The 144,179-nt window shown below is 37.2% G+C and overlaps 7 protein-coding genes and 2 pseudogenes across 7 annotated transcripts; 7 read left to right on the top strand and 2 right to left on the bottom strand.

Moving 5' to 3' along the window:
• Positions 1–2,636: 2,636 nt before the first annotated feature.
• Positions 2,637–3,605, top strand: LOC143272194 (taste receptor type 2 member 123-like; the record flags this gene model as incomplete). Its single annotated transcript, XM_076566079.1, has 1 exon — positions 2,637–3,605. A coding segment is annotated over one exon (969 nt), but the record flags the coding sequence as incomplete, so codon positions are not given.
• Positions 3,606–9,950: 6,345 nt separating this feature from the next.
• On the top strand, positions 9,951–10,928 carry LOC102913795 (taste receptor type 2 member 116-like). The gene has a single exon (XM_006996982.3). It carries the CDS (start codon positions 9,951–9,953, stop codon positions 10,926–10,928), a length of 978 nt encoding a protein of 325 aa, XP_006997044.3.
• Positions 10,929–40,938: 30,010 nt separating this feature from the next.
• Positions 40,939–45,758, bottom strand: LOC143272544 (protein SCAF11-like). Its single transcript, XM_076568081.1, is given in 4 exon segments — positions 40,939–43,252; positions 43,255–44,219; positions 44,221–45,352; positions 45,521–45,758. Coding segments are annotated over 4 exon segments (4,260 nt in total). The 5' UTR covers positions 45,744–45,758; the 3' UTR covers positions 40,939–41,312.
• Positions 45,759–48,224: 2,466 nt separating this feature from the next.
• LOC102913487 (taste receptor type 2 member 113-like) lies at positions 48,225–50,103 on the top strand (annotated as a pseudogene).
• Positions 50,104–70,254: 20,151 nt separating this feature from the next.
• Positions 70,255–71,187, top strand: LOC102910651 (taste receptor type 2 member 125-like). Its single transcript, XM_006996976.1, has one exon. It carries the CDS (start codon positions 70,255–70,257, stop codon positions 71,185–71,187), a length of 933 nt encoding a protein of 310 aa, XP_006997038.1.
• Positions 71,188–73,024: 1,837 nt separating this feature from the next.
• Positions 73,025–106,552, top strand: LOC102912862 (taste receptor type 2 member 136-like). Its single transcript, XM_076566125.1, is given in 2 exon segments — positions 73,025–73,031; positions 105,513–106,552. Coding segments are annotated over 2 exon segments (1,047 nt in total).
• Positions 106,553–124,905: 18,353 nt separating this feature from the next.
• Positions 124,906–125,835, top strand: LOC102910331 (taste receptor type 2 member 124-like). Its single transcript, XM_006996975.1, has one exon. It carries the CDS (start codon positions 124,906–124,908, stop codon positions 125,833–125,835), a length of 930 nt encoding a protein of 309 aa, XP_006997037.1.
• Positions 125,836–131,370: 5,535 nt separating this feature from the next.
• On the top strand, positions 131,371–132,357 carry LOC102910005 (taste receptor type 2 member 102-like). The gene is given in 1 exon segment (XM_015990187.1): positions 131,371–132,357. A coding segment is annotated over 1 exon segment (987 nt).
• A 2,300-nt stretch (positions 132,358–134,657) lies between these two features.
• LOC102912550 (hsc70-interacting protein pseudogene) lies at positions 134,658–136,073 on the bottom strand (annotated as a pseudogene).
• Positions 136,074–144,179: the final 8,106 nt, after the last annotated feature.

The raw sequence follows: 144,179 nt of genomic DNA, 5'->3' as shown, positions 1-144,179 counted from the left end.
AATTGCATCTTTGGTGATGGGATGGCCAAACACCCTAATTGTTGTGCTGGAAACCCTATCCAATGACTGAGAGATCTGGATGCAGAGATCCACGGCTAGGCCTCCCAGTGGAGCTCCAGGAGTCCAATTAGAGAGAAAGAGGAGGGTCTATATGAGCGAGAATTGTTGAGACCAAGGTTGGATAAAGCACAGGGACAAATAGCCAAACGAATGGAAACGCATGAACTATGAACCAATGGCTGAGGGGTCCCCAACTGGATCAGGCCCTCTGAATGGTTGAGATAGTTGATTGGCTTGATCTGTTTGGGAGGCTTCCAGGCAGTGGGACCGGGTACTATGCTCATTGCATGAGCTGACTATTTGAAACCTGGGGCTTATGCTGTGTCCCTTGGCTTGGCCTGGGTGGAGGGGACTGGACCTGCCTGGACTGAGTCTACCAGGTAGATCTCAGTCCTCCAGGGGAGGCTTTGCCCTGGAGGAGGTAGGAATGGGGGTTGGGCTGGGGGAAAGGGGAGGGGGGACGATGGGGGGGGAGAACAAGGGAATCTGTGGCTGATATGAGTTGTATTGTAAAATAAAATAAAATAAAAAATGCATTATACGAAATTCTCAAAGAACTAATAAAAATATTTTAGAGCCAAAAAAAAAAAAGAAAAGAAAAAAGAAAAAGAAAAAGAAGAATTAGGACCTTGAAGAAGGAAGTGAAGTCATTGGAGGCGTACCCTCAGAGGGGATATTAGGTCTACAGCTTCGCTCTCTCACTTGCTACTTTGTTGCCTCTTGACAGGAACACTTCTGATCCACTCCTGCCAGGCTGTTCTGCCTTACCACAGACCACAGAACAGTGGAGCCAAGTGATCATGAGTGGAAACCTCCAGACTGTGAGCCAAAAGTTCCTTCCTGTTAAGTAAATTAACTCAAGTGTTTTGCAGTACTGACATAGAGCTAACAGGGGAGTGTTCCATCTCTGTGTTGATGGTAGGTCTATTTCAATTTTTACTTTTTGCTTAAAATGTGCCCATCTTGGCCTGATTTCATTCTCAATAAATCATAGTTTACTTGTCAGTTTTTAAAATATGTAGAACTCACTTGTTTTGCATAGGATGTTTTTAGGGGACTATAGGAAATATACAGTCAGTCTTCACAATGAATTCTCCAGTTTTCCCTGGAGAATATATGAGAATTGAGAGACTTTTTTTTTGTATGTTAGCATGTGATATATTATTTTCTTTAGTTTAATAACTTCTTAAATAAGGATGACTGTACCATGATTTTTACTTCCCATCTTTTCCAGGGTGTGTATCATGTTTCCTCTGCCATGTTGCCCAAAGTGATGGTTACAGAGCAGATGTAGTAGGTAAGGAAAGGTAGATATAAAACTTTGAGTCTTTGGTGCTAATAAAGGAATCAACCTACTGAGCAGGAAGAGGTAAGACTAAGGAGGATTCTTTCTGTTCAGAGGAGCTTATTTACCTTAATAACAGCTTCAGAGACTGCATAAAAGTGCCTCATTCCTACACATGGAAGAATATTCTGTAAGATTGCTGAATATTTGCACTGAATACATGCGATGGTACCTTGGAATTCTGTGTAAAACAGCATAAAGAAAAAAAAAAACTATAAGGGAAGCTGTGCCTTGGGGAAACAGGTTTATAATCTCAGCTACTTGTGAGGTTGAGGTTCAAATCCTGTTTGGACTGTAGAATGACTTTGAGGCCAGACTAAGCAACCCAGTGAGACTTTCTCACAATAAAAAGTAAAAAGGTGGCTAGGGATATAGCTTCTCAGTAAAAACAATTATCTGGCTTGAGTAAGGCTCTGAATTATTAGTTCTGTAATAAATAAAATAAATACAGAAAATCATCATATTACTAAGCATGAGCTAGATACATGGTCATTGAATCAGTGAGAACTTTTGTTGGAATGGAAATAGAAGAGAGTTGGATTTCAATAAATATGTGCTTATGCTTGTGTGTCATGTGTGTGTGTGTGTAGATGACTGCCCTTGAGACTTATGTGAAGTAAAATGACTAGTATAGTCTCTGTGACATAAACATAGCAGCAGTGATCTCTAAAGAGATTTTGAGACAATTTGGGTACTATGTATGAAGATTTTTGACCCACATCTACATAGATTTACATATGTGTGTATATATATATAATGACATTTCTGTTCATTTATTTAACTGAAATCTACATAAATCATCATTTTAGGGAATACACATACTATTTCATATTCTTTTAAGTAACTATATGAATTATATTTTTTACTATTGTACAGAATTCACATTGTGTTATTAAAATGTATAGGTGAGGCAAAAAAGAAAATAATGCAAATAAATGAGCCTTTGCTTGTATGTTAGCAGATGAGAATTCAACACTTCACTCAACTTCAGAAAATTCCAAACTGCTGGATGTAAGGCATGCAGCATCTGGATGAATCATAGCTGGGCTTTTTTGGGAAGAAAAAACAAGATTTTCATGGAGGAATTATGAACCAATTCCTGGGAAATTTAGATGTTTCCTAGTTAGTATTATTTACATGGAATTTTAAAGAATGAATATTTTGAATTTTTAATAACCAATATATATAGCTTTTAAAACACAGCAGTGATATTATAAATTGAAACATATTCTCACAGACAATGAACAACAGCCTCTGGTTTGCTTCTTCAATCACCTTATTTATGGAAATAGTAACTGGAACCTTAGGAAATGGATTCGTAGCACTGGTGAATATCATGGACTGGGTCAAGAGAGGAAAGATCTCTTCAGTGGATCAGATCCTCACTGCTCTGGCCTTTTCCAGACTCAGTTTGGTGTGGTCTGTGCTCATTTGTATACTGGTATCTGTACTGTGTCCACATTTGTTTATGACTTTAGAAATGCTCATAGTGACTGAAGTTATCTGGATAGTGAATAACCATTTCAGCATCTGGCTTGCTACATGCCTCAGCATCTTTTATTTTCTCAAGGTAGCAATTTTTTCTAATTCATTTTTTCTTTACCTAAAGTGGAGAGTTAAAAAGGTGGTTTTAGCAATGTTACTGGTATCTCTGATCCTTTTGATTTTAAACATTGTAGTTAAACTGGCATGTATTCATTTATGGATTGATTCCCATGAAGGAAACATGCGTTATAGTTGGAGAAACTTGACACAATTTCCCAGAGCTCTCTTGTTCACCAACGCATCCCATGTTTTCTTACCCACAAACTCCATGTTCATGTTCATACCCTTCACTGTGTCCCTGGTAGCTTTTCTTCTGCTCATCTTTTCCTTATGGAAGCATCTCAGGAAGATGCAGGTCAGTGCCAACAGACCCAGAGATGCCAGCACCGTGGCCCACATGAAAGCCCTGCAAACTGGATTCTCTTTCCTGCTGCTATATGCAATTTATTTACTTTTTATTGTCATGGTAATTTCGAGCCTTGGATCGGTGGAGGAAACAGTGACCATTTTCTTTGAGTACTCTTCTGGATTGGCTTTTCCTACAAGCCACTCATTTGTCTTGATTCTGGGAAACAGAAAGCTGAGACAAGCCACTCTTTCTGTGCTGTGGTGGCTGAGATGCCGGCCCAAAGATATGGACACCTTGGGTCCCTAGTAAATTCCAGGGTTCATTATGTAAATTCTTTTTTTTTTTCTGGTTTTTCAAGACAGAGTTTCTCTGTGTAGCTTTGCGCCTTTCCTGGATCTCGCTCTGTAGACCAGGCTGGCCTCGAACTCATAAATATCCACCTGCCTCTGCCTCCTGAGTGCTGGGATTAAAGGCATGCACCACCACCACCCGGCTCATTATGTAAATTCTTGAGGATGATAGATCAATTCATAGAGTCTGAAGAGGAAATGCGAAAAATGGGGCTCCTTGGGGAGTGGTAAAAACAGAGGAAGGTGGGAGGAGGGTAAAGGGGAATAGCAGTATACAAGTGATCTCATAGGGAAATGGGTAAAGGAGGGAAGGGGGAGGGAGGTATGCAGGAGAAGAAGGAGCTAGATTCATAAAAATAACCCTATGGAGATCTGAAAAAGTCACAAAGTATCATACCATTAACTGTTTACTTAAGAAAACCTATAATTCAGTATATATACATGCATACATACATACATATATACATACATGTGTGTATGCATGTGATATATATATATATATATATATATATATATATATGAGAGAGAGAGAGAGAGAGAGAGAGAGAGAGAGAGTAGTTTAAATGAACTCATGAACTCTTCTCATCTGGGCAGACAATACTTCATCTGAGAGCCAAAGACATTATATGGACTCAACAGACTATACTTGAGAATATATATGCATATGCAAATACATGCATGCAATAACAACTGATGAAACATAGGTCACAAATTTGAAGGGAGAGGGGAGGGGTATACATGAGGTTTTGGAGGAGGAAAGGGAAGGGAGAAATGTAATTAAAATAAAATCTCAAAGCCAAACAAACAGAATGAGTAGATTAGAAGCATATTATGAATAATCATGCAATCCAGTTCAGTCACATCAAAAAATAATGAGTTTTGTGGGGAACAATTCATTTGAAATACATTACACCCTTTGCAATACAATTATGTATATCACCACATCAGGATACCTAATATAGAATATGATCCATAACAGTAGCAAAGTTACAATTATGAAGTAGCAGTGAAAATAATTTTATGGTTGGGGGGTCAACACAACATGTGGAACTATATTAAAGGGATGCAGCATTAGGAAGGTTGAGAACTGCTGTTCTAGTGTTTCCCAACATCACTTCCAGTGATTCAGGTAGGAGAGGTTGGTCATCAAGAGTGAGTAACCATTGGAATACTGGGTCAGAGTCATCCTTCTAATAGGGCACATTAATAATCTCATTATCATTGCCATAGACCTTCCTATTGTTGTATTGTTCTGCCTCTTCCATTGCTTTGGTACCAGGACAAGTTTAGCTGAACTCTAAGATGGATGTGGGATGTTTATATTATGCCTGGAGAAAACACACACACACACACACACACACACACACACACACACACACACACACACATACACACTCACAAACACACAAACACACTATAGCAGCCCCATATGAAAATTTTAATATAGAAGCTGTGACAAAAATTATTATATTAGAAGTGAGAAATAATTAATACTACTGAAAATTCAAATAATATGAATACATAAGAAAATAATTTAACAATTTCAGAATAATGAGATTATGTTGTTTATTTATTTATTTCTCCTGTATTTTAGAGACAGGAGTGCTGTGCGATGTTCTGTATGTCCTGCGGGAGCCTGTTCTCAGGTTCCTCATGGCTTTACCCAGTAGGTCCACATAGAGGATGATTAGGACCATGGGCCTGAGTGCAGATGTCTGAGATGGTCTGCATTTGGCTATGCTGTGGGATGGTCTGTATGTCAAGTTGCTCTGATTGGTCAATAAATAAAACACTGACTGGCCAGTGGCTAGGCAGGAAGTATAGGTGGGACTAAGAGAGACTGCCTGGAGTGGCTGCCAGGACACGGAAGATGTAAAGTACCAGTAAGCCAAGAGCCATGTGGCAGGGTATAGATTTGTGGAAATGGATTAATTTAAGATATAAGAACAGTTAGCAAGAAGCCTGCCACGGCCATACAGTTTGTAACCAATAGAAGTCTCTGTGTTTACTTGCTTGGGTCTGAGCAGCTGTGGGACTGGCGGGTGACAAAGATTTGTCCTGACTGTGGGCAAGGCAGGAAAACTCTAGCCACAAATGGCGCCCAATGTGGGGCAAGAGTTTTTACCTAAAACCTGAGAAAAGATTCTAAAATGGAGATAAAAACAACTTCCTAACCATTTCTCCAACTTTTATCATTCCTTGGTTGTCTGTAGTTGTTTGTCTGGGCATAAGGCTTTGTGAAATTTTACCCATCCATGTGAGCATGATTAGTGGTGTTTTCCTTGTTCAAATCATGTTTAGGCAACCATATTAATAAGACTTTATGGGTATAGCTTCTGATATTCCTAGGACATACAATCTCACAGTAAACACATTGTTTCTCTGACTCTTGCAATCTTTTTCCTCTTCTTTCTGTAATGATTCCTGAATTTCAGGTTCTGGAGTGTTTTGGAGATGTGTGAATTGGGACTGGGCTCCACAACTCTACGTTTTCATTGGTTGTGGTTTTCTATAATGGTCTATGTCAGTTGAAAAAAGAATTTTCCTGCATGAGGGGTAAGGACTTGCCTGGTTATGTGTCATAAATAAAAGGTAAATTCATGAAATTAGTAAAAATCATTACCATAGTTAGATTAAGATGTTGAGAAACAGAAAAAGGAATTCTATGTGTAATATTAAATCTTTAGTAAAAGAGAATTATATATATATATATATATATATGAATATATGTTTGTTTATTTGCATGAAACCATTCTTCACATTGTAGAGTGTGTCCTTGGAATAGATTTTCTTGCTCTCCTAGTATTATTAATTCATTTCTTTATTCAATTAGTAAGTATAAATGCACATTGAACATCTTTTATATGTGTTTTTGGAGAAATTTTCATAAAATTTGGAATCTATGAAATGAAAAATGAGTCTGTAATATGTTAGTATGAGAAGACATTTGTGTGTGACTATAATGTATATTCTTCACAATATTTTAATATCTTAATACTCACATATGGTGATATTTTATTTGTACTGAAATGTGATTTTATTTGTATGTTAATAAATAAAGTTGCAGGGGTCAGAGCTAATATCAAGCCATAGTAGAAGTCTGGCAGTGGTAGCATACAGCCTGACAGGCAGATATCTGTGTGTTCAAGGATACCACCAGCATGGAGACACATGCCTTTAATCTCAATACCAACCATAGAAGACCTGCAGGTCTGTATAGATAGACAATGATGAGGAGGTCATGTGGTTGGGTTTACAACCAATGAGAAGACAAAACAAAAAGTCAATGAAAAGACAGATACACAAAAAAATAGGTCTCTTTCTGAGGGGAAGGACGACAGCGACAGCAAGGTGTAAGAAGGAGGTCTTGATCTTAGCTCTTGGCTGCTGCTCTGGCCTCTTGGGCTTTTAACTCTGCATTTGGCTCTGTGTTTCTTATTGAATAAGACAGTTACATCTACACTCACATGCATGTAAATTAGATTTTCATGTAAAGAACCTTAAATAAATCCTCTTGCTTTCTTTACCTTTAGTTCAATTATAAGTCACTAATATAGGGGTCTTCTTCTTGGTACGCAATACATCATCAGTCTTACAGTGCTTTTGATTCAGGTACCACTTCTGTTACATGTGTTAAGATGATAATGAATGTCAAGGTCACTTTTCAGGGTTTTGAAAGCTTATTTTGATTAAAACACTGGTTCTTCATTGAGGCCCTTGCCATGACTCACAGCCTGGGTCCTGTAACATTGACTAGCAGTGGTGGTGAGGGAAAGTAGAAAGGTCTGACACATGTACAGAAAGCTGGGGTCAGGTGGGGTGTGTGCATTCTGATGGGGAGACAACTACCACCACATCCACATGGAATGTCAGTGTGTTCATTATTTATCATACAGGGGAGGGGTTCTCTGTCTTGGTAGGAGGTCTCTGTAGGTGAGCAGTCTCAGGCTGTATACATGCAGGAGCGGTAGCTAAAGTTACATCTGTACTTACTGGTCACTGAGACTCCCAAGGAAACCTTTGCCATCCATCTGAGCCTTATTTGGGAAAAGCGTTGCCACTCCCATGGGGCTGAGGCATTGGAGCACTTGGGGTGACTGTGCCCAAGATCAACAATGCGCATTCCCTCAGGACTTCACTCTCTCAGGGCTTCCTCCAACCCCTATACGTCTGCAGATGTTCCCAAAGTGACTGGAACACAGTACAAAGGCTTGTCATATTTGGGGATCACAGAAAGCAATGGTTGGCTTAATCATCTGATTACTAATCTTTGGTGTAGTTGATATATGAAACTTCTTGTGAATGAATAATTGAATGAGAAATGCATGCACCTTCTAAACACACCTACATATGACACTGACTTGTCAATGGCTGAAGACACTTTTGTCTGAGGTAATAAGTTGTCACTTTTTCACATGACCTGGAAAGAAAACTGTCTTCCTTCAGAAGTTGCTATTCAGGTGGAGCCTAAATGCAGTATTTCCAGTTCAGAATCAAAGGGCTCATGAAAGGCCTTCAGTTCTCAGTGTGTCCTCATTAGAGACTTGAGATGAAAAGTCCAGAAGTCTGCCATCTCAATATCTATTCTACAAGGAGCCAACAGCAAAGTTGTCTACATTTCTTTTGTACTTTTCCTGGAGTTCATTGTTGGCACATTGAAGGAGCCAAGTTAAAGGAGGCTTCTTGCTTTCACATGAATGAAAATTTTGTGTATCTACTTTTTAGTATTTTTGTGAAAATTTGCTCATGCTTCCCTGCTGCACTATCTCCCTGTGCCTTTCCAATAATTTAAGATAAATTAATCTTATATAGTTTCTTTATAAGTGATTACCTAAGCACATCTATGGAAATGGGTAGGCTAATTATAGCTCAGAATCTTTCTCTGTATTTCTCTCATGTTTTCAAAATCAATCTTGATTCAGGGACCCGAAGATGGAGTCACCCATGCTCAGCTGAATAAGTATAATACATATTTTCCTGTCATCTTGTTATTTACTGTTTGTATTGCATTATTGGACTTTTTTTTTTTTTGGTTTTTCGAGACAGGGTTTCTCTGTGTAGCTTTGCGCCTTTCCTGGAACTCGCTTTGGAGACCAGGCTGGCCTCGAACTCACAGAGATCCGCCTGCCTCTGCCTCACAAGTGCTGGGATTAAGGGCGTGCGCCACCACCTCCCGGCACATTATTGGACTTTTGCTTATGGATTACTTATTGAGGAGGAAGGTCTCACTAATGCTACTTGTCTCACACTTTGTGAGGCCATGTATATTCATGTACTGTGGTGCCTGTTAGTAAAGATAACTGAACTGATGTTGACACAGTAGAGGAAAGGTGGATAAACCTATAGATCCTTGGTGTCTATGGAGAAATGTATCCTATGAGATAAGGGGTGACAGAAAAGGAGAAGAAATCTTGTTATGTATATAGACTCATTCACCTTAGTGATTGCTTCCCAGCACTACAAGGATATTCATACATATCTTTGCATGCAGTCATACACTAGTGCAATTTTACACAATGCTTGCAATCAATGTTCAATGATTTACACTTGCTAGCATTTTTTAAACAGTAGCACCTTAAAAATTATTAGTGACATGCATGAGTTACATGAAATCATAAATGCTACATAGCAGAAAAATATGCTAATAACAATGGGCTTTGGATTTAAATGTGTATGGATATTGGCATGTGTATACCTTTGCATAAAATCAAATAATTTTAATAAATACATATTTTCTCAGTATTGAGCTTTTGACAAATGGATGATTTTTTCATATTATTGGATTGTGGACAGTTTGCTAGAAGTGATTTGCATACTGTACACATGTCTGGAGCATTGCTGATTCCAGGTATTTAAAGATATGTGGTACTAAGGAATTTCTAGCCACAAGTTAGGATTTTTGCTGCCTTGTATATAGGATAGAATTTTTATGTGATTTACCCAATACCATAATAATATTTAAGAGAAAATGAGCAAAATGCAAATAAATATATCTCTATTTTTATCTTAGCACATGAGGGATCAGGTTTTCCTTCATCAAAATTTGCATGTCTCTAGGCTACTGTGTGTAAGGTATACCTTATCTGGATGGAGCTCAGTAGAGGTGTCTAGGAAAATTCAAGGCTATTATGATGGAAAGTATGAAGTCATTAGCAAGGTTTCATGGCATGTTTGGTATTAGACTTGCAAGTTGTTTAAGGAAACATGCTATGGGGTTTTGAGAATTGAATGTGCACATTTGAGTAGTGTGTGTTAACAAATCTTAAACAGTGACAATAGAAATTGGAGCATTCACTGGAAGATGAGTGGTGCCCTACAGAACACATTTGCAGTCATTCTGAATGTGGAATTTGTAACTGGCAACTTTGGGAATGGATTCATAGCAGTGGTGAACATCATGGACCTGGTCAAGAGAAGGAAGATCTCTTCAGTGGATCAGATCCTCACTGCTCTGGCCATATCCAGAATCATGCTGCTGTGGTTAGTATTACTGAATTGGTGGCTGTCTATGCTTTATCCAGGGAGATGGATAACTGAAAGAATGTTTGTGGTAATACACAGTATCTGGACAGCATTCAACCAGTTTAGTCTCTGGTTAGCTACAAGTCTCAGCATCTTTTTCTTGTTCAAGATAGCAAATTTTTCCAACACTATTTTCCTTTATTTTAAGGTCAGAGTTAAAAAAGTGGTGACAGTGACATTGTTTGTGTCTTTGTTTCTCCTGTGTTTAAATATTATAGTTATTAATTTACATGAGAACATCTCTACCACTGAGTATAAGGTAAATATGTCATACAGCTTGACTTGGAATAAGACACGGCTTTCTGGGCTATGGTTTTCATTTGCCAACACCATGTTTGCCTTCATACCCTTTGCTGTGTCCCTAGTTGCTTTTCTCCTGCTCATCTTCTCCTTGTGGAAACATCTGAGGAAGATGCAGCACAGTGTCCAAGGATGCAGAGATGCCAGCGCCACGGCCCACATCAGAGCCTTGCAGACAGTGATCGCCTCCCTCCTCCTGTATGCCATCTTCTTTCTGTCTCTGGTTGCTAATATTTGGGGTTCTCTGCTTCTGGAGAAAAAGATGCTGCTTTTTTTCACACAGGCTACAAAGATTGCTTTTCCCTCAGTACACCCCTGTGTCCTGATTCTGGGAAATACTAAGCTGAGAAAGGCTTCTCTCTCTGTGCTGCTGTGGCTGAGGTGCAGGCACAAAGACAGGGACCCTGCGGTGCATGGAACCGGGGCTTATTTGTGTGGATCATCCTGCATCCATTAGAGGAAAATTGGATCACAAGAAATTCCTGTATTTAAATTTATTCAGTTTCTGAATTTCATAAAAATGTATGTTATCTTTTCAACTTGCAAAAGAGTGTTTTGAATAAATGCCATCTAAGCATGCTATAGTCTTTGTAGAATATATAAAACGTATATGTTAATATCAAGATGCTAATATTGTATAAATGCAGATTACTTGAATGCAAGAAAGATTATAACAAACATTAATTTTATATCAGCTAATTTCTTTTAAACACCTCAGAACAAGAAATCTAAATATAGGATATGTTTTTACACATGTTCCTTAAAGTAGAACGTTGTAATTTTATATACCATGCTGGTTAGATTTTTGTCAACTTATCACAAGCTTGGGTTATTTGGAAAGAAGACACTTCAACTGAGAAAATACCTCTGTTGAACTGGGCAGTAAGCAATTCTGTAGAATATTTTCTTAATTGATGGTTGATGTAGGTAGGTCCAATTAATTATGAGAGGTGCTCTCCGTTGGATGGTTTTGGGTTGTACAAAAAAGCAAGCTTAGCAAGCCATGGAGAACAAACCAGTAAGATGTGTTCTTCCATGGCCTTTGCATCAGTTTCTGCCTCCAGGTTGCTGCCTTCATTTCCTGCCCTGACTTCCATTCATGATTGACTCTAAACAATAAGCTGTAATAGATCCTTTCATTCCCAAGTAGCTTTTGGTCATAGTGTCTACCTTATCATTAGAAAGCAAACTAGGACATACATTTAAGGAGTACTTTTATATAGGAACTCTTAGTAAATATTATATAAGAATTGATATATAAGTTATGGATTACTAGAAATTAAATATACTGTCCATTATTTAAAACATCAGATTCAACTTAAAAATTTCAAAATGCATTATGACACCATGCACCTCCATTTTTTGGTTCAAAAACAACCAGATGGTCATAGAAAAAGAAATTTAGAGTAAGTTGTGAGTGACCAACATTAAGTAACATGGATGTTTTATATGCTTAAATGTTGTTGGTATTAATTAAATAACACTAATGAGAGGTAAATAAAAACATTAAATAAAGTTATAATGAAAGTAAGATGTTTGCAAATAATTTAAATGCAAGAGAGATTTGGAAAAGGAAGCATTGCATGTTTTCTCTGTTCAATGCTGTTTAAATCTTTAGGGAGAAGATAGACAATATACTTTGGAAATGAAGATTCTTTTGTAATTAATCAAATAAAAAATATTTCAAAATGCTGTTTTCTTTCTTGTTTTGGTATGGTTCTTTCTTTTTTTCCCCCTTACGTAGTGCTTTCATTTATTCATTTGTTTATAAAATGTCAAAAATGATGTCTATTTTTATGTTTTTGGTAAGAGTTTGGGGTTTATGTAGAAACAGGTGACATAAAATAAAATGTATGTATTTTAAATATAAAAGCAGATTTTGTATATTAAAGCAACAGATGATTTTGGTGAGGGAGCCAAAATTCTGAGATATAAAAAGACTTAGCAGGGCATTAAGTTGCTAGCAGACAACTCAAAAAATAAACTTGGCAAGGCTTTGGGATGTTTTCTTGATTGATGATTGATCTGGGAATGCCCAGCCAACCCAATAAATGGGAGTTCTTACAAATTCAGATGATACATCAAGAGACTGAGCTGATACTGACCTGAAACCTTCATTTATATTGGCAGATTTCACAGTACCAGACACTCCTGTCCTGGCAAAGACATGCCTCCTTGTCTAATAGTGTCAGAAGCACTTTCTGGTTGGATTTAAGTTCAACACTACAAAATGAAATGCACACCTGGCATCATTGTTAGCCAAGAACCTGATGCTATACAGGCTATAGAACTAGGGGAGAAACTAGTACTCTGATTCTGCCAAACTGCTAAATGGACATAGTATAAAACAGCTCCCTGTGATTATATTCATAGATTAATGCATCTGTCAAACTCCCATTAGAGAAGCTTCTGTTTGTAATAGATGGCAATTAACACAGAGGCCCACAACTGATCAAGGTGTAGAAAGTAAAAGACTGCGGGATGTTCAGCTCTAAATGAGACAACTATAGCACATGCCCTTCTCACAATGCTCAGGGATTATTGCAGTACTTGAGGTAGGATTATTTAGTAGTGTAAGAGCCAGAGGAAGAGGATGGCTGCAAGGTAACTGTTTTCTGGATGTGTAGGGAAGCTGCATATATAAATTCCTAGCAGTTATGATAATGTATACAAGACCTGTGCAAGCTCAAGGCAGAGCGAATCCTAGCATGGAGAGGGAGGAGGGAATGGAGGCCCATAAGCAAATCAAGGATTTGTTGGCAACCAATAGCTGAAGGGATATGGAAACTGTATTCTTTTAAAAGAATACAGCCCCTTACAAAACAACCATGACCCAGTGGCAGGCCATAGATCCAAGAATATATAAGGGCACAAATTGTACTTAGTAATTGTTAAAAAGAAGACACAAATATGTGTTAGTAGGCTATCAGGAGGCTGGCTCTGGGTAGAGTTATGGAATTGAGTGAATATAGAAACTTAGTGTATGAAATTCTCAAAGAACTAATGAAATTTACAAAAAGAATGAGTAGGTAAAAATTAGAATCATTAGTTTCAAAAATAAAGGACCAAAATAAATGAATGAAATTATTATAGTTTAACAAAGTGCTAAATCAATGACCAACAACAATTTAATTGTTTCACAAGTTCTCAGACTAAGCTGCATATACCCATGCAGCTGCATATACCTATACATGTATGCATGCAATAATAATTAGTGAAAAAGGTCATGAATTTGAAGGAGAGCTGCGAGAGGTATATGGTAGGGTGTAGAGGGAGTAAGAGAAGGGAGTTATATTATAGTATGAGAGAGAGAGAGAGAGAGAGAGAGAGAGAGAGAGAGAGAGAGAGAGAAATGGTGAACTAAGTTTTAACCAACTTCATAAATATAGAATCCTTTACTAGCAAGGAATACACAACAGTTTCAAGGAAGAACATAACTTTTGTATAGGCTATTAGTGAACCCCAAACTTTTTTCTAAGTCATAGATTTGTTATTATACATTATATTTTCTCTGTCAAAATTAAATAATTCATTAATGAACTATAAATAGTAAGAATGTTTCATGAATTTGGAATGTAAATGACACTTAATCATAGGTAAAATCAAAACCAGACCACATATTTCAACCAATTTTCAAACTAGAGCTGAACTATAGTACTCTTTACTGATGTTTGAAAATTAAAAACAAATATGGGAAATTCATATTTGTTAATGCATTTAGTAAAAAATATAGGATAAGTTAGTAAAATGCTTTCATCTGATGGAAAAGCTTGAAAACTAATCTTTAAGAATAAAAATTATGGAGAAGAAATGCTTACTTAAATGCATTGTATACAGAATACTAGGCAATGTTGTCTATGTCTAATTATGAATATAATAACATCACTTTGAGGAAAAAGAAAGTAAAATATATCAAAAGCACCTCCCCCTGTATTTCATAGCTAGAAAAATGCAACAATTAAAAAAAGATTGTTAAAAGTATTAACCTGATCTCCTACCTCAAATTCTCAGGTAAACTATAACTGAATGGACTATGATCCTTTGATTTGTCTGAGTATTGGTACCACTATTCTCAATGAACCAAAAAGTATATGAACACCCAAGTGTTTGTAAAATGACATAGTCTATGTATATTATGATGGCTAACATCCATTGCTAGTTTAATGGGATTAACAAACACCTTGCTCCTCAATGAGGCACACCTTTGAGTACATCTGTGAAGGCATTTAAGAGAGAATTACCTGAGGTTGAAGGACTCACACTAAATATTGGCACCACCATTCCACAAATTGGATTCCTGGGCTGAAGAAATAGAAATGGGGAGGGGAGAAAACCTTCTGAGCATGTTCATTTCTTTCGTTGCCTTATGATCCACCCAGATATAAGCAGGCAGTCATATTTGTGCTTGCTTACACACATTCCCATCAGCATGCTTTCACCACTATACTGACCTATGCCCTTAAACCGTGAGCCAAAACCAACCCTTTACTTTATCTACTAGTCTTTTGTCAGAAATTTTGTCAAAGCACTGAAAAACATTACTAATGCAGAAAGTTGGTGCCAAGAAATGGGGCTGTAGATGTGAGAAAACTGACCATGTGGTTTCCAGGACTTTGTAGGAAAAATGAAGAAATGTTTGTTGCTTTTCAGTTATACTGTTATGGAACTTTCAGGTAAAAATTCAGAAACCAGGATGGTAACTAAAATGCTGACCATGGAGGTAGCGCACATGAACCATTATGGGGAACATGGATTCTGTTGAGTATGGGTAGCCAGTGTGTAGCAGACTTTCTTTTGGGCCACCAATCAACTCCCAAATAGACACAGAACTTAATATTAGTTATGAATGCTCAGTGTTAGCTTATGCTTGTCCCACTAGTTCTTATAACTTTAACCTGTGTCTTTCATCTACATTTTGCTTGGGGCTTTTTAATTTTCTTTCATTCTGTGTGTCCTACTCTGTGTCTGTCTGTAGCAGGAATCTTAAAAGTTCTTATTAATAAAATCAAACCTGAGGCCAGTAATTGGGGTCCATGCTGGTAGATCAGAGAGACAGAGCAAGCCACAGCTATCTCACCTCGCCACTTCCTCAGCTGGTCCTGTTTCCTCAGACTGGAAGCTTCTGTGTCCTCATCCAGAATGAATCTCAGCTGTACTGTGTTGCTCCATAGCCTGAAAGCTTAACCAGGCCAAATGCTTAACCAGCCAAATGCTTAACCAGCCAAAATGCCTCTAGTTTCTGGTCCTCACGCCTTATATATCTTTCTACTTTCTACCACCACTCCCTGGGATTAAAGGCTGGCTTTCTGGGATTAAAGGCATGTCACCATGCTTGGCTGTTTCCAATGTGGCCTTGAACTCACAGAGATCCAGAGGGATTTCTATCTCTGGAATGCTAGGATTAAAGGTGTGAGTGCCACCATTTTCTAGCCTTTGTATCTAGTGGCTGTCTGTTCTCTGACCCCAGATAAATTTATTAAGGTACACAATATTTTGGTGAACACAATACCACCACATCTGTCTGTCTGGCAGTTGTCTGGCTGGCCTTGGGCATCTCCCTCTCTTTCTCCCTCATTCTTTTCCTCCCTTCTCTTAAGCCTAGATTTCTCCTCCTACTTATTCTTTCTGCTCACCACTCCTGCCTATCTCTCTACTGCTTAGCTACTGGCCATTCAGCTTTTTATTTGACCAATCAGGTACCTTAGGCAGGCAAAGAAATACATCTTTACATCATTAAACAAATGCAAGATAAACAAATGTCATACATCTTTACATAGTTAAGGTGATATTCCACAACATAAACAAATGTAACACAACTTTACATAGTTAAAGTAATATTCTATAATATCAGTGGTCATTCATATAATCTGTCAATGAATCCAGTTATATTCATTTTGTGTCCAGAAAAATCTGAATAAGGTTTAATTTTAAAAAAATACAAGAGTCCTACAGAAAGCACTAAAAGGAAAATTACAACCTAAGGAAGTCAGATACATCCACAAAAACACAGGCAATAGATAACACCACAGCAGTAAACCCCAAAGAAGAGAAGTACACACACACTACCACCAAAAAATAACAGGAATGAACAATCACTGGTCATTAATATCCATTAATATCAATGGATTTAATTCACCTATAAAAAGACACAGGCTAACAGAATGGATACGAAAGCAGGACCTATCTTTCTGCTGCATACAAGAAACACACCTCAAATTCAAAGATAGACACTACCTAAGAATAAAAGGCTGGGAAAAGTCTTTCTAATCAAATGGTCTTAAGAAGCAAGAGGGTGTCACCATCCTAATATCCAGCAAAATAGACTTCAAACTAAAATCAATCAAAAGAGATCAAGAAAGGCATTACATACTCATCACAGGAAAGATCCACCAAGATGAAGTTTCAATTCTGAACATTTATGCCCCAAACACAAGGGCACCCACATATATAAAAGAAACATTACTGAAGTTAAATCACATATAAAACCCCACACATTAATAGTGGGAAACTTCAGCACCCCACTTTCACCACTGGACAGATCTGCCAAATCAAAACTTAACAGAGAAATAAAGGACTAAACTGATGTCATGACCCAATTGGACCTAATAGATATCTACAGAACATTCCATCCTAATAAAAAAGAATATACCTTCTTCTCAGCACCCCATGGAACTTTCTCTAAAATCGACCACATACTTGGCCACAAAGCAAATCTCAACAGATACAAAACAATTGGAATAACCTCCTGTATTCTATCAGACCACCATGGTTTAAAGTTAGATTTCAACATCAACAAAAACTACAGAAAGGCTACAATCTCATGGAAACTGAATAATGCTCAACTGAATCACCAGTGTGTTAAGGAAGAAATAAAGAAAGAAATTAAAGACTTCCTAGAGATCAATGAAAATGAATATACCACATACCCAAACTTTTGGGACACTATGAAAGCAGCACTAATTGGGAAAGTCATAGCACAAATGCCCACATTAAAAAGTTGGAGAAATCACACACTAATGACTTAACAGCACCCCTGAAAGTTCTAGAACAAGAAGAAGCAAAGTCACCCAGTAAGAATAGATGCCAGGAAATAATCAAATTGAGAGCTGAAATCAATAAAATAGAAACAAAGAGAACAATTCAAAAAATTAATGAAACACAGAGTTGATTCTTTGAGAAAATCAACAAGATAGACAAGCTAACCAAACTAACCAAACTAACCAAACTAACCAAAAGGCAGAGAGAGAGAGCATCCAAATTAACAAAATCAGAAATGAAAAGGGAGACATAACAACTAATACTGAGGAAATCCAGAAAAGCATCTGGTCATACTTCAAAAAACTCTACTCCACAAAACTGGAAAATCAAAAAGAAATGGATAATTTTCTGGATAGGTACCACATACCTAAGTTAAATCAAGACCAGATAAACTATTTAAATAGTCCAATAACCCCTAAAGAAATAGAATCAGTCATTAAAAGTCTCCCAACCAAAAAAGCCCAGGACCTGATGGTTTCAGTGCAGAATTCTACCAGATCTTCAAAGAAGAGTTAATACCAATACTCTTCAAATTGTTCAACATAATAGAAACAGAAGGAACATTACCAAACTCCTTCTATGAGACTACAATTACCCTGATTCCTAAGCCAAACAAAGATGGAACAAAGAAAGAGAACTACAGACCAATCTTCCTGATGAACAATGATGCAAAAATACTCTTATATTTTTGGTTGTGAGCCTAGCCTTTAACGGCTGAGCTATCCCTCCAGCCCACAAAAATACTCAATAAAATACTGGCAACAGACTCCAAGAACACATCAAAACAATTATCCACCATGATCAAGTAGGCTTCATCCCAGGGATGCAAGGGTGGTTCAACATATGAAAGTCTGGCAATGTAATACACCATATAAACAAACTGAAAGAAAAAAACCACATGATCATCTCACCAGATGCTGTAAAGGCCTGTGACAAAATCCAATAATACCCCTGCATGAAAAAGGTCTTGGAGAGATCAGGAATACAGGGAACATACCTAAACATAATAAAGGCAATTTACAGCAAGCCAACAGCCAACATCAAATTAAATGGAGAGAAACTCAAAGCGATTCCACCAAAATTAGAAACAAGGCAAGGCTGATCTGCTCTCTCCATACTTATTCAATATATTACTTGAAGTTCTAGCCAGAGCGATAAGACAACATAAGGAGATTTTAGATGTAACCGTCTTGTTAAATAAGAAACACAGATGGCCGGGCGGTGGTGGCGCACGCCTTTAATCCCAGCACTCGGGAGGCAGAGCCAGGCAGATCTCTGTGAGTTCGAGGCCAGCCTGGGCTACCAAGTGAGCTCCAGGAAAGGCGCAAAGCTACGCAGAGAAACCCTGTCTCGAAAAACCAAAAAAAAAAAAAAAAAAAAAAAAAAGAAACACAGAGCAAAATATAGAGTTAAAAGCCAAGAGGTCAGAGCAATAGCTAAGAGCTGAGATTAAAAATCTTACCCTTCTCTGCCGCTGCTGTCCTACCTTTCTGCAAGAGACCTATTTTCTGTGTGTTTGTCCTCTTTATTGACTTTTTATTTTGCCTTCTCATTGGTTGTAAACCCAACCACATGACCTCCTCTTCACTGCCCATCTATACAGACCTCCAGATCTTCTATGGTTGGTATTGAGATTAAAGGCATGTGTCTCCTTGCTGGTTGTATCCTTGAACACACAGAGATCTGCCTGTCATGTGATCAGGATTAAGGGTGTGTGCTACCAGTGGCAGACTTTTGCTATGGCTTGCTATTAGCTCTGAACCCCAGGCAACTTTGTTTATTAACATACAAATAAAATCACATTTCAGTACAAATAAAATATCACCATAGGAGATCAAGGGGATACAAATTAGAAAGGAAGAAGTTAAGCTTTTGCTATTTGCAGATGACATAATAGTATATATGAGCGACCTCAAAAATTCGACCAAGGAACTCATACAGCTTATAAACACCTTCAGCAATATATCAGGATACAAGATTAACTCAAAAAAATTAGTAGTCCTCCTATATACAATTGACAAACAGGCTAAGAAGGAAATCAGAGATACATCACCCTTTTCAATAGCCACAAATTATATAAAATACCTTGGGTTAACACTAAGCAAGTGAAGGACCTATATGACAAGAACTTTAAGTCCCTGAAAAAAGAAATTGAAGAGGATGTCAGAAAATAGAAAGATCTGCCATGCTCAAGGATAGGCAGGATTAACATAGTAAAAATGGCAAACTTACCAAAAGCAATCTACAGATTCAATGCAATCCCCATCAAAATCTCAACACAATTCTTCACAGACCTGGAAAGAACAATACTCAACTACATATGGAAAAACAAAAAATCTAGGATAGCCAAAAGAATCCTGTGCAATAAAACAGTCTCTGGAGGCATCATGATCCCTGACCTCAAACTCTACTATAGAGATACAGTAATAAAAACAGCTTGGTACTGGCATAAAAACCAACATGTGGACCAATGGGATCAAATTGAAGACCCTGACATTAATCCGCACATCTATGAACATATAATTTTTGACAAAGAAGCCAAAACTGTACAATGGAAAAAAGAATGCATCTTCAACAAATGTTGCTGGCATAACTGAATGTCAACATGTAGAAGGCTGCAAATAGATTCATATCTGTCACCGTGCACAAAACTTAAGTCCAAGTGGATCAAAGACCTCAACATGAATCCAGTTACTCTGAACCTTATAGAAGAGAAAGTAGGAAGTAGTCTTGAAAACATTGGCACTGGAGATCACTTCCTAAATATAACACCAGTAGCACAGACACTGAGAGAAACAGTCAACGGGACCTCATGAAACTGAGAAGCTTTTGTACAGCAAAGGATACGGTCAACAAGACAAAGTGACCACCTACAGAATGGTAAAAGATCTTTACCACATCTGACAGAGGACTGATATCCAGAATATATAAAGAACTCAAGAAATTAGACATCAAAAGGCCCAACAGTTCAATTAAGAAATGGGCTATAGAGCTAAACAGAGAATTCTCAACAGAGGAAGCTCAAATGGATGAAATACATTTAAGGAATTGCTCAACATCCCCAATCATCAGGGAAATGCAAATCAAAATGTCTCTGAGATACCACCTTACACCTGTCAGAATGGCTAAGATCAAAAACACTGAAGACAGCTTATGCTGGAGAGGATGTAGAGCAAGGGGAACTCTCCTCCACTGTTGGTGGGAATGCAAGCTTGTACAGCTTGCACAGCTTGGAAATCAATATGGTGCTTTCTTAGAAAATTGGGAATCAATCTCCTCCAAGATCCAGCTATATCACTCTTGGGCATATTCCCAAAGAATGCTCAATCATACCACAACAGCACATGCTCAGCTATGTTCATATTAGCATTATTTGTAATAGCCAGAACCTGGAAACAACCTAGATGCTTTTCTACTGAAGAATGGATAAATAAAATGTGGTACATATACACAATGGAGTACTACTCAGAAGAGAACAACAACTACATCATGAGGTTTGCAGGCAAATGGATGGATCTAGAAAAATATCATCCTGAGTGAGGTAACCCAGACTCAGAAAGACAAATATGGTATGTACTCACTCATAAGTGGATACTAGATGTAAAACAAAGGATGACTAGACTGCTACTCAAAACTCCAGGGAGGCTATCTAGAAAACAGGACCCTAAGAAAGACACAGGGATCACCCAACGACAGAGAAATAGATGAGATCTACATGAGCAAACTGAATGTGAGGTGGGTAATGAAGGGCAAGGTTCAAGGGAAAGAGAGCTTTGGGAAGTGGGAGATCCCAGCTGGATCAAGAACAGAGAGGGAGAACAAGAAAAAAGAGTCCATGATAAATGAAGACCCCAGGGGAATAGGAAGAAGCAAAGTGCTTAAGAGGTCCCCAGAAATCCACAAAGATACCTCCACAATAGAGTACTGGCAATGGTTGAGATAAAGCCCAAACTGACATTCTGTGGTGATTGGATGGCCAAACATCCTAACTGTTATGGTAGAACTCTCATACAATGACTGAGGGAACTGGATGCACATATCCATGGCCAGGCCCCAGGTCAGGTGGAGGTCCAGAAGTTTGGTTGGTGAGAAAGAGGAGGGATTGTATGAGTGAGAATTGTTGAGACCATAATTGGAAAAAGCACAGGGACAAATAGCCAAACTAGTGGAAACACATGAACTGTGAACCAATAGCTGAGGAACCCCCATGGAACTTGACTAGGCCCTCTGGATAAGTGAGACAGTTGATTAGCTTGAACTGTTATTTAGGCTCCCAGGTAGTGGGACTGGGACCTGTCCTTAGTGCATTAGCTGGCTGTTTGGAGCCTTGGGCCTATGCAGGGACACTTTGCTTAGACTGGGTGAAGGGAGGAGGGGACTACTGGACCTTCCTAGACTGAATCTACCAGGCTGAGCTGAATCCCCAGGGGAGTCCTTGCCTAGGAGGAGATAGGAATAGGGGGTGAATTGGGGGAAGGCAGGGGGGCAGAGGAGGGAGGACAGGGGAATCCGTGGCTGATATGTAAAATTAAATTAAATTATAAAATAAAAAATACAAGGAATTTTTAAGCAGTATCTCATTTATGACATGGCATGACTGCTGTTCACTGCTCTTAGCTAGGTTTATGGTGACCAAATGAGAAGAAAGATTTGAGCAATAGAGCATTTGTGAGAGACAAGAATATAAGGAATTTAAAGTTTCTTCTAAGGTAAGTGTAGAAAAGAAGTTAACTGAATGGTGTTGTAAAATAATAAAAAAAAGAAATGTTACTTTCAAAAAGGATACATAAAAATAAACCAAAAATAATCATAAAAATACAAAAAAAATTTTAAAGAAATTAAGATATTATGGTGAAACCTGAAAATCTGCACCGAGAGGCCAAGACAGTATCCTTGCAGAACTCCAGAAAATAACAGTGAAAGATAGAGCCTTCATGAGAATCTACTGGAGAATGGCCAATCAAGGAAATAGTTTTTCATGTTTACGGTCATCTCTCTATATCAATGTATATAGATATAGACATCCCTTGAGCCCAAGCTACTTCCTAATCTGGCCATCCATGTTTTCCCTGTGGTGCAAAACGCAACAGTGAGGGATCACAGAGGAGTACACCAAGAATCCAAAGAGCTGACCAGGCAGCTTGTAGCATGGTCAAATTTCCTGTATGTAGCTCCTGATCAGGCTGCCTTTAAAGGTGTGAAGGTGCAGCTTAAGTTTCCATAGATATAATTTGATATTGGAGAGTCCAGAAATAGAATTCTGGCATAGGATTCTTTGGATACTTAGAATTATCCCCCAAAGAAAGGCCACATTTGTCACAGAAATGGAGGATTTGGAATACCCAAGTTTATTGGAACACAATGATGGTATCAAAAGCCCAAGGTGCCACACATGTTACTAGAGGCTTTGGCGTTTGACCTGCTGAGTATTGATCTTGCTTTAGTTTGATGTTTCCATGCTAAACTCCTGGCCTTATTTTTTTGACAGTGGAAAAGTTTATTTGTGTCATTATATATTGGAAGTACATTTTTTGCAAGGGCTAATATTTCAGAGTTTTCCTTGAAGCTAAGAAGGGATTTTGGATTCTCTCTCTCTCTCTCTCTCTCTCTCTCTCTCTCTCTCTCTCTCTCTCTCTCTCTCTCTCTCTCTCTCTCTCTCACACACACACACACACACACACACACACACACACACACACACACGGGGTGGTGGAGTAAATAAAAATGTAATAATGAGAAAAGAACACTTGGTGTAAGACGAATTGCTAAATGGTCTTATTAATAAAAATCCCAGAGCCAGATATTGGGGTGAAAGCTGAGGGATCAGAGAAACAGAAGAAGCCACAGCCAGTCTCACCTTGTTAATTTCTCAACTTATTCTGTTTCCATGAATCCTTAGACTGAATGCCTCTGGGTACTCATCTTAAAGGGTCTTAGCTGAACCACTTAAAAGCCTCTATTTCCTAGTCCTCAGCCTCAAGAGAACAAGTTACTGTTTCCTCATACCTTATATACCTTTCTATGTCCTGCCACATTACTTCCTGGGATTAAAGGCATGTGTCTTTCCCAAGCAAAGACATGAGATCCCAAGTCCTGGGATTAAAGGTGTGTGCCATTACTGCCTGGCTCTGTTTCTAGTGTGGCCTTGAACTCACAGAGATCCAGATAGACCTCTGCCTCCTGAGCGATAGGATTAAAGGTGTGTGTACCACCCCTGTCTGTTGTCTATGTCTAATCTTCTGGCTGTTCTGTACTCTGACTCCTAGATAAGTTTTATTGTGGTGCACAATATATCAACCACAACTTGGAAGGCTTGTGTTGGATTATTATCATAAGAAGTGAGCTACTCACCAATTATATTTTATTCTTCTCAGATCTCTGGTGTCATGCGACAACCAAGCTTTGTCAGTTCAACAGCAGTAACCAAAGCTTCAGCTGCCTTCTCAGTTCTCTGTATAAAATTCACAGGCCTCATTCTCTTAGAGCTAATACCAAGTATAGACACAGTTCACCTTCCTACCAGACTCAGAAAAGGGATAAACTCACTTTGCAATTACCACTTTCAGTATCTCCTGATGAATTAGATTAAAAAAAATAGCTTTAAGATTTGTTTTTGTGAAGATAGGAAAGCTGTCTTACTTCTGTTCATTTATTTATCCTTCTCAGATATGATGGTATTTGGTGACCAGAGTACTAATAGATTTACCAATTAAGAGCTCTTTCCCCCAAAGCCATGGCTATAACCACCTTAGTAGCTCATTAGTAAGTTTCCTGTTGAAAGTACAGACAGGTATGCCTCATTCACAGACTTCATGGTATAGGATAAACTGGTTTCAGATGTAATTTCAGAGGTTCAGAGTTTTAACACTGGTAAATGCAGTTTTGATAAACGGATAGAGCACTGACTACAGACAGTCTTGGGAGTCCTTAAATTTCTGTGGACTTTACTGTTCCCAGCTTTTAGATACAGGCTAACATTAGAAAGGGTATGGAAGCCTCCCTCCTCCTCCTCTTTTACTCACCCAGCCACTTCCATTCAGTAAATTTCCTCTGGTATAGATTTAAGGATGTGTTTCATCAGGCTGAAACCAGACCCTAGAAAATGTTCATACCTTTTAACTCAAAACCATAGCTTTTACTATGACATCAAAATGTAACTCTGTTCTGGTTGTTTTACAGACACTTAAATCAGAATGATGATGACCTAGATATTAACTTGTTTCATTGACAATAACAATATAGGTGTTGTTAGTGATATGGAAAGGATTTTGTTGCAAATGTATAAATAAGTCTAAGTAGAGCGATTTTACATAGAATTATTATTGTTATAAACTTTGTGATTCATCATTTTTGATGTTGTCAATGTAAGAAAAAATCTATGAATGGATGAAATGCATCAACCTCTTGTCAATTCATTGGCACTGAGCATCAATGTGGGAGTAGATGTGGACAATACTGATATCCAAGGAACTTACCACTATTTTGGTTTTGAATGCAAAATTTAGAAATTCTTCTTGGAGTCTTTCTTGCTTTATATGGAAAAGATTTTTACTCTCAACAGCTGTTCTTTGGGTGGAACCTAAATTAAGTATTTACAAGCCAGAATGATAAGTGTAGTGTCAGGCTCATGGAATCCCTTCAGAAGTCACTGCAGCTCTTACTGAGAAACCTGAGAGCTCTCTTCTGACATCCCTCGAAGTTCTGGTACCCACAACCATTTTTTAGCAACCACAAATCAGGATGTTTACACTTCCCTTTTCTTCTTTTCAGAGTTTGTCTTTGGTACATGAGGAAGCCAAGCTGTAGAGTCTACTGCTTCTACAATTAGAGAAAGTTTGTACACATAGTTTTAGAATTTTTTTTTCCCGAAAATTAACCTGTGTTTCACTGCTATACTGTCACCATGTCCTTAGCCTGAATGCAGGGCATTTGATTCAGATATCCTCTTTATTAAGACCTTAGCTAAGTAGATACACAAGTGAGATGGCTCATTATTCAAACCTGTCTTTCTTCCTCTCCCCAGTACCTATGTGTATTAGTTTAGATGACAGAGGGTGAAGTCACATCTATACAATGGACTAATGCACATCTTTCTCTGTTATTTCTGAGGTTAATGATATATGTTCTCCTATTATTTTTGTTGTTGTTATTTGTTACTTGAATTATATTAATGTTCCTTTGATTAAACATTAGCCATTGAAGCAAAAGAATTCCATTCTACTTCTTCTATTCTATATTTCTTGATGCACACTGGTGACTGCAGTAAATACCACAGGTACCAATGGTGGGAAGTAACATATTGGTTAAGGGACAGGCCAATAGCTTTTGTGGCTTCATGGTTGATAGACCAAAGCAAAATCTCCAAGCCAGCCCAGGTAGATTGCCTTATCCCAAGCAGTGTATTATTAACTCTTAATGGTCAGGGTGCCCAAGAAAAATCCCCAGGCCAAAGCTGCTGCAGTTATTTAAATTCTTGCACAATACAATTTTTACATTTTATATCCTTATAGAACTTGTTTTTATGTCTACTCCTAGCACTGTCTTGTTTTTTGGACATATGACCTCATAGTGGATCTGCATGAGCTATCTTTTCTAAGAAAAGGAGGTCCTGACATCTCATTCTTTTATCATCTTTCTACCTCATTTTTGCTTCTCAGTATAAGTCTCTGTGTAGAGAAGAAGTAACTTCAACTTACTAACTTTGTTGCTGTATATACCACAGAACTGCCTGAGTGTATACAGTGAGAAGAGGCTTGTAATTTGATCTGTGGCCCACTGAATCTTGTTTACCTTTTAAATTTTACTTTGTTTTGATTATCTTATTCCAGAGTAAGTGCAGGAACAGATGTTTTAGGAATATCTCATAGCCTCATAAATTGACCTTCAACTTTGTTATGTGTGTCATAACCTCCAAGGAGTATGGAAGGCCTTCAAGTAGATAATGATATTTTCCTAAAAATTAGAGGGGTAGTATATTTAGGACTTTTCCAGGGAAGCTTAGAAGCAGTGTTCCCTGGAGAAGGCACAAATGATTAATAAGAAATTTTACATGAACCCAATATCCCCCAAATTGTACAAATATTAAAAGTCCCCCAAGTATACAACAGGCAGAGATCAAAACCAAAAGTGCCATAGTGGCCATCCTGCAGCTCAACTTTGCTGGATCTTTGTAAAGCATCTATGCTGACTTAATTTTCCATTCCCATCAGACATGGATATGCCACTTCTTACCTCTCCTGAGGTAAGGATGGTCCTCTATCACAACATCTTCCTACTACCATAGTGCTGTGCTGAACTACATGTGAACAAGAAGCCTTCCACTTAATCTTCTAGTTTTGTGTGAGTATAATAAATCTCCCAATGTAGTTATTCTATTCAAACTTTGTGGCTAGTATAATAGCAATTTAAATCATGGTGAAATTATGTAATATTTATAAAACTCCTACGTATTTCCATTCAATAATGAATAAATTTTAAATAGAGCCGGGAGGAAAGTCCTTTCACAAACCTAAGCATAACACACATATTTCAATGGACGTAGGTAAAGGATCCTGAATGTGAAAGTAGGGGAAGTATATCTCAATAAATCCACAGAGATTTATTTTCCAGTTTGGGGATTACCAGATAATTGTATGTCATATTCAAATGTTTTCAAAAACTAAATAAAATATGTGGATGAAGTACTTGTATGTATGAGTCCGTGTTTCTGACTTGTGGGGAAAAAAACCCTGTAAAACATACCCTTTATCAGCACTCAATTTTAGATGGGGTTAACTTTCCCTGTTATTTCAAGGGAAATTTAGATATTTTGATAAGAAAAAAAACTTGGAAACAGTCATGTCACTATTGCACAAGTAGGCACATGTTTCCTGGCAGATTGGTATAATACCATGCAGGAACAACTTTCAGGGAAGATTATTGATAAATTCTCTCTTCCAGGATTCTACAGACAATCTTATTCCAACAGGGAAAAAGCATCCAGATCAGTTCCACCTGGATTGTTCTCTGTTAGGGTCCCATCATGTAATTTTGCTTCAAAATCCAGTATCTTGTGTGCTATCATAATTAGTGAAACATGAATTCATACCTATTATCACCTAGATATGATATAAACAAGCTTCTGTATATAAACAAACTTAAGTGTTTTCAACGTTCACTATGTGTTTGGTATATTTAGTTCTAAAAATTTACTAGAATATGTCTATGATAGATTTTTTTCAAATTAGGCAAATACACAAGGCTGAATTACAAAACAATGAAAGAGAATGTTTGCATGCTTTCAATGCATGTCTTTATTTGTATACTTTCAAATGAGAGTTAATCTTTCATTTCACAACATCAAGTATGTAAAATTGCAACCAATGGAAGGGTCAAATTTGAATTGTTTTGAAAAATATTGTGTTTTGTGCTTTTTTCTGGGAGAATATGAACACATATATTTTCACTCCAGATAGCTCAATTATAACATAGCAGCAAAAAATTCAGCCCTGGGTGGTACTGTTAGACCAATGACTTCAATTAGGGTTAATTATGGGGACATGGATAACTTGCCAAAGAAGAGATCTCTCCCCACAGCAATAGTTAATCATACATACACACACACACACACACACACACACACACACACACACACACACACTCACACACACACACACACACATGATTATATCTATAAAAGTGTGATCTTATATGCCACCTCATATTCTGCCTTATATGGCACTTCATGAATAGTCTTATATGCCACCTCATGATGTTCAAGGGCCTTCTACCCTTCTAAGAGGGAATGTTAGTGAGATCAATTTTCTCGGGGTCTTGTATGGGTAATCACAGATAACCTTGGCCTTTTTATACCTATAATACAGAGTTTTGTTATATTCTACCCATTCTTTTGGCTCATATATTCCTTCTCTTACCTGCATACCCTCATGCACAATGTTCCTTGAGCCATAAAGATGGTGATAAATATCATATTATGTTCTCCCATATAGTGTTCAGCATTAAGCACTGTGTCATAACAGTAAAAACATTATTTTAACTGGTTATGTGTCTTCACATGGTTGACAACAATAATGCATTGGAAAATATATTTTGGAAACCAATTTATGAGATACAACATGTCCAATTAGCAAAATAATGTAAGTAGCTTCCCCATTAGGGCATATGACTTCTCCAGTAATAGGTTTTCTTTTTTGTTCTGGTATACTAGTTAATTTTCCTGTTGCTTGATAAAATGCCTTAACAAAAGCAGCTTAAGGAAGAAAGCCTTTATTTTAACTCTCAGACCATCATGATGGAGAAGTTCTGGAAGAAAGCACTTGAGGTCATTGGTCACATTGTATCCACCATAAAGAAGGAAATAGTGATTAATATTTTTGCTCAGTTTAGTTTCTCCTGTATGAATACAATCGGGAATCTTATTCCACTGAATAGTGTCACCCACAGTGGGCAGGTTTTCCTACCTCATTGAAACTAATCAAGATAATTCTCTGTAGACATGCCCAGAAGTTCTTCTCGAATGTGATTCTAAATCTTATCATATTGTCTTTTGAGATTAACCACCACAGTAGGTATCTATATATCTTTCTTTATATGTATGATTAAAATAATTTCACATTTTAAATCAATTTACCCACATCCAGGTACCTATGCTTATTACATGGCTTAGTTATTGTAAAAAGTACTGAAATAATCAAACACATGTACATAATATATGCAGAATGAAAAATGAATATATAATAGATTGATTGTATGCCAACACAATTTTTAGGATTTTTTGGAAACCTTTGTATTGATATACATAGCAGCTTTACCAATTTATATTTGCACCAATAGCATGTAAAGTCCATTATCTTCAATATCCTTGACACCATAGTTTTGTTATTTGTATGGTTTTGTTTTGTATTATTTTTGAGACACAGTCTGGATTTCACTCCAGATCCCAAGTGCTTGGATTATAGTGTATGTTACCAAGTCCTTAGTGTTTCTTCTCTTCTTGATAATAGACATTCTGACTGGGATGAGATGGAATCTCAGTGATTCTTTCACTTACATTTTCCTGGTCACTCAATATGTAAAACAATTTTTTAAGTGACCAAGAATTCATACATCCTTTCTATCAGAGGGCAAAAGGTACTTATGCACAAAGATATGCACTAGAGAAGCCAAGAAAGTTAAGATCTCAGGCATCTTTCAAATGACAGAGATGTTTAACCTATCCTACTCCTGGAATGGTGGGAATGGGTATAGTTTACAATCTGATGATCCTTTGCTGTCTGATGAACAAGACTCTGCCTATATCTTCCAGAAGTTATGGTTTATTTATCACAGACCTTTTCCCCCTAAACCTTGAGCATTCTTTCTAGGCTATAAAACTCATTCTTACAAAAGATGTCACTTGTGCTTTACAACAGCCTATGTGACTTCTATGTGTAGCTGGAGTTTTCTCTCCGGGTCCTGCCAATCCCCGGCAGTCCAACAGCCAACTTATAAAATAAACACACAGACGCTTATATTATTTACAAACTGTATGGCCATGGCAGGCTTCTTGCTAACTGTTATATCTTAATATAAGATATCTTATATCTTAAATTAACCCATTCCCATAAATCTATACCTTGCCACGTGGCTCATGGTTTACCAGCATCTTTACATGCTGCTTGTCATGGTAGCAGCTGGCAGCATCTCTCTGCCTCAGCCTTCCACTTCCCAGAAATCTCTTCTTTGTTTGTCCCACCTATACTTCCTGCCTGGCCACTGGCCAATTAGCATTTTATTTATACAGTGATATCCACAGCATCTATATAATCTTTTGTCCATGTCAAACCCTGACTCCCAGAGGGATTCTGTTTACCTCAGTCATTCTCTCTAGACCATTGTCTTGAGCATTGCATATAAGTCAACAAGAACCTATTTTACAGACGAAGCCATAAGTGTGTTGTAAAGAACTTCAGTGTAAACCTGTCTGAAGCTTTGTTGTACTTATGAGGCTGAGTTAATTGTTACCTGAAAACTTTTTCTTTGCAAAATTATGCTATGCTTAAACATGGCAAAAATAAATGAGCTGATGTCAGACTCCAAGAAGTTTGGCCCAACACTGGTTATGTAAATTGAGCTGAACCAAGTTTCATTCTTCCTTCACCTAGATTGTTTTTTCTGCTGCCTGCAAAGCCTTCAAGGACTGACCAACCCCCACTTTCAGATTATTTTAATTAAATAATTAATACTTGAAAATTATGTGAACTTGAGAATACTTTAGTAAAACTCTCAATGTAAGAAATATTCAAAACTATTAACATTGACTGAGAAGCTGAAGTGAGCAAAAGGATATTTAAATCTAGATGGCAGTACTGAAATATACTTTTAGTTTTGGAGATTATGGACAATAAATTCTTAAATCTATGAGGTACAAGTGCATGTGCACACCCCCTCCACACACAAAGATACACAGACATGTATTCATTAACTTTGGAACAAGTTAGATATAGGTATTAGTTTTCAAGATCATGTTTTAATGAATATTTATGCCTCTGGTATTTCCTAGAAATGTATTTAATATGAGTATTATTTGGGTTTCTTTGTATATAAGTTCTTGCATGGCACTCAATGAGTATATAGTGGTGATGATTCTAGATAAAATCAAAGTTCATCAATTGATATGGACATTCTTTGTATGAAATGTTTGTTGAGTTCCAAAATTTTACTAACAAAACAAAAATGATGGAGAAGTTAAATAAGGAACAAAATTGGAAACATTTAAATGAAATGTTTATTCATTTGAATGCTAGCAAATGAGGATGTAGCTTCAATCTAACATCAGTTCTGAAAAGAATACTAGGAAATTGCAGACATAAAATTACATGAGATATTTAAGAAGTTGCAATTTTCAATAAACATAAAATTGAATTCATGCACAATCACACTGTAGAACTATTAAGCTTGGCATGAGATTGAAAAGAGAAACTTTACCATATAGCCTCTAGTCAAGGACAAACAGACTCTCTTCAGTTCAGTAAAGAATGACAAGTGACATTAGGCTGGTCTTTGTTTTTGTTCCTTCCCTTCTTTTTATTGCCATATATAATGAATTTATTAGAAAAGATTGTCCATATCACAATAATGACAGAATTTCTCATGAGAAACACTGTCAGTCTCTTAATAGCACTGATGAGCCTATTTGACTTAAGAGAGGAAAGAAGTCCTCAGAAGATTGAATTCTAATTGCTCTTGCCATCTCTAGAGTTTGTTTGCTCTGGGCCATATTAATGAATTGACATGTAATTCTTTGGTAAATTGCTGGTTTTAGTTCCTAATTTTGTGGTGGTGAATATAAATGTGACTGTGTTGGGGAGTGAGGCTGAAGGAAACCTGACTTGCAAGACTAAATGGAAGACATTGTAATTCTGTTCAATGTAAGTGTATTCACGCTGGTAAATATAATGTCTTTCATTATATTACTGACCTGTGGTCTGCTGTTGAGCTACACACTGTGCAAGCATCTAAGGAATGTGAAAATCCCCAGGAAGGGATGCAAAGATCCCAGCACTGTGGTGGACACAAAGGTTTTGCAAATGGTGGTCTGGTTTCTCCAGTTATATGCGACATACTTTTTGTTTGTGATCATACCTGGTTGGAATTATCACAGGCCATCTAATTCCCTAATATTCTTATTTTTCCAGACTGCTGGAATGGTCTACCCTTTAAACCATTAATGTCTTCTTACCTTGGAAAAAATAAGATGAAGTAGGCCTTTCTGTTTGTTCTGTGATAGGTGGGACAATGGCTGAAAGAGAAGAAAAGAAGTCTTCAAGTTCTTAGAGCAACAACAAGGATGTGATGTGTCTTCTAGCAATAATTAAATGGATAGTCTATAGAATCAATGGATAGACTAACAGTATTTGCTTTCTGATATTTACAGAGTATATATTTAAATAACTTACAAATCTATCTCTAAAATGTCTTTTTTAAAAGTTACTAAATAAAAAGATATGTGCAGATATGAACAGTTTAAGAAGGGTTGTAAATAATATGCCCTTAGTCACTTTTTCCCTAAGACAACCAAATTACACAAAGCATTGTGGAAAAAAAATCAGAATTAGGAAGGCAAGTATTTTTTACCTGTGTGATATGTTACCTTCCACCAGAATTTTATATTGCTTACCTTTATGTTACACATGAAATTGTACTTTGGGAACTTTCTTAGCTTTCTTCAGAAACTGTACTTAGGCACTTTAAATTGTATTTTGTAATACATCTATGTATGAATGTATATCTAATTTCAGTGTATCAGTCATCATTAGATGGTAGGATATTTAAAATCCAAATTATTATTGAATATGTATGATTGAAGTAGACTTAATTTATTCAAAACATTTCACTTATAGTTGGAAGTAAAGAAGAATCTTATAAAAATCAAGAGTGATAAAAATAGACTAAATTTAGTATGTATAAGCCCTAAGTAGTATGGATACATATTAGATTTAATACAAGCAGATGAACAGCTTGGAAAGATTTTGCTTTTATCATGTGATAGAGAAAGGATTGCCCCAACTGTGACTTGACTCTAATGTTCTTATATTTATATGTTCCCACAGAGATAAGGGATTGATTTTTTTGTACTCCTTTTCTTTTTAGAAATCGAGGTTTCATTTTAGTTGTTTTAGGGTGTTGTGCTTTTAAACCATGTCAAGACCTCTGAATTGTCAAACATACCCTTCCTTTTTACATTCTTAAAAAAGTTTTTAACAGAAACACATGACAAAACTCTATTTCAAATGTAAAATAGTGACAAAAAGTGCAGAAATTGCTTCACATGATTCATGAACCAATCTGTAACCAATGGAATATAATCTATGAAGTCAATGCGATAATTATTGGGAATTTTTTAAAACTGGTTTCTTAAAGTCTCATTTAAAATAAAGAAATGAGAGGAATATCATAATAGAATAATTACAAGCAATTGGTAGTCTATGAGAGAAATTACAGATAGACCAATTTCTCTTATGAACATAGATGCAAAAATTCTCATAACTAAATCAAGTTGGAAATCAAAAATAACCATTTTGACTATGTATTAGTTCATAGTTTTCTGTGTCAACAATGCACCTAGCTATTATGAGCATCTAGGACATTAATGGGGCATGTCTTTTAATGGGTCTTAGAGGACTTTTCTAAAGAGGATTAAATGAGGCTGGGGAGTTCCTTCTTTTTGTTTTGTTTTGTTTTTTGGAGACAGGGTTTCTCTGTGTAGTTTTGGTACCTGTCCTGGATCTCACTGTGTAGACCAGGCTCGCCTCAAACTTATAGAGATCTGCCTGGCTCTGGCTTCTGAGTGATGTTGTTAAAGGTATGCACGACTACTGCCTGGCCAGAGTTCTTCCTTGAATAAGGGTGGTACCAACTTATGGGATGAGACCTTGAACTGACCTATAAGAGCAGAAGGAAGAAGCAAGCTGAGTGCCAGCATCGCTGTCTCTGCCTCCTGGTCCAGCTCAGCAATCTCAGATGGCCAAATCAAGGAGGATCAGCCTAGCCACTCACCATGCCATGCAAGCCTATCACAGACAGTATCCTGGAATCGTCTTTCAAAATAAATACTTTTCTGTGGAAAAAAATCTCAATAAAATACTTGTAAACTGAACAAGAACAAATCAAAAAGATCACCCACTATTATCAAGTAGGTTTCATCCAATAGATACACAGATAATTCAACACATGTAAATTGATAAATAAAATCCACCTCATAAACAGACTGAAAAAAAAACATGATAATCTCATTAGATGCAGAAAAATCTTTTGACTAAACAACACCTTTCATGATAAAAGTCCTGGAGAGACTAAGGATACAGGGGGCATATGTCAACATAATAAAGATGATTTACAGCAAGTCCACTTACATCACCAATCTAAACAGGGAGAAATTAAAAGCACTAAAATCAGAAACAAGACAAAGATAGGATGTCCACTCTTTCTATATGTATTCAATATAATACTTGAAGTCTTAGAGCAATAAGACAACTGAAAGAGTTAAAAGGGATAGAAATAGGAAAGGGAGAATAAAAGTATCATTTTTTTGCAGATGATACATACATGACTCTAAAATCTCCACTAGGAAACTCCTACAAATGATAAATACTTTCAGAAGAAGTAGCATGATATAAAATTAACATGTAGTGGGTAGCCATTCCAGCTTTGATCTGGAAATTCCAACCCCCATTGAGGCTTCGGCAACTGTCACGCCTACAAGGCAGAGCCAAGGGAGGCGCCAAGAGACCCAAGATCTGCATGGGCCAGCCCGCTTTCTTTGATCCTGGACCCTAGACGGTGGAGTTGAATGAGTAGAGCTCCAAAGAACACCACTGGACTTCGATACACCTTTCTCAGACCCCACGACATACCTTTCCCTTTCTTGTAAGTCACCCACTAAATAAATCTTCCTTTTAACTACATGGAGTGGCCATAATAATTTCACCAATATCTGGTGCCCAACGTGGGGCAAATTCCAAAAGCTGGAATGGCTACTCACTACATCTGCTTTAAAAGATAGAAATGAAGGCTTACAGAAAAAAGAATCTCTTTCTGGAATCTGCTTTAAAAGATAGCAATGAAGGCTTACAGGAAAAGATTGTTTCTCTGGAATCTGCTAATTAGGATGTACAAAACAGGCTTGTACCAGAAATTGATTTTGTTGATAATAAATATGAATATTTAATGGATAGAACACTAACACCCCAGAGTGAAGTTATGGCTACTCAGACACTATATAAGGAAGAAAGATTATCATTAATTGATAAGAAAGGGGCCATGGAATCATGTGTTTCTGAGGAACATAAAAACTTCTATGATTCCATGAGAAATCTGGAGTCCCTTGCAAGAGAGGAGGTTCACTCCCTAGAACAGACCCTAGGTGCTCCTTTGCAAGCCCTAGAAGAAACTCTCAGTAAACATGACAAGCGACCTAATAAGCAGAAGGTCAAGACCATAGAGGTTGTAACATCTCCAAATGGCTCTCATACAATGGCTTATCCTGTTATCATCCATGAGAAGCCAGCAGATGACACACACTCCAAGCCATATAATACATATACATTACAACCAATTTCAACAAGGGACTTTAAAAATATAAAGGAAGCAGTAGTTACGGATGGGATACACTCCACATACATAAGACAGATGTTAAATTCATGGTCTATCTCACATAGAATCATCCCAGATGACTGGCATCAGTTAATTTCAGCTGTTCTAGAATTTAGCCAGCAGCTACAGTGGAAAAGCTGGTTGAGAGAAGAGGCAAAAAAATTTAGAAAAAGGTAAACTCAGAGGTTTTGTGATCTCTCAAGATCAAATACTTGATGAGGAATGTTTTGCTGACAGGAATGTAAAAGCCACTTAGGATGAGCATACAATATCCCTACGCCACACAGCAGCTCTAAATGTTTGAGGAAAAATTCCAGAACCTGGAAAACCAACTGAGATATACAGATATACCAACTGAGATATTTCAGGGACCACACAAACCCTTCACTGATTTTTTACAAAGGCTGAACACAGCTATAACAAAAGCTGTATCAGATAAAGAATTAAGAAAAGTATTAACTGAGTCTTTGGCATTCGACAATGCTAATGCAGAATGCAGAAGAATGCTTACACTATTAAAGATCAGATTAGCTCCTTTGGAAGAATGGATTCCGTATACTCATGGTGTTGAGTCTCTTAACTACAGTAATGAGGCTTGGATAGGAGAGACAATTCCCAGAGGTGAAAGAAGGCCCCGTGTTACCAAATGTTTTAAATGTGGTACACCAGGTCATATAAGTAAAAACTGTACATGGGATACTTTTGGAAGTAATACTCCTTTTAGGAATAGCATAAACAGGAGTCCCCAACCACCTCCTGGATTATGTAGGTGTGGCAAAGGCTGAAATTGGACCAGTGAGTGCAGATCAAAAATAGATATACAAGGCAACCCTTTACTGGCAGGAAATGCCTCAGGGGGCCTCTTGCAGGCCCCCAAATCAAACATAGTATGAACATTCCCAGCCACTGTGGAAGAAATTCCTCTCCAGAACAACTGTATAAACCAATGCCTAATGTAAAAACCGATACTGCAATGGATGATAAAATAGCTCTGATAGGTGGATCACAGTTTACAAAGAACAGTGTAAAACAAATATTTTGGTAGACTTCCATAAATGAACAAAGACCATAGCTTAGAATTCGAATTAATGGCCTGGTTCTGGAGGGCCTGGTAGACACAGGTGCAGATATGACTGTAATTACACCCAAATCATGGCATCCGAATTGGCCTTTTCAAGAGGTAGATGTCCAACTGTTAGGGATTGGCACCCTATCTCAGATAAAACAGAGTTCAAGATCGTTGAATGCACAGGGGCAGAAGGACAGAGAGGAAAGCTGAAGCCATATTTAGCAAATGTAGCAATAAATCTTTGGGGCTGAGATCTGTTACAACAGTGGAATACCAAGATTAAAATTCCTACACTCTCAGAAAAGGAATACAGACCAATGCATGTTTCTAGGAATAATATCATAACATGCTATAAAAAACAGTCACCAACCATTCGGGCTGTATACAAACAGAGCACAACTGCTGCTGAACTCTCAGAAGTACCAACTGCCTTACCTTTAAAATGGCTAACTAATAAACCTGACTGGGTTAGACAATGGCCTTTGACAAAAGAGAAGCTACAAGCTTTAGAACAGCTGGTTCAAGAGCAGTTAAATGCTCAACACATTGAAGAATCTACAAGCCCTTGGAATTCTCTTGTATTTGTTATTAAAAAAGTCTGGTAATTGGAGAATGCTGACAGATCTGAGAGCTATTAATAAAGTAATTCAGCCAATGGGCTCTCTACAGAATGGGATGTCCTTGCCCTCTCTGCTACCCAAAGAATGGCCTATAACAGTTATTGACTTAAAAGACTATTTTTTTATCATACCCTTACAAGAAAATTATAGAGAAAAATTTGCCTTCACAGTACCTAATTATAATAATTCTCAGTCATTTAAGAGATATCAATGGAAGGTCCTCCCACAGGGAATGTTAAACAGCCCTACTTTACACCAATACTTTGTGCAGAAACCACTGGAGATAATTTGTGTAAAGTTTCCACAGTCCATAATTTATCACTATATGGATGATATCCTATTAGCTGATCCAAAGTTAGATACATTAGAAAGTATGTTTGAAGAAGTAAAAAAAGTTTTGCCTCACTGGGGACTGCAAATTGCCCCTGAAAAAATACAAAGAGGAGATTCCATTAATTCCTTAGGATATAAGATAGAGCTACAAAAAAATTAGACACCAAAAGGCACAACTAAGGAGAGATCGATTGAAGACTCTTAATGATTTTCAAAAGTTATTAGGAAGCATTTCCAACTTACTGGGTATCTTGGGAATACTCAAAAATGGACTACAAAATTTGGCTAATACTCTATAAGGGGACAAAGAATTAAATAGTCCAAGAGAATTATCAGCCGAAGCTGAGAAGGAATTGGCTCTAGTAGAAAAGGCAATTTGAGAAGCACATGTGGATTGTGTGGATCCAGAACTTAAATGAATTTTTGTCATATTTCCCTCCAGACATTCCCCAACAGGTATTTTGATGCAGAGGGAAGATATTATATTGGAATGGATATTCCTACCACGTAAACCAAATAAGAAATTAAAGACTTATATAGAAAAGTTCTTTGATTTGATTCAAAAAGTTAAATTAAGACTTTGCCAGTTGACAGGAATGGACCCAGCAGAAATTGTAGTACCTTTAACTAATGAGGAAATTTCATCACTATGGACAGATAATGAATACTGGCAGAGAGCCTGCAGTAACTTTTTGGGAGAGATTAACAACCACTATCCCAAAAGGAAGAGATTAGAATTCATAAAGAAGACTGAATGGGTCCTTCCTCACATTGTATGACAAAAGTCAATTTCTGGAGTCCTCACATTCTATACTGATGCAAATAAATCAGGGAAAGTAGTATATAAATCAGGAGACTTAAGTAAAGTGGTACAAAGTCCATACAGCTCTGTACAAAAGGCAGAACTGTATGCCATTCTTATGGTACTGATGGAATTCACAGAAGCCCTCAATATAGTCACTGACTCTCAATATGCAGAGAGAGTTGTTTTACATATTGAAACTGCTGAATTTATTCCTGATAATACAGAATTAACTTCATTATTCATACAATTGCAGGAAATCATCAGAAAAAGGGAACATCCTATATATATAACACATATCAGATCCCATACAAGTCTGCCAGGACCTCTAGCACAAGGTAATGATGAGATTGATCAGTAACTAATAGGTAATGTGCTAGAAGCCTCAGAATTTCATAAGAAATACCATGTAAATAGCAAAGGTTTGAAGAAGGATTTCTCCATCACTTGGCAACAGGCTAAGGATATTGTGAAAAAAATGTCCTACTTGTTCCATCTATAACCAAACTCCATTACCTGCAGGGAGTAATCCAAAAGGTATACAAAGAAATGAAATTTGGCAGATGGATGTGTTTCATTTTGCAGATTTTGGAAGATTAAAGTATGTACATCATACCACTGACATCTACTCAGGATTTCAATGGGCAACTCCTATGAGTTCTGCAAAGGCTAATTCTGTGATTATACACCTATTAGAAGTTATGGCCATCATGGGAATACCTGTACAAATTAAGACTGACAATGCCCCAGCATATGTCTCCAATAAAATGAGACAGTTCTTTGTTTATTACAATTTAAAGCATGTTACAGGTATACCACACAATCCCACAGGCCAAACAGTCATAGAAAGATCCAATCGAACTTTAAAGGTTATGCTAAATAAACAGCAACAGGTAACAATGACTCCTAGAAATAGATTGCATAGTGCTTTATTAACCTTGAATTTTCTCAATGCTGATGAGAAAGGAACATCTGTGGAGAGACATTCGACGACAGACAAAACTCCTGAGCTAAACCAACCATTTATCAAGGATGTGCTGACCTCAGAATGGAAACCTGTATGTGTTCTACATTGAGGAAGGGGTTTTGCTTTTGTTTCTGCAGGAGAAGAAAAGCTATGGATACCAACAAAATTAACAAAAATTCGATTCGAACTGGAAAAACCCCTTGATGAGGAGGAGTAAAAGGTCATCCGCCAATGTGACATCTCTACAAGTTGTAAGAAAAAGTTAATAATCAAAGATTGGGTTAGGGTTCTGTTTTTGTCTTTCCAGAATAATGGAAATACCCATCTTCCAGAAATCATAAGGCCTTGGATACCCAGATGTTTATAGCAGAAAGAAAGAATCTGTTGTTAACAATCTATACAGGGTAAAATCTCACTGTCTAACATCTGTATCAATCTAAAAAAGTTGTGGTTCCAATTCAACTATAAGCCAAGCTGGCTTTGGAGATGGAATTGGCTCACTCCTTCTCTAAACCCAAGCATACTGCTAAAAGAAAAGGTTGAGAGATTCTTCAGTCCCATATCAGAAGAGCCCTCTGGTGTGGGACAGAAGGAAACCAAGAAAAAGGGACCATTGTCTTCAAGATTCTAATTATCTCCATGCTTACTTTTGATTTCTCAGAATCCTTGCTTACGTGTTATGTCCTCTTTAAATCCAAACTTTCCATTTTGATAACAAATAAGTTTTTCCAGTAGCAAATTCTGAAGTCTCCAGAAGGAAGATGGGGCTCCAACAACAACAAGTCTACCCAATCCAGAATGATAATCATTATCATACTATGCTTCTTGACAGAATTTCAGACAATCTTACCCATTACTCTAAGACTTGCTGCAGAACCTACAGTTAGTCTAACTGAGATTTAACTATCTGCATTTTCTCACAGTACCCAACAGAGATAACATCATCCCCTAAAGAGCAGTAAGCGATTCAAAGAAAACAACGCCCTTTCTCTCTTAGTTTTCATAATTCTCAGGGTTATGAATGATGGTTATAGGGTTGGGGGTGGAAGAAAATATTAGACTCAGTATTCTAAAAAAAAGGGAAAAGAAGAAATGGAATGTATAAGTATAAGATATTATGGTAGATTATTGTATATACTAGTAAACAAATTTAGTAAAATAGCAGCCTTAGATAATTTGCACTGTAATTTGCACTGTTATGGATTCTTATATGTTGACCCAAATGTAAACTATTTTTATATTTCTGTTTAAGATAATTTGTATATTGATACAAATACAGAACTATATTTGTTATAATGTACATATATTTCTACTCTTATTTGAAATAATTGTATATTGATACAAATAGAAATTTATATCTGTCAAACTTTATATATGTTCTACTTTTGTTTAGGATATTCTGTATATTGATATATATTTAAGATTATTGTCATACTGCATATTGCACTATATATTCCTACCTCTGTTATAAATATCTTGTGTATTGTCACAATTTTGAAGTCATCATTCTTTTTTTTTCAGCTTGACAGAATAAATGTATTATACATAGATATATAGATATGTCTTCCCAAACCAGCGCCTCTACAAGTTTCTGATTCACGTACTCCACTTAAAAAGCTGTACATCTTTCAGTATCCACATTAGAACACATTCCTGATAAAAACGCACATTCCATTACACCCTTGATTTTCCCTTGAATTTGTTTTATTGGGGTTGGGGGTTAGATATAGAAGTTGCAGTGCACAGTTATATTTAGAACAAAACATTATATCCTACAATAAAAAAAATAATTTTATCAAAACCAGATTTCGATCACAGTTGCGTACACGTTGAATTGCACTTGGCAGATATCGACAGTGTCCTTTACAGCGCTCCCCATGTCAGCCTATGTTTTTCTCAGTAGACATGGGTTCTTCCAGAGCTTTCTTCTGGCTCCCCTTCCGTGAGTATTTGTACTTGTCTACATAGGCTTTAACCAGATTTGCCACTTTAGTAGAATTGACTTCTCCACTCTTACTATGGCAAACTTTGTCCACGGCTTTCCACACGATCTCCTTGTACTCTTCCTTGGTGATGTCTTTATTTTGGTAAAACGGCTTAATAGCCAATTTCACCTCCTGTGCCGCTTTCTCTTGAATTTGCAATTTTTTGCTTTCTGCCAATTTTACAGCAGCATTAGAGGCTTGGACATGACTTGATGACGAAGTATTACCAGAACTTGGTCCCTGAACTGATCCTGTGTTTCCTGGGGCTGCTGATGGAGCAGGCAAGACTTGTGTAGCCATGTTATTACTTACATGAGAAGCACTGGGAAGGCCCTGCACTTGTTTTCCATCTGGTTGTGAAGCCACATAGCTGACCTGCTGGGATGGTGGAGGAGGGGGTGGTGGTGGCGGTCCCTGAGGTACACTTGCAGGGGCAGCTACCTGCATGAGAGGCACTCCTGTGTGGAGATGCAGGGGCAGCTGAGGGTGCATGGTGAATGGGTTACACTGCATATTCATTAAAGGGGCACGAACACCCACTGGGTATGGGAAGATATTCATAGGCTGATGCTGTGCATTCATTGGGGGTGGAATTACGTTCATGTGTGGCTGCATCATATTTACAGGTAGCTGAGAACCATCAACTTGGTTTGTTTGGTCTTTTAAGTTAGAATCCAGTTCAGGTGTTTCCTCCTCTTGTCTCATCCACCCAGACTGTGGACCTGCAGAATTCCTCCCACGCCGAGAGTAATAGTTCTGTACATCGGCTGGCAGAGTCTTTCTTACTACCCAACTGGACGCGGATGTCCACCCCGACCTGTCTGCAGGCGTACCAAAAGAGACATCTTGCTCACTTTTCCGCTTAGATGGCTGCTGCTCCACAGACTTGAAGGAGTCACTCCCTGAGAGGGGTGTACGGCTTTACCACCTGTTCTCGTTCTGGTCACTGTAGGCAAAATTACCTCTGTAATTACCTTTCCCTCGGCCACCTCGACCACGGCTGGACATCCAGCCTGGGCCAAAGTTTTTACTCCAAGAATTCCCTGAATTTTCGTTCCTATTTTCTTCCCAGTGGGAATCTTTTAACTTTTCAGGATTTCTGGTCCTTGGATCTGGCCCAGAGTTTATTTTTTCCGTTACTCAACTGGGACAGTCATTTCTATGCTTATCTGTGGAATTTGGATCATTAGCATCTGCAATGATGTCATTTTTTTCTTTTCTTGTATTTTCATTCTGTTTCTCTGAGTCATTCCTTCGGTAGCGGTCATTTCCTCGAGGACACCTCCAACCATCATTTGTCCATCTTTCCTTCCACCGAGGAGAGTAACTGTCTCTTTCATTTCTTCCAAATGATGAACTCTTACTTTTTGTTCTCAATCTTGATGGTGATCGAGAGCGAGATCTGGACCTTGACCATCTTCTGGCTCTCCTCTCACTATCTCGATCTCTCCTCTGCCCATCTCTATCACTTTCTCTTTCTCTGCTCCGGGACCTAGATTTTTCTCTTGAGGAAGAATCTTTTGCTCTGGATTGGGATCTCTGGTTCTCTCTAGGAGCATCTCTTCTCGGGGACACTGACTCCAATCTTTTGGCTTCCTGAGCACTCTCTCTCTTTGGAGACCGAGACTGCCCCCGCTCTCTTGTCACGTCCTTTTTTGGTGAGAGAGAACGAGATTTTCTCCGTCCTCTGGCAGACTCTCTCTTGGGTGATGGTGACTGAGAAGTCTTGCATTCTACTGCAGTCTCTCTTTTTGGAGATGGAGACTGAGCCCGCCTCTTTTCTTGTGCAGTGTCTTTGTTAGGAGACCAAGTTGTAGATGGAGAATGAAATCTAGAGTACGAGGCTTTGGGGCTGTATCCACTAGGCTTTCAGGTGGTTGAGCTACGGTTTCAACCTTCTCAATTGTAGGATCAGAAGACAGCTTATTTTCAGAACTGGGGGTCAAAGAATTTTCATTCAATTGTTTAGAATCAGTATTTACAGTTGATTCCATTTCAGACTCATTCTGGTCACTACAAAATGAATCGCACTCCATAGGTACTGTTTCATTATTATCTTCACTAAAATGTTTCTCACTCTGTTCAACTTCTGTGTTAGGTAACTCTATAGGTAGGGGATGTTCAATCAGAATTTCTGTCTTTTCCTCTAAAGATTTGTCCAATTGGGTGTCATCAAGATTATGCTTCAATAAATTATCTTCACAATCTTGACTAGCATCGGAACTTTCATTTTCTGAACTGTCACGTATTGGAATTATTTCTGTATTTTCAGTTTGAACATGCTCAGGCAATTCGGTGTCTGAGCTGGCAACACAGTGTCTGTCCAGTGTGTGTGCAATTTCACTCTCAGAAGATTCCAATTTGGGGCTCTCTACAGATGCTTCTATGTTTACTGAAGGATCTTTCAAATCGTTGCTTTCTACTACAAGACTCTCCTCTATTTTTTCATCATTAACCACTGACTCTGAATTTTCAGATACTTCACCCAGAGGACTGGACACTGGCTGAGGTCCTTCAATGTCAGAGGCTGGACACGTACAAACACCATCAGGAGGACTCTCTGTACACACAGGTGCCAGGACCTCTGACTCTGAACTTCCAGGCGCCTGCTCTTGATGTTCTATCGGATCACTTCCTTTTACAGGAGTATCTGTAGCAATCTCATGGTCTACACACAACTCCTTAGCCTCTACACCTGTATCCTCTCCAACAAGCACAGGAGGATCCTGACTGCAAGATTCAGAACATAAAAATTCTACTTCATCCTCTAGCTCATGATTCGTGGTTTGTTCATTTTCTTGTTTCTTCACTGCAGCTTTTCAAGCAATTAACCAAATGATTTTCCCCATCTGTCAGAACAGAAGAAATGCTACTACTTTCTACTCCTGATTGCTGCTCTTTCTCCACCATGGGCGGTGTGTCAGAGTCCACTGTTTCTTCCTCTACGGAATCACTAGATGCTGTTTTTTCAGGGGGAGGGACAGACTTCCGAAGTCTCTTTTTCAGTGGAGGTGGCTTTCTTCCTCTCCTTACGGCCTTCCGTTGTGGAGCCTGTCTTGTTTGCGTTCCTGACTCAGCTGGAGGGGAAAGACTTACAGAGGAATTACTGTTCCCCGGGGCATCCCACTCAGAGTTATTTGACACTGGGGACTTCTGGGGCTGGCTGACTGTCTCTGCTCTTGTGTTTCGTGTGGACCTCCTTGTAGGAACAGATGTTGCAGGTTTTCGTCTTGATCCTCTGGTACTGGATGTGCCCGAAGTTTGTTTCTTTTCTCCTCCTCCTTGGGTGTGTGCTAATGCACATCCCTTATGAGAAGTACCAAAATTTTCTAATGACATGGTACTTGCTGAGAAAATAGTCCTTGGCAACACAGAGGCAATCAAGGGAAGGACTTCTGTCTCAGGACTCCAAGGTACAAAACCAACTCTTCCAATTCCAGGTAATGTATTAGGAAACCAGGACAACTCCAATTCCTGTCGTTTTTGCCTAATCAATGCCCTGATTTCACTGACTTCTACAGATTCTGTACAGTAAGCTCTATAGATTTGAGGTCCCACATGATGGCTGCCGCATGAAAACAAACTGGACACGCAATGTCCGATACAAGGATCTGTAGATTGATTTGATCTTCGAACCTTATTTGTCTTTACTGTAGTGTTTTTCTTCTCATCCATTTTATTGTTTGAAAAGATTCTATTCAACACCTTCAAATCATGAAATCTTTCACATACTACATCTTCTCCAATGGTGTTTCTTTTTCTTTTATTGCTTTTGGAACTTCCATGATAAAAGAGTTGTTTCTTAAAAGACCTTTCGTTTTCTTTGTCTTTTATTTCTCTCAATTGTCTTTTTACTTGAATCTTAGCACAATCTTCAAATACACTGAGTTCAAAAACAGCCTGAAAAGGTTTCTGGTCAATTGGACAAGAAGCCACTATCCTAGTATTCTGAAGCGTTGTAAATTCCCAGCTCAGACAAACCCATATTTAAATGTAAGAACAGGAAGCCTTCCTTATTTGGGAATTCAGGATTGTTGGTTTCTCATATTTCTTGCTTCCTGATGCTGCTCTATCCTCAATCACATAGGCTGCCTATAGATAGCCCTCCTCTGCCCATTTAAGAATACAGGTCATACAGAAGACATGATTACAACTTTCTGGAAAACCAACTTCCTTTCCTAAGAGGCAACTAAGACATATTGGACATCTGTCTGTTTCACTGTACAATAGGCCAGAGGTACCAGCATTATTTCTGTTTTCTTCACCTTCCATATCTTCACACTCCTGATCACCCACATTCTAATTATACACAGATTTCTTCTTCATCTCTCCTTGTGAAGGAGTTTCCTCAGGCCGAGGTCCAGGCGTGGCTCCGGCGGCTGCGCCAGCGCAGGAGGCCAGGTCCCCCCCCAGCCAAGTTCCGCACCATGGACTCCTCCTCCGGCCGCTCGGGAAGCGCGCAGGGGGCCCCGCCGCGGGCTCCACCACCCGGGTCGGTCGGGAGCACGCAGCCACGCTTTTCTCGAGTAACTGATAGAAGCAGATGCAGAGATCCACAGCCAAGCACCAGACTGAGCTCCAGGAGTCAACCAAACCAAGCTAGCGGGAACTCATCAACTTTAGACCAACAGCTGTGGAGCCTCCATGGACTGGACTAGGACCTCTGTATAAGCGAGACAGTTGTGCAGCTTGATTTGCTTAGGGGGGTCCCTGGCAGTAGGATCAGGATCCATCCCTCATGCATGAGCTGGCATTTTGGAGCCCACTACCTGTGGTGGGACACTTTGCACAGCCTTGATGCAGGAAGAAGGGCTTGAATCAACCTGCCTCTACTGAAAATACCAGGCTCTGCTGACTCCCAAGGGGAGGACTTACCTTGTCAGAGGAGGGAATGGTGGGTGGATTGTGGGGGAAGACTAGGGGGGCAGGAAGAGGGAAGAGAGGGTAATCTGTGATAGGAATATAAAATGAATATAAATTTTCTTAAGGCAAAATTTAAAATAATTAAATAAATAAAAGAAGATTGCCTAGAAAGTGCTCTTAAAGTAGAACTGGGAATGTTTGGGGGACAGAGTGACACTAGCTGTGGTGGGGATCCTCAGCGTGTGTAGCTGTCAATGGATACCTAAGTCCTGAATCTTCCCCCAAATCTGTGAAGCTCCCTATGCCTGCTCTTCCCACAGAGCCTCATCCCAGGGTAGTTTGCATATTTCTTTGGCTTTCCTGAGCTCATCATTGTTAACTGACAGGAACCACATCATATGGAACTGCCTTCTATTTAGTAAGTTTGCATTTTTATTTATTTTATTTTATTATATATAATAATATATATTAAGATTACTGAATATTTATATTTAATTCTCCATAAATATAATTCACTGAAAGATTTCCTATGTTCTTCTATTATACCTAAGTGTTAATATTTGTGGATATTTAAAAAGTAGATTGGATTCCTTTACTTTGCTCAATATTGTTTCAGGAGACAAAGGATAGTGAGCCTCCCACACTATGCCACCAGGGTTATCCTACGTATTTCTCAACCACTTTTGATATTTACAATACAGTCTTTTTCTTCTGTCTCTAGACGTAATGATGAGGTTTTTTTTTTTTTTGTATTTTTTTTTTGTATTTTTTTTGTCTTTATTTACTCTTTCCCTGTTGAGGAGAAAGAAATCCTGTGATCCTCTCTCTGCCCATTTCACTGAGGCAGCAAATCATCCTTGCCTTCCTTGGTTTCTGTAATGATGATTACAAAACAGACATTGGGGGTGAGGGGCGATCGATAAATTCTGCAGGTCATTTATGACAATAAAATAATTTGTCTTACTGGGGAAGAGAGAAGGGCTGAAACAGATTCTTTGTAGATGGACTGATTTACCTCATTGACTACTTCAAGGGAGGACAAAGTACCTTCCACCCATTTTCACATGGATAGAGCACATGACTCAAGGTTACTGAATATTTATATTTAATACTCCATAATGTGTACCTGAGGGTACTGTCTAAACAATGTTTAATATTAAGGCACTAGATAAATGTATAGTGCTGAGTAAAATAGCAAGCTGAGTTTTTACACTAGAGAAAGAGGAATTTGACACCAATTAATGTGCATGTATGTGTTTGTGTGAGTATACACACCTTTGCATGAAATAAAGTGATCAATAAGTGTTAGTCTCAGTATTAAGCACTTAGAAAGTCTTTATTTCAGCCAGATTATTAGGTATAATTTTATATGTTAATATTTGAATTCTATCTATCTATCTATCATCTATCTATCTATCTGTCTATCTATCTATCTATCTATCTATCTATCTATCTATCTATCTATCTATCTACTTGTGCTGATCCATTTTTGAAGAGTCTAATGAACCCTTGTGCTTAAGAATTTCCACACACTAGTAAAGGTCTTTATTGCTTTTTATATTAAATAGAACATTATGTTTCCCAATACTCAATTACCCAGATAATAAAACATGTTGAAAAGCAAACAAAAAGGCAACTAAATATTGTTATTTGTATGTTGGCATACAAAAACACAGTGTTTCCTTCAGTATCAACTAGAGAAGATCCTAGAATCCTCCAAGCCAGTCAGTGTTTGGATAAAGTTTCTGTGTGGTCTATCCGTCCAAGATTTTCATGGGGAAAGATATGGAAGGAGTCATTAAGAAAGCCTGAGGCTTGTTTGTGTGATATTACATCTGTGAATTTTTAAAAGGAGTACAACACATATTCTGAAGAAATATTGGATGAATATATTAACAAATCCTCAGGAGTGACGTCAGAAATTTAGGCATTGTTTTACAGAAAATGGTTGCTGTCCTACAGAGAACATTTGCTATAATTTTCAGCATGGAATTCATAATGAGAACCTTAGGAAATGGATTCATTGCTCTGATGAACTGTGAAGACTAGGTCAAAAGTAGAAATATTTCTTCAAGTGGATCAAATCCTCACTGCTTTGAAAATTTCCAGAATCAGTCTGATTTGGTTGGTATTCTTAGATTGGTGGATATCTGTGCTGACTGGAAAAATGTTAAGAGTATATTTTATCTCTTGGACAGTGATTAATCTTTGTAACCTTTATCTTATTACAAATTTAAGCATCTTTTAATTCCTCAAGATAGTCAACTTTTCTAATATTATTTTTCTTTACCTAAAGTTTAGAGTTAAAAATGTGCTCTCAGTGACTTTGTTACTGTCTCTATTTCTCTTGTTATTAAATACTGTAGTTATAAAAATATACTATAATATGTGTGTTGATTGTGTTCAAAGAAATATATCTTACACTTTCAGGCTCTGTAACTATTCACAATTTTGCAAACTTCTTTCATTTATCAATCCTGTGTTCTCATTCATACCTGTTGGTATATCCCTGTGTAACACAAATTGCTAAAAGGTCTTATTAATAAAAAGAACCCTGGAGCTAGATATTGAGGTGAAAGCTGAAAGATCAGAGAGACAGAACAAGCCAAAGTTCTTACACCTATGAAATATTATGCCAAAAGAAAGTGAGTTCCTGTTTCCTCACTCCTTATATACCTTTTTCTGCCCTGCCATTTTGCTTCCTGGGATTTAAGGCTTGTGTGCTTTCCAAGCAAGGGCATGAGTGTAGAAGGAATCTTAAAAGTTCTTATTAATAAAATCAAACCCGAGTCAGGTATTGGGGTGAATCGGAAGATCAGAGAACAGAACAAGCCACAGCTATCTCACCTCACCAGTTCCTCAGCTGTTCCTGTTTCCTCAGACTGGAAGCCTCTGAGTCCTCATCCAGAATGAATCCCAGGTGAACTGTGCTGCTTCAAAGACTAAAAGCTTAACCAGTCAAATGCTTAACCAGACCAAAATGCTTCTAGTTTCTGGTCCTCACGCCTTATATATCTTTCTGCTTTCTACCACCACTCTCTAGGATTAAAGGCTGGCTTTCTGGGATTAAAGGCGTGTGTCACCATGTTTGGCTGTTTGCAATGTGGCCTTGAACTCACAGAGATCCAGAGAGATTTCTATCTCTGGAATGCTAGGATTAAAGGTGTGAATGCCACCATTTTCTAGCCTTTGTATCTAGTGGCTGTTTGTTCTCTGACCCCAGATAAATTTATTAGGGTACATAATATTTTGGGGAACACAATACCACCACACATGAGATCTCAAGTGTTTAGACTTAAGGTATGTGCCACCATGCCTGGCTCTGTTCCCAGTGTGAGCTTGAACTCATAGAGATCCAGAGGGATCTCTGTTTCCTGAGGGATAGGATTAAGGGTGTGTACAATTACTGTCTGGCCTCTCTGGCTAATCTAGTAGCTGGCTCTGTCGTCTGATCCCCAGATAAGTTTTATTGGAGTGCACAATATATCACCACATCCCAGGCAACTTTTTTCTTGCTCATCTTCCTGTGGAGACATCTGAAGAGCATGCAGCACAACATCAAAGGATGCAGAGACTTCAGCACCAAACCCACATCAGAGCCTTGCAAACTGTCATTGTTCTGTTCTGTTATACACTATTTTTTTGTGAAAGTTTGTTCTGGTCACAGGATTGATACCTGATCCTTTTGTCTGTCTGGACTCTGGGAAATGATGTCCTTTCTGCTCTCCCATTTGTTTTGATTTTGGTAAGCACCAGGTTGAGATGGGCTTCTCTTTCTGTGATGTTGTAGCTCAGGTACAGGTTAAAAAATATAGAAGCATAGGAGTCCAGACTATACAAGGAATCATTTCACGTATTTTAAAGGAAAATCAGGAGACAAGAAATTCTCACATATATTAATTCATATATTGCAAATATTTTGCTGTATTTGTGAATGAAACAATGAAACAGTCTGGAAAGAGCATTGTGTAACCTTTGTTATAAACCTACATAGACAAGGATCTCAGTACACATCACTTAAATATAGATGTCTATAGTCAGGTTATATGCTCTAGAGCCAATATCCACAAGTAAGAGAGAACATGAGGCATTTGTCTTTAAGAGTCTAGGTTACCTCACACAGTATATTTCTAGCTCCACCTATTTACTGGTAAGTTTCATAATATAACCTGAAGTAACCACAGAGGCCAGGATAATAGAAAAGGAACATGGGGGAGGAGCAGTTTAGGAACTCTAGAGGGGGATAGGACACAGGTGCTGCAGAGTGAAAAAGAAGGAAAACAATAGAGGGAATTTTATTGATGGGAGGGAAGAGGAATGAGAGATAAATAACACTAAGGAGGTTGGAAAATCCATAAAGAAACATTATTTTATAAGTTCTCACAGATATGAATGTAGTGGAGTTGTACCACATGGGGTGATAATACTAACCCAAGGGATGTAATACACCTAACAAAAACTCTAGTGTCATATATGAGAAATGTCTCCTCAAATTGTTGGTCAGGGCAGTGCAAGAGACTCCCCAAAAATGTAGGCTATTTTCATTGCCTCCCAGAACTTAAAGTAAGAAAATTTTTTAATTAAGAAAAAAAATTCTTTTTTTTCATTTTACATACTAATCACAGATTCCCCCCTCTTCCCTCCTTCCACCTCTCCAGCCTCCTGTCCCCAAACCACCCATTCTCTACTACGAGAAGGTAAGGCCTCCCATGAGGAGTCAGCAGAGCCTGGTCAGTAGAGGCAGGTCCAACCCGGCCCCCCCGCACCCCCGCCCTTGCCTCAAGGCTGTGGGAGGTGTTCCACCATAGATAGTGGGCTCCAAAAATCCAGCACATGCACCAGGGATGGATCCTGGTCCTACTGACAGGGGCCCCTTAAGCAGATGAAGCTACACAACTGTCTTGCTTAAGCAGAGGGCCTAGTCCAGTCCTGTGGAGGCTTCACAGGTGTTGGTCTAAATTTCATGAGTTCCCACGAGCTTGGTTGTCTCTGTAGGTTTCCACATCATGATATTGATGCCTCTTGCTCATAGAATCCCTCTTCTCTTTCTTCAATTGGACTCCTGGAGTTTGGCCTGGTGTTTGGCTATAGCACGGATCTTAGAAGGTCTTATTAATAAAACAAACCTGGAGCCAGGTATTGGGGTGAATGCTGGAAGATCAGAGAATCAGAACAAGCCATAGCCACCTCACCTTGCCACTTCCTCAGCTGATCCTGTTTCCTCAGACTGGAAGCCTCTGTGTCCTCATCTGAATGGGTCTCAGCTAAACTGCTGCCAAAAAGCCTAAAAGCTTAACCAGGCTATAATTCCTTGTCCTCATGCCTTAAATACCTTTCTGCCTCCTGCTAGTACTTCCTGGGATTAAAGGCGTGAGTCACCATGCTTGGCTGTTTCCAGTGTGGCCTTGAACTCACAGAGATCTGGATGGATCTCTGCCTCCCTAGTGATAGGATTAAAGTCCTGTGTGCCACCGTTTTCTCGCCTCTATTTATTAGGGTGCACAATATTTTGGGGGACACAATATCACCACATTTGGCTGTGGATATCTGAATCTGCTTCCATCAGTTACTGGAGGAAGGCTCTATAATGACAGTTAGGATATTCACCAAACTGATTACTGGGACAGGCCAGCTCAAGTATCCTCTCCACTATTGCCAGTAGTCTAAGTTGGGGTCATACTGGTGGATTCCTGGGAACTTCCTTAGCACCCAGTTTCTCCCTATCCCCATGATGTTTCCCTCTGTTATGGAATCTCTTTCAGTGTTCTCTCACTCTATCCCTGTTCCAGCTTGACTATCTCATTCCATTGTGTTCTCATCCCCTATCCCCTACCCTCTATTGCCTACTCCTCATCCACAATTTACTCATGGAGATTTCATATATTTCCCCTTCCCAGGTGTTCCATGCATGCCTCTTTGGGTCTTCCTTGCTAGCTAGCTTTACTGGAGTAGTTGGTTGCAGTCTGGTTATCCTTTGCTTTACATCTAGTATCCACTTATGAGTGAGTACATACCATGTTTGTCCTTCTGAGTCTGAGTTACCTCACTCAGGATGTTATTTTCTAGCTCCATCCATTTGCCTGAGAATTCCATGATATCATTGTTTTTTACCACTGAGTAGTACTCCATTGTATATATGTACCACATTTTTTGAAATCTATTCTTCTGTTGAGCAGTATCTGTGTTGTTTCCAGGTTCTGGTTATTACAAATAATGCTGCTATGAATATAGTTGAAAATGTGTCCCTGTGGTATGTTTGAGCATTCCTTGGGTATATGCCCAAGAGTGGTATAGCTGGGTCTTCAGGAAGATTGATTCCCAATTTTCTGAAAATCACCATACTGATTTCCAAAGTGGCTGTACAAGTTTGCACTCCCACCAACAGTGGAGGAGTGTTCCCCTTGCTCCACATATTCTCCAACATAAGCTCTTATCAGTGTTTTTGATCCTAGCCATTATGACTAATGTAAGATGGTATCTTGTTGAAGACACATACAGTTTAGGTATAGTAATTAAACTGGAATTGTCTTAGAAGCCTCCTCCCTGACGGCTAGCTCTAATAGTATCAGAAGTTGCCATGCAAGCTGCAAAGGGATAAAAATACTCAGTAGTCCCACTCAGATTTAAAGCCTTTAAACCATAATGATTGGCTCAGGAAGATAACCAGCACTTGTATCTTAAGGGTAACCAATGGCTATCTCGTTGGACTTATAAAGTCCACTCAATAGAAGGTAATTCATACCTGGCTCTGTGAACTTAACCAATTATCTGTGGCAGGAGTGCCCACTACTGCCATGCTTCTAAAGCACTCTAATTTCTACTTGTATTCTAAATACTTAGACCCACTGATATGAGTGCAGCTTTGACCTCTCATCAAAGAAACTTCTTTTGCAGTAGATGGAGGTTACTAGAGAGATCCACAACTGATCAAAAGACAGAGAATAACTGGCCATGAGTTTATTCAGTCCCAGCTGATGCATCTACAATGCAACTCCTATACCTAAGGCTCAGGAGACATTACAGAAGAGGTAGTGGAAAGATTATATGAGATAGATGGCTAGGATACTTCATGCTAGATAGAGTCTTTTCGATGTGACAGGAAAGTTGCACTCATTAAATCTTATTAAATTAAGAATTTATTAACAATATGGTGGCCTAAACAACACTTGCATAATGACAACAGCAGATGATGTCAATATAAATGAGGGGACATTTTACAACACTCCACTCTTAGATGAAGAGCTACAGACAATTGATGCTGCTAAGACAGGGCAAAACAGTTTCTTCAGGGATGAATATCCTAATTGGCTATCTGATCCCTAGTATTCAGTGTGTGAACACACACACACACACACACATGCACGCACGCATGCACGCGGATGAAATGCTCATAAATTTGAGAGAGTAATTACTCAAATCATTCTTAATAAATGTTACATAGACTAGATTTTCTTATCATAATTCAATGCTTTATGAAACAATCATTATAATAATGATATTATATGACCTTGGAATATAAATTGTACCCTGAATCAAATGAACAAAAGACATTAGCACTAATCTAAAACTGAACAATAAAAAGAACATCAGAATTCACATGGATAATTTTATCTTAATATGGAAAATTTCTATCTAGCTTTGGTAAAAGGAAAAATATTGAAATGATTAATAGGTAGAATATTTAATTCATGAAGTTTGAAAGAAATGTCAAAGCAGTTTAAAATTTTTTGGAAGACTATTTACTTAGATTGAATTTATAAAGATAACTTTCAGTATCCACATGCATTATCATTTTTCCTCTTGAAAATACAAATCAATACTCTGATGCATAAGGAAACCAAAAACTGAAGAAGTTAAGAACATTATCAAAAGTCCCAGAGCAAGGCAATGGAAATCAGCAACATATTTGTATGAGCAATATGATTTTCTAAGGTTGAATTCTTGACTTATATTATATACACACAGTCATTCTTGGGTAACTATGGAGAGTACCAACTCTAGGCCTCCTCCTGGACCCTAGAATCACGAATGTGCAATTCTATATTATAAAACAGAATCATAACCGTATAAACTCTATGTTTAATCTTTAAAAGACTTATAGAACCTAATACAATGTGAGTGCTGCCCCAACACTGATACACTCTATTTTAGGAAATAACAAAAAGTACTAAGCCCAGGTGAATTTTTCCAATTACTTTCAACACCTTTTTGCTTGTGAGTATATATGTGGGATATGTGCATATTGATAGATCTAATAATGAAAGAATAAATGAATGACAGAAAACAAATAGAATATAGGTTAATAAGAGCCAAAATTTCTTTCTAAAATCAAAAGCTACTATAGATGATTTTAGAAACATAAAACTGGTTAACAGTGTAAGGAAAGTGTCAGTCTACAAACATATTCACCCAAAAAGTGTGTGATTCAGATGAGATGGACATTGTCAGTGCTTGGATTGGTAGAATGGGTAGCTTCCTTATGCCAGACTCTGGAGTTGCACACAGTGTCTAGCAATAAGAAGCTTCTCCCAGGCCCTTCTAAAAGAGTTTTGCTCAGTAAATTTTGGACAAGATCCTGCCATTGAGCAATTTTCTCAAGTATAGGGGAGTCTTGGGAGTACATAAAACCAATTTTCTTTTATTTTCCATTTTTCTTTATTAAGAAATCTTCTACTCACTCTACACACCACCCACAGATCTCACTTCCTCCCTCCTCCTGTCTCCCAGCCTCCCTCCCAAGCCACCCCACATCCCCACATCCCCCAATCAGGGTCTTCCATGGGGAGTCAGCAGAGCTCGGCACACTGAACCTAGGCAGGTCCAAGCCCCTTCCCACTGTACCAAGGCTGCGCAAGGAGCCACACCACAGGCACTGGCTTCCCAAAAGCCTGATCAGCATTATTCATAACAGCAAGAACCTGGAAACAACCTAGCTGCCCCTCAACTAAAGAATGGATAAAGAAAATGTGGCACATATACACAATGGAATACTACTCAGCAGTAAAAAACAATGATATCAAGAAATTTGCAGTCAAATGGATGGAACTTGAAAATACCATCCTGATTGAGGTTACCCAGACTCAGAATGACAAACATAGTATGTACTCATTCATAAGTGAATACTAGATGTGAGGGAAGGGATGGCCAGACTGCATCCCACAGCTCCACAGAGGCTAGCTAACAGGGAAAGACCCTAGGAGGGACACATGGATGACCCAGAGAAGGAGAAGTGGATGAGATCTGCATGAGCAGACTAGGTGTGTGTGTGTGTGTGGGGTGGCAGAGGGTGAGGAGTGGGGAATAAGAACATAGGGAAATGGGAGGGTCGAGCTGGAACAGGGACAAAGTGGGAGAGCAAGGAAGGAGATACCATGATAGAAAGGACATCATGGGAAAAGGAAGAGGCAGGGTGCTGGGGAGGCTCTCAGGAACACACAAGGATGACACCACCTTGGACTGTTGGCAGTGGTTCAGAGGGTGCCTGGGCTGGTCTACTCTGGTGACCGGTCTAGCAAATACCTTATCATCACAGAGCCTTTTCCCAGTGACTGATGGAGGCAGATGCAGAGATCCATGGCTAGGCACCAGGCTGAGCTCTGGGAATCCAATTGATGAAGGAGAGGAGGGATTCTGCAGGCAGAGAAAGAGATCATGACGGGAGGAAGTGCAGAGATGACCGCCACACTATTGGAGGCCCATGAACTGTAGACTAGTGCCTGTGCAGCTCCTCCCTGGGACTGGACTAGGCCCTCTGGATATGGAAGACGGTTGTTTGGCACCAACTGTTTGGGGAGCTCCCAGGCAGGGGGATTGGGATCAGTCTCTAGTGCATGGGCAGGCTTTTGGGAAAACCAATTTTCTAATGCAAATCTTCTGAAACAATCTTTGTGTATAATGTACCTCCAATAAAAATCAGACTAAATTTAGGAATATCTTGAAAATACACGAATATTTTAATTAAACAAGCAATGTTTAAGTATTAAATAGAGTAAATTTTAAAAGTCTATGTGAGAGCCTTAAACATGAGGAGTTTGAGTGGGAATGGAGATTCAAATCTCCATCATTTCTCCAGAACTGCTCCATCTTGAAATACAAGGAAAAAATTTGGTACTCATTGTCCTTCAACTGTTTTCAGAAAAATTGTGAAATCTTTGGGTGGTCATGGATGTAGTGGGATGATCTATATATGACTTACAGGTAATAAAACTAGATTTCCAATGAAAGAGAGATTGCCATTCCTGTTGGCATCTAAAAGAAGTGGAAGGGTTTGAAAGGAAAAACAAGCCTGTGGTGGTTTCAAAGAAAATTGACACTATTAGGAGGTACGGCTTTTGTGAGTATGTCCTTGTTGGAGGATCTGTGTCACTATGGGGGTAGACTTTGAGGACTCCTATGCTCAAGCAATGCTCACTGTGGCACACAGTTGCTTCTGCTGCCTGAGGGTCAACATGTAGAATTCTCAGCTTCTTCTCCAGCACCACGTCTGCCAGCATGCCGCCATGCACCCCTGCCATGACAATAATGGACGAAACTTCTGAATTATATGTGGTGAGATATTATGTCCACCAATATATTATGCACCCTAATAAAGCTTATCTGAGGATCATAGGAAAAAGCCAGCCACTACATTAAACATAGATGTCAGGCAATGTGAGCACATGCCTTTAATTCTAGCATTTGGGAGGCAGATATCCATCCAGATTTCTGTGAGTTCAAAGACACACTTGGGAACAGAGCCAGGCATTGTGACACACACCTTTAATCCTATCACTAACCATAGATGTCTGGAGGTCTGTACAGACAGACAAGAAGTGATGTAGCTGGGCAGAGAGAGGAAGTGAGATGCAGAACAGAGAGGCATATAGGTGTGAATATACAGGAAGTAGGTCTCTTTGGCTGAGGATTCTAGCAGTAAGAACATGGCTGGCTTCTTTCTGCTTTTCTGACCTCTCAGATTTTATCCCAATATCTGGCTCCATTTTTTTCATTTAATAAGACCATTTAACAATTTGTGTTACAACTATAAGCTAGCCCAATTAAATATTTCCCTTTACAAGGGTTGCCATAGTCATGGTGTTTCTTCAGAGCAATAGAAACCCCAACTAAGACAAAGGCAAACTTTTAAAGTAACTTTTCAATATGAATCTAATGTTTTGTTGAAATAGTTATAACCAGTAACAAGAACTATTCAGGCCACCTGCACCCAACTAAATTTTATCACCTTAAGTGCATCTGGCATACATTTTCTAATTAGGCTTCTACATTCTGGTATAGTCCTCCAAGCTTGCTGAACCCAAATGATGTCAAAGTTAGGCTAAGCAAAACACAGAAAAATCATGAAAAGGAATATGTCCTCATTTGCATGCTGTCATGATTTTCTGATGAATACTAGTCAGAATTTACAAAAACAAATCAAGAAATTTAATCCATATGCAGAAGTCAGTTATTGGAAGAATTTTTGACTAATTCAAAACCACCACCACGGATAGTGGGCTTGTCTACCCTCACCCTTGAGTAGTAAGTAAGTTTTGTAAGTCATCTTGTCCTGAGCATAATTTTCACCCAAGTAATTTACAGAATTTGTCTTTAGAAATGTTGTATATCCATAGTATTGGTGAGTGTCTTTGACTGAGTCATTAGATAGATGTCTTCTCAGACGATGAAATTCTGTCAGCTCTTGACATCTTTGGAATTGGTTTTCTTTGTGAACTCTATGTTTTTATTTTTAATTATGTACCAATGTGTGTGTTTTTGTGTGGGTATTTGAATATGAATTCAGGTGCCCATGGTGACCAGAGGTATCATATCCAACCAGAGCTGTAGTAACAGGATATTGGGAGCCCCATGGGTCCTGAGAAACACATTTGGTTCTTCTGCAAGAGGAGTAAGTAGGTTTAAATGTTGAACCTTCTCTCCAGTCTTGCTTTGTGAGTTTTAATATGAAAAATCTTCTTTATATAGTTGACAAATAACAAATACTTCTGATTCCTGGTTGAGGAGTCAACCATTCTGATATCTGCTAGAATCTATAACTTTTGTTTTCAAGAACCTTTCTACCAAGCACTCATTTAAACTATTTCTAAACAAACATATAAAGTCTTTCATCTAAGCTTATTAAATAAGAGACATAAATATGCATGTTTCAATATGCAAATGATAGATATTATAATAGATAGACTTATAATATCATGCCTTTATATTTTTCAAATAATATGGTTACTTTTTAGTTACATGTTAAAGATTTTACAGAATTGTAACTCCATGTTGTTCATTTACCTATTTAACATTACTTTTTAAAAACTGAATTCTTGATTTTATTTATATGTTGTGAACACCTATATGCTTATCTTGGTAAATTCTTATTCTTTTCCATTGTGATTTATACCTCAGTACATTTAGATTTCATTGTTTAAATCTCTATCTCTTGCATGTCAAGAACATCCTATTCTAAAGCACATATGAAAAACATGTCTGAGGTAGATTTAGTCCATAACGAGTTCTTATTTCTCAAAATTATTCTTACTAATATCCTTAACTTGTCTAGAGAAGCTTGTCTTCTCTAGGGAATAGAAGTCAAACCTAAGGGGTTCCCCACCTATATAGTAAAAGGCATTATAGTGGAGCAAAGGAAATCTCCTCAGGGCAAGAGTAGCCCACTCTGAAGAGCCACGGCTCTCTCTTTTATGAACTACATGAAGTTCTGGTATTCACACTCACTTGTTTTAGACTGCTTATGTAATTTTTTTTGCTTTTGATTTGTCTTCTTTTCAGTACTCAACTTTAGCATCTAATCTGAGATGAGTCAGAGAGGGATTCCTTCTATTGTTATACTTTTCCTAAATTCTTAGAAGTTTTATATAAAGGTTTCACATGATGTTCTATCATTCCTATTCAAAACACCTATCTGAGGGTATTGTGTGCATTTTCATATATTGAATGACCTCTCTTTACTAGGGGTTGCTTAGGAAAATGGAGTTGGCATCTAGGATATTAACAATACAATGGCCCATGTCTTTCTGTGCCATCTGTGAACTGGATGACAGGAATTTTTTCCTGTCTTTGATAGAATTTACAGCCTCACTTTCTTTGGTTCTTTGTCAAGACCTGAAGAATGATGGTGTCATTCTGCTTACTTCTCATGAAAACCAGAAGCATGGCATCTTTGGTCTACCTTATTAGCTCTGCTGCCAGCCATAGGGCAGATGTTGGTAAGAGGTGAAGCAGGTGGATAAAATCTGAATTCTTTGGGACTTATAGGGGTATCAACTCTACTGAGCAAAGAAGAGGCAGTGAATGAGGGTAAATCTTGCTTAATATTACCATAAATAGATTTCCAGTATTTTTCATGTACCCAGGAAGTGTTCCATTGTTTACTCATTATTTATATTTCATAGTTAATATTAACTGAAGATTTTTGAGGCACTGTTTTATCTGCCATGGTCCTGAGCATGAGGTGTATTAACATTAAATCCTGAACTCGTGAAAAAATAGAATTATTGGAGAGAAAAACAAAGGTAAATGGACCTCAATACTTTGTGTGTGTATATATATGTATGTGTGTGTTTGCATATATACATTCACTGATAAAAAGCAAAATGTTGCATGAATATTATTATCAGAATGATATCCCCAGAATACTACTAGATGATGATAATTTTTATTATGAGATTTGGGTTATATTTGCATATACACAATAGATATCATAAATTCTAAATGTTTAGGAAGTTCCATGTACCAACTAATATATATATATATATATATATATATATATATATATATATATTTTTTTTTTTTTTCTGAGGCAGGTTCTTAGTATGTATATTTGACTGCCCTGGAACTCCCTATGTAGGCCATGTTGGCCTCAAACTCAGAGAAATTCACTTGTCTTTGCTTCTTGGGAGCTGAAATTAAATTATGCATTACCATATCCCATCCCATATGTTAATACTCTTCTTGTTGGGTTTGTTTTAATTTATTAGTTGTCCCTGTAAACAAATTATCAGATCAAAATATGTATTCTAGGGGGAAAAGCAAAGGGATGTAAGTAATACATTTTGTTTATATAGTAGCACCGAAAAATACAACATTTCTTTTTTGTTGTTGTTGTTATTATTCTTTTTATTATTATTATTATTTTACAACACCATTCAGTTCAACATAATAGCCACAGATTCCCCTGTTCTCCCCCTCTCGCCCACCCCTCCCCCCAGACCACCCCCCATTCCCACCTCCTCCAGATCAAGGTCTCCCCCGAGGACCGGGGTTGACCTGGTAGACTCAGTCCAGGCAGGTCCATTCCCCCCTCCCAGACCGAGCCAAGGTGAGAAGGGGAGGAAGCAGAGAGCTAGGGAGGCCCACGGAGATCCACAAAGATACCCCCGCAAAAGACTGCTGGCAATGGTCGCAAGACGGCAGGAACTGACCTACTCTGGTGATGGGATGGCCAGACATCCAGATAGTGGTGCCATAAACCCCATCCAAGGACTGAGGAATCTGAAGGCAGACATCCACGGCTGGGCCCCTGGTGGAGCACTGGGAGTCTAATTAGTGAGAAAGAAGAGGGTTTATATGAGCGAGAATTGTTGAAAACATTTCTTTTAACAATTGCTGCAAAAGACTCATGGTTTTTGTGTACCTATTTTGTGTATCTAAGGTATCTACTATCTAGATGAAGCTCACATAGGATGTGGGGGAAGATGCAAGATTTTCATGAGGAAAATGATGAAGCCAGCCATTGGAATATCTTGAATTTTCCCTGATTTTGCATTGGCTGTGAGAAATTTCAAAGAGAGACTCATTCTGACTTTAAATTTATCAAAGAGAAATATCATCTTAGATGGATGCAATGATAAGTAACAGACACTGTGCTTCTCTTACAGGCAATGGCTGCTATCATAAAGGGCATACTTACAACCATTTTCCTTGTGGAATTCATCATTGAGAACCTGTTAAATGGATTCATAGCACTGGTGAATTGTCTGGACTGGGTTCAGCGAAGAATGATCTCCCCAGTGGATCAAGTCATCATTGCTCTGACAGTCTGCAAAGTTGCTCAGTTCTGGCTTGTAGAAATAAATATATTATTTTTTCTTATTCACTCAGTAAAAATGACAGAAATAATAGTAAGAGTGGTAAGTTTTGCCTGGGTTGTGACAAATCATTTTAATCTTTGGCTTTCTACCAAACTCAGCATTTTTTACCTTCTCAAGATAGTCAATTTTTCTAATTCATTTTTTCTTTACCTAAAATGGAGAGTTAGGCAGGTGGTTTCATTGACACTGATACTGTCTCTGCTCCTCTTGTTTTTACACATCAAAATCATCAACAGCCATGTTAATGTCTGGATTGATGTGAATGGAAGGAACTTGTCTTATTTCAATTTGAGGAACTCTACATTATTTCTCAAACATGCTTTATTTATTAACTCCATCTTTGCCCTTATTCCCTTTGCTATGTCACTGGTGGCTTTTTTTCTACTCATGTTTTCTTTGTGGAAGCATAAGAAGAGGATGCATCACATCGCCAGGGGTTCCAGGGATACCAGTACCACAGCCCATATTAAAGCCTTGCAAACTGGGATTGCCTTCCTCTCTCTTTATGCAATTTTTTTACTTTTTCTTGTCATCAATATCTCCAGCATTGAATTGAAGGAAAATTACATTATGTTTTGTAGACTGTTTATTGTAATAGCTTTTTCTTCATGTCAGTCCTCTGTCCTGATTCTGGGAAACACTAAGCTGAGAAAAGCTGCCCTTGCTGTGTTGTGGTGGATGAGGTGTAGACCCAAAGATGCAGAATGCTCCTATCCCTATTAAGTTTCTGGATTGTCATGCTTGTTCTAGAGGAGAGTCAATTCCTAAGAAGTACTTTTATGTTTAACTTTGTTTCCCCTGATAATCTTTTTTTTGGTCTACAATATTGTTACATTTATAAAAATACATTTGGATTCAGCATTACCCAAACATACCACAAACTTATTAGTGCATTTACAAATATATGACACACAGAAAAGGGCATCAATGCAGCCTACTTCAAAGTGAGATCTTCGTAAAACATAGTACTAATTTTGTTGCCGCTATGATAGCATAAATTGAGGTTCCCAGAAAAAAAAAAGCTTCACCTATGTCCAAGATTCTAAAAAAAGCTGATTTATTTATTACAATTTTTGTTTGTGATCAGTTGGAATCTTACAGATCCAGAGTCAAGTTATGTAGAGGTACTTTCATATTCCCTTAATAGCCATTCCTCTGTGTCTGATCTAACATCCTCTAGACTAGCAAGTAAAGTCTCTGGAATATATTCTTAGTGAAACAGGAGCTTTCCCAAAACCAAAGCTAAAAAATTTTCATCAAGAAGAATCTAAAACCACATCGACTGTTTCCTTGTTAACTCTAACTGGTCTACCTGTGGGCTCTACCAATGTATCTGGCAAATAACATGATGTATAACTTTCTTTTATTCTGTGATTCTTAGAAGCTTCTGCACAAGCTCAGTGCTGAAACACACTATTTAGACATCTTGAATCTATGTTTCTAGCCTGCAATAATTATATTTGGCTTAATAAACTACCATTTCTTCTATCTTAGGGAATAGCTGTTGTTTCATCAATAATAGATTTTTTTAAGATTTTAAATTGAGATTTTAGGAAAGACATGTTTATATATGTGAGACATAGCTTTTATATAATTTTTGATAAATTAAAAACAATTTAATAAAGATGTGCCTAAAGTTATTCATTAAAAAATGAAAACTCAAACCTGACTTATAAAGCAGAGCTCTACACACATCATTTCAAATATGTTACCCAACTTACGAACAAGGTTTAGAAATCCCTCAGAATTGTAAATCTGGTTTATTGATATTTTCTATCTTTATTATTTGGTTTAATGTCATGTGTGGTAATATTTTGTTTGTGCTTTAACAAAGCTTACCTGAAGATCAGAGGGTAGAGCTAGCCACTAGATATCCATAGAGGCCAGGCAGTGGTGGCACACACCTTTAATTCCAGGACTTGGGAGGAGGAAGCAGGAGGATCAGGAGTTCAAGGCCTCTTTGGGCTATACATGATTGATCCGGTCTAAAATAGAAACAGAGTCAGTGGTGGCATACATTTTTGATCTCAGCTCTTGAGATCTTACATCTTTAATTCCAGTACTAGTGAGGTGGAGACAGGAAGTGATATGGTTTGGCAGAGAGAGGAATATAAGGCAGGAGGAGTCAGGAGCTCAACTTCCTTTCAGGCTGAGGATTTAGTAGAGGTAAGAAGTATCTCTAGTGGCTGGCTGCTTTCCTTCTCTGATCTCTCAGCGTTCAGTCTGATATCTGACTCCAGGTTTTTATTATTAAGACCAATTATGATTTGTGCTATAGTCATGAATCGTAAATACAGCTATAATTGAGATTGGTCCTTCCTTTTCTCCTCCCATAGCTTGCATAGCTCCTGCCAGCACTATGAAAGTTAGGCAGTAGGGATGAATTTTTTAGTTGTGTATCAGCTTGATATCAAGTTCTGGAGTATAAGCAAGAGTATTGGCATAAGCTTGTAATATTGAGGGAAGGGATCTTATTGGACCTCACTTGCTAACAACTTCAAAATTGGCAGCCCAGTCTTGGCACTGGGATTTATATTTATTATCATGTGGCATTCAATAAGGGCATCATTGTCTCATTATAGGATTAGTCTAGACTCTTATTTTATGGGTACATGTGAATATTTTAGGAAGCTTCTACACTAGTGGGTTTCCATATGACCTTTTTCAAAATGTTATCTGGTGATAGCTAACTCTTTCTGAATTCCCTTTAGTACTCTGGCCCCATGCCCATTTAACCTTTCTTATAACACCATTTCCCTTTAATCCTTTATAACACTGCATTCCATGTCTCTTCCATTTAAACCTCACCCTCATAACTCTTCACTAACTTTTGAAACATTAAAATCTAGGTGGGAATTCAGGACTAAAATGTGAAAACGTGAAATGGTCACTGAAAGAGAAACTAAAACGTCTGTGGCAAGTTAATTTATATACAGAGTAATTAGTGCTCACACATGACTGCCTGTGATATTTTTCTTTTGAAGAAACTGAAGTTGTGATGTTTTAAAAAGCTTACCCAGTGGTATGTGAAGATGATAATAGCCTGTGCAATTAGCCTTTGGCAGAGTGAGATTGAAAAGCATGTACAGAGATACATGAAATCTGTTAGAAAATAATGTAACAGAATAGGCAATTTGAGTACATAGCTCAGGTATTTGTTTTTTTTTTCTGACATAATTTGTACAACACAGCTACTGTGTTTGTTAGTTTGGTGACTTTTAAGGAAATGCCTTGTCAAACTGTTACATCTACTTTGTGTTTTAAACTCATTCTCTTGTCTTTTGAAGGTAAAACTTCATATCATCTACACCTAAGTACAATGACTGTTACATCTTCATGACAATGATTTGTGTTATTTGCTGTTGATTTATATCATCAATGTTTTGAATGTTCAACATGCTAAGTAATTGGTGTAAGATGGTATTGCTGTTTGTGAATTGAGAGCATTTTAGTGTTTCAGAAGAAAGTATAATACTATTTGTAGCTTTGGGATAAAGTTTATAAAATTATCTCTACAGCAAATCTTTCCTGTGTTTTCTGATAAAATGTGCTAAAAATATTTGGTATGTACTGTTATTTCTAAGCAATTATTCTTGTCTTTGTCCCCACCCTTTCCTGACTGTAAATTTGATATGACTTCTTCAAGTTCTGCTGCCCTGATTTCTCTGCTGTTCAACTGTGAGCCAAAATAAACCCTTTTTTTCTTTAACTTTCTTTTTCAAGACACACACACACACACACACACACACACACACACACACACATACATACACACACACACACATACACACACACGTCTCCTGGTTTTTCAAGACAGGACTTCTCTGTGTAGCTTTGCGCCTTTCCTGGATCTCACTCTGTAGTCCAGGCTGGCCTCAAACTCACAGAGATCCACCTGGCTCTGCAGGGCTCTGCCTCCCGAGTGCTGGGATTAAAGGCATGCGCCACCACCACCTGGCCTTTTTTTCAGGATATTTTATAACAGAAATGGGAAAATGAGTGAAGATAAAAATAAAATATTAACAACAACAATGAAAATAACCCACTGTTATGGTTTCTACACTCTATATTTAGTTTAACTGAAACTTTATGACATATTTCCATTTTTTAACATTTCATTGAAACTGCATGCAGCCATCACTGGAATACTGAAGCTTAAAAAATATGCCAGAAATCAACTATTGAAAGTATGGGATAATTGATTTTTGACAAAGAAACCAAAATTGTACCATGGAAAAAAGAAAGCACCTTCAAATAATGGTGCTGGCATAACTGGATATCAATATGTAGAAGATTGCAAATAGATCCGTATCTATCACCATGCACAAAACTCAAGTCCAAGTGGATCAAAGTCCAAGTGGATCAAAGACCTCAACATAAATTCAGTTACACTGAACCTGATAGAAGAGGAAGTAGGATGTAGTTTTGAATGTATTGGCACAGGAGATCACTTCCTAAATATAACAACAGTAGCACAGACACTGAGAGCAACAATTAATAAATGGGAACTTTTGAAACTGAGAAGCTTCTGTAAGACAAAGGATACAGTAAATAAGACAAACGACAGCCTACAGAATTGGAAAAGATCTTCTCCAACCCCATATCTGACAGAGGACTGATCTCTAAAATATATAAAGAACTCAAGAAACTAGACATCAAAATAATGAACAATCCAATTAAAAAAATGGGCTACAAAGCTAAATAAAGAATTCTCAAAGGAAGAATGTCAAATGGCCAAAAGATATTTAAGGAATTGCTCAACATCCTTAGTCATAAGGGAAATGCAAATCAAAATGACTCTGAGATACTATCTTATACCAGTTAGAATGGCTAAGATCAAAAACACTGAAGACAGCTTATATTGGAGAGGATGTGGAGAAAGGGGAACACTCCTCCACTATTGGTAGGAATGCAAACTTATACAGCCACTTTGAAAATCAGTATGGAGATTTCTCAGAAAATTGGAAATCAGTCTTCCTCAAGACGCAGCTATACCACTCTTGGGCAAATACCCAAGGACACATGATCAACTATGTTCATAGCAGTGTTATTTGTAATAGCTAGAAGCTGAAAACAACCTAGATGTTCCTCAGCTGAAGGATGAATTAAGAAAATGTGGTACATATACACATTTGGAGTATTATTCAGCAGAGAAAAACAATGACATCATGAAATTTGCAGGTATGTGGGTGGGACTAGAGAATATCTGAGTGAGGTAACCCAGACTCAGAAGGACAAACTGGTAGGTACTCATTCATAAGTGGATACTAGATGTAAAGCAAAGGATAACCAGACTACAACTTACAACTCCAGAGAAGCAAGCTAACAAGGAAGATCCAAAGTGAGATGCATGGATCACCCTGGGAAGGGGAAATAGATGAAATCTCTGTGAGTAAACTGGGGATGAATGGTGGCCAATGGAGGGTAAGGGATGGAGCATGAGAACATAAGGGAACAGGATGGTCTAGCTGGAACAGGGATGGAGTGAGAAAGCAGTGAAATAGACACCATGATACAGGGAGACATCATGATGACAGAGAGAAACCAGGTACAAGGGAAGATCTCAGGATTCTCCAGGGATGACCCCAATTTGGACTACTAGAAATAGTGGAGAGGGTGCCTGAACTCAACTGGCTTTCCCCAGAGGTCAGATTGGTGAATATCCTAACTGGTATCACAGAGTTTTTCTTCAGTGACTAATGGAAGCAGATGCAAAGATCCACAGCCAGGTACTAGGCCAAGCTCCAGGAGTTCAGTCAGGGAGAGAGAAGAGGGATTCTATAAGCAAGTGCATCAGGATTATAATGGAGCAACATGCAGAGACAACCAAACCAAATTAGTGGGAACTCATGAAAGTTGGATCAATAGCTGTGGAGCCTGCATGGGACTGGACTGGGCCCTCTGTATGGTGAGACAGTTGTATAGCCTGATCTGCCTGGGGGCCTCCTGGTGGTAGGATCAGAATCCATCTCTGGTGCATGAGCATGCTTTTTGGAGCCCACTCCTAAAACACCTCCAACAGCCTTGAGGCAGGGGAAATGAATTGGATTTGCCTCTACTTGATGTGAAAATGTTGTTAAGGATTGTATTTCAGATTTTCTGTCATGGACAGAATTGTTTGAACTCCATGCAAAACAATGTAAACCATAGTCCAACAAACAAAACGTAATTGATTCTTTCTCACATTCTGATTGAATTATAGAGAAGGTCATTCAGTTAAAATTGTCAGGAGGAGGCCTCTAGTCCAATAGAGACTTAAAGATAATAGAAATTAAATCAGAATGGCATGTGTTTTGAGGAAGACCACATAATCTCAGAGGAAATGTTGCCTAATAAGGCAACCTGACAACAAGCCAGTGAGGGGTGCCTCACCAGAAAACCACCTCGTAGGACCTTGACCTTGGATTTCTAACCTTCAGAACTGTGAGAAAATTAATTTCTATTGTTTTAGCCCCTTAGTATTTTGTTATAGTTTCCCAACACATTAATAAGAAGACAGAAATCTAAAAGGAAAAGAGTAATGTCAAATACACAAGAATTGTTACTAATAAAAATAAAACATTTACAGAGCACCTATAGGATTTGAATGTTTCATAAGGATCTGAAAATATGCTGAGGCTTGGGCTTTTGTTGAGAGGAGACAGGGATGCAATTCAGATGTGATTAGTAAAAAGACTGTTAGATATACTAGAAAGAATGTGCTACTTACAGAATAAATAAGAATAGTAAACTCCTTAAGAGAAAGTTGGGATACATATCTAAGCTGGTCCACCAATCTAAAATGAAGAAGAGTTGCTGATAACAGGAGAAAGCATAAGCAAGGTCTCTGGATAGGACTCGTGGCTTTAACTTTTCTCTTTAAGGCTAACATCAGAAATCAACTTTCCCATGTACCTTTTCAATTCTTTCATTTTTCAGAATACAAAATATCTTTGAACATTATCTTAAACCTAGCACATAAAGCTGGTGTTTTTTATTCCAGTGAATCTGACTTTGTCAAGAACATCAGTGAATCTCTGTTACCAACTCATAGTCATATTAACTGTCAGTATTATGGATTGAGTTTTTCATATTTTTCAGGAACTTTTCTTTATGGTTTTTATCTTTGTTCATTTAGCATTTCTTCTCACTCTCTGTTAAACTTTCATAGATTAAAGTTTCAGCTTTATAAACTATTCTGTTACAGTAATCTTGCTGATGATCTCATCCATTGTCTGTTCAGTGAACACAGCTAAGTAGATGCAGTAATGTAAATACCTTAACTGAGCAGAATACAAACTCTATAAATATTGATTTGGCAAATATGTTTTAATTCATGTTGGTTCTGCAGGAAATTTGAAACAGTTTAATGTTGGATTACAAAGATAATACTCAAGCACAGGGACAAATAGCCAAACAAATGGAAATACATGAACTATGAACCAATAGCTGAGGAGTCCCCAACTGGATCAGGCCCTCTGGATAAGTGAGACAGTTGATTAGCTTGAACTGTTTGGGAGGCATCCAGGTAGTGGGACTGGGACCTGTCCTTAGTGCATGACCTGGCTGTTTGGAACCTGGGGCTTATTCAGGGACAGTTAGATCAGCCTGGGAGGAGGGTACTGGACCTGCATGAACTGAAGCTACCAAGTTGAACTCAATCCCCAGGGGAGTCTTTGCCCTGGAGGAGATAGGAATGGGGGGTTGGCTGGGGGGAAGGCAGGAGGGTGGTGGGAGGGGGAAGGACAAGGGAATCCATGACTGATATGTAAAATTATAAAATAAAAAATTAAAAAATGCCAACCAACCACCACCACCACCACCACCAACAACAACAACAAAAAACCCAAAAATAATATTCACCACGATTTAGTGTCAAGGCTATCTTGTCTTTTATGCTCCTATGGAGGCATTTTTTATTCTATGGTAGGATATAAAGGTGGAAACATGCCCCCTCAGTTATGCCAAGAACATAGAGTATGTCAACATGAAATGCTTGATTCTCCAATCTTGGATGCAGCTGTGCCTCCGTCTTAGTATCTCACCTCTTTATATGATCTTCACCTTAGTGACTACTTCAGGGAACCACAGTATATTTCTACTACTTTCCATGTACAAAGGACCCATTACTCAAATTTTAGCAAATATTCACATTTATCATCAAATAGTTTAATGTGGAAACACTTTGGAACAATTTCTTATCAATTATGATAAAGTCTGAGTTCATGCATGGTAAATGCTGAGTAAAATAAAGATACTTGTATCAATGAATTTAAAAAATGAGTATTTAGATCTTGAATAAGTGTATGGTTTATATGAATATGTATAGATGTAGTCTGTTTTTGTAAATTGTAAAGTTTTTTCTTAATATTATGTATTCAAGCAATAGAGTAATAGATAGATAAGTAATAATTTGTAGAAGAGCTTTGGTGATAAGACCCTAGAGTCTTAATCTGAACTATTAAAAATAATGACAATGTTCCAGAACTCCCTTATCCTGAGATTCTTGTTGCCTTGTACAGGCCTTAGAATGTTTTGAATATTTCTTGCCCATTACTCAAATTGTCAATTAAAATATGTAAAGAAATAAAAACCAGAAAACCAATGCAAATCAACATGTCTTTATTTATATTTCAGCATTTCCTTCACCATCAGTAGCAGTAGACTCCAGGCTACCATAGGACACATGGAATCTGGATATGACTCAGTGGGACTGTGTTAAAAAGCATACTTTCATAAATACAACAATGACCACCTACATTGGTAAATCTTGGTGTTTTCTTATTTGTTATTATATTGGGAATTTTAGACAGATGCTATGAATTTCTTTAAAAACATTGTAATGAACACATTAACAAATATTCTTCAGTGACGAAGGACATCAGGATATTCTCTTATGGGCAATGGATACTGCCATACAGACCATATACAAAGCTACTATCATTGTGGAATTCATAATCGGGAATGCTGCAAATGGATTCATAGCTCTGGTGAATGTCATAGACTGGGTCAAGAGAAGAAAGATCTCTTCAGTGGATCAGATACTCACTGCTTTGGCAATCTCCAGAATAAATATGTTGTGGTCTGTATTTATTATTTCACTAATATATTCACTGTATCCAGATTTAGAAATGACTGTGAAAATGGTAAGAATGAAAAACAACGCCTGGATTCTTGCAAATCATTTTAGCATCTGGCTGGCCACCATCCTCAGCATCTTTTATTTTCTCAAGATAGCCAATTTTTCTAACTATATTTTTCTCTACCTGAAATGGAGATTTAAGAAGGTGATTTCAGTGACATTGCTGCTCTCTCTGGTCTTCTTGTTTGTAAATATTTTAGTGATCAACATACATATTGATGTTTGGACTGATGAACCCAAAAGAAATCTCTCTTACAGTTCCACATCTAATAATTGCACACAATTTTTCAGATTTATATTTTTAATCAATACAATGTTCACACTCATCCCCTTCACTGTGTCTCTGATCATTTTCACCCTGCTCATTTTCTCCCTGCTGACACATCTGAAGAACATGTGGTACAACGTCAAAGGCACCAGAGACCCCAGCACCATTGCCCACATAAACGCCTTGCAAACTGTGGTCACATTTCTCCTCTTCTACACAGTTTTCTTTCTGTCTCTTGTCACACAAGTTTGGCTCTCTCAGTTTATAGAGAAATACAATTTGTTTTTTGCTGCTATTATAATTAATTTCCCTTCAGTCCATTCATGTGTTCTGATTCTGAGAAATAGTAAACTGAGGCAGGCCTCTCTTTTGGTGTTGTGGTGGCTGAGGTGCGGGTCCAGAGATGTAGACACCTTTGTCCCTTGATAAACTTTGTCAAAGATTTTTAATAATGAAGAAAGAAGTTGCTTTGTTAAGAAATTCTTGTTCATTAACAATTTATATATTACTTTGTTTATTAGTCATGTTTAGGATAACTGCTACCTAAACATATTACAGCTTTATCTGGGTATGTACAAATATATATAAATATTAGTATTAGCATATTTTAGCATATTATAATTTTACAAAGAATGTTATGATTTTGTCTTACCTAAATGTAAGAGTAATTTGTATTAGCTGATATAATTTTAGTAGCATTATGGATCTTATTTGAAATTTTGTAGTGGTAATTTTGTACAATAAAAAGCATTGGTGATTATCTATGCATGTGAGATACAGTAAAAATAATACTGTGCAATTATATACACATGAAAATAAATTCAAACCTAGAAAGTAGACCTTATTTGAACTAAAAACAAAGAATTACATAAAGACCTTCAAATCAAATGTTATTACAATTATCTTAGAGCCTTGATTATGTTTTACTCCAATTATGCTATGGGTACAATTACCTTGTGATATAGAAACTTGGACCATAGACAGCACTATTCAGAATATATAATTTATATTTGGAAATATATTGTACTTTTGTCTGTAGTTTTCTGTCAACATCACATTCCATTTTAATTTTACTGATCCAGAGAAATAAATCCATGAGAACAAAGATTTGCTTATTGAACATCACACTGAGATGTTATTGTTTTTGCTTTAGGTATTGGTATTCGACTGTAGTGACTATCCAGGTTGTCATATGAAGAAAATTTAATCACATAAAGTTAATGAAATAGTTGTATAAATATTGTGGTTTTAATCAACCATTTTCTGATTGGTTTTAAGGCCTGATACACAGAATGGAATTGAAGCCTGTTAACATTAATTGAATTAGATATAGACTTTTATACCAATGATTCCTATGAAAATATGACTATTAAATAGATTATAATTTATTATAAGTTTAAAATACCTTAATTAACTATAATAATTATAATTTTTATAAGCTTCAGAATTAAACTAAACCTTACTAAATTATAGATAAAACTGTAACAAAATAGGTATATCAATTTACATGAATAAAGATAAACTAATGACAGAATTACTTTCATGAAAAGATGTTGTGGCATAAAAGCTCATTGATAGCAAGTTCTCCTGTAATAAGAATATTTATAATCTTATGCAATAACTGAATTCTAAGTGACTTTGCTAGCTCTTTTTGACTTCTAGTACTTTGAATCTGACACATAGAGTGTGTGGTAGGGAATATTTTCATAAATGAATGAGTGAACAGATGGTTAAATTAACCACATTAAATTAGAAAATAAAACATATCACCAAATCTAAAGACAGCTTAAATCTCTTGATTTGGTTTTGTGTTGAGGTTATAGAAACATTTTTAGAGCAAAAGACTGACCATTTCACAATCCTACATTTTACCAAAATATAGTCTTTCTATAGCCATATCAGAGCAAAAAATGGAAAGAGTAGATAGAAATATGGAAAGCGTTATACTTCATTTTAATCCAATATTTAGGAGATAAGCACAATAGATTCTAATAAATTTGCATACATTTTTCTGTTGTGAATAATAGATTCTCATAATGATTTTCCAGTCATGTGTTTTCTAAACAAAAGTGGAAAATGACTTTATGTAATTTAATGACCTGTTTCTGTTCTAAAATGATATTTGTGGTAATACCTTCCTAGCATATTTTCTGTATAAATTTATTTTATATTATCGTGTTGTAAATCCACAGATACTGATCAAGTAACAATTTTGAAGTCCATAAATGTCTTACTTCGGGGCTTTTAATCTAAAGTCCGTACTATGGAAAGTAAGGGATGTTTTGGTTTGAGAAAGTAAGGGAGGTCACATACAAATTTCTTCCCAGTACTGCCTACCCATATATCACTTAGAAGTATCCTGACCTCTGATACTGACTGGTCTTATGAGGTGTCTTGTGTCCTTTCATTGGGCTCAGTGCTTCAAAGGATCCCATTGTTAGCTTTTGTTCCGCTGTCAATATTTTTTCCTGATGTCCAATGTTCACTGTTGGTGAGGAAAGGGTTGCCTGTCATTAATTCAGTTTTGGTTTGTCCTCTCTTTCTCTATGGCTAAAGTCAAAGATGCACAGTATTGGCATTACCAAAGTAGACTTATTTACCGTCTGTGACATATGACAGTTATTGAAAGTATAAATTTTACTGGATATAATTTCCTAGAAATAATTCACATGACAGCTTAGAATGTAAAACTTCATCTCAGATCCTTCTCACAAGGAGCAGTGTTTAGCTGTATTGATAAAATGAAGAAGCATGGTGATCTATAATATGAGGAAAGAAAATAAGAAACAGAAGGGGTGAATAGTTTCTCCTCCCATATGTTTTCAAGCTTCTTATCTATCCACAAAAATAAGTTCAGAAAACCAGTGACAGTTGCATAATTTGTATGTGGAATTTAAGCCTGTGGTGTAAAAAATTACACTGGACACTTGCAAAGACCTGAGTAAATGGGGATGATATTTTAAAATCTTAGATCTGGATGTGGCCAACTCAGAATTTCTGAAAAACTATTTATACAGTTTTTCCCGTTAATTACCATACACCAGAGTGCTACATCTGACACAATTTGTGCTGTTTACCTATGATACTTCTTAAGTCAATGATGAAGTGAGAGAAATGAATAAACCCAGTCCTCGGGGGAGACCTTGATTTGGAGGAGGTGGGAATGGGGGGGTGGGCTCGGGGGAGGGAGGGGCGAGAGGGGGAGAACAGGGGAATCTGTGGCTATTATGTTGAACTGAATGGTGATGTAAAATAATAATAAAAAAAATCACAAGATTTTTTTTCTCTGTTCCACATTTACCTACTACAACCAGTGGTATAGATAACAGCATCTTTAGATCTTTGTATTAATGACTGCATTCTGGCAGAAATTTTTCAGTTTTTAGATAACTTAATAAATGTTACACATTAGTACCATGAAATGCAGTATGATTTGGTCCCAAACTTTTAAGAGGCCCAATGAATGAACATTCTAGCATGTGAGTGATAGGAAACAGTTCTGTAGTATGGAATTCTAATACACACAGAATAGAAGGACAATCCAGGTCACAGGTGTTGATGAATAAAACAGATGATGGTAATGGCATCTGTAGACTTATGAGTTTAGTCTTAGTATTGTCTGCTCTCTGTGTGACTTGGGAGTACTCATGCTCTGTACTTATGGTGGGTTCTTATGAGCATGTGGCTTTTATAGGGTCACCGGGACTTGACCCATAATTTCATTCTTTCCTCTTGCAGATTTGTTTCCTTTTCTTAGGCACAGGGTAGTCTGCTGTTGCAGAAGATTTGGACCCACACTAACACAGCAGGGTATGGTCTCCCTTTCTCCTTGTCATGCCAGAATCATGCACAATGTCCTTGTTACTGAATCCAGTTCATTCCAGCCTAAAGGGGAAGGGTCGATTCACATAGGAGGTAACTGTACAGACACAGAAGACACCAATTCCATACACCTCTCCACAGACTTAGGGAGTGGAAACATTTATAAAACAAACAAGGATGGTAGTCTAAGGCATCCATTCTCCAGATTTTACCCACACCACAAGCATAGTATCTCCTTTTCTTCTTCCTTCCCATGTTTAAGCCCCTGCTGGCTATTTATGGAATATTTTTATGCCTTAATTTTGAGTTTTAGTTAATTTGAGAATTGAAGGATAATCTAGATTGTAGTCTCAATATTGTCTACTCGTTGAGTTACTCATATGTTCTCATGTACAACAATAGTGGCTGGTTTTCTGGGGATATGACATATGCTGTTTCACAGGGCCACACACTAAGAAAAGAAACCCTATTTTTGTATTAATGTTATATCCCCATTGAAGATTTTTAGAAAGAGTATTTTATTTCTGGTGAAAATAGGTGATTTATGTAGTTGTAATCAAACTATTTTATGCTTTGATGATTTGGTTACTATAGCTCTTATTCATTAACAACAGAGAAGAGACAACTTCAGAGTCTTATTTATTTATTTATTTTTTTGCTATATGCAATAATATCTCTTTCTGTACAGGCAAGTAAGCAACATGAAATCCTAGTGATGATGAATCTAAGTGTTTCAATTAAATATCCAGAAATGTGTAAATAATTATAAACCTAGTAAGTTCACATTGGGATGCATGTGATTCAATGATCTAGGAATTACCAGTCACTCCCACTAGCTGGGTTTTCTTTGATTTTCAGATAATAGTGTCAGTTTAAAATTCATACCAATATGGAGACATGTCCCTTTCTGTGGTACTGTTATCTAAAGAATGGTATACCATGTGAATGCATACTGAATTTTCTTATGACACATTTGATGGTCCTTTGTCAAGGAGACTGAGATTTGTGTAGGGTAATATTAGCATTGACTTCGTAGAAAGAGGTGATTTAGGGCTTTAAATGCCCACTTCAGAGGTCAACTTCAGGAATTAGCTTCAGTATTGTAACCATATGTTTTTCTCTGTTCCACTCCAGTCCCGTGGTCCCATAGTCACTTTTAAAATAACCATTCAGAGGCCTAAAATTAATTAGAAACTGCTTGGCCTATGGCTTGGTCTTGTTACTAGCTAGCTAATACATCGTAACCTAACCCATTTCTATTAATCTGTGTATTGCCACGTGGCTGGTGGCTTACTGGTACTTTCACATCTTGCTTCTTGGGTGGCTCATGGGTGTCTCCCAACTCTATCCTCTTCTCCCTGTATTTCTGCTTGAATTTCCCGCACGGCTATGTCCTGCCTTGCTATAGACCAAAGCAGCTTCTTTATTAACCAGTGGGAACAACACATTTTCACAGTGTACAGAAAGACAACCCATATCACAGTGTGTTCTCTCAGCACATATCCACTATAATTTATATTTTTCTTTATTCTGCCTGTCCAATTCCTGCAAATTCTCTTTGTTACATAGAAACAGCTCAGCCAGGACACTCTTCTTTGTCTGTAAGGATATCACAATTTTCTGAAACACCTTTTCAAAATTTTTTTCTGTAAAATATTTTGAAAACTACTTTACTTCAATTTTCATACCTTAACCACCTTAACATGCCTTTCAGATATGAGAAACTTCAAGGCATCTGGAGTCATATTTTTTCTCACTACTGCTTTTAGCATCTAAGATATATTAGCACTTCATACTCGTGTTCTTTTCTGCTATCTATGAGGATTGTGGTGCATGCGTTTTTCTTGGTTGAGTAGTTGGCCTTACTTCATGTTTGCTCAATTATTTTTCAGATGTAGAAGAACAATTGCATTATGGCATATGTCCTCTATCTTGAGTAGAGAGAACATTATCTTTTATTGAGCTTGGTGCATGTTCTGTTCATTATAGAGCAGATTCTGGTGGAAAATAAGGGACATATATAAAATTTGAAGGTCTTTGTAACTGTTCAAGGAATTTGTCCTATTGGCCAAAGGAGAAAGAAAGTATGAGGATTCTGCTGTCAGGATGAGTTCCTTCTTAGTGACTGATCCAGGTGATGCCAATAGTTTTCCGTAGGTAGACTTTTCTTTTGTGACAGCCAGTTCACCAAAAACACATGTAAATTTTTTATTAATTATAAATCCTCAGCCAATAGCTTAGACTTGTTACTACTAATTAACCCTTGCTACTTAAGTTAATCCATATTTTTTATCTCTCTTCTGCCACATCGTGGTCCCCTTTTTTCAGCACTGGCATGTTCATCTCCTACCTCATGTGCATCTCACTTACACTTCCCCAGACTCTGCCCTTCTTCTCAATGTCCACCTAGTCTGCTAGTCCTGCCTAACCTCTACCATCCAGCTATTAGCCAGTTGGCTTCTTTATTAACCCAATCACAGTGGCATATATTCACACAGTGTAAAGGAATATTCCATATTTCCCCTTTTGTCTAATTAAAAAGGAAGGTTTTAAGTTAAATGTAGTAAAATTCTATACAAAAAATAGTTATCAAGTAAGTATTATAGTTACAATATCCAGTCTGTTTATATCTGGCAAATTAGAGAAAATACTACATCAGCTGTCCTCTCCTGAAGAGTCCAGCGTTTTGTACCTAATTTACTTTCTACCATGATATGGAGAACTGTAACTGTAACTATCTAGTCTTCAACCCCATCAAAAACCTGAAGGATATAATACTGTCTGAGATGACAGAAATAGCTGGTTGCCTGGACAGTCACCCTAGGTTCTTCTGTAACATTGTGGCATTCAACTTTTGCCTACAGGTTTATTATATCTGACAGACATTTTTGAGAAGCAGGGATTTTGAAAGACTCTCCTGCCTTGTCTTGGTAAAGTGCTGCAGTTGTTTTCTTTTGTGTCCCGCTTATCCAATTTGGGAAGTACACTGTCAGTAGTCAAGGCAGGGGTAGTTTCTTGCCCAGTGACTATCTGTAGTCAGAAGGTTTTTCTGGTCTTGCCAAACCCCTGTAGTCCCATGGGTCTCTTATAAAATAATCATCCAGAAGCTTATATTAATTATTACTGCTTGTCCATTAGCTCAAGCTTATTACTGACTAACTCTTACATTTAAATTAACCCATAATTCTTATCTATATTTAGCCATGTGGCTTGGTACCTTTTTTCAGTTCTGCCTTGTCATCTTGCTTCCCCTGTGTCTGGCTGGCAACTCCTGACTCTGTCCTTCTTCCTGTATGTCTCCTGGATTTCCTGCCTGGCTATAACCTGACTCACCATAGGCCAGAGAAGCTTCTTTATTAACCAATCATAGTAACACATATTCACAGCATACAGAAAGACATCCCACAGCAGCTAACTTTTACCGCAAAGAAAGCAAACTCCATTATTGGTGAAATTATTAAGGCAACTCCATGTAGTTAAAAGGGAGGTTTATTTTGTGGGATAACTCACAAATGAAGGGATAGGTAACAGGGTCTGGGAAGGGCGTAGCACAGTCCAGTGGTGTTCTCTGGAGAACTCTGCTTTGTCTACCTCCAGCATCCAGGGTCCAGGAACCAAGAGAGCTGGCCCACCCGGATCTTGGGTCTTCAGGGTCCTCTCTTGGCCCTGCCTTCTAGGCGTGACAGTTACTGAAACCTCAATGGGGGTTGGAACTTCCAGATCAAAGCTGGAATGGTTACCCACTACATCCCATATGGAGTTTCTTCAATGCCTGTCATCTTCTCTGAAGTAAATTGGTGCTGGCAGGAGCAGACATGTCTCATTGTCATAAAAGATGCTGCATCACCTGGGCCATCCATTTTTATTTGTGTCTGGTTTCCTTGTTCTGAAACTTTTAAAGGTAACATATTTTTGTATTAATATAAGTATGGCCTGTGTATTGTACACAAGTTAGTCGAAGATTAATTTTGTTTTATACTCGAGTAGGTAAAATATAAGTTACATGTTTTGTAGTTTTTCAAGATTTATTTCTTTATGTCTGTAGTCAGGATTTTCAGGGCATCTTCTCCAATCAATCCTGATGCATATCAACCTGGAATGAATGAATCCATACCCACTCATTCCTGTGGAAATAAAGCATAACACTTTTCCCAAAGTAATGTGTCTTTTGACTTCTGTTTTGAAGTCAAGAAATTTTTTAAATATATAGATTGGTTTAATCCAGCAGTTTTTGTAATCCAATGTGTCTTAGCAGCTGTTGTTCCTTTATTAGCAATCAGAAAATCTAAAGACAACACAATAACGTACAGAATCCAGACTCTCTGTGCCTTTCCCATCTTTACAAGGCTTTTTATTTTTTATTACTTTATTTCTTTTTTAAGGATTTTATTTTTTAAGCTATATTTTATTCTAGACTGTATATATCCTTTCTCCTTTACCTCCCAAGCCTATGTACATTTTTAAACACACTTTAATCTGTTTGGAGTTTTTTCCCATCTGGATCTGTTTTTAGTGAGCATCTGTATTATTCTCTGATCCTATGAGCCTTTAAATTGCTAAGCAGTGTGGCCATGACCACACATCTGCTTTGGTGGCTGCCTCTGCCCCACTCCTTGGTTTATGAGAGATGAGCTCTATGCCCCATGGGCATAGCTGAGAGTCATGTTTATTAACCAGGAACTGCATTCAATCCCCTAGGTCTGGGATGTTGGTGCCTACACTGAGGCAGATATTCTTACTTAGTTTTTTTTTAAGCCTTCTCCTTCTCAGTCCCTAGGCGGAAATTCAGATCTAGTGTTGGAGTGCCATTTGTAGGGTGATTTTTCTTTCCCATCAGTTCCTAAATGACCACATGGAAATTTCTCATTAATTATAAATGCTCAGCCAATAGCTTAGACTGGTTACTAACCCCCCCCCCCTTTCAGTTTTTCAAGACAGGGTTTCTCTATGTAGTTTTGGTGCCTGTCCTGGATCTCGCTCTGTAGACCAGGCTGGCCTTGAACTCAAAGAGATCCATCAGGCTCTGCCTCCCCGAGTACTGGGATTAAAGGTGTGTGCCACCACCACCTGGCTGGTTACTAATTCCTACAATTTAAATTAACCAGTATTTCCTATCTAGATTCTGTCATGTGACAGTATCTTCTTTCACCATGGCATATTCATCTCATGCTTTATTTGAATCTCACTCATACCTCCCCACTATTGGTGAAATTATTAAGGCCACTCCACGTAGTTAAAAGGATATTTATTTAATGATGCAACTTACAAATTAAGGGATAGGTAGGTCGCGGGGTCTGGGGAAGGTGTATCACGGTCCAGCGGTGTTCTCTGGAGCTCTGCTCGGTCCACCTCCACTGATCAGGGTCCCGGAACAGAGCGAGCCCTGGTCCATCCAGATCTCAGGTCTCCAGGCACCTCCTCTGGCCCAGTCTCATAGGCATGACAGTTGCCAGAGTCTCAATGGGGGTTGGAACTTCCAGATCAAAGCTGGAATGGCTACCCACTACATCTCCCCCTTTTTCTCTAAATAAGAAGGTTCTAAACTAATACAAGACTATATACAAAGGAATGGTTATCAAATATTGTCCAGGAATAATGAGGGATAATGACCTAGATAAGATGGAACTACAACCAATGCAAACCGTATCAAGCAAGAAACACATACTAAAATCCAGAAAAGTATAGAGCATAGGAAATGGAATGTTATAAAGATCATTCCAAAAGGTGTCCTATCCTAAAGAACCTGAATCTAATAATATGTTCTATCTAAGATACTATATATACTAAGTTGTAATGATAACTGCTAGTCCTCAATCCCATCCAAGACCTGAGATGGAACATAATGGTACCTGAGAAATGGTAGATGGATGCAAGCAACTTTCGGGAATCTTGCAAGAGTAGACCAAGACAGCTGGCAGCCTGGACAGTCACCCAGCTCAGTTGGTAGAGCATGGGACTCTTAATCCCAGGGTCGTGGGTTCGGGCCCCACGTTGGGTGCCAGATATTGGTGAAATTATTAAGGCTACTCCACTTAGTTAAAAGGATATTTATTTAATGGTGTCACTTACAAATTAAGGGATAGATAGGTCGCGGGGTCTGGGGAAGGTATATTGCAGTCCAGCAGTGTTCTCTGGAGCTCTGCTTGGTCCACCTCCACCATTCAGGGTCCGGAAAAGAGTGAGCCCTGGCCCATCCAGAACTCGGGTCTCCAGGCGCCTCCCCTGGCCTGGCCTCGTAGGTGTGACAGTTGCCAGAGTCTCAATTGGGGTTGGAACTTCCAGATCAAAGCTGGAATGGCTACCTACTACACTCCACACTTAAAATGGTAACAATGACTTATTTCATCTGGACAGTTGTTAACCATTTCAGTATCTGGCTGGCTACTAGACTTAGCATCTTTTGTTTTCTCAAGATAGTAATAATTTTCCATTCTGTTTTTTTCTACCTAAAAGAAGAATTAAGCTTGCTTTCTTTCTCTCTCTCTCTCTCTCTCTCTCTCTCTCTCTCTCTCTCTCTCTCTCTCTTTCTTTCTTTCTTTCTCTCTTCTTCCTCCTCCTCCTCCTCCTCCTCCTCCTCCTCCTCCTCCTCCTCCTCCTCCTCCTCCTCCTCTTCTTCTTCTTCTTCTTCTTCTTCTTCTTCTTCTTCTTCTTCTTCTTTGGTTTTTTGAGACAGGGTTTCTCTGTGTAGCTTTGCTCTGGAACTCACTTTGTAGACCAGGCTGGCCTCAAACTCACACAGATCCACCACATACATACACAAAATAAAAATTAAAAAATAGGGTCTATAGTGATGGCTCAGCAGCTAAAAGCACTGGCTCCTTTCCCCAGAGAATCCAGATTCAGTTCTAGTGATCACATGGAAGCTCACATCTGTCTGTAACTCCAGTTCCAAGTGATCCAAGGCTCTTGTCTGCACCAGGCACATATGTGGTACACAGACATACATACAGGCAAAACACCCAATCACATAAGACATATATTTTTAAAAAAGGGTTTTAAAAACAAAAAAGTTAATCTTTTTTTTTTTTTTTTGGTTTTTCGAGACAGGGTTTCTCTGTGTAGCTTTGCGCCTTTCCTGGAGCTCACTTGGTAGACCAGGCTGGCCTCGAACTCACGGAGATCCGCCTGGCTCTGCCTCCCAAGTGCTGGGATTAAAGGCGTGCGCCACCACCGCCCGACAAAAGTTAATCTTTAAAGATAAATAAATATTTAAAATATTTGTGAAAAAAGAAGAGTTAACACACATATTAAAATTCTGATTGATGAATTCAAGAAGAACTTGTATTACAATTCCAGATCAAAGTCTATTGCAGACTTCCAAATTTCTTTTATTGATGAACATAATGTTCATGTTAATACCATATACTATGTCTCTAACAAACATTTCTTTTGTTAATTTTCTCCTCATGGAAACATCTGAAGAAGATACAGGACTTTGTCCATGGATGCAGAGATGTCATTGTCTCAAATACAGGAAGATGTTTTACTCACATTGCTATGGGTATTTTTAGTTTCATAATAGAGAACAATGGAACATGAATAGCAATACTAGGAATGTGTAATTTACATTTGGAAATATATTTCAGTTTTCTTTGTAGCTTTCTGGCATGAACAAGAGACCATTTTAATTTTATGCTTCAAATCCAAGTATATGACCATTGGCTTACAGAGTACCACACTAGGAGTTCTGTATTTATGTTTGACTCTATGTCATTGAGTACTAGCATTATTTTATGGTTATTATGGAAACAAAATTTAGAGTGACTTCTGAGTTAATTATTACAGTACACAATTAATACTGTCTTTTTCTTTATAAAAATGTTGCTAGTATTGATATTGTTGTAGAAAAACAGGGTAATGAATTATACAAAGTTATTGAAATCATTTTTTAAAACTTAAGTAGGTTGAGGAATTGATACAAACAGAAACATAGTCCTTTGTGCTTCACTGCTGTTAAATTTTTAGTATGATTCCATCTTTTTCCTTTTAAATAATGAATGATTCTTTGCTCTTTTTGTTTTAACAAAGAAATCCCTTTAGAGTGTGGGGTTGTATTTCAGCAGATATTTTTACTGAGTTCATTCATTTATTTATTGGTTGATTGAAAAAGTATGTGCTGAAAGTAGTTTATTAAAGAGATTTTAATTGAAACTAGATATCACAAAATAGAAATTTCACGTTATTTGTATAAATATGTTATAGTTTTCAAGTGTATATTTTTATTTATGAAGAAAATTGTTTATTTCTCTCTTATATATCTTATATAATAAATATAATGATAGATGTTAGTAGTGACACACACATTATGCTAAGTATAGCACTGTTGGGGCCAGTGAGATGTCTTACTGTGTGAAGGCACCTGCAGGGAAACACAACAAGTGGAGTTTGATCCCTGGGGTCTTTACTGTTGAGGGAGAGGATTGATTCCTCTAAGCACTCATGCACACACTCACACACATGCCTGCACATAAAAATAATAAATAACAAATGAATAAATGTCATTTCCAAGCTACTGAAATTGAAAATAAAGGAGATTCAAATCCAAAGAAGTGTGTGTGTGTGTGTGTGTGTGTGTGTGTGTGTGTGTGTGTGTGTGTTTGTAATGTTACCTGTAGCCCATTATGTACCATGAGGGAGGAGAGAGACAACACTTTTGGGTTCCAAAGGTTTTATTAAATCACCATGTAAGTGGATCACTGATTGTTTCTTCTGACAGCCCTGAGCAGGGGCAGAAGAGTTTATAAGCACAAAAATTCCAAATATTTGTTGCCAAGTTACAATTAGAATTTTCACCAACCAGAAGTCAAAGATTAGGGACTTTCTTTGTGTGTTCCATCACAGTCAACCAACATAAAATGCAAGCTTTCCAGTCCAATTGATCAGATCCATTTGTTCCTTCTGTTGTTAGGAATAGTCGTAATGTTTCCAGAGAACTAAAGATGGATAATGACTAGTTCTATGGTTTAGGGAGGAGGTTAATTAGCTATTGGAAAGTTCTCAGGTTCCCTAGGTCTTGGAAACCTCGATTGTATTTCACCCTACAGATAAAATGGAGTCTTAAGTCAAAATGGCAGTGCCTAGACCAAGGTGCTTTTTCCTGCTCCCTTCAGTGAAAAAGTAGTATTCTCATTATCAAATGTCCAAAGTTTAATTATCTGTATGGTTTTCTTATATAACTAACAGTTCATAGGTGGAGCCTTGAACACATAAGCATGGATCTCTCTAAGGTCTGAATTTTCACTCTTTAAAACATCCTTGGTATTAACACTACCAAGTTTCTAATGGCCCTTGCCTAAACTCAAGTTTTCATTAGAAAATATGTAAATATGGCAAAAGCAGAAAGATATATCATTATCTGCAGGTTAGTGTCTGGGATTTCAGCATTTCCTTTATCTTCAGTTACAGCTGCAGCTACTGTAAGACAGAGAGTTACTGGATGAAACACTGCTGAGTGGTGTCAGAAATACAATACTTTTATGAAGATGGTTTTTCCACATTGGAAACTTTCATCCTTGCATGATTGTTATTATACTGGAAGCTTTTAAAAGTATGTTATAAATTTTTAAAAATAATATGAACACAGAATTTTAAATGAATGTCTTCAATATTCATCAGTGACTTTTGAAACCAAGGTCTTTTCTTACAGGTAGTGGATGGCATCATACAGAGCACACACATTCATAATTGAGGAAGTCACAATAGGATGTTTTGGAAATGAACTCGTTGCTCTGATGACCTACATGGACTAGGGCAAGAGAAGAAAGATCTCTGCAGTGGATCAGATCTTAACTAGTTTGGCCATCTACAGAACCGATTAGCTGCTTTATATTAATAACTTCAGTACTTCCAGATTTATTGATGGCTGGAAAGATGGTAAGTGCAACTAATTTTATCTAGATTGTTTCAAATAATTTTACTATGTGGATAGCTACCAGCCTCAACATCTTTTATCTTCTCAAGATATCAAATTTTTCTAATTCTGTTTTTTTCTACCTAAAGTGGAGGTTTAACAAGACACTTTTAAGGACATTGTGATATCTCTGTTTCTCCTTTTAAATATCTTAGCAATGAAAACACATATTGATATCCAGGTTGACTAATTAAAAGTAGATTTATAGTTCCAGATAAATGAATCTTTTACAGATTTCCTTTATTAGCCAACATCACACTCATATTCATGTCCTTTACTTTGTTCATGACAGACTTCTTTCGGCTAATTTTCTCCCAGTGGAACCATCTGAAGAAGATGCAGCTCAAAGCCAAGGCTCCGGAGATGGCAGTGGTGTGACCCACACAAAAGCCTTACAAACTGTGGACTGCCGCTAGCTTCCTCCTATACACCATTTTCATTCTTTTTTTTTTCTATGCAGCTTTGGACAACTGGGATTCAGGATAGATTTTCAGTACATTTGGTCCTTGTCTGCTCTTGTGTCTTGATTCTTGGAAACAGTAAGTGGAGATGGACCTCTCTTTGATACTGTGTTGACAAACATTACATAGTCTAATGTTTGGGTCTCTGACACACCTGGAAGGTAATTTTATATAATATAAATGAAAGTCACTTCATAAGAAATTCTTATTCATAAGAAATTCTTGATCAGCCAGGTGGTGGTGGCACACACCTTTAATTCTAGCACTCGGGAGGCAAAGGCAGGCGGATCTCTGTGAGTTCGAGGCCAGCCTGGTCTACAGAGCGAGATCCAGGAAAGGCGCAAAGCTACACAGAGAAAGCCTGTCTCAAAAAACCATAAAAAAGAAAAGAAATTCTTGATCATAACTACATACTGTTCAAGTAGATTCGATGTTAATTTGTTTATAATATAGGTCTGGAATAAACAGATCCTAAACTTACTATAAGTTTATAAGGAGATATGCAAGTATAGGTATTAATATAATTTTACAAAGAAGAGTATTAATTCAAGCTATTTAGATGTAGAAACACTTTATAGTAACTAACAATTTTAGTGGCATTCAGAAACTCATTTGAAATTTTTTAATTATTGGTTTATAATAGGAAAGGTGAAGAAATATATATGAATATGAGATACAGTAAGTATACAACTGTGCAATATATGTAAATAAAATAATTCCAAATATAGGAACATAGGCATAATTTCAGATAAGAAGTGAGGGACTGAAAATAGTTAGAAATCTTTCTTTTAAAAATTATCTCAGAGGCGTATGGTGTTTTACTCAAGTTCCTTTGTGTGCATTATTTACTTAATGAAGAAGTATTATGAATAAGTGATTTCCATCTGGAAACATCCCACTTCTCTCAAGCATCAGTGTTTATCCTTTTCTGATTGAAAAGAGATTCTTCTCCAGTACAATACATCCCAATACAGTTTCTCCTACCTTCACTCCTCCTAGACCCCAGGATCCCCATTTCCTTTTCCCCAGATCCATTCTCCCTCCATTTCCTCTTCAGAAGAGAACAGGTCTCCAAGAAATAACTGCCAAACAATACAAAAAAGATACAATGAGAAAAGGTGAAAGCCCTCATATTGAGACTGGATAAGGCTACTCTATAGGAGGAAAAGAGTCTCTCAAGCAGGTAACAGTTAGAGATCCACCAGCTCCTATTGTTAGGAGTCTCACAAAAACATCAAGCTAATGGCCATAACATACTCAGAGGGCCTGGTGCAGACTCACATAGGCCCCACGCTTACCATTTCAGTCTCTGTGAGCTCATGTGAGCCCTGCTTAGTTTATTTGATAGGTCATGTTTGCCTAATGTCCCCCATCATCTCTGGCTCCCACAGTCTGCCTGCCCCCCACCTCTTCTGTAGGGTTCCCAGATCTGTAAGAGGATAGATGAAATGGAGACCTCCAATTTAGACTTCCTCTGCATAATGTCTGGCTGTTGATCTCTGCACCTGCCTCCATCTGCTGTTGGAGGAAGCCTCTCTGATGATGACTGGACAACTCACAGATCTTCTCATGTCAAAGAGATTAGAATGTAGGGATGAAGACTCCAAGGAGACACCAGCTCTACCTTCAGTGAGCTGTGTGGACGTTTTCCTTGACAATGGGGCCCTACTGTCAATTTTCAGAGAGTGACTGTCTGTCATAGCAACAGTCTGGTCTGCTTAGGGATCTCCATGGGACTCTCTCAGTCAACAACTCAGCCAAATGTAACCCAATCTTACCACTAGGAGACTTTCCTGCCTACAAAAGATGACCAGTTCAGACTTGATATGTTCCATTACTAGAAACCCTTAGTTTCCACTGAACTAGGTTTCTATACCACCCCAAGTGTCCCCCAATTCCAGCTGTCCTCGGACACTATCCATCCATCTCTTTCACCTCCCCAACCTGATCCCTCCAACTCCTGTCCCAACCTGCCCTCAGTTCATCTGCAGAATATATTCTAATTCCAATTCCCAGAGAGGTTCATGCTTCTATATCCCACCACTTTACCTAACCTTTCTGGGTCTGTGGTTTGTAGCTTGCTTCCCATTGACTTAATAGCTAATATCCATGTATAAGTGAGTATATACCATATTTATCTTTCTGGGTCTGGGTTACCTTATTAAGGATGATTAATTTCCTAGGTCCATCCATTTGCCTGAAAATTTCATGATGTCATTTAAAAAATCGCGGAGTACTACATCATTGTGCAAACATACCACACTTTCTTTATATATTCTTCAGCTAAGGGGCAACTATGTTGTTTCCAGTTTCTGGTTACTATAAATAAAGCCACAAGGAGTATAGTTGAGCAAGTGTTCTTGTGGAAGGATGGAACATTTTTTGGGTATATCCCAATAGTAGTATAGTTGGGTCTTGAAGTAGATTGAGTCCAAATTTTCTTAGAAAATGCCATATTCATTTTCATAGTGGCTATACAAGTTTACATTTCCACCTGTTTCAAGAACAGGAAAGTTTGTCAGGTGACAGTTCACTCATTGAATATCATACAAAAGTGTGGGTGTCTGTTTACTTTATGTTATCAGGTACCAGGATTTTATTATGATGGTCAACTTGTTTGTTATCTGAAAAAAAGTTATATAACTTCTAAGTTACTTATGTAAGCAAGGAAATTTACATTTTTGATCTGGATAAGTGATTTACACATTAATTTTTGGTGGAAATAGAAATGTAATGGAAAATTACATAAAGTGAACGAAACAGGTAGAAACATTGTCCTATAACCTGTGCTCGGGGCTGATGAGTCTTCAGTAAAATACAATCTGGTAAGTCTATAAGATGAAGAATATTTTTTTCTGTCTTACTTTTCCAAAGAAAGCTCTTAGACTGATAGATTGTGCTTAAATGTTGATTTTATTTTGTATAAGTTAGATAATTCATCTGTTAAATAATGAATAAAATGTGTGTTGAACTTAATTTCTCTGGTCCCTGAAGTCTTTTTTAGTGCAAACAAGACATCACAGAACAGAAGCTGGAAATGTTTGTAGATAACCACACAACACAGGGTGTTATTCTCATGTCAGATAACTGACATTTTGTACATTTTAGCCACTCATATAATATTTTTCAAGCAAAGAAGCTGGTGTCCTTAGATGTTAATTTTTGGCACATGGGTAATGTATAAAGGAATAGACAATAATTGTGTTTACTGAATAGGAAGTCCTGGTTAATATATAGTGGGATATACTGTTTACTGAATGGGAAGTCAAAATGCTTTAATAAAATGTTACATGAACTTTGTGTGCTAATCTCAGCCATTTGTCTTTTGTAATTATAAAGTAACTATGGGTGATGGTGGCACAGGACTTTAATCCCAGCATTAGGGAGGCAGAAGCAGGCAGAACTCTGTGAGTTTGAGGCCAGCCTGGACTACAGAGTGAGATCCAGGACAGCTGTGCTGTTACACAGAGGAACCCCGTCTTGAAAAAAAAAAAGAAAAAAGAAAAAGAAAGTCATATGATCTACATCTAATGATTTCTTTGAATTATTTATGATTTTAGGGTTTTTTTTTGAGGGGGGTGTTGGGTATTTAAGGAAATGGCTGGAACTTTCCAAATGTTCTATAATTGTGCTAACAACTGGCCCCCCAGTAAATGGAGCATTTCTTAGTTTTTTTTACTAGCAGTTATAATAATATTTTTAGCTTTCAGATAAAAAGAATTGAAACTTTCTTCACACTGAATTATTAGCTCTTCATTTGATAAAATCCATTAAAAGTATCAAAAATGTGTTATTTCATAAAATGCTATTTCTTTTTAAAAAAATTAAAAAACTTTAAATGAAAAAAATTACATCACTTTACTCCTTTCCTTTTCTCATCCAGTCCCTCCTAGCTGCCTTCCCTAGAGCCATTCCTTCTCCCTCAAGTTGATAGCCTCTTTGTCTTTGATTATATTTGATGTGTGTGTGTGTGTGTGTGTGTGTGTGTGTGCGCACGCGTGCGCGCCCACGTGCACTCACATGAGTGTGTTTACAAGTATGTAGAAATACAACTTGCTGAGTCCACTTTGTATAGTGGGTAGTCAATCCAGCTTTGGTTGGGAAGTTCCAACCCCCATTGAGGTTTTGGTAACTATCACGCCCACAAGGCAGGGCCAAGGGAGGGCCTGAAGCCCAGAGATCAGGACATGCTGGGCTCTCTTGTTGCTGTGGGAGCCCTGGACACTAGAGGTGGATGGAGGAGAATTCTCCAGAGAACATTGCCAGACTACCGCTGCGTCTTTCCCAGAACCCTCAACCTACCTATTCCTTCATTTGTAAGTTACACCATTAAATAAATCTCCTTTTAACTACATGGAGTTGCCTTAATAATTTCACCAATAACATTGTTTTTTGTGTGTTTATAGTTTTAGGGCTGACCATCCTGCACTGAACAACCAGTAATGGACTCATCCTAGGGAAGTTTGATTCTCTTTCTCCCAGCATACTTCTCTCATTTCTAATAAAAACAATGACACTTGTCAATCATACATAAACAGTGATGTACTTAGTAATACACATATGCTCAATTAGACCTTTGTATGTGTGAAACTTGTAAATAAAAGAAGCAAAGAAAAATAAGAATGTACTTACAAATAGTAAATAATGCCCAAAGTAAAAATATCAAATTCAATCACAGAAATTTGTTTCTAAAAATCGTAGTCTAGAAAATATTTGCATTTTACTATTAAGTGCTCAAGCATGGAGTTGGGTTGATGGGGGGGGGGCGTGGGAAGGATCTGGGAGAATTTGGGAGAGGGGAACCATGATCAGAATACATTATGTGAAAAATATTTTTTCAATTCAAACAAGAAATACATGCCATCATATTCTTAACCTCCTAACTCAAAACCTGTCTTTAGTTGTTCCATTAATTACTACTGCTTTTAAGTGACTGGTACAAGTATTGGTGATTGATAGCATTGGAATACAGGGAGGTGTCATTCTTTAAGCTGTGTCCCCTGGTGGGGTTAATGTGCTTCAGTGATGGCCATACACTTAGGAGTATACAAGCAACACTAAGGAGACTCGATGGGTTCAAAGTAAAAGAGGACACAAAGTTGGGTATAGAGTAGAGAGTGGGTCTTGCAGGACATGGGAGAGTGAGTGAATATGCGTGGAACACAATGTATGAAATTCTCCAAGAATTCATTAAAATATGTATTTAAAGTGACTTGTATAATTTCCTACACATACATTCTCACTACAATATCTAGTAATGGGCCTGTTTTACAAAGACTGTAATAGACTGATTTGTTTTCAAATGATGACGTATTAACCCACAGTGAGACGGTATTTGATGGTAACTATTTAAAGGATATCAGTAAAATTAAATGAGGTTATAAATCAAGGCTCTGATCATAAAAGAACAGTCCTCTTGTGGAGAGGAGAAGCCTCAGAAGTCTCTGTGTCCTACCAGCTACTAAGAGAAGCTTCACCAGAGTCCAAATTTGCTGGCCTCTTGATTTTCATGCATAGCCTCTTGAACTGTGAGGAAGTAAAGCTTGGTTTTCAAGATTATATGAATGGAATCATTCCACAGAAATTTAAACAAACTAACACAGAGAGGAAAACTTAGGATAAGGGATAATATTGAAGAAATGAAATAATAAATATTAAGAAAAAATATACAAAACTTAGCTCTGTATAAGTCACCAAAAATGTGATCTTATTACCTAAATTAGATTACATTTAAAGTTATAAATAAAATTAACTATACCATCAAACATATGAAATTTTAATTGATTATAATATTCTTTAATAATGCTTATTAATAAACCAAAAGTATCTGCATAATACCTAATGGAAAAGTTGGTTCATTCAAGAGGATGATAAAGTTGACAGAGTCACTGTCTAATTTGAAAAAGGAATATGACATAATCTGAAAACAATTAGGAAGATAAGTGTTAGACATATGAGCAAGTATTGGTCACAGTTAATAGTCAAAGGTAGGAGAGATGTCTCAATAGTTAATATCATGTACCACTCATGTTTTCAGCACAAACATCAGACAGCTAAAATTGCCTGTAATTCCAGCTGCAGTGTAGCTGTTGTCTCTGACTTCTTTGGGTACCTGCACACCTGTATACATGTTGACACTCTCACAGTAAAAGACTGGTTCTTCCAGTTCTAAGGAAAGTATTATTAGAAGTAATCTCTAAAGCAGCTACATGAAAATTGTGACGAGAACTTAAATATCAAAGGAAAGTATAAGTAATAATTAAAAATAAGCTATTTTAGCAACATATAAGAAGATAATTCTAAATGCATATGTGTATTATTTTGGATGAAATATTTTCATCTATTTTTAGTTTTCATTTCTTATTAATTATTTGAGAGTTTTGAATTTCATACAAGGTGTTGTATGACATTTCATACCCCATAATCTAATTCTTCCCAGATTCTACCCCCTTACCTACCCACCCATCTTTGTGTCCTTTTTTCCCTCCTAAACCCATAAAGACCTATTTGTGCTGCCCAAACATTCTTGGATGTGTGGTCTTCCACTGGATCATAATCAAATTATCAGGGGCTATGCTAGAGAAAAACAGACAGATGATGTCATGTAGGTGACAGAGACCCAAGTATTTATACATGTTACAGTGCTCAGCAGTGTAATGTCAGTTTTCATATGGAGAAACTGAGGTCTTCCCATGCAGCAAAAGTTTAGGACCTAGTAATACATATATAGAGACATAGGAATTGCATTTGTTTTCTGAACTGGCAGCCAGGTGCTTTATTAAAACATCACATGAATTTTCTATGTTAAGCTCAGTCTTTCTTGTTCATATACTCTGCATGTAATAATTTATAATCATTATATATCTTCTTCCTTTTAATTATTATAATTTTAACTTTTGGTACTGATTCATAGTGAAATGAAGTATAATTGTACTAATGACTGGTATTGCAGAAGCAGGAGTATTTTCAGAGTCCAGAGAGTTAACTTTTAGATCATGGAACCAGATGGAATATTTCTTAGTGCTTCAATGGCAGGTGACATACTAACTTCACCTGTGACATAAATTCTTAAAAATTATCTTCACAGTGAAACAATTTCTATGTTTTCTCATAAAATCTGTTATAATTATCAAATGTGTATTGTTTATTTAATTATATTCATTTATTTATACTTATTTCATGCACGTTAGTGTTTTGCCTGCATGAGGATGTTATATCCCCTGGAACTGGAATTGCAGACAGCTGTGAACCGCCATGTGGGTGCTGGGAATTGAACCCAGGTCTTTTGGAAGAACAGCCAGTGCTCCCAACTACTGATAGCTTTCTTTTTTTCTTTTTTGTTTGTTTGTTTGCTTGTTTTGAGACAGAGTTTCTCTATGTAGCTCTGGCTGTCTTGGAACTCACTCTGTGGACCAGACTGGCCTCAAACTTAGAGATCTGCCTGCCTCTGCCTCCTGAGTACTGAGTTGAAAGGCATTGTTATTTATAAGAGGATTTCATATTTCTTGTCTGTTGAATGAAAGTACTGACATATGTTAATAGTGTCACATAAACAATGGTATATCATCTAATCCATAGTACTGTATTAAATAAAGTATCTTGTTTGAGCTTTTCATGTGTGGGACTTTAAGCTATCAGATACAAAATAAAACTAAGTACCTAAAAAGAGTAAGTTATAGCCAAAGGGAAAAAGTCAAATTAACTGACTTGAAAAATATTGTAAAGATGTTTAAAGGTTATAGCTAAATATATATCTATAAATTATATGTGTTTGCATTTTTTAGACAATGTATTTTGGTTATATTTCTTCCTTTATCCAAACTTCTCCCAGATCTCCCTTCACCATCCACCCAACTTAATATTCTTTCTCTCTCTTTATTAAAAACAAAAACAAAACCCACAAAATCCCCAAACAAAACCAACTGATCAATTAAACAAACAAATTATGGAATTCATTATGTGTTGACTAGCTATTCCTGAGTGTATGGCTTTCCCTAGAATGTGGTCGATATACACAGTATCACTCCATTGAAGAAAACTGATTTTCCTCTCTGAAAAGCTATAAATTGTAGATAGCCTCTTTGTTAAAGATAGGACTTTAAGTCCATTTTCCCCTTTACATACTGAGATATTTTTTTGGTTTGAACTTGTGTGAGCCTTGTGCATACTGTCACAGTCTCTGCGAATTTATATGTGTACCAGTCCTCCCGTGTCTGGAAAAGACTGATCCTTAGAGTCCTTTACCACCTCTGGCTCTTACAGTCTGTCCACATCCTCTTCTACATAGATCCCTGAATCTTGAAGAGAGGGGGGTGGTACAGGTGTCCCGTTAAGGTTAAGGATACAAACTCTGAAGTCTTTCCCTCTCTTCTTGTTCTGTTGCGGGTTTCTGTGTTAATTGCCATCAACTGCAAGAACCTTCTCAGATGAGGGTTTAATGATGCACTGATCTATGGGTAAAGCAATATGTTATTAGTAGTCATTTTATTGTTATGTTCATTTATTAGAAAAATAATTTTTCCTTGTGCTTGTGATCTATCTGGTCACAGGTTCTTGGTCTCATTTACAAATCAGGTATGGGTTCCATTTCCTGGAGTTGGCCTTAAAAAGAGTAGTTGGTTACTCTATAACTTAACTCATGTCACTATTATACAAGTGGGCATATCATGCAGGCAGGTTGTTAGTATATCTCATGAAGTTTAGAATTGGGCAAGACTGATGATTACTTAACTTCTAGAAATGATCATTAGTCTATAGACTTGAAGTTTCCAGCTGAATAGCAGCTATATCTCTCCATACTATATGCCATAAGTGTGGTGTCATCTGTAATAGGGTCCTTCTGTGAAATTCTGCAGGGCAATGAATAGCATTAGCAGTAGCCTGTAGTGTTTAGGGGGTTTATACAGCAACTCTTCGGCAAACAACTCAAAAAGATGTAACTCACTAGGGGTTTTATTTCATATGATGCATACAATGTGTAGTTGGGTCATTATATGGTAACTTCACTTAAATTTCATATATATATTAAATATATATATTAAATATATATAAATATATATATTAAATTTCATATATATATTAGACGCATCAAAGACACTTTATGCTGGAGAGGATGTGGAACTAGGGGAACTCTCCTCCACTGCTGGTGGGAATGCAAGCTTGTACAACCACTTTGGAAATCAATATGGCGCTTTCTTAGAAAATTGGGAATCAATCTCCCCCAAGATCCAGCTATACCACTCTTGGGCATATACCCAAGAAATGCTCAATCATACCACAAGAGCACTTGCTCAGCTATGTTCATATCAGCATTGTTTGTAATAGCCAAAACCTGGAAACAACCTAGATGCCCTTCAACTGAAGAATGGATAAATAAATTGTGGCACATATATACAATGGAATACTACTCAGCAGAGGAAAACAATGACATCATATGGTTTGCAGGCAAATGGGTGGATCTAGAAAAAATCATCCTGAGTGAGGTAACCCAGACTCAGAAAGACAAATATGGTATGTACTCACTCATAGGAGGATACTAGATGTGGAACAAGGATGACTGAACTGCTACTCACAACACCAGGGAGGCTACCTGGAAAACAGGACCCCAAGAAAGACACGAGGATTGCCCAATGACAGAGAAATGGCTGAGATCTACATGAACAACCTAGACATGAGTAAACCAAACAATTCTGATGAAAGTGAACAGATTCTCATTTTGAAGGCAACTCTACGTTTTAAAAAAGTAAATCTAGCGGGACACTAGTGGAAGAGATTTGTCCCGACTGCCAGCAGGCTAGGGCACAAGAAAACTTCAGCTACAAATGGCACCCAAAAGCTCAAGTTTCTACCTGAAACCTGGGAATACTGCAAGTGACCAGGGTTAACGAATTGGTTCACTAAGCTGGACATTGGTGGCCCACAGGATGTGATACCCACTTCAAGTCTCTATGGGCACTGCATGTATGTGGTGTACAGATATGCAGGATTTAACAGAGTTCTCTGGAGAAAGAAGACATGATGTGGGAAAACAGAAGATGGGTAGGACAAAATCCTGACCAGCCATCCACACACCCCTAGGACCCTGGGATCCTTCAGCTTTAGGCAACCAAGAGAATACTAGTGATATCAAGAAAACAGAGCAATTTCATTTTCTGAATAGTAGAGCCTCATAAAGAGAAATTTTGCAGGCATAGAGATGCTCATTTAATGCCAGCGCTTGTGAGGCAGATGCATGTTGATCTCTATGAATGCAAGACCAGCTTGGACTATATAGCAAATTTCAGGCCAGCCAAGAATTTGTCTCAGAAAAAAAGGTTCAGAAATTATTAAATCCAATTTCAGAAAAACTCTTGGCTGTACATACTTTATAAAAAAATCAACATGACTAAAGAGTGTAGTTATAATTTAGAAGGGAAGTAAATAAAATTCAAAATGGCTTGTGGATCTTCAAGGAATGGGAATGAGTATAGTAACTTTTTTTTATTAACTTCCCAAGGAATCATTAAAATATTATTTAAAAAAAAGAAGCATCTGCAGTAGTAGTTTTCAAGGGCTTTTCAAAAGGCCTTCAGATAGATATCTCATTCAATATCGAACTTTAAACTGTCTTTCCATTCCCCTCTCTATTTAATGTTCCTATTCTAATTTCTGTCTTTACTACTTTATAAAATTGGAAGATACCCTACCATATCCAGCTACCTTACTTGATTTTATATATAGTATATAATAAATAAATATATACATGTGCATATATGTAACAATAACAATTAAGATGAAGTCATGAATTTGTAAGGCAGGAACATCCATGGGAGGAGTTGGGGGAAGAGGGAAGATTTACAATGTTGAAAATACACTACTCATATATGATATTCCAAAAAACTTTTTAAAGAGTGAAAAAGGAACCAACACACACACACACACACACACACACACACACACACACAAACACACACTCATGTGTGTGTACCCACCTTTCTGACTTAGAACAACAACCTCTTGAATACAACACAGCTTACCAAAACGAGCCACAAAAAAGATATTAAAATCTTCTGTTGAGAATCCACTTTGCAGGCCATTAATTCTCTACATTGTTTCTTGTTGAAATTTTTGTGTGGGCCATTTCCTGATTAGACATTGAACCAATTAAGTGCCGGGATAATAACAACTCAATAAAAGGTGTGTGTGCTAGATGCATAAAGGACATACTTAGTGTTAGAAGGCATAAATATGTATAGTTATGACAAAATCGATGAAATCTTTGTATTAGAGAAATTTGACAATACCATGAGAAAAGACAAAAATATTAAAATTCAAAGAAAATGACAAGAATGATATATGTATCTTGTAGTAAATTTGCTTGTGATTGCATATTGCAATTCAAAAATAAGTGGTATATGAATTTATCAAATAGAATCCATAAGTTAACAGTACTGCTATGCACTAGCAAAGGCTATTTAGGATATTTCAAATAAAACTGGATGTTTTCACAATAGCAACAAAAATTTGAAGGGACCTAGATAAAACATCAAATATCATATGTTATTGAAAAAGTCATCGAATTATAATGATGAGTGTAAAACATACTCTGTTCTTTCAAAGACGTTCATTTCTGAAGGTAAATTTAGTGTTGAAATCCTCATTCCCAATATAATTCCAATGAAAATCAAAAAGGATTTCAGAGTTACATGTAAAATTCCTGGATATATTTGGTAAATGGTGAATAATTGAACACATAGTCAAGCCAGGAGATAAATTTTTATCAATATTGTAGTCTGGAAGGCTGGGGCACAGAAGGAAAGAATTTAAGTCCTAGTAAGTTTTCCAAGGTTGTTGTAGGAAGTTTAACTAAATGAATTTGTGTCTCATAGTTGCTTAGAATTTTTTATAAACAAGTGAAACATATGGATCGTTTTGCTGGTGTCTGTAGTTTGTGTCTATTTCTACAGCTTGTGAACAAGAAAAACGTGCAAGACTAGTTTTCTGTAGCTTATTGTATAAATGATTATCTTATCTGGGGTTTTTCAGAAGAAAAAATAAAATAAAAGCAAAAACATACAGTAACAACAAAACAAACAAGCAAACAAAATAGAGAAGGTTTTAAAAGGAAAACTTTCCATAGAAGTTCCTCCAAACTTTTCTACTTGTCTCCAATATTTCTGGCAAGATTAATTCTTGGTGACATTGAGACATTTGGCTCATTTACAGTGGTCTCAAGTTCATTTACTGTAACTTTGTCTAGCATCTGGTTCATTTGAGTTGATCAAGTGTAGATGTCATCTAATATTTAAAATTGAAAGAATGAATGGAACAGGAAGAAAGTGTCTAAATTGCTAGATGAAACCTAATCTGCAGTTGATTTGGACAGTTTATCATTACCAAAGAATAATGTTTTAGAAATAATTGCATTCATGCAGAGGATTTAAAAAATCTGTAGTTTTTCAGTTAATACCTTCCTTTTTTTCTCCAAATTCCCAGAAATTAAATCTTCTATAATATGCATAATAAACACAAATAAACACACCCCTGCCACCTACAATCTACCACTGTTTCCATCTGGATTCTTAAAAGTTCTAAGGAAATACAAACATGAAATTTTACTCCATATTTCCCAAAGTGATCCTCAAAGCAAGAGATATTCCCCTGCCCACCACCAGCCTTTCATGTGTACTCAGACTTCTTACCCCATAATTCTCAACAAGCACCTCTCTCAGGCTAACAGTAATGGAAAACTCTCTTCCAGTGATTAATTAAAATTTAATTCTTCAGTACTGATAAAGCATTTCACAGATGTTCCAGAAATCTATTAGTCTTTAATTAAAAATTGCTGCCCCACAAAAATCTCACACTAATTACTTTGGAAACTGAATCCTTCACTATAAGAAGAAATAATCTCAATAAATCATACTGCTTTTTCAAATAGAATTTTCTTTGGTGTGTATGTAGCTGAGTGTATGTATGTGTACTGCATACATATGGGAAACTTGGAAGGTCAGAAAAATTGTTGAATTCCTAGGAACTAGGTTTACAGAGGGTTGTGAGCAACAGCATGGGAGCTGGGAACTAAAACCAGAAACCAGGTCCTTTGCAAAAGAAGTAAGTCCTGTTAAGTACCAAACCATTTCTCCAGCCCTAAAGTATGATGCAGAAGATATATTCTAATGCCCCCTTTAGATTTTCTTAGTAAGAAATGATTTTGTCATTACAAAGTTTCAATTTTCATGTTCTAAATTGTCTTGACTAAAGAATAACTTAAATTGTATTTGAAAATATTGCTTGACTTCTGTTTGATTAACATACTACCTATTTCTCTCTCTCTGTCAAGGAGAGCTGCCCATAGGTAATGGAATGCATCCCAAGAGAAAAACATATGTTGCAGGAATTAAAGGCAAGGTGAGAATGTCTTGTAGCATTGGACTTACATTTCATCTGCAAAAGAAAATTAAAAGTTGTCATGTATTTTTCAAAACCCAGAAAAATGTGCATTGGAAGTGATATAATTTACTGTTTATCAATCATCTATCTGTGTACCAGAATTCTCTTTAAAATTAAGTGTCTCAGAGAGGAGAGGTGTAATCAACCATACGAAGTCAGTATTATATGCCTGTTTTATTTATAATTTATTGTATATTATATTAATTTTCATTTAGCTAATCTAGTGTACTGATTAAACCAAATTTAAGCATCCTTAAATAATATAATCAACCACAATTTTATTTATTCCTTCATGCCTAAATAAGTATTTCTGTGGTGATAATTCCAGGTATATATTTCTATTAGTATTTATTTTATGATATTAGAAGACTCCCTGACAAGCCAATTTGCTCACAAGAGTCTTAGGTCAACTGAGCCACCTGGAAAGGACACAATTCAACTTGTTGAGCTGCCTGCAGGTTATGCAATGCATTCTAGGTTTCCAGCTTTTCTGAGCTGTCACCCATGCTGGGGTGGGCTATTGGTGATGTAGCTGTCTTTCAGTCAATTATGTTCCTATAAGTAGCCCTTCATCCATATTTTCATTAGTTTTGCCAATAAAACTAATTGGTTGAGCAAGTTGAAATTTATCTGTACTTTGATCTATCACCAGTTCTATATATAGGGTGAGTGGGTGTTTGTTCACACCCGACCCCCCAGGAATTAAACAGAACAGGATTTAAATTCAATCAGAAAGTAGTTGGTTACACCAAAGAGTGTGTCAGCAACACTATGGACTTGATAGGTTTAAGGAAAAATGACACAAAGTTAGTTATGAAAAGTGGGGGCTGGGAGGACCTAAAGGAGAAGGATAAATAGGATCAAAATATAATATATGAAATTCTCCTTCCTTTTTAAAAATCCTGGTGTGATTACACACCTGACACCTGGGAGTTGAACCCAGGTCCTCTGGAATGTCAGTCAGTGCTCTTAACCACTGAGCCATTTCTCTCCTCTGTGTAAAATTCTCAAAGAATTAATAAAAAAAAATTAAACATGGATTTTCAGTGACAGTGGGTCACTCAAGCGATGCCCAGATGACAATGACTCCTCTGCAAATTTGAATTTTTCTATCATGGCCTAGTACCGAGTTTCAAAATTTTACTAGCTGGTGTGATGAACCCTAAAATTATGCATAGATTTGCAAAAAAATGCAGCAACACAATGCAAAGGAGTATGCATACTTTGCTTCCCAGGAAATGAAACTTTAACATCCACTGCAATATCAACCTAGAAAAATGAAGAGATCAGAGAGCAAAGCTTGAATTTCATTTAATAGGTGCTTATTTGATCTCTTTTAGGAATATTAAAACCATTATTGAACACGCTTTATTACGGTATTATCCTTTTCTGTTTGACATTAGTCAAATAATTGAGGAAAAGAACTTTTGTACATGTCTACTAGTAACCAAATGGTGAAATATTAGGTAATCAGATTAAGAATTTACAGTCAGAGATATTAGGCATGGCTTCTACCTTCTCCAACAAATGATGACTTCCAAGGGAGTATATCATGCCTTACTCCAGCACCAAGAGAGCTAAACAATTAATGAATGAAGCCTCTGAAACCATTAGCTCAAATAATTCTCTCCACTTATTATGTATATTACCTCTGATTATTTTGTTACAGTTACAGAAAATTAATTAACATAGGACTGTCTTGCTTCCATTTCATTGGTGTGCTTGTATTTAGGATTTTTTCCTTAAAAATTGCTTATGTTACCCCACCCTCATCTTTTTTTTTTTACTTTCATCTTATCTTTCTCATAAGGAATGGCATTTAAGAATTTTCAGAATCTGTATGATTCACTAATTTTTCTCAGTACTACTTCGGGACAGAGAAGTTAGGGCCAACCCTTCACAGTTAATATCCTAGTCATTCTCTGCAGTATCTAACATTTATAATACATGCTTTCTACTCTCTTTCCTATGTAACTTTCTGTAGGCAGTCTATGCCTATTTCAAAAGGAATCAGTAAGCTATGCTGAAGCTATAGACAGATGATCCCAATTTTAGCCCCATGACTGCAATACTTTTCCAAACATGAGCCTGTATGGACACTATTTCTTTGCTCCTTAGCTTCTATTTGACAGAAGCTAGGGAAATATTTTTATATATAATGCCAAAGAAGACCTGAAAATCAACATCTGAATTGATGGAGCCTGGAAAGAGACACAGTCGGTGACAGCTGATATTCATAAGGCCAACCCACAAGAAAAACATCCATCTGTTGAGGAAACTCATGAGCAAGCCTTTTGGGATATATTGCCCATGGGTAGCTGGCTGTCAATCAGCACTTTATTTATTAACCAATCAGAGCAACACATTCACAGCATACAAAGCGATATCCACAGCATCTCTCTTCTTTGATTATGTTACTTTGAGGAAAACCAGCTGCTGTATTGTGAGTGATCCCAGGGATGGGGTATGTGACAAGAAAGATTCTTTGGTCAACATGCAGTTAATATCTGAAGCCTGACAATACCCAACTGAGCTTGAAAGTGTATTGACCTGCACCTTCTGCTCTCAGTGATCCCAGTGAGATTGTGACCATATTAAAAAGTAGAGGCAGTTGTACTTAGCTAAGTTGTGCCTCAATCCTATTACTTAAAGCTACCAAGTTTGAGAGAGTAGTTTGTTATAAAGCCATAAATAATAAATGCACCAAAAAAGAGGCTGCATGATGTGTATTCATCAATAAACATCAAATAGTAGATTCAAAAAACATAGATACAAAACCAATAGTTTTTACCATAGGAACTTTATGTGGGTAATTTGATTATGGCCTTAGCAGTCTGCACAAGACTCTCTAGTATCTGTCAATGACAGTAGATGATTAATAAGAGAAGAATATAGGTCAACTGAATCTCCTGTTTGAATTGGACCCCATGGGCTAGAGGGAAACTGTATATTCTTCTTGCTGTAGATCTTAAAGACAATGTAGGCCTGAAGAAATCAGGACAAAAGTTGGACATCTCACTAAATAGAAAGCCACCTCAATAGTTCTCATAACCTCAGGACAGGTAGGAAAGGCATCTCCATTTAGTTTTCTAAAATCAGATATCAATCCCTGTTGCCTGAAATTGTCTGACTTACTATATTTATTCAGCTCTCTGAAGCTCATCCTTACCCTCAAGTTAAATTTAAAAATAGCAAACTATTGGGGATGGTGGCACAGCCTTTAATCCCAGCACTCAATAGCAGAGGCAGGTGGATCTGTGAGGTCAAGGCCATCCTGGTCTACAGAGCAAGTTCCAGGACAGCCAGTGCTACATGGAGAAACCCTGTCTTGAAAAAACAAAAGAAAAAAATAAAAAACCCTCCCATATCACAAATAAATGATCCCTCTTATGTTAGGCATCTACTTTGCCTTACAAATCAATTCAAATGATAGTGGCTTTTCTCTAGCAAACAGAAATACTGTTGTCTTTTGCTGTTTCTGTGAGTTAAGTTTCCTTCCTCTGAGAGCTGAAACAGTTGGAAAAGCAAAGGATCATTGAAACAGCTCTATTTCTCTATATATTATATTTTTATACAAGATTGTGACTCAGAGGCCCTGAAACAGATACAAGAGAAGTTCTCTGATCTAGCCTTAGTTTCTAACTAATTTAAGTTCCATGATGTCAAGAGATAACATTGCTACAAATTCACAGATTTTAATGGCTCTTATTTGCAAATATAGTTTTTAAGGATTCCTTATTATGCAAAATGAAATATGTATTCTCATGCTCTGAGAGTGAGTGTTAGCTTTATAGACAGAATACAGTTAAGAAAAACAAGGATTTATAAAAAAAAATCAGATTGACCATTGAGTATTTGATCAATAATTGATCAAAAATAAAAAAATGATCACTTCAATTATTTTTTTCAGAAGTAAAATTTGAGGGACTTTTTCTCTTAAAAATCATATTTATGAAAACTGGCCAGTTGGAGGGATTTCCTCCTCCTCATCTTCCTCCTCCTCCCCTCCTCCTCCTCCTTCTCTTTTTTTTTTGTACTTCCCCTGTCTTCTATCTGCCCTCCTGCTAATTTTAACAACTCTGTTTGGAGTCATGATGTGGAGTTACAGCATGTTTATTTGGTTTGTTGAGCTTGGTGTAAGAACTCAGTTTAAACCCAGGCAACTTGGAGGGATGGGAGAAGCTCATAATACCAAGAAAGTAAACACTTACAAGGTTCAGAATGCTCCTGGGATGCACAAGGCTCAAGTCCTCTCTCCAAGGTTATTTAAGTAATAACAATCACTGGGAAGGGGAGACTTTCTTACTGTTGAGCTACTAACAAATCTAGCATCTTTCCTAAGTCCTGACTGGCACTGAGATAGGCTGCTCATGGATGCATCTATCCAGAGACACCCATGTTACTGTAAGTCACCTCTGACCCATCCTCCCACAAGCAACCCAAAGAAACTCATTGGTTCACCAAGCTGGATATGGGTGAAATCATTTATTTTGTCTGTATTAGCCTTTTATCTGAGCTGAACTTCTCCCCTGGATTGCATCCTTCCATCAATGTTATTTAATATTGACATACTAATTGTGAAAATAAATTATCATGGTAGGTAGATTATATTCTACCCACTTATGTATGATGTGTCAAGCTATCAAATTAAGAAATGTAAACTTTTTTTCACCTTCATAATTACATCTTCTCCTAAATCCATTATTTTTGATGATTACAATGCTTCCCTTAACCACATCATCATTTTCCTCCATCATTTTTATTCTGTAGATGAGAGTATAAAAATAATCATCACCAATCTATGCTATATGAAAAAGTAAAGTAAAAAAGAAAAAACAAAACAGTAAAAATATATAATGTATGTAACTTATAGTAACTTCCAAATGGCTCTAAAAGGACCATCTCTGCCAAAGATATATATATAAGTTCTGGGTTAAATTTGAAAATCCCAGCTCTCTACAGTTGGTGGAAAATAAACGTGGAGAACTTGTTAATGCTATTTGGAAAGCTAAGCAGATAATATAACAGAGAACAAAGACTCTGACCCTGAACTCTGTCCTCAGTTCCTTCAGCCCAGTAAGTATATGGGTGTCAGCAAGTAGTTACTGCACAAAATATAAAATAAAAACTATATATGGTCTTATAGCTCAATGAACTAATCTTGGCAACTATATTTTAACATTCCATCAAATGTTTCATTTACTGTTTAACATTAATCTAAGATCTTACATATGAATGCAGAAATTAATTTAAGATAATATCCCACAGAAATAGTCACTGTTATATATTAATTGTTGTTTTGAGGCAAGGTCTGTCCATGTAGCTTTGGTGGGCATGGGAATCACCGTCCAGCTAAGCTGACCTTGAACTTGAAGTTCTCCTCCCAGGTGCTGGGACACATTCATGCACTATCACACCTGACAGCTATCTGTCTCAAGATTCTTCTTTGGTTTACTTGAGCAAACACATTTACACTTTGTTTTATATGGGAATAATATTACTCTATTAGTAGTAAACCAGGTTAAGAGGTTTTGAAATATTAGGTCAGTAATACCAAATCTTATAAAGTAAAACATGTCAGAAAAACATCAACCCCATCTCCAAAGCAAACACAGCAAGTTTGCTTAATCTGTTGGAAAATAATCATTATTGGATGAATTTGTAATTTTTTTTCTTATAGAAAAATGTTCTGAAAAATCAGTTTCTATTTGAAATATTTTAAGATTTTGTTTGTTTTCAATTTAGGAGGGAATTGTCACTGTTGTTGATAATGAAGATGTTATTTTTATTTGTATTTTACTGATAAGTGTACTGAAGTAACAAGCAGTTGTAAAAACGTCCATATTACAGCTGTGTGAAGTCAAGTGCCTGGTTTTCCATTTTTGTAGTGTAACTTCGACAGCCTTCTCTAAAACCAATCATATTACCAAAATTGAAAAAATTAGAACTCAAAAATAAACCTATTTTAACATCTATTAATCTTAAAACAAAGTCATCAAAATCAATTACATAAAAACTGAATATTTATATAGGAAGCCTTAATTCCATAGTAAGAAACGCATGTTCTTTGAGAAATCTTTGGAAAACTGTTGGGGCTAGAGAGTTAGCTCAGAAGTTAAGAGCACTTGTTCTTGAAAAACACCTGGGTTTGTTTCCCAGCACCCACATGGAGGCTCCCACCCTTTAGGCACCAGGCACACGTAGTACACCAACATACATGAAGGTGAAACACTCATACACATAAAATAATAAAATAAATTTTAAAAGAGTTTAACAAAGATTTTTTTAAAACACTGTTTATTATTTGAATAAAATATATTTAAATATTAATTCTACCTAAGAGAATAATTATATAAATATCTAACTATGGTACATATATTTGGAAATATTTATATGTTACATATATTTATAGTGGACCAAATGGCTTGAAGTGCAACAAATGAGTACTTTAAACTTAATGTGATATTTTTAAAAATAGTCTCCAATTTAGAAGAGTATAGTACAATGATTCGTCTATCTATGAGGGATGCATAAGAGATGAGGGCGCATGTGTGGGTGCTTTTGTCAGCTTTTGAGGAAAAATTATGCACAGGTGATAGGTGTTTTCAGCAGTTGTCAGACTTCATAAAAGTATTAGCCTTCCTGGTGTCCCATGCAAAAGTCTTGACAACTTGGTTAGGAAATTTTCCAAATTTTTAATACATCAATCTGTCATTTAACAGGAAATTTTCCAAATTTTTAATACATCAATCTGTCATTTAACAGGAATCCATATTGGTAATAATTTTATGTATAATTAAGAAAGAATAAAGTATTTACAAACTCATTGTATATTCTCTGTAATGAGTTTTAAAATTTTAATAGCAAATCAGTAACATGGATGAATACAAATTATGGTGTGCCTAAGCAAGAGGAAATTGGTTTAAACCATAAAACCATGTATTTGTTTATTTGCATGCTTGCAAATGAGAATGCAGCTTTCCTCTAACCTCAGCCCTGAAGTACACTAGAAATCCACTTGAACTGTTTTGCGAGGATTTTTGTTTCTATAAAAACAGCACCAAACTCATTCACCAGCACATGGGGTTGCTTTTGACTTTGACATTGGCCATGGCATTTAAACACAGTGCGATCTTCACTGACCATAAATGAAGAGCACAGGGATGTGTTCACAGAATCACAACCACTGATACGAGAGCTACATTTCGTTTTTCGTCTTTTAAATATTATTTGCTGAGACGTGATGAGTGTTTTTCTCAGAATTGCCACCATGGCAATGGTGGCAGAAATTACTCTGGGAAGCTTTGCCAATGTCTTCATTGTTCTGGTGAACTTTACTGACTGCATCAAGAGAAGAAAAATCTCCTTAGCTGATAGAATTCTCACTGCTCTGGCCATCTTCAGGATCGGTTTTCTCTTGGTAGTGTTAATGAATTGGTGCTCAACTGTGTTTAATCCAGCTTTATTAACTATACAAATAAAATTTATTATTTGTGTCGCCTGGGCTGTAATCAACCATTTTAATACCTGGCTGGCAACTATACTCAGCATACTATATTTGCTGAAGATAGGCAATTTCTCGAACTTTCTTTTTCTTGGCCTGAAGAGAAAAATTAAGAGTGTCATTGTAGTTGTTCTTTTTGGGAGTTTGGTGATTTCGTTTCCTAACCTTGTGATGGGAACCATATATGGGAAAATCCAAGTAGATGGTCACAGAGGCAACTTGACTGGGAAGCCCAAACTGGCTTATGTCGTAAACCATACACTTTTGATGTCATTCACTCTGAACAATGTCATTCCCTTTACCACATCTATGATCTGTCTTCTGCTGTTAATCTATTCTCTGTGTAAACACCTTCAGACAATGAAGCTTTACAGAAAAGGACCCCAAGATCCAAGCACTACAGCCCACATTAAGGCTTTGCAAGCTGTGATCTCTTTTCTGCTGTTATTTTCCATGTTCATTCTATCTCTAATCATATCAGGTTACAGTTATATGACGTCTCTGGATGAGCCAGTTCACCTGATTTGCCAGGTTATTGGGACCTTGTATCCTTCAAGCCATTCCTTCATACTGATATGGGTAAACAAGAGGATTAAACAGGCCTTTGTGTTGGCAATGGTGCAGGTGCGACCAAGGCTCTGGCTGAAAGAACCAAAACCTTGAAGTCCTTCAGCCAATATTAGAGATGTGCTGTGACTAGTAGCAGAGTCGATAGCATTTTATGCTTCCTATTGCTTTTAAAAAATGAACTGTGTGAATTATTTCTAAAGAAATTTCAAGAAAGAATTTATGTCTATGTCAACAAAATTAGAGATTATTTGTGTTTGTGGACATGTATAAAATATACAAGAAAATGTGTCTATAGCATTCCCTTAATACTATTTTCATAAAAACCATGGTATAATTCAAAATATGATTCACATTCTTCAGAACTATGAAGCCAGGTATAACTGATACAAATGCTTATTTATCCTCTACATAATAAGTTTAAATATTATTTAAAACTTAATTTGTTTTGAAGAAATCATCGCTGTTCCCATTTTTCTTTGTACCACATGTATGTATCAAATATTTTTACATTTCTGATAAGCTGTCTAATGCTGGTCAATTCTAAATATGGATACATATAAGCAAAACTAAATGTGCTTAGTAGGTTGTTGTTGTTGTTGTGTGTGTGTGTGTGTGTGATGATAATTATAGTGAAAGAAGATTCTGAATTTAAGAGGGATTGGTGGGAGGAGTTGGGGCAGAGGGAGGGTAAAAATGATACAAATACAGTACTCGTGCATGAAATTCTCTAAAACAGTAAAACTTAAAATTTAAAACAAAATGTATTTATGTCCTGGAATAAAAGTTGCAAATTTAAGCATATGTGTATTAAAAGAAAAACCCAACATTATTTTGTCAAAAAAAATAAGAAATGTAATTAAATATAGCAAATATATTCATCTGTTGCATAATGTTTATGGCACTTTTTCATTGAAAATGTCTTAATAATCTAAAGAAATTATAAAAACCATGACTAGAATTCATCAGCTATATTATACTTGTCTCTTTCCTCATTGTCTATTCCCCTGCCCTCAATGATTTTTTTCTACTTAGTAAACTATACTGGATATGAGCAGAGAGGACAAGAACACTGTGGGGAGAAATATATAAGCAGACAGAGGATGAGCAGATGAAGAGGAAAGGTAAGAGTAATGTGTAACCAAAACTAAGCATATATAGATTTCAATGATGAATTACCACCTCTTTTAGACATTTAGTATATCAATTCTAAATCACATATTGAAAACTTGTTTGAGGTAGATTTTAGTTTTTCACGAATTGTTGGGTGGTGATGGTGCATGCCTTTAACCCTAGTGTTCAGGAGGTAGAGGTAAGTGGATCTCTGTGAGTTTGAGGCCAGCCTGGTCTACAGAGCAAGTTTCAAAATAGTTAGAGCAACACAGAGAAACCCTGTCTCAAAAAACCAAATAATAACAACAACAACAAAGCAGGAACTTTGAGACCTAGGCATGTAAGAGAAGAAAAGCAACAGCTCTGTGCCATGCCTTGCAGCTGGGTGGGCAGGACATAACCAGGAGCCTGCACGGGGTCCCTGGCCATGCCGATCCAAATGACTACCACTTGTGCTACCACCTGGGACCATTGTGACATCTAAGCCTGGGCTACTGCCTAGGACTAGATGCTCAGGGTCTAGACTGCAACCTGCGGCCATGTGGGTATCCAAGGGCTGTGATGCCACCAGGGCCATACTCATCTGAATGGACTGCACTGTCACCCAGGATCATGGTGTCGTTCAGGCCAGGGCTGCTGCCAAGGGCCATGTCTGCGTCTGCAGCCCTTACAGCAGCTAGGGTCTGACTTGATGTCCATAGCTTCTGTTACCACCAAGGGCCATGTAGATGACTGCAGTTGAGTCAGCCCCCTGAGACCATGTCAGCGTCTGAGGGCCATGCTGCTGCTGGGGCCATACTGATCTGGGTGTCCTCTTCTGCCACATGGGGCCATATAGACATCCAGGCCCAGGCTACAGCCTAAGACCATGTCTCACTCCATGGCTCTGCAGCAGCCAGGATCTGGGGTGATGTCTGAGGCTCCTGTTACTTCAAGGGGTCATAGATTCAACCACGTGTGTTGAAATCCAAGGGCTGTACTGAACTGGCCTTGCCCCTCTCTAGAAACTGTAATAGGAGAGCTGGCTCTGCCCCTCAGGGGAGAGCTGGCTCCTGCCCTCTGGAAAGATGGCCCTCACCATGGTCCCCTGACTACCAAAGCTGACCCTGTTGGAGTGGGTGCAGGTGAGCCAGCCCTAAGGACATGGAGAGCAGGAGACCTGATCCCACCTCCTCACATCTGCCGTGTGGTGGCACGGGTGTGAGAGAGAGATGTCAGCTCTCTTGCTCTTGTGCCCTCAGGGCTGTCTCATGTGTGGCCCTACAATGGGCTTAGGTCTCATATGCTGCCCAGGCAGGATACAGGGCCTGCTCTCGTGTGTGCTGCAGCGGGTGAGGGGCAGGGGTAGTTCTCCCTCTGTCATGACCCCAGAGCCAGCTCTCTCTTCAGTCACAGATGGTAATGGGTAAGGGGCTGACATCATCACCCCCAATATACCTCCTACAACAATTGAGAGAGGGCCCTGCACTTGGCCTGGGCAAAATAGTAGAGCTGTCCATGGTGGTGTGAGTGTGGGTGAGGTGGATTCTAGGACCTGAGAGAAAGAAAACTGCCCCTGCTCCTTGCTGAGGCTGCATTTGGGGAGCTGGGTGAGGCAGTGCTGGAGAGCTTGCCCTGATAGTGATGATGAGGGAAAGCTAGTGGGAAGGTAAACCCAGCCACCACCCAGGCCTACAACCAGGACTGAGCTAGCCCACCCCAACATCCACCTTATCTAAACTGTTGGAGCATGTGAAGGGGACGAACCTACAGATCCATAACTGTAGGACCTTCATGAACACAGGGCCACAAGATATCCAAGAGGAGCCCCAGTGAGAGCCTATTATCAATAGCATAGCAGAACCCAGAGGCCTCAAACCAGACCAGTGACTCATAGCAATGAACAGTTACAAGTAAAGATGAATGGACTAAAGGGGAAACTGTGTGACTCATTGGGCTACACTACAGCTTCCAAGATGAGATTCTTTATTTTTGTTTTTGTTTTGTTTGTTTTGTTTTGTTTTTTGGTTTACCTTTTAAATTTTGTTTTGTTTTGGGTAGAGGTTGCAAGAGCAGAGGGCAGACTCGAGGGTACTGGGAGGTAAGTGGGATCAGATTGCATGATGTGAAATCCACAGAATTGTTATTAGAAACTCGAACACAATGCATTTATGCATGAACAGACCTATAATAAATTCAGCATGTGACTGCCATAAGAAGCACAGAAGAGTTTCATATTGAACACAAATAGTGACAAAGTTTGGAAATATATTGAATCTGTGACAATGGCCTGACTTAAGTGCTATTGATGCTTTACTGACACAGCTAGGAGAATGCTAGTACCATGTATTGTACTTCTTGAAACCATGAAGACCAATTCTGAATTTGAGATGAGATTTTAAAATCTTTTTCTGTTTTTTTCAAAACCACATGTGACTTTGAAATTTAAAGTTGTTTGCCTTCATTTTTCATCCTTAAGAGTTATTTGAAATTTAGCAGATGAAACTATAAAATACCTACATAAAACATATTCATACTATGACAAGATTATATATAAATGATTATATATTATATATAAATAAATAATTGCATATAAATAATTATTTTTAATCCATGACTCTCTCTGCAACTGTGAAAATGGGACCAAGCTGTATGTGCTACATAGACAATAATAGGTGCTTTCTCAAGGATCTGGCAGCCTCTTGTGTAAAATATGAAAATGAGAGATAGTGTATTGATATAAGCACTGAAGAAAGTTCTGTTAGAAGAAGGAAATCTATAAACCTATACAATAGCTAAATCCTATGTGTCTGCACTAGCAATGACATAGTGCAATTTTAGCATTGCTATCGAAAGCTCACCAAGATGATAGACAGATGATCATGTTTATCACTCATCTCCCTCAGCAGCATTTTTTCTAGTTTTCTTTTATTAAAAATAGACTTTTTTTCATACAAAATGTTCTGATTATGGTTTCTCCTTACCCAACTCCTCCAAGAACCTCCGCACCACCAGACCCATGTGAATCCACACCATTTCTGTCTGACATTTAAAGACTAATAATAAGACAAAAACAAATAAACTGGAATAGGGCAAAACAAACAGAAGGAAAAGAGCCAAAGAAACACATATAGATACAGAGATGCACACATTCATACACACATAAATCCCACAAACAAACAAAAACCCTGACAAAATCATTAGGAGACAAAGAACCAACCCATAAGGTTTCTGTTGAGTTTGTTTGTATTGGCCGTCTGCTGTTGGTCATGGAACCTGCCCTGAAGAGTGGTTTCTATCACCATGAGACTTGATTTCAGTCTTTCTGTTGACCCTATAATAATGCCACATTATAGTCGGAAAGCAATGCAGAATATTACAAACTAGCAAATCTATTTCACTCATGCGTTCAGTATCAAATAACTAACTAGCAAACAAACAAACAAACAAACAAACAAACAAAGAGTCCTCCTTATGATGGTCATGAATCACAATTCAAATGAGCACCTGATATCAAAAGCTTCCACTCTGTGTGATAAACCGCAAAACCTTTTTGGGAACCCACATGATGCCATCAAATCCAGTGGAATACTTGAAAATCATTGAGAATGTGAACTTGTGTGTTCTCCCGGACAAATTTTATTGTTATTGTTAAATAACTACACATTTTAAAGAACATCACATGGTTATATCTTGAAATTTCAGGATCTAATATCAAGGGTTCTTATATGTCCCAAGGTGCCTGAGATCTGTTTCTCCAAATCAGTTCAATGTTAAGAAACAGGTGAGGAAGTTGACTCTCCATATTAATGGTTAACCTCGGAAAACACATTCATAGTTCTCCCATCATTTGTGCAGTTACTTGTCATGCCTCTGTCATAGGGGACCTCTTGTCCTTACCATCCTCCTACTCTGCCACCATGAGTCTGTGCTGCCAGCACTCTGTGCAAATCTTGTGTGTCCTGTGAGCAGCACCGGAGGAAACTTGTTTGGTTTGCGTGGTGCTAATCTCTTGATTTATATCTGTCCACTTTGGGCCCTGCTTCTTGGTTTTTTTTTTTCTTCTTTTGTTCTTCGGAAACAAACAAATGAAAACAATGTCAGATTTCCCTAGGGCTCAGTTCTTCAAAATAAACTATTGGGCTGATTTTATGACCCAAAAGGAGACTAAACATTTTTAAGACAAGAGTGAGCTTCACTTTGATATTTATCACCCATCTCTCTTGGTGCTAATTTCACCTTTGGAAAAGCAATTTTTGCTCAACAGGTGCCGTTCAAGTGCAAAACTTAAATGTTTGAAAATCACTCCTCAGGTGTGAGTGTTGCCTCCTCTGGGGACCTGGGTTCCAGCTCTTTACCAGAATCCCTTGAATCAGCTGGTTGTTTTTATTTCCCTGTTTAACTGCTGAATCTATCTTTTATATCTGGAAGGAGATAAGTGAAAAAGACATTTCTGTCATGCCTTGAAATTAAGATTTTCAACTTGTAAAATTTTTATTTTCCATTCATCTGTTGAGAACATTTAAATTGTTTCTATTTCCTTGCTATATTGTGAATAGACTGGCATTGAACACAGCTAACCAAGGCTGTAGGGTAGGATGTGCAAAGAACTGGTATAGCTGAGCCATATAGTAGATTTGTTTTAATTTTTTGAAAAGTTGTTGCACTGATTTCCATAGTGGCTGTAATTTAAAAAGAAAGAAATTTAGATTTTCTTCTAGTTTTAGTTTTCTTTAAAATTGGGGAATGCTATCTTATTCCTGTTTTCAGCACATCTCTACCCTAGCTGGAGGCATCTGCGAGAACTTTAATGCATATTTGATTCACTTTTACTTAGTACTGCTAAAAGATGGAGACTGTGTCAGACATTCAAAATAAGGTATCTTACTCTCTCTGCATTTTTGAAGGCCAAGATGTATTTTTCTCCATCATTCTTAGCATTTGCTTATTTCTTGTCTTTTTGTTTGTTGTTTTTGGTCTCTGTCTATCCTTTATCTCGTTAAGAACATCTGTGTCATACTGCTTAGTTACCAACTTGCCTAGTTCATGTAGTGACGGCAAAGGAGCAGATACTGAAAGGAGGTGAGGCAGGAGATAAAAGTCTCAAGACTCTTGATGTTTATACAGCACTGTGTCATCCTGTGCAGAAGGGTAAAAGAAAATGGGGAGGTTTTAGGCTGTATGATGGAATTTGCACACCAATGAGTCTGTTTCATTGAGCCAGAGATAGAATCTCATCTTTTCATACACTCAGAAAAATGTTTCATAGTGACTCCTTAAAGTGAATGACATATACTTGCGGCCAGTCATTGTTTTTTTTATTGAAAAATGTGAAAAAATGTCTCTTTACCTGAAGAAGACACGGTAAAGCAGTGGTTCAATCTACATGTAATTTCTTGACCATCAATTTTAGGTAAACTGTTTATTAAGTTTTTAATTAATCTTATAGTAATATGTGTGATTCAAAAGCAGTTGTATTATTAAACAAAAATCCCATCCTGGCCTCACCTTTTTCCCAACCTGTTACCATCTGCCCAGGAACCATCTTTGTGTGTCAACCACCTTTTCTGGATGAAAGTAACTAACAACTCATATCAAATAATTTTCTCTTTATGGAAAATGGAGACCATCACAGAAAGTCATAAATGAGTAGAATATAGAGATGAACAGATTGTGGAGAACACAGCCCCAGTAGATACATTTATATCACAGCTCTGGTTTCTATGGCTCGGGGAACATCTGAGAAGACAGGAAAAAAGACTGTGAAAATCAGAATACCAGAAAGTCTGCTGTGAAATAGTCTCTTCTGGAAATGGCTGCATAAACAAGACAGGAATGGGCCTGTCAGTGGACATGGTCATGTGGAAGGGGAAGTTTGTGTGGTCCCATCCCTAGACATAGAACTGCAGGCAACTAATGACTACTGGGAGAGGAATAAACTTCTTCCAGGTCTGAACCTCTTTATTAGTTGTCTAATATGAGTGGTCAGCTCTGAAGCATATACACTCAAACAACAAAAACAAACTCAGCAGGTTGTATTTATATATTTATACATACAAATACATACATACACACACACCTATGTATATGTAAGAATAACAATCAAAGAAAAAGAGGCTTGAGAGTAGGGAGGCATGGAAAGGATTGGACAGAAGGTACGTGTGAGGGCTGGAGGAAGAGTAGGGAAGTGGGAAATTGATGTAATTTTATTTCAATTAAAAGTATGCATATATAAAAATATCCTACCCTGACCTAGGTGATTGCCTTCAGTTACCATCCATCTCCTGTATACTATTACATCTCAGGCAAGATTACATGGAACTGGGAAGCAGAAGGGAATAATAGCTGGACTTATAAATGAGAGTCTCATAATTCTATCCTGTTCTTGTTATGATAGGAATGCTAAACAAGCCTATTGCCATTATCCTGTACCTAGCTTGAATGTATTATTTTGCTGAATTCATTGTTGTGACTACGGCACCAAACAATTAGTAGTTTAGCACAGCAACCATGATAGCTATTGCTATAAACTGCTTAGTTAGGAACACTAAGAAGCACCCTTGGGACAGTTTCTTCATAAGAATGAGTAAACTGACAATGACCTCAGCTGATGTTAGTGAAAGTGAAAACCTGGATTATTGGGGAGAGGAAAAAAGGGAATGGATTTAATAAGTTTAGGCATAGGCCTTTTTATGTAAAGTAAAATAAATACTATGTAAAATGCAAAGTGAAATGATAGACATACTATATTCAGTGCCTGGCTTTGTAGGAATATTACTCTATTCATATTTATGATGAAGATTCTACAAGGTGGATTTATTGGCTAGAAAACATGCTGCTTTTTTATCACTATATTATTGGAAATGCACATCCTTCAGTCCACTCTTTTGTTTTGATTCTGGCAGACAATAAGCTGAGTCAAGCTTCCCTTAAGGTAATGTGGTGGCTGAGGGGCAAACCATAAAACACTCAGCACCTTGGTTTCTAAAACAGGGAACATGTTGCAATTCCTGAGAAAGGACATTCCCTGTGAGATATTTGCATGCTAGAAATTTATGGATTTCTATTCATTTCTTTTGAACATAATTTTTTTTGTATCCTGATGATGTGTGTTTGGAATAAACACTAATTCAACATATTTATGGGTGCACATGAGAAATAAATACTGTGAAGAGTCCTTTATAGCTTTATTGAAATAAATATAAACTTTAATATTAAATATGTCCTAAACATTTTAAATTAGAATTAAGGAATAAAATATGAGCATTAGAAGTCAGATATTCTAAATGCATGAGTTCAAATGAAGATTCCAAGAAATATTTCTAAATTCCTCAATCACAAGGTAACATCATCCTAATTATCTTATTATATTTTTTATTTCAAATTGAAGAAATAATGGAACATATCATTCTGAAGTGTGGTTGATATATCGTGCACCACAATAAACTTATCTGGGGGTCAAAGAAAAGAACAGCCACTATATTAATCATGGGGGTTAGGCAATGGTAGCACATGCCTTTAATCCTAGCATTCTGGAGGCAGAGATCCAGATCTCTGTGAGGTCAAGGACACACTGGAAACAAAGCCAGGCATGGTGGCACACACCTTTAATCCCAGGACTTGAGATCTCATGTCTTGCTTGAGAAAGACACATGCCTTTGATCCCAGGAAGTGATGGCAGGAAGCAGAAAGGTATATAAGGCATGAGGACAACGAATTAGAGGCTTTTTAAACTTTTAGGCTTTTTAGCAGCAGTACAGCTGAGACCATTTAGATGAGGACTCAGAGGCTTTCAGTCTGAGGAAACAAGATCAACTGAGAAGTTGGCAAGGTGAGGTTGGATGTGGCTTGTTCTGTTTCTCTAATCTTTCGGTGTCCACCCCAATACCTGGCTTCAAGTTTTTTTTATTACTAAAACTGTGTATTTGTTTGTGTTATACTAAGGCACAGCTGAGATCATTCAGTGGTACATATTTTATGATGCAGTTGTCAGGAATATACTAAAACATTTGAATTTTAATTTGTAAAATATGAAATTGTGACTGATTACAGTCTTTTAATTGAGTATCTCATTAGGGAAGTATACATTGTTACTTCATTGCATCACATACCTGTGACTAGAGAAACAAATGGTTGTCCTAGGAATAGAAATTTAGAGACACCTATGGAGAATAGTCATATGATTAACAGGAACATGATATTCTGTGACAGAAATAAAAATTAAATAAACAGAATTGGTAATCAGTTTAGTTATGTTCATGAGTTGAAACACAGGAGGTAAAAATGATCACATATTCTCTATTTGTGTTGCTAAATCTTGATTAAGATATCAACCTACACATTTGTAGAAATGGATTATTCATTCCTTGTTTCTGTAAAGAAACGCTACAAACCACAGGGTTATGGTTTGCAATCATTTTCTGGTTCTCTTAATGTTGTTGATTAATTTATTTTTTCATTCATTTATTGAAAAATCATACGTGAAATAATGTGTGATTGTGATGTTATCTTGTATTTCTATTTACAGATGGAGAATGCTAATTATCTAACAATGAGCATGCTACTATCTTGAGTTTTGAGATAAATGACTCATTTGTGTACATTTTTGAGAAAATTCAATGAGAAGTGATGAAAAAAGTAATGACATTTCTAGCAAAAATCCATTACACTAAGAAGGCCCCCATGGCAAAATCAGTCCAGTCCTTTTCTGCCATCATAAAAGAAACCACTTCTCAGAGCAATTAAATAATCATATACCTATTGCAAAAAACCTGAAATACTGATTGGGGTAATAGAATAGATATAGAAGAAAAAACAAAAAAAATCAGGAGAAACCATAAAGAATTTTTTGGGCAAACTTCTATAAATGAACAAAGACAAAAATTAAAAATACAAATAAATGACATTCTCATTGAAGGTTTTGTAAACACAGGTGTAGACATAACAATATTTGTGCCAGAATTTTTGCATCCAAATTGGCTTCTTCAGGATGTAAATGTTCAGCTGTTAGGGATTGGAACATTATCTCAAGTAAAACAGAGTTCAAGATGGGTTGAATAAAGGACAGAGAGGAAAATTAAAGCCATATATGGCTAATATAACTATTAATCAATGGAGCGGTGATTTATTACAACAATGGAATACCTGGATTAATATTCCTCCAATCTCAGACATAAACCATAAACTAACATATGTTTCTGAGAAAAAATATTAGAAGGTATTACAAAGAACAGTCACCGACTATCCAGATTATACAAGAACAGGGCACAATAGCTGCTGATATTTCAAAGTCACCAACAGCCCTGCCTTTAAAATGGTTAACAGACAAGCCTGCATGGGTTCAGCAATGGCCTTTAACAACAGAGAAACTACAGGTCTTAGAAGAGCTGGTACAAGAGCATTTAAATCCTCAGCATATTGAAGAATCAACCAGCCCTTGGAATTCTCCTGTATTTATAATTAAAAAGAAATCTGGTAAGTCGAGAATGGTAACAGACCTTAGAGCAATTAACAAGGTAAATCTGCTGATGTGCTCTCTACAATCTGGAATTCCTTTGCCTATTCTGTTACCTAAAGGATGGCCTCTTATAGTTATTGGTTTAAAAGACTATTTCTTCTCAATACCCTTACAAGAAAAAGACAGAGAAAACTGCCTTCACAGCCAGTTAAGAGATACCAATGGAAGGTTTTCCCAAAGGGAATGTTAAATAGCCCAACCCTATGCCAATATTTTATATGACAGCCATTGGAAAAAATATGGAAACAATTTCTTAAATCTATAATTTATCATTACATGTACAATATTTTAGTAGCTGATTCAAATATAGATACTTTAGAAAGAATGTTTGAAGAAGTAAAGAAAATTTCGCCTTGTTGGGGATTACAAATTACTCCTGAAAAGATGCAAAGAGGAGATTCTATTAATTATTTAGGATATAAAATAGGTCTACAAAATAGTAGACCTCAGAAGGTACAAATTAGGAGAGAACAATTATGGACTCTTAATGACCTTCAAAGATTATACAGACACATTTCCTATCTACAGACCTCTATTGGGGTAAAAAATGATGAACTGAGTAATTTGTTCAAAACTGTAGAGGGTGACAAGGACTTAAATAGTCCAAGAGACTTATCAGCTGAAGCTGAGAGAGAATTGGCTTTGGTGGAAAAGAAAATACAGGAAGCACTCGTGGATTGTGTGGATCCAAAGCTTGATTTAATTTTGATTATTTTACTCTCTATGCATTCTCCTACAGGAATTTTAATGAGGAGGGAAGATATTATATTGTAATGAGTATTTCTACCAAATAAAGTAAAAATTAAAAACTTATGTGGAAAAGATCTCTGAATTGATTTTAAAAGGAAAATTAACAGGAATAGACCCAGCAGAAATTGTGGTACCTTTAACTAATGATGAAATTAACAAATTATGGGCATAAAGTGAACTTTGGGAAAGAGCTTACAGTAATTTTTTTGGGAAGATTAACAACAAATATTCCAAAAGTGATAGAATTAAACTTATAAACAGAGCTAAATAGATTCTTCTTCACATTGTACAGGAAACACCAATATCTGGAGCCCCTACATTTTATACAGATGCAAACAAACAAGGAAAGGCAGGTTACAAATCAGAAAACATAAGTAAAGTGGTTCAAAGTCCTTATAATTCAGTTCAAAAATCAGTTAGTTATGAGTTGTTAATTGATAATGGTCAGGAAAAAAAAGCTCAACAAAAGAATTAGATTGAGAATTTTTGTTTGGGAAAAAAGAAGAAAAAAAAGGACATAGATAAGAGATAGATTATTGAAACTACTCTAAAAAAGATACAGAAATGATGGATAAAGGGTAGATGATTGAATCTACTCTGAAAAGAAAAAAGAGGATATAAATACATTAAGATAAAAGGTAGATTGTTGAAACTACTTTTAAAAGGCAACTACTAATTTTAAATATTTTACATTGGAATGGACTTCTGTATATTGCATACAAATTATGTATATTGATACAAATTTGAGATTGATTTTGTTAGAAAGTACTGTACATATTATTCAAGGTATTGTACCTATACAGTTCATTTAACAATATAATGCAATTTTCTAGTCCTTGAAAATTATTATTATCAACTAATTAGGATATAAAGAAATGAAAGTTAATAGTTAATCATTACAATAGAACTTATAGTCATATTAGGTATATTTTCAAGGTCAAGCAGAGATATATTTTAGATAGGTCCTCATCAAACACTTCAGAGATCTATAGAATATGGCATTTAAAATGTTTTAATAACATAGATTATTTTTCTTTCTTTATGACAATGAGACATGTTTGCTCCTAGCAGCACCACTCTACTTCAGAGATGATGATGGACACCAAAGAAACTCTTTATGAAGTTTACTTTCATTGTTGCAAAAGTTAGCCACTGGGCAAGAAAATGCCCTTGCCTCAACTGCTGACAGTATGCTGTCCAAAATGGACAAGCAGGACACAAAGAAAAGACTGCTGATCCTTGCCAAGTCAAGGTAGGAAATCCCTTTAGAAAATCCTGCTTCACAAATGAGTCTGTCAGAAATGCTAGGCCTGTAGGCCGAAGATGGATGCCCCAACATTGCAGAGAAACATCAGGTAACTGTCTAGGCAGCCAGCTGTTTCTGTCATTCCTCACATTTTTTTGGAAGTCATTTGTTTGCACTTCCTGTTTAACTAGTTAATATTGTTTCCTTCTTGGGTCTCTGAGGGGGTTGAAAATTAGATAGTTATAGTTTTCCTTGTTTACAAATTCAGGAAAAACTCACTAAAATGGTGCAAAGTATATAAATTTGAAAGACATTAAAATCTTGTTTTTGGTTGGTAATACAAGTTAGGATAGAAAGTGAATTCAGTACATTTTGGACTCACCAAAATAGAATAGATAATGGAATATTTTTCACTGAATTTGTCAAATGCAAATGGACTAGAATATTTATTATCTGTATATATTATATACAGTTTTTCTTATATTAGTGATAAATCTTTTGATTTTAGACAAAAATGGTGAAATGTGGTGATATTTAATTTGTACTATAACAAATAAAGCTTGCCTGAGGATCAGATGACAAAGCCAGTCACTGTATTAGGCATAGAGGTCAGGTAGTGGTAGCATACGCCTTTAATCCTAGCATTCAGGAGGCAGAGATTCATCTGATCTCCATGAGTTCAAGGCCACACTGGGAACAGAGCCAGGCATGATGGCACATGCCTTTAATCCCAGCACTAGTTAACCATAGAGGTCTGGAGGTCTGTACAGATAGACAGGAAGTGACAGAGCTGAGCATAAAGAGAAAGTGATGTAGCTAGATGGAGAGAGGAACTGAGATGGCAGGGTACAGAAAGGTTTATAAAGGTGAGAGTACACAGGAAGTAGCTCTCTTGGGCTGAGGATTTCCCAGTGCTAAGAACTTGTGACTGGATTGTTCTATTTCTGTTATCTCTTAGCTTACACCCCAATATCTGGCTCCAAGTTTTTTTTTTAACTAATAAGTCTGTTTAGCAATTCATATTACAGAAGGGAAATAAGATTATGAATCTTATTCAAGGACTCACATCTGGGGAGTAAAAAATCTAGAAACATTAGAACACGGATGCAGTTGTACCCAGCTTTATCATGGTCATGAAGCCTCATGCTCATGACCTGTAAGAACTGGATTCACTTCTCTCTGTACACATAAGCACTTGTGAATGCTTCAGTGACTTGGATTGAGTTTGCATATAGTCATATTTCTGGATATGTATAATACCTATTACAATAGGATGTTATACAAATATTCATTACTTGTACTGTATAGAAATATAAACACAAAATTATAATGTTCATTAGGGACAAAACTCAAAACTTATTTCTATTATCTTCAGTCTGCAGTAGCTTGAATCAGCAGGCATAGAAACCACAGATATTAAGAACTAACTCTTAACTACAAATGAAGGAACTAATGACACAAAACTATCTTTTCTCTCTTTACACACACACACACACACACACACACACACACACACACACATGGGTTGATGGGGTTGAGGTAAAAAAAAATCAAAGGATTCTACATAAAATTTAAAAACCAAGAGAAACAAATATAGTTACTATTAGAAATAAATAATTGACACTAAAAAATAAATTATGTAAGGACATGTTTGCAACTGAAAATGGAAAGATAGGTCAATCAAAATATTTTAGCCTTTAGACAGGCTCCATGGCAGCTTCTCTATGCAAATTTCTTGAGGAACCACAGCTCCATGCTGCTAGTGTCTTCTAAGTCCTCAAATAGACTTATACACAATGGATTTATATCTCTTGGAAGACTTTTGGGGTAGGTAGGATTTTTGTTTGTATCACATCTTAGGTATATATGCTGTTATTTTGTCCCAATGGATATGTTTACAAAATACTACCACACCTAAGGCTCAGGAAACATTGTTAAAAAGTGGGCAGAAAGACTGTAAGAGCTGGAATCTCAGAGAATTGACTGTGAGATTGTGTCTTCTGATAATGTCAGAACCTACAGCCATAAGTCTGACCAACATGACTGCCCAAATACGAGCTGAATAAGGATACCAATGGACATGACAAAGTAGATGAGGAAAACCCCATGAGGCCTCAAGTCTACACAAAGAACTACAGGCAACTGAGGAGAACTGGGAACAGAGGAGGTGGTCTTCCCTAGAGAAGAGTACACTAAATGGTTTTCTAGTACCAAATGGTCAGGCCTGAAAACATCCTTATAAGCAACATTGCATGGATCGAGTAGGTTATACTTAAGAATATATATGTATGGAAATGAGTGCAACAGTCATGTCATGTCCAGAAGGCAGCAGTTCAGAGCACTTTTCCATAGCCTCAGCTCTTACAGGCTTTCTGCCTTCTCTTCCAGAATGTTCCCTAAGCATTGGTCTGGAAAATTCAATAAAGATGTCAAATTTATGGCTAAGTCTTCTATTATTAGCACCTCAAACACTTATATAAATCTCTATTAATTGCTGTCCAATTGTGAAAAGAAGCTTCTCTGATCAAGGTTAAGAGCAACTAGGTTTCTAGATGTAAACATAAACACTCAGAAGACAATTTGACATCATGACCATTTATCAAAAGAAAAATAGTAGGCTCTACCTTAGGACTATGATCTCCCAAGACAGAGTTGTTTTTACCAAAATTACAATACCAGGCATCAGAGTCCATCCCATGGACTAGGGATTTACATTAGTGGTTTTATTCATAAGATAATAGACTCATAAAATCAACTTCTGATGAACAAGAAGATTATTAAATGTAGCTAGGCTTGTTGGAACATTCCTATAATGTCAGCACTTGAGAGCCTGAGGTAAAAAGATCAAGAATTAGAGGACCACCTGGACAACATTGTAAGATATATGATGTGTGGGCTACATAGCAAAGCCCTGTTTCAACAAATTTGACTGTCAATATTCCTTATAAACAAACTTATAATGCATTATTGGCATACTGAATCCAGAAATGCTATAAAGCGTTATACATCATAGCCAACAAAGTTTTTTTCCAACATTGAAAGTTCTATTTACTGTAAGAATATTATTAAGATTTGAAGTAACTTAGTGGTGTATCAAGAAAAAATTAAAGTATAACTGAGGAGACCCTTAATTCATAAAAGGGTCCACTAACAATCTACAGAAAATATCTTATTCTGCTGTGATATACATCATTCTTATTGAAGGGTAATGTTAGATGCATTGTCTGTAGGGGCAATAGTGTAGTAATGCTACTGCTGACACATTTTTAAATTAAAATATAATTACATTACTTCTCCCTTGTCTTTCCTCCCTCCACCACTTATATACCCCCGTGTCCACTTTACATTACATTTTACATAGTCTTCGATTTTTATTTTTACAAATACACACATACACACTCACAGATATATTGATATGTCTATTATTATTTCATGGACTTGTTTGTCAGTGCAAGAAAATTATTCTCTGTGTATAATTTGCACACAAAATCTTAGGAAATACACTAAAATTTACCAGGGTGTTAAGTAAATCTTAAGTGAATGAGAGTAAGAAAATCAAAGCACTTGTCATACATCCTCAATCCAAGGAAAAGAAAGAGTTGGAAATACTCAAAATTTTCATACAACCCCATTCGTATCATTGTCTTCTTTATTGTCATTCAGATATTGAGAAAAGTTTCTGTGTACTTCCATGTTTATAGGAAACCACTCTCATTGTTTTGGTTTATCCTCCCAAAGTTTTTATTTAACAGAATCCTTCTGGGACCATGAACAATGTGTAGCTCAAACTGTAACACAGCCTCTCATCCCTTAACTCATAGCACTCATTATGCCACAAACTCTAGCGTCAGTGGTATTTCCTAATATGTATAGTCTGTGCTGTCCCTTAGGTGACTATTGTGTACAGATTCTGAGTGCCATTAAGCTCTAGGGAATATCACTATTTTTTTCTACTTATAATAGAAAACTCTCATTTGCTCCTAGAACCAAAAGATATAAAATAGTTATTTTCAGGTCTATGAGAATAAAATTAAAAGCTCCAATATTTAATTATTCAGAAGTTATAAATATATAATGCTAAAAAAATTTAGTGTAGAACATTTATTTTTACCTGAGTGGATATAGAACTATCATGAGAAGAGTCTTGGGTTGAGAAGAGAGATGGAAAGGGGATACCTCAGACACCATTATGGGAGCATGAATATTAATATGACAGCATTCTCTGGCTGGAGTGGCACAGGTGGTTGATCCAGACTTTACAAGTGGTACTGGTAGGTGGTTACACTATGTGCCTCTCATGCGCTTACAAGATTGTGGCTTTCTTTAAGGAAAGATCCTAATTTAAAGAGGAACTCCCACTTTACAACCTAAAGGAAATCGCTCTAATAAAACAGGGAAGACATGACACAGCTGAAGATGAGATTGGGAAATGGGAAAAATAATTGTCCCCTCAATGAGATACATGTTGCTTTTTAGGCTGGGATGCCATCGTAGGCTAGTGACATAATTAAGGAAATAATCCTTACAACTACCACAAGTTTTTCTTTTAGCTCTTGTTAACTGTATATAAAAGACACAACTAGTTGAATTCCTTGTCTTCAGTTTGTTTGTTAGGTTTTTGGGACAGTTTAGGGCCATGAATTCTTGTTCCATCCTGTTTGGATTAAGCACTTACAAGCATTTTGAGAATTGCTTTCTGAAGTGTTAGCACCTGACATTTGCAAATATCTTTGAGAATCCCAGTTACTTCACTCATGGCCTAGATTCTTTTCTGAAGCCTTCTCTTCCCATCCCCCTGCTCCTCATGGCTGCTGATATCTGAAGCTCACCTACTCAGCTAGTTGGGCAACCACTTTCTGCTCTCCAATCCCATCATTCCCTTTTGTATCGGACTTTCAACTTCCATGATAATGATATATAAGAATGCAGAAAAGGGACTTTGTCCCCTGGCATTGGAAACAACATAACTACGTTAAATTATAAATCAAATTTAAAAATTAATTATAAATGTCCAAGTGTTTTGTATGCCACCTGACAAAATTTGAGTGATTAATAAAATCCAAAGCTTATCAATTCATAAATTGATAATTTATTAAATGAAAAATTTTCCCATCAGGTGAAATAATGATATATCAGTCAAGGTTAAAACAGTATTTAAAGTATTTTATTAACATGACTTTGGTCCGTATTTTTGAATTCTGCTTTCCGCTTTTCTTCTGAGGCAGAGAGAGTCATTTACTATTTACAACAAATTCCTCTTTCTTTATTTAAAGCCAGATTCCACCCTCAGTGTGGTAAAACTGGGGCCTGAGCTCCAATGGAAATTGAAGTTTTGTGGAAAAACACAGACCTATCACCACATGACTTTTAAGTCTTCAGTTGCTCAAAATACTCTTGAGCATAAAACCATTCTTTAACTTCATATTTGTTGAATCAGAATTTTGTAACATTTGTACTTCAGAACTCAAGTTGGCACAACCAAATTTCCTAAATCGGAAAAGGGTCAGAGATGCAAAAGAGTGGGAAAGAATCTTTCTTGATTTGCACATCAGGAAATGTGAGCTGTCCTTGGTTACTAGGTCATCTGGTGAATATTTCAGCCCATGGCAAACATATAAAACTTTAGCTAGGACTCAGCAGAGAACTTCAGAAAAATATTTCACAAGAATGTGTGCAAATAAAATGTCAAATGGGACATGATTGTCATGCCTTAAAAATCAGAGGTTGGAGAAGGAGCAGGACAGAGAGGAGAAAGAATTTAGCTCCACATTGGACCATACACCAGGCATTTAACCCGCATATGAGGAGCAGTGCTAGTAGACTTTGAGTTTTCTCTGTTTGAACATGGGGCCTGTCCTCCACAGCATCTCCACCACTGCAGTAGTTGCAGAGTTCATTCTGGGGAATCTGAGCAATGGATTGATAGTGCTGAACAACTGCATTGACTGGATCAACAAGAGAGAGCTTTCCCCAGTTAATCAAATCCTCATTATCTTGGCAATTTCCAGAGTTACTTTCCTCTGGGAAACAATATTTATTTGGGTTAAAACCCAATCAATTTCATTTATTACCAGAGAAGAATTAAAAATACTTGCGTTCTGCTGGATACTATCTAGCCACTTCAGTCTCTGGCTTGCCACAGCCCTCAGCATCTTTTATTTACTCAGGATAGCTAGCTTCTCCTGGCGGATCTTTCTCTACTTGAAATGGCGACCTAACCAACTGATTGTGGGGGTGCTGCTGGGAAGCTTGGCCTTCTTGCTTGCAAATCTGATGCAAATGAGCATCTCTCTTGAAGAGAAGTTGAACCAATATGGAAGAAACACAACTGTGAATTCCATGGAGAAAGATTTCACATTATTTTCAGAGTTGATCTTATTCAACATGACTATGTTCTCTGTAATACCATTTTCTTTGGCTTTGGTCTCATTTCTCCTGCTAATATGCTCTTTGTGGAAACATCTCCAGAAGATGCAGCTCAATTACAGAGGACATGGAGACCCCAGTACCAAGGCCCACAGGAATGCCATGAAAATCATATTCTCCTTTCTCCTGCTTTATGCTACTTACGTTCTGTCCCTTCTGATAGCATGGATTACTGAGAAACATCACAGTGAACTGGTTCAAATTATTTGTATGATAACTGGACTCATGTATCCTTCAATACATTCATTAATCTTGGTTCTTGGAAACTCTAAATTAAAGCAGACTTTTCTTTTGATGCTGAGGCATTTGGGATGTAGGCTGAAAGGACAGAATATCCCAACTACTTAAAGCATCCAAACAACATGCTTTGCTGTAAAGAACAAACAAATCTATGAGGCAATAGTTCAAGAACTTTTTTCTTTTGCCATAAACAGTTTATTATTAGTTAGTCTATATCACTGACTAAGGCTCACAGAATTATTTGCATAATATTTGAGAAATTGTTAGTCAAGATTCACTGGAAGTTTATGCAAGTCAGAACAGAGTTCCTCTATAACCATCCTGCCTAGAGACAAATCTCCTAAAAAGGAGTAAATGATAATGGAAGAAAACTAAATCAGTCTGACAGAAGTGCTGGGAAACAGGTATCTGCTTACAAATCTACATTATGGAATCTTGCTTCTGGTTGCTAGGAATACATCTTATTTTAAAGCATATAGCCCCTACCTAGCAAGTATATAGGCTGTAATAGTATATATGCTGTACTCAAAGTAGTAGAATTTGCTTACTTACCTGTTTTACCTACTGTTGTTGTAACAAAATGTCCTAAGTAAAGAAATTTTAGGAAGAAAGTTTTATTTCAGCCCACAAATCAAGGGCATTTTACTCCATTTTCTTGCATCATAACCGCAGTTTTTTTCAAAGTATATATACAATTTTGTCTTACTTAAAAACATTAAAAATTTATGATGAATATTTCTGTATTATCAACAATTTGAAACCTTTTTGAGGAAGTCATTGATTAATAGCCTTATCATTTAGAAACAGCTACAATTACTTATTTATATGGTACTTGTGGACATCAAACCTTTTGGCTGTAAGTGACCAATTTTATATTACACATTGTGGAGTGCACTTGATGTAATTATTTTATTAGATTATGAAGCTGTGTTTAGTTGAATTGAGGACATTGAGTGCAGTTATTTAGAACTGAAATAGAGAAGTTTTGATTTGTTACTTTTACTGATAATTATAGTGTATAAAATGATTAAAAAGTATGGATGTACTGCAATAAAGTTAAAAGATCTTCCTCTATGGATAATTTAAACCAAGAGCAATGTAAATTTGAATTCTCTACTTCTTTCCTATTGAATTCTGTCTAACTCTCTTTGTTTGGTATCTGTCCCTAACAAATGGTCACATTAAATATGTCATGGGGAAGGCATGAGAAACTTTCTCATTGGCAATCTTATCTTAGAGTTTGCAATGATAGTAGTTATTTTACTGACCTCTATTGATTCAGAATAGCCCTGCAAACTACAATCATTTCAATCATGGAGCCTGCATGGGTCTTTGCTAGGTCCTCTGCACATATGTTATGGTTGTTAGCTTGGTGTTTTTGTAGAACTCCTGATAGTGGAACTGGGGTATCTCAGAATCTTTTCTCTGCTCTTGGGACTCTTCCTCCTACTGGGTTGCCTTACCCAGACCTGATATGAGGGTTTGTGGCAAGTCTTATTGTAACTTGTTATGGTGTGTTCAGCTGATATCCCTGGGAGTCTTGCTTTTTTCTGAAGGGCAACAGAGGAGGAGAAGATGCAGGGTAGAGGGGACGTGTGCAGTAAAGAGGAGGTGTGTTGTAGAGAGGAGGTGTGTGTATGGGGTACTGGAAGGAGTGGAGGGAGAGGAAACTGTAGTCAGGATGTATTGTATAAGAGAAGAATTAAAAAAAAAAAAACATACCCATGTGTTACTTCCAACATTTATGTTTGTTTTTTTCACAGTTGCTTTCAATCTGTTGGCTGCTTTCAACAAATAAAAAAGGTTAATATAATTAATTTAAAACTATGGCCTTTCTATTTAATTATGTTGTGCATCTGCATAAATGCAAAATTTACAACAAGCATTTTTAAAATGAACACTATTAGCATATAATGAATATAGCAAAATAAATTTTTTTCTCTGATTATATTGTTGTTGCTGTTCCTGGGTTGTACTGGTAAGTGGTATTCCACAACTGTAATAAATAGTACATTGAAAATAAGTCACTTTACCTTCTGATGACCTATGAATGGTTTTCAACCATTGGCCATTATAAATAAAACTTATTAGTATTCACTATCCTCGACCAGAGATTCTTCAGGTCTGATCTTCATTTTAATTTACTTAAATGCATATAAAGGAACTAACTTTGCTGGCATTTTATTTTCCCTGAAGTGTCAGTCCTTAAGAAGTGCAGTATGTTCATTTGATTCCTTTTAGCTTTGTGTGAGAGCAGGCAACTCACTATCCTTGATATTGGCTACAACCACTTATAGCTGAATATTTATCTAAATGTAATCCAGTTATTCTCAATATGAGATTGCCAGCCACATTATAGAGATGATGGTATCCAGTTTTTACTTATCTTTGATAATCAAACACTATTTGATTTTGAGAAAGAAATTAGCTCTTCCAAAACCAAATGAAATCCATGCTTCTGAAATCCCTGAAATTTTTCCTAATCACAAAATATTCATTTTTTTCTGAGCTTAATTAAAAATAAATGAAGTAGAATGTACTGCTAATATCATCCAAATAAAATGTTTTACTATGGTGTGAGAAAATCCTCAAATATATGGTATCATGTGTTAGTTTAATAACTGTTAACTCTCATTTTGTTTATAAGCAGTTAACTATTATTTTTCTTGGTTACTGTTAAGGAAGAATTCAAATATTAATTCAATGTTTCATTAATTATTATTTATTAATATATTATAGTTATCTTATGATTATTATGTCATAATTATTTATTATAATTATTATTTATTTTAGCTATAATTACTATAATTTATCAATTATTACTAATTTAATATTCCAGCATCACACATAGAAAAACCTGAACAAAATGATGATCAAATTAGTATATTGCATATTTGCTTCAATAACAAGACCTCACATTCCCATTTTGGTTAAATGAAGCATTGTGTTATTTCTGCTTATGTGGTTTGTCTGATAGTCTTGTGACCACAGAAGGGTGTAAGGTGACACATAGTTTTTCCTTGGAACTTGTTTTAGTTCAAGGCAAACTGGGAATTCCCTAAGGGCTTCAGCTTATTTGGAAGCAACATGATATGCCCACAGCATATAATTGATGTAAAATTTCACAGAACAATGTGTAAATTTAAGAGGGATAGCAGAATTCTCAGAAATGCTTTTCTCATAACCCTACAGTAACTAGAATGCTAGTATTCAGTCTCAACTCTTTACTCTTTTTTTATTTGTTTGTTTTTGCTTTTTGGTTTTTCTACACAGGATTTATCTGTGTAACAGCCCTAGCTGTCCTGGAACTTGATTTTGTAGATGCTGCTGGCCTTGAACTCACAAAGACCTGCCCACTTCTGCCTCCCAAGTGCTGACATTAAAGGCTTGTACCACCATGCCGCACAGACTCAAGTTTTTATCATAACTTTTATGCTGCTTACAAGCCACATCTCATCCCCTAATAATCCTAGTTCTTTCCTAAGACTTAAAAGAATATAAACAGGAGAAACATCCATAAATATAAAAATAAAGTAGTTACTTTGAGTTCATAGAAGGTCTTATTCTATGAAGAACAAGTACAATGAATGTAAAAAACAGAAGTTTAAACAAAAAACATTCATACCCAGTCCAAATCCCCTTCCCAAAATTTCAAAGACATAAGATGATAAACATTAAAGCTTGACATAATAAGTGCAAGAAATGTGAAAAAGTGTTCACTGGTCCATGTTGCATTCAAATATATAAAATCTACACAGTGCATAGAAAAATCTATGATTGTAAATAATATGTTAAAATCTTAAGTAATTCAGTTTATTTCAAACACAATTTATATATACATACACACACATCAGGGGCTGGAGTAGGGTTTCAGCAGTTAAAAGTACTTGCTGCTCTTACAGGGGACCCAGTTTCAATTCCCAGTGTCATATTGTGGTGTATAACCACTTGTAGCTCCAATTCCAGAGGATACAATGCTCTCTTTTGACTGCTTCAGGCAACAGTCATGCATGTGGTATACATACAGACACTCAGCCAAAACATTTAAACCTATAGAAGAAAATAAGTAAATCTAAACAATTTTTAAATACATATCACTATACAATATATAAACCAATTTTTATAGATTTTTTTACTTTATTATAATTTTATTTGTTTATTTAAAACCTTTTTACTCTTTGAAAGTATCATACATTTATACTGTGTATACTGATCATATTGATGCATCACTACCTCCCATCAACTTCCCCTAGTGCACTCCACAATATTTCCTTCCCAACTTCATATTTTACTTATACATTTTTGTTATTAATAATTCCCAACATCCAGTTAGTGGTACCCATACACACATAAATAAATTGTAGTCTGATAATGCATAGAAAACCTTCTAATGCCCATGTCTCCAAAGGAAGCTGACTCTACCTACTTTGATGGACATCAACTTACAAAACTCTTCTAATATAAATGGGAATTCAGATTCTCTACCCCACCTGTGCTAGAGTTTTGACTAGCTTGATCTTGTGGAGATCTTGTGCAGGCAACTGCAACTTCTGTGAGTTGATGCATACAACATCCATATTATATCTAGGTATTGGCATCTCACAGCTCTCTCTTCATCCATCCCTCTTTTATGAAGTTTCCTGAGCTTTGAGAGGTTGGAGGTTGATAAACAAGACCCACTTACTGATGAACACTCTCCTACCCTATTACTTAGACTATCTCTTCTACCTCCCCAATCCCAAATAACTAACCTTCCTGCACCTGGATTTTAACTTCCTTGATGTATATGACTAAGACTATGGAAAAGGGATAGTAAAGATGATGTAATTATATTAATGGTAAATATCTTAATGCTCTGTAAATCACCTGATCAAATGTATATGACTAATAAAACATAGAGCTTTTAAAATCATGAGTCATGTATTTATGAAATGAAGTATTTTCCTCATAAAGCAATGAAGCTACACATTTTCTATAGTCAAGATAAAATAGTATTGCAAGTATTTTGTTAAAATGAATATCAAATTAGCCATTTTTATTAAGGCTATATATTTCCAGATTTTTGCTGATTCTCTTGAGAGAGAGCGAGAGCGAGAGCGAGAGCGAGAGCGAGAGCGAGAGCGAGAGAGAGAGAGAGAGAGAGAGAGAGAGAGAGAGAGAGAGAGAGAGAGAGAGAGAAATTGACTCTTCACATGAATATCTATTTCTTTGGTTGCCATCTTCCACTTTGTGATAAAACCATGAAGCCTGAGCTCCAGGGAAAACTGTCTTATGAAAGAACACAAACCAGTCTCTGCATTTTCCCTAAGTCCTCATTAGCAAGGCTGTAGAGCAGAAGACTTCATTAAGCTTCATATTGTAACACTGTAACCCATGAACTTAGATTAGAACTCAGGGAGCCCAACCAAATTCCCTTAAGCCAGAACAAGGTGAAAGTGCAAAACAGTGTAAAAGAATATATCTTGATTTGCATATCAGCAAATATGAGTTTGCCTTCTTTTCTGAATAGAACTTTAAAAAAATAACAAGAACAATGTGCAGATTAAATACCAAACAGGAAATGTTCAGCTTCCTGTATAGCCAGAGATTTCAGAAGGAGCAGGACAAAGGGAAGAAAGAATTTAACTGAACATTGGACCACAAATGGGGCACTTGGTTAGCACATGGTGAGTAGTGCTGTTACATAACCAGCTTTCTCTGAACATGGAACCTGTCCTGCATAGCTTTGCCACTATAGTAATAGTGGCAGAGTTCATTTTTGGGAATCTGAGCAATGGGTTCATTGTGCTATCAAACTTCTTGGTCTGTGTCACTAAACAAAAGCTTTCCTCAATGGATAAAATACTTCTTACATTGGCAATTTCAAGAATTACTGTTATCTGGGAAATATATATTTGGTTTAACATTATATGTGATCCATCTTTATTTATGATTGGAATAGAATTACAAATTCTTTATTATAGCTGGATGCTTTCCAGCCACTTCAGCCTCTGGCTTGCCACAGCCCTCAGCATTTTTTATTTACTCAGAATAGCTAACTTCTCCTGGCGGATCTTTCTCTACTTGAAATGGAGACTTAATCAACTGATTGTGGGGGTGCTGCTGGGAAGCTTGGCCTTCTTGCTTGTAAATCTGATGAAAGCTGGCATCATTCTTGAAGAGAGTTTCCATCATTATGGAGGAAATGCAACTGTGAATTCCTTGGGATTTCCTCTGTTTTCAGAGCTGACCTTATTCAACATGACTATGTTCTCTGTAATACCATTTTCTTTGGCTTTGGTATCCTTTCTCCTGCTAATATTCTCCTTGTGGAAACATCTCCAGAAGATGCAGCTCAATTCCAGAGGACATGGAGACCCCAGTACCAAAGCCCACAGGAATGCCATGAAAATTATAGTTTCCTTTCTCCTGCTTTATGCTACTTACTTTCTATCCCTTCTGATAGCATGGATTACTGAGAAACATCACAGTGAACTGGTTCCCATTATTTGTATGATTACTGCACTCATGTATCCTTCAATACATTCATTAATCTTAATTCTAGGAAACTCTAAATTAAAGCAGACTTTTCTTTTGATGCTGAGGCATTTGGGATATAGGCTGAAAGGACAGAATACCCCAACTACATAAGGTATTGAGACAACATACTAGCATGTGTTCTAGATAATAAAGAAATCTATGAGGAGGCAGTCTGAGGACATTTTATTCCTATCTTCAAAATGAAAGTATTCAGTTAAGGAATCTGAAGACCATTGGACAAATGAGACATCTGAGGAAAAAGGATGAATCGTCTGGAGAAAATGTCCCAAGAAATGGAGTAAATTGCCCTATTGGTATATCACATTTCCAACAGGATAAGATTTTATAAATCTTCCCAAATGTTGATTTCTGCTATGCTCTACAGACACATAACACAAATGGTCTTTTTATAGTCCCAGTTCAATTAAAAATTAAAGCTGGTTTTGGAATTAGGGTGTGGCTCTCTCCTTCTCTAAATCCAAGCATGCTTGTTGAAAAGAAAGTCCAAAATCTCTGTCTTATGACAGAAGAACTACACGACATAGAACCAAAATTAAGGGACTATTCTATTGCTACTAATATCATGATCCTTTGGTTTTATTTGGACTTTTAAAAACTTTTCTTTTTCTTTTTTTTCCAGTTTTAAACCATTTTTTATTTTAGAACCTAAGGAATATTAACCACATATCTTTAAGCAGAAAACCCCTCTATCTTCTTATAGTATTTTTCTTATAGTATCTTTAGTGAAAAAAAAAAAACAAAGAATACTTCTGGTGTAGAAATGATACTGAGTCTTTATGAAAAAAAGAAGACTGTATTTTTTTTAATCTATGGAACTCAGAAGTCTAAAAGCAAAGGACAGTTATCAGAAGAGCAATTTCACCCATTTATGGTAATATTTGCAATATTAGAATATAATTAGGTCATGTATAGTCAGACTACAAAAGAAACTGATCTTCAGGAAAGCACAGCACACCATGGAAATTTTATGAAAGAACACACTTGAACAAAAAGAACACCGTGCAAACTTCAAATTTAAGATTATGTGTTGCTGGAGGGCTTCTCTCCAGGTTCCACTAAGCCCCGCAGTCCCACAATCCACGTATAAAGTAATCACTCAGACACTTATATTACTTATAAACTGTATGGCCGTGGCAGGCTTCTTGTTAACTGTTCTTTTATCTTAAATTAAACCATTTTTATAAATCTATACCTTGCCACGTGGCTGGTGGCTTACCGGCGTCTTTACATGTTGCTTGTCCTGGCAGTGGCTGCAGTGTCTCCTCCTCCTTTTTTCTGTTTCCCCAATTCTCCTTTCTCCTTGTCCCACCTATACTTCTTGTCTGGTCACTGGCCATCAGTGTTTTATTTATATAGAGCGATATCCACAACAATTATGGGATGAATGTCTCTCAAGGACTTTAAACGCATGCTCTGTTCAAATACAGCTTTTTCTTACATGTAACAAGATGCATCTGTGTCTGCTGTATGAAGCAGTTAAACCTGCACAGACATATGATTTCAGACATGTGCTAATTTAAATATGCACTCTACATATCATTTTTCTTCATCTTTGCAGCAGAAGGAAGGGGAGAAAACAGGCATTAAATACATCACAGTACTTAAGAGCTAAATAGGACAAATGAATCTTTTATCATACGTAAACAATTTAAACTCTTCAAAATATAAAGATGTATACTTCAACATGAACTCTAAATTCGCAATTGTTTCTCAATTTCATAAGCATACCTAAAACCAAAGTGAATCCCTCCTTCCAATGTCTTTTGATATGATAGGAGTTCATAAGTGTAGAATTTTAATATTTAAACAAGCAACCCCATGTCCAAGTACAATACCACAGCTGTTACAGGTATGACCTTACAATTACCATATGTACCACATATGAAATTAAACTAGCAATAAATATGCTTCCACAATTACACTGTGAATAATAGAACTGATGATGTTAGTGAAAAAACACTATCATAGCTCAAGAAGATTAAGAGAAGGACAAGCGGACGGGTATTCTCTAATAGGAAAGGTCATTTTTGGCAGAAGCACAGAAAGCACTCTTTTTCCTCGATGTGGGAATGCTATGGAACATTTATTTGAAACAATGACAATGGCAGAACTAGATATTCTAACTTCACTGTAACACTTAAAATATTACAAACAAAGATCGCTGCTGCAGCACAGTATAAGATTTCAATGGAGCTTACACAAGGTCAAATGAAACCTAGGACTTGATGCTGCTCTGTCCAACACTTCAGTCCTATCCAAGTCAGATTCAAATATTGGTGGTCCCAAGAGATTCACTGAAATAGATCATTTTGAAATAAAACATTAAAAAAAGACAAATCAAGATGCTTCAGTAACCATATGTCCAACTCACATATGTCAACTTAAATGGGTTCTATTTGCTTCCCACTAACTAATCTTTATTTCCATTCATGAGAGCAGTAAGTCGACCATATTCAGCTTCCTTGCCCAGTAATTCAAAAGAAAAACCCAAAAAGATTAGTAAAGAAAAATGTAGGAATTAACACCCCCTAAATTTTTTAAAAATATGTTTAAGGTTGAAAAGTGTTTCAGGTTTGTACTTCCTAGTAGGAAAACATTATCTGAATGAAGACCCTAATGGCAAACCACTGTAAAATGCTTCAGCTGCAGTTGATGCAGACGGGTAGGGATAATCTTCGAAGCACCCTAGCTCTCCCGATGAGGTCAGAGGTACACTGGTTTGTATTATTGCAACATCCAGTAAGTGAGCTAAGCAGCTCTTCATTCAGCAAGGGCTCTGTTTAACATTACGCTTGACCTCCAAACTTGGCTGACAATTTACTGATGAGATTCATAACCTTTGGGTTGCTCTGATATTTTGACATATTCGCTGGGTTCTGGGCCACATCCTGGAAAGCCACCATGACTTCTGGATCCTGCATGGCTGCAAGAACCTCTGGATCACTGAGGATTTCATTGAGTCCAGGCATTCCTGCCATTCCAGGTATGCCAGCGCCCATTCCAGGCATTCCTCCAGGGAAATTACCAGGCATACCCCCAGGAAAACCACCTGGAAAAGAGCCATATTGAGCTCCGGACTGTCTTCTGGCTGCTTCTTCCCTCTGGGCTCTCTGATGCTCTTCTCGAGCCTTCTTCACCCTTTCTATCCTTTCTTTTATCTCTTGCTCTTCACGCTTTCGCTCGTATTTTCTCCGATGTTCAGCAATTTTTTGAGCCCCAAGTTGAATCTCTTTCAGCATTGCACTGGCATCCTCATCATAATCCAGTTTACAGGCAAGGGCAAGATCCTGAGCTGCTTCTTCCCAGTGACCTAGAAGTCTGTGTGCTTTCCCTCGCCATTTGTACGGCTGAGCTGAATCAGGGTTTATTTCAATGGCTCTGTCACAGTCTCGGATGGCAGCGTTTGGCTTCTGTAACTTGATGAACACACTGACTCCCTTGGCATATAGGATTTCCCAGCTAGGATTTAGCTTGATGGCATCAGTTGGCAGCCCCCTTCTTTTCATTTGCTTGATCCATCATCTCCTCAGTGATCTCTGCATTATCATCTCCCATCTCTTGAGGGGCATCAGTGTCTGGCTCAATTACACCCTCACAGTCAATTTCTAGATCACTCTCCTCACTTGACAGTTCATCTGTCTTTATGTTTTCCTCTGTCTTAGTGTCTCTTTTTTCTTCCTTGGTATTTTCTTCTGACTTAGTTGTATGAGTAGCAGGTGGTACTTTACCCCCCATGCTCTCCACCCACTCCCTCAGGAAATGCATTTCTTCGGTGTGCAGGATACTCGGATCCTGCTTACACATCTTCACGAGCAGGGATCCATGGTCAGGAGGCAGGAGGCAGTGGGCAGCAGTGGAGACCCGAGGCCAGGCCGGGGCGGCTCAACGTGACCAAGTAGAAGGGGACACGAGGCAGAACAGACTAGAACCTCCCCGGCCACTGGCTCCTCCCCACAACAGCCTCGTGACCCCGGTCCTTAGCTCGCTAATTCCTACTCCCTCTGCCTCTGGACTTGTACACCACCTAGAACCTTCTAGAAGTGTAGCTGTCCATGATATTGCCCGCTTCTAGACCTGAACATTCTTACTCATATTCTTTCCTCTGATCTAGCTCCTGGGAATAGATGAAGGACCTCGTGTGTGTGCTTCCGAGAGGGAGACAGGGAGGCACTTTTAAAAACTTTTCTTAAGGAATAATATTATATCAAAATTTATAAGATATATATATATAAATAAAACTTTCTGCCATGATATTAATGGTCATATAGGGTACTGACTAATTCTAGAAAAAAGCTTCATCTAGCTTCCTATACATGATTTTAGGTTTGACTCTCTCTCAGGTAAGTAGGAATTAATTTTTTGTACTAATGATGCATATAATAAATTATGGTCCCTTTTTAACCTCTCCCAGATCTGCTGCATATGACATTTAAAATGTTTGTTTTCTGCAGTGAACCATGTCCATGCCTAACATTGACTTTTGAAGTCTCCAAAAGGAGGATGGGGCCCCCACAATGACAATTCCATCTGGACTTAGTAAAGTCACTAAACTGACAAACATCACCTAAAGATCGACTTTGTGCTACACAAACTGTCCAGGACAATTTCAAGGTGGCTAGCTTAGATGGTCCAGCCTAACAGACTACTGTAGCCAGGACTTGAGACAAATCCTGAACTTTCCTATTACACAGAGACATAACAAATGATACAGCTAAGTCTCCCAGGACTTGACAATTATTCCAGTTTTTTCAGGGTCCTCTAAAGATGCCATCACCCCCAGACAGCAGGAAGTAATTTTAAGAATTTGACACTCATATCCCCAAGAGATAGGATTGTGATTATTGGTTGTTCTGTGGGTTATGGATATTTGTCATCACTTAGTAGGCTTGGTTACAAGTTGTTATTGGTAGTGATCAGGAAAAAAGCTGAACAAAGGAGATTAGACTCAGAGATCTTGTTCTAAAAAGAAAAAGGGGAGATAAAGAAATAAGATAAAACGGTAGATTACTGAATCTACTTTTAAACCAAAAACACAACTACTAGCCTTAAATATTTTACATTGGCATGGCTTTTTTATATTGATACAAATTTGAGGTTATTTTTGTTATACTGTATATATGTTATAGAAATGATAGGACAAAAAGGTAGATTATTGAATCTATTTTTAATTCAAAAAAGCAACTACTAGTTTTAAATATTTTACATTGATATGGATTTTTATATACTGATACAAATTTAAGGTTATTTTTGTTAGAACATTGTAGTGGGTAGCCATTCCAGCTTGGATCTGGAAGTTCCAACCCCCATTGAGACTCTGGCAACTGTCACGCCTATGAGGCGGGGCGAGGGGAGGTGCTGGAAACCCGAGAGCTGGATGGGCGAGCACTCTCTCTGGGTGCTCTCTCTGCGCCTGGACCCTGGACGGTGGAGATTGACTGTGCAGAGCTCCAGAGAACACTGCTGGATTGCGATACACCTTCCCCAGACCCCCACAACCTATCCATTCCTTCATTTGTAAGTCATCCACTAAATAAATCTTCCTTTTAACTATGTGGAGTGGCCTTTATAATTCCACCAATAGAACATACTATATATACATTCGTATTCTTGTTCAAGGTCTTGTATCAATACAGCTCATCTAACAAGGTAATGTAAATTTCTAGCCCTTGAAAGTTATTATTAAAAACTATTTAGGATAATAAGGAAATGCAGCTTAGTAATTAGTTACTTATCACAATCAAACTTGTAGTCAGGTTAGGTATGTTTTCAAGGTCAAACAAAGATATAATTTAGATATGCAAGTGATCTTCAAACACTTCAGAGATCTACAGAATAAGAACTTTAAAAAGTTTTGCCGGGCGGTGGTGGCGCACGCCTTTAATCCCAGCACTCGGGAGGCAGAGCCAGGTGGATCTCTGTGAGTTGGAGGCCAGCCTGGGCTACCAAGTGAGCTCCAGGAAAGGTGCAAAGCTACACTGAGAAACCCTGTCTCGAAAAAAAAAAAGTTTTAATATAATAAGGTTTTTTTTTATGACAATGAGACATGTCTACCCCAGGCAGCACCAATCCACTTCAGAGAAAATGATGGGCATAGAAAAATCTCCATGTGGAGTTTACTTTCTTTGTGGCAAAAGTTATCTATTTTGTAAGAAAGTGTCCTTGCCTCAGGTGCTGACAGTATGCTGTCCAAATTGAACGAGCAAGATATAAAAAAAATGACTCCCAATCCTTGCCAAGACAAGGCAGGACAGTCCTTGAAAAATACTGCTTCACAGAGAAGTCCATCAGATATTCTAGGCTGAAGATGGATACCCCAACATTGCGGAGAAATTTGGGGTGACTGTCCAGGCAGCCAGTTGTTTCTGTCATTTCTTAATTTTGGAAGTGGTTTGCTCTGTACTTCCTGTTTACTCTGGTAATATTATATCATTCTCATGTCTCTGATGGATTTGAAGACTAGATAGTTATAGTTTTCCTTGTTACCAGACTCAGAAAATAAACTCATAAAATAGGTATAAAGTATATAAGGTTGAGAGACATAAAGTGAAAGTTTTGGGTTGGTAATGAAAGTTAGGATAGCAAGTAAATTAGGCACAATACTTTGTACTCACCACGATAGGATAGATAATGCAATATTTTCTTTGAATTTGTCACATGCTAATAGATTAGACATTGTTAATGTAATTATTTCCTTTATATATTTGTGTATAACTATTGTACTTATTGTGTATAATTTTTCTATGTTAGTTAAAAACTTCACTGTTTATTTAGACAAGAGGGGGAAATGTGTGAATGTGTGATTTTTTTGTGTGTGTGTTCTGACAAATAAAGCTTGCCTGGATATCAGAGGGCAGAGCTAGCCACTAGTTAACCATGGAAGCTGGAAAGTTGTGGCTCACACCTTTAATCTCAGCAGTTGGGAGGCTCAAGCCTAAAATTCCAGCACCCAGGAGGTGGAGAGAAGTGACAAGGTGGGGCAGAGACAGGATTTCTGCCCTTTTGGTCAGAGGATCTTGAGAGGTAAGAAGTCATTTGCCTCCTTTGATCCTTTCAGGTTATTAGTCCGATATCTGATTCCTGGTATTTATTGATAAGACTAATTGGGTTCATGCTTTGACACCAAAATGCCACCCCAGCAGTTCTTCACAGCACTCTCCCCCTCTCTCCTGAAAGCTGATCACTCATATTCTCATCCCCATCTGCCCTCCATTCACTCAGAAAATTTTATAGTGCACATACTATACTTGGATGAAGTATAGTTTGGCTATGAGAAAAACTGCATGAATTTCATGAAGAATCCTAACAAGGAAATCTTTAGCAAATAACATGTTTACTAGTATTAAATCATCTTTGTGAGTTTTTCACAAAAATAATTGAGTCTTCATGAATCAGATAAACATAAGGCTTTTTTTGTTGTTTTTTTTGAGGGAGGGTCTCACGGGTCCTAGAATGGCCTTGAATTTGTTTATACTTGAGGATGATATTAAAATTATGAATTATCTGCTGCCTCCTTCCAACTTCTGTTAATAGAGGCATGTGCCACTGTGCCCAGTTTTTGTGGCCTTGGTTCAAACCCCAGACTCCATACATTGCAAACAAGTACTTTAGCAACTGAGCCATATATCCAGTCCCCAAACACAGTTTTATAGATGAATATATAAAATAACTGTTTTGGGACATTATCTTACAGATACTGGATGTTTTGCAGAGCATATTTGCAACCTTTTTCATAGTGGAATTTGTAATGGGAAATTTAGGAAATGGATTCATAGCCCTGGTGAACTGCATGTAGAGAAGGAAGTTCTCTACATTGAGTCTAATCCTCACTGCTCTGGCCATCTCCAGGACTAGTTTACTCTGGTTGGTATTGCTAAATTGGTTTGTGTCAGTGCTCTACCCAGATTTATTGGCAATTGAAAAAGTCCTGAGAATTATTTACATCACCTGGATGGTGAGCAATCTTTTCAGCACTTGGCTTGCCACATGCCTCAGCATCTTTTCTTTTCTCAAAGTAGCCAATCTTTCAAACTCCCTTGTTCTTTGCCTAAAGTGGGGAGTTAAAGAAATGATTTTAGTGACTTTGCTGATATCTCTGCCCCTCTTGTTTTTAAATATTATCATTTTGAACACACGTGTTGATATCTGGATTGGTAGATCTAAAAGAAACACTTCTAATGTAAAGAACCATCCACAATTTTCCAAACTCTTTTTAGTTCCCAACTTCATTCTCATCCCCTTCACTGTGACCCTGGTCACTTTCCTTATCCTCATCTTCTCCCTGTGGAGACATCAGAAGAACATGCAGATCAAGGCCCATGGATTCAGAGATGTCAGCACCATAGCCCATGTCAAGGCCCTGCAAATGTTGATTGTCTTTCTCTTCCTGTACATCGTTTTCTTTCTGTCAATTCTGACACAACTTTGGAAGTTTGGATCTCTGATCATTCATTTTGGACAGGCCTGTATGCTAGCTTTTCCTTCTGTGCACTTGTGTATGCTGATTTTGGAGGACAAGAGGCTGTGGCAGGTCGTTCTTGTGGCAGAGGTACTGCCAACCCAATGATGTGGATCCTGGAGATTCCCAGAACATTATGTGGATCATTTTGAATATTTTAAGTGGAGCTGACTTCAGAAGATATTCTTATATTTATGAATTTGTAATTTTAAAACTATTCTGCTTTTATAAACTTCGTGAGTTTTAAGAAGTATGCTTGCAATAAAAATGGTGCTAAACATGGGAAACCCTTAGGTTTCTGTGTTTGGAAACTTCTGCTGAAAAAGACATCAATGCAGACTACCGGGATGTGCGACAGCTTCATCATAGCTAATAGTGGGAATTTGTGTCAATTTTTAGCCTATTGCAAGTTTTAAAATGGGAAATCTAAAATGTGTAAGAATGTGTGTTTATAATCATGTGAGGCATAGTGAAGAAAATAATACCTTATAATTTATAATATTCTAAATGTAGAAGATGTACATATATATTAGATGAGAAACAAGAAAAATATAGACTCTATGCCAAATTGATCACATTAAAAATGAGACCCAATACTAATTATGAAATCCTCATGCATGAACCTAAATTATTTTCATATTATTATTTATACTTACTCATGCTTCTCACTTGAATGTTCATTTTATTATCCAATGTAGTTCTCAAATGTATACCAGCATCCATTTACTTTAATGTAAAAGAGCACAAAGCCATTCCTTTAACAGTATTTTAATTGTGTATAACAATGGGATGTTGTTTCATCATATTAATGTTAGTATAAAGCTGTATGGGCAAATGTAGGGCAGAAAACAACTAGATCATCATATGAAAAACTTTTCATAAAAGCTGATTTATGAGCTCAAACAAAGCATTAACATGGACATTTGTCAGGCTTAAGTTAAAATGATTGTGCCAATTCTCACAGCATAAAACAAAATTAACCTTCCCTGCTCATACTAATTTGTGTCAGACATTTGGAAAGAGCAGAGACAAAACAACCTAATGCAGCTAGGTAATGAAATAACTCTAAATTAAAAGCATTAGTTTTTTGAGTAAATTTCATCTCTGTAAGTGGAAGGCTTCCTGTTGTCCTATCAATAATGGCAAGACAGACTTATGTTAGAGACAACATTAAAATACTTTTAAAATTTATGTTCACAGATAATTTAGTTGTACTATGCTTATCTTTTCTGAGAAAAGTTATGATAAAAACTGTCAAATATATATTATTTATTTAGAAGGTTACATGGTTCTGTCTCCTCTGACCAATTAAAATGACAATACACCTCCCATCCCACCCCATTTACCTTCTACTCCCTCTCCACATCCACTCATCCTCTTTCCCCATTCAGAAAGGGTGAGGCCTCCTATGGTAGGCAACAAAGCATGGCATATCAAATTGAGGCAGGATCAAGCTCCTCCCCCCTGCCCTGCATCAAAACTGAGTAAGGCATCCCACCATAGAGAATAGGTTCCAAAAAGCCAACTCATGTAGTAGGGACAGGTCCAGAGGATGGAGGGGAAACTGTGGTTGATATGTAAAATAAATAAAATATTAGTAAAAAACTGAAATAAAAATAGAAAGAAATGTTGAAGAAAGTTTACAGCTTAAAAGGCAGCATCAACTTAGATTTTGATTCATAGTAATATACCTTTTGTGTTTTGGGGTTATTGATTATAAATGAAAACTTTCCTTTATCAAAGAAAAAATTAAAATGCTAAAAATGACAATAAACATTAAGAGTTGTGTAGTTAAAATGACAAAAGATATTCTATATTATTTGAAGTTCTTATGAAGGTGTTGTTTCCTTGATTTTTTCCTCAGTCTATTTATCATCTATATATAGAAAAGCGGTACTGATTTTTGTGAGTTAATGTTGTATCCAGCTACTTTGCTGAAAGTGTTTATCAGCTGTAGGAGTTTCCCAATAAAAATTTTAGCATCACTTATATATACTATCATATCTTTTGATATAAAGATACTTTCATTTCTTCCTTTCCTATTTGTTTCCCATTGGCCTCCTTCAGTTGTCTTATTGTTCTAGCTGAGACTTCATGTACTATATTGAATAAGTATGGGGGGAGTGGACAACATTTTCTTGTTTCTGATTTGACTGGAATTTCTTTGAGTTTCTATTGATTTCAGTTGATGTTGGCTATGGGCTTACTGTAAGCTATCTTTATTATGTTGAGCAATGTCCTGTATGTCCCTAATTTCTCTAGGACTTTTTAATTTTTTTTCAAGACAGGGCTTCTCTGTGTAGTTTTGGTGCCTGTCCTGGATCTCGCTCTGTAGACCAGGCTGGCCTTGAACTCACAGAGATTCACCTGGCTCTACCTCCCAAGTACTGGGATTAAAGCAGTGTACCACCACTGCCCAGCCTCTCCAGGACTTTTATGATTATAGTATGTTGGATTTTGCAAAAGTCCTTTACTTCATCTAATGAGATGAACATGTGTTTTTGTCTTTTAGTCTTTTTATATGGTATATTACATTTATTGATTTACATATGATGAACCATCCCTTAATCTCTGGGATAAAGCCTGCTTGATCATGGTGAATGATCCTTCTGATGTGTTCTTGGATTCAGTTTGCAAGTATTTTATTGAGAAGCTTTTATCTATGTTCTGGCACAGACATATCTAATGGGAATGGTAGAAGTCATAAGGCCAGCACAGCTGCTTGACCAAGATCCAGCAAAGCTGAGTCACATGATCACTGCTGTGCCACTGTTGGTTATCAAATTTACCTGTTGTATACTTTGGGGACTTTTAATATTTGTACAATTTGGGGATATTGAATTGATGGGAAATTTCTTATGAATCATTTATGACTTCTCCCAGGAGTAATGCTTTTAAGCTTCCTTGGGAAAGTTCTGAACATAACACCCACCACTTGTTTTAGGGAGATACCCTTATCTACTTGAAGGTCTTCCTTATGCCTTGGAGGTTGTGATACACATAAAGGGTTTCTTTATGAGGTTATGAGATATTCTTGAAATATCTGTCCCTGTACTTAGTCAGGAACAAGATAATCTAAACAAAGTAAGCACAGTTCAGCTGAGATTCATTCTGGATGAGGACACAGAAGCTTCCAGTCTGAGGAGACAAGACCAGCTGAGGATCAAGCGAGGTGAGATAGCTGTGGCTTGTTCTGTCTCTCTGATCTACCAGCATGGACCCCAATAACTCGCCTCGGGTTTGATTTTATTAATAAGAACTTTTAAGATTCCTGCTACAGCCAAGTTCTGTCATCACCTCAGAATGGAACCAACCCCCATGGACCAGAGTTGCAGAATGCTTTGAGTGTTGGCTTTCTAAGCATAGAGAACCTTTCACCTGAGTTTTAGGCTCTCTCCTTTCTGATTAATTTACATTTTCACAAGTTATCTCCAGCCTTTGATGGGTGGGATCTTTC

Source organism: Peromyscus maniculatus, chromosome 3 (genome assembly GCF_049852395.1).
Source record: "Peromyscus maniculatus bairdii isolate BWxNUB_F1_BW_parent chromosome 3, HU_Pman_BW_mat_3.1, whole genome shotgun sequence".
Classification (NCBI taxonomy): Eukaryota; Metazoa; Chordata; class Mammalia; order Rodentia; family Cricetidae; genus Peromyscus; species Peromyscus maniculatus.
Note: the sequence above shows the minus strand (reverse complement) of the source record. Positions and strands in the feature narration are given on the sequence as shown.

Bases quoted from the DNA above. Each gene is read 5' to 3' on its own strand.
- LOC102910651 (XM_006996976.1), top strand. From the start codon at position 70,255: ATGGATACTGCCATACAGACCATATACAAAGCTACTATCATTGTGGAA.
- LOC102910331 (XM_006996975.1), top strand. From the start codon at position 124,906: ATGGGGCCTGTCCTCCACAGCATCTCCACCACTGCAGTAGTTGCAGAG.
- LOC102913795 (XM_006996982.3), top strand. From the start codon at position 9,951: ATGAGTGGTGCCCTACAGAACACATTTGCAGTCATTCTGAATGTGGAA.